Source organism: Euleptes europaea, chromosome 17 (assembly GCF_029931775.1).
Source record: "Euleptes europaea isolate rEulEur1 chromosome 17, rEulEur1.hap1, whole genome shotgun sequence".
Classification (NCBI taxonomy): domain Eukaryota; kingdom Metazoa; phylum Chordata; class Lepidosauria; order Squamata; family Sphaerodactylidae; genus Euleptes; species Euleptes europaea.
This window is the reverse complement of record NC_079328.1, coordinates 42,411,307-42,555,485: the sequence shown is the minus strand read 5'-3', so window position 1 is coordinate 42,555,485 and position 144,179 is coordinate 42,411,307. Positions and strand designations below refer to the sequence as shown.

Here is a 144,179-nt window from a genome sequence, read left to right as displayed (position 1 = left end):
ACGTGATTCATTTTCCTATAAAGAAGAAGCCTGATATTTCAATATATAAAGACAGCCATTTGGGCAGCATTTAACAAGCCTCAAACCTCTGGCTTCTGCTAACCTAGCTCTGCCTTCAGGCTATCGCAGACAAAAAAGGCCGCCTCTTCCATGGGGCTTCAAAGGACAGAGGACCGTCCCTCCGGCTCCCCCCCCCAAAAGGAGAGTGGAAGTCAGCTAAATCAAAATATTATGAATGCAGATGAAGGCATGCTTTAAAAAAAAAAAAATAAGGCATCACATATGGAATACTTCTTGTGCGTACAGCCAGGGAAAAAGATCCTGTAACGTAGTCTTTTACTTCTGTAGCACGAAGACTCTCTCTGTATATATACAAAATCAAAGAAGCTGATTATATTTGCCTTGCTTCATAGACTATTAGGTAGACAAAAGGGGGGGGGAGAGAGAGAAAGGAATTTGGTTACGCTTGCTTATCTCCTAACCTTATAAATTTGGGATTAACAGATCAAAGGAGGATTTGGTTCAGTTGATAGAAAATGTGAGTTTCCCTTTATGGCTGTTTGCTCTCCCTGTCCTCATGATCAAATGAGCTCAGGCAATTGGGGGAATAAATGGGGGCTCTTTGAAACCCATGCGTTTTTATTTACGCGCGCTTCGTCGTGTCGCGTTGTACATTTGCGTGCAAAATTTAAATAGTGACAATGGGTACCAAAGCGCACTGAAACAACGGGATGTGAGCAAAGTTTATGAGCTGTGAGCTCAGCCTGGTAATGGAAAAAACTCAAGAGCCCATGCTGATCGGAGCCTGTTTAATTGCCGCCCTGATCTCGTATATCGTGTTACCAAAGCCACAAGCTGCCTCTGGAGTCCTAAGGGCATCGTTAGATCTTGACATGCATCAGGAATCCACTCATCTCTAACAATTCCACATACTTTTGGAGAGCCATAAAGCACATCACGAAAATTAAGGCAGAATTGAGATTTATATGGGAATGTGCATCTCAGAACAGTGCCTCGGAGTGCCATTAAAAACAATGTTCTGAACATGAAGGTTTCATTCTTCACTACCTAGCTGGCAAGCCACCTGCGCAAATACGTCCGATTCTTTTAAAAGTCAGCCTGAGGTTCATTGATACGAACACAGAAGGACGTAGTTTGTCACAGATCCTTTGGGCCCACGCCAGTCACGGTTAAAGTTGCCACATGGCCTCTTTGCTCCAGTAGGAGTAAAAAAAAAAGGTGGGGCACAGCAACACCATGCAACATCACTTCCAGCTGTGCCCGGAAGTGATATCACGACAAGCTAGGAATTCCCCAGTCGCTGTGTGTGTGTGTGTGTGAAGTGCCGTCAAGTCACTTCCGACTCATGGTGACGCTATGAATCAATGTCCTCCAAAATGTCCTTAACAAGCCTTGCTCAGATCTTGCAAATTGAGGGCCGTGGCTTCCTTTATAGAGTCAAGAGGCTTCCTCTTGTTGGGTAGGGTTGCCGAGTCCCTCTTCGTCACCAGCGGGAGGTTTTCGGGGCAGAGCCTGAGGAGGGCTGGGTTTGGGGAGGGACTTAGATGCCATAGAGTCCAATTGCCAAAGCGGCCATTTTCTCCAGGTAAACTGATCTCTATCGGCTGGAGATCAGTTGTAATAGCAAGAGATCTCCAGCTAGTGCCTGGAAGGTGGCAACCCTATTGTTGGGTCTTCCTCTTTTCCTGCTGCCTTCAACTTTTTCTAGCATGTTTGCCTTTTCCAGTGACTCTTAATCTCTCTTGGAAAAATCAAAGAGATTTGGAGAACTCCTAGACTGCTGTGACATCACTTCCAGGTACAACATCACTTCCAGTGACTCCCAAAATCACTTTCCACCCCCATTTTTGCTTCCACTGGAACAAAGAGCGGAAGCCAGGCAATTACTGCCATGGCAGGCAATCTGGGAAGCCTAGGGATGGTTCTTGGTGAGCCCAGGCAAATCTCTTCCTATGTTGCCATAGGCCTAAAGGGTCAGGCAAACCACGTGGTCTAAGCAGTTCAGCCACCAGCACAGACAAGAAATGTAGCTGTGATTGTGTGCAAGGTCCCAATAGATCTTTGTGGGTTTGTTTTGCTGAGGTTCAGTGCAGAACAGGGAATATCTGCCGCAAGGTTTGGTGAACACTCTACACGTATACATATTTGCTAGTGGTAAATTAATGTAGGAGATTGCTCTCTCAGTATGGCATAGTGGTTAAGAGCGGCGGGCTCTAATCTGGTGAACCGGGTTGGTTTTCCTATTCCTACACATGAAGCCTGCTGGGTGACTTTGGGCCAGTCACAGACTTTCTCAGCCCCACTATCCCACAGGGTGCCTGTTGTGGGGAGGGGAGGGGAAGGGAAGGTGATTGTAAGCCGGTTTGATTCTTCCTTAAGTGGTAGAGAAAGTCATAAAAACCAACTCCTCCTCCTCCTCCTCCTCCTCTCAACAGAGAGGACCCCCAAGTGGTAGAGAAAGTCGGTATATAAAAACCAACTTCTTCTTCTTTCAGGTCATAACTTAGGCCTGAGCTTTCAATGCCTCTTCTGAGTTTTTTTCTACTACACTTTAGCCCAAGTTCTCTCAAAATTAACTTTAATAACACAAATTTAACAAACGTTTGCAAAGCAATCCTATGTAGCCTAAGCTCATTGGAATAAATGGAATTCGACCAGAGACCATGGTTTCTAGGCAATGGTGCTTTGGGAGGGGTGTGTGGAATGATGGGGGGGGGAAGACTGGTGTAACTTGTGTCTTCAAGTCATATTTTGTAAAACATTTGATAGTGTTGGGAGGCTAAAACTATAAAGGTAGATTCCCCTTGGCAGAGTTGGCAGGAAACTGAGCACGTATAAACTATGGGAGGATTAGGTTTCATTCTCTGAATGGCATCATTCAAAGAAAAGCAGAAGGTGAAAGGTTTCAAAATCAAAAGAACGGTTTTGCTTTCATAAGCAGCTTGCAGCATTTCTTCACCTGGAGCATGCTTGCTTAGCCTCGCAGATGCTCGTGCGGTGTCCCCGCTTTCAACTGCATTAGTATTATTTCACCCATGTTAATAAAACAAACAGTCATTCCAGACATTTTAACAAATGCGGAGTGAGGCCCCTACCTCCCCTACGCAGACCCAGACAGCAGAGAACAGAGAAGGTTGCCTAAATTCAACAAAAGCAGAAGGCAGACCGCCTGTCTGTAGTTATGTTCACCACCGATCACTTCCGCAAACTAAATTTAATTTTCATCTCTGGGAGGTAGGGTTGCCAACCTCCAGGTAGTAGCTGGAGATCTCCTGCTATTACAACGGATCTCCAGCCGATAGAGATCAGTTCACCTGGAGAAAATGGCCGCTTTTGCTATTGGACGCTATGGCATTGAAGTCCCTCCCCTACCCAAGCCCCGCCCTCCTCAGGCTCCACCCCAAAAAACCCTCGCCGGTGGCGAAGAGGGACTTGGCAACCCTACTGGGAGGAATCAGTCGAACAGGCCGCAAGTCTGATGATTGTGTACCAAAGATGTCCTATCTTTGACAGCCTTGCTCAGATCTTGCAAACTGAGGGCTGTGGCTTCCTTTATTGAGTCAATCCATCTCTTGTTGGATCTTCCTCTTTTCCTGCTGCCTTCAACTTTTCCTAGCATGACTGTCTTTTCCAGTGACTCTTGTCTTCTCATAATGTGACCAAAGTACAATAGCCTCAGTTTAGTCATTTTAGCTTCTAGGGTCCGTTCAGGCTTGATTTGATCTATAACCCACTGATTTGTTCTTTTGGCAGTCCACGGAATCCGTAACCCTCTCCTCCAACACCACATTTCAAAGGAGTCTACTTTCTTCCTATCAGCTTTCTTCAATGTCCAGCTTTCACACCCATACATAGTAATAGGGAATAAGATGGCGTGAATTAACTTAATCTTGGTGGCCAGTGACACAGCCTTACACTTCAGAATTGGTAGGGGTGAGGAAAATTGCAAGATGTCAAAACATCCTTCAGAGGGTAGCCAAGTCGGCCATTTGCCAGGGCTGCGTGACAAACAAGAAGCCCGCGGCCCCAATAGAACCTCTCTCTTTGCACAGAGGTCTTCCAAAAATAGCACGAGAGAACCCTTGGTTTGCATTGTCCTGCTTGTCCCAGGTCATTCTGAATTTTTTTTTTTTTTGCCTGAGGAATCGTCGACCTCTGTACCAGGCGATTCCAACGCCGACTCTGCAAGATTCACTCTTTTGTCTTCCTTTGTCAGTAAATACCGTTGGAACGATTATGCAACATCTCCTTCTTGAATGACGCTTTCCAGCTTTCATCAGAGCAAAGAAAACAGCAACCGCCAAACCTGTGGCGAACGACAACAGCCTCCACATCCCCAGAACAACCTCCTTCTATTTACTTTATATCTGGCTTTCACTCTAATGTCGTTGCCAAGAACAAGTACACGCCACCGATTTTATATCCTACAGTTAAAATTCTTAGAAGTATTATTGCCTGCTTTTCTTGGCAACGCAACGAGATCTACCTCCAGCACTCAGGTAACTGGATACGGCATTAGTCCACGCAATTTGCTGAACTCAGGGAATGCTTTGCAGTGTTTCTTGGTACTGCTAATAAATAATGTAGCTTTAACCTTTTAAGAGGGGGTGCATGTGTGTTTCTGCACACGTGTGCAAGGTTGAACCACCGGCTTCATGTTTTAATGCCTCGTGTTCTAGAGAAAGCCCTCATGTCAGAGGATTTGTATCCAAACTAGAAAACTGGTTCTTTCTTCTTCTTTTTGCAAGGCTTCTCTGTGAAGTGATTTAAAAAACATGAATACATGTGAAAACTTATGACGTTCTGAAACAAGTAACCCTAGGAAAGAAAAACAGAAAGGAGCAAAAGCGACAACGTGCAATTTTACTGGCTGGAACTGAGGAAGATATATGGAATGTGAGCTGGTTCTGAGGCTGTTTTCTTCTCCAAACACCACAAACCATGACAATAGTCTGCGGCCAGAAAATGTCAGTGGCTAGAAAAATAGAGCAAAATCCAAACCACAATCAGTCCCTAAACTCGGTCAAGTCTGCACCACAAATTGCTCTTTTATCTCACTCTTAGGGCTCTCTCTCTCTCTCTCTCTCTCTCTCTCTCTCTCTCTCTCTCTCTGTGTGTGTGTGTGTGTGTGTGTGTGTGTATATATATGCGTGTGTGTGTGTGTGTGAAGTGCCGTCAGGTCGCTTCCGACTCATGGCGACCCTATGAATGAAAGTCCTCCAAAATGTCCTATCTTTGACAGCCTGTGAGGGTCTCTGTCTTTGTGTCTCTGCTTTCCATCACCTGCGGTGTTATCAGTGAACTCGTAAAAGCAGTTCACACCTTCTGGTCTCAGGCGCCAGGCCTGATGGCCCATGTATCTTCCCCCCCGCTGTTCTTCCTGCCAGTACTCCCTCAGGCCGGTGCGGCCTTGGAAGTGTGATAGCCGCACCAGACTTCCTGGGATCCGTCTGATGTTTTGTATTATGCCAAGCTTGTAACTTCCCATAACAATAAGTGTGAACCCCAGTGCCCCAGTGCCCTGGAGTCAATATATTCTGTAAACCCGTATAGCCCCTCACTTGCAACTTTCTACCTGTGCCTGTCTCATCTCCTGAAGGCTTCAATAAATCTATTGTTTCTGTATCAACGTCTGAGCAACTGATTTGGAGAAGCAAACTCAGAGAGGGGGATCTCTCACATTAAGTTGCAAGTCTTTGCCTCTCGGACTGCAGCTGTACCGCTTTGGACAGAATGTCAGCCGACGAGGACACCACCCCTAACCCCGATGCCCCCAAGGAACCGGACGAGCCGGAGAAGCCGGACCCGAAGGAGGAGGGAGCCAAGCCAAAGAAACCGAAGGGTCGCGCCCCCGACCAAGATCGGGACGGACGTCCCCGGGGGCTTACTTATTGGCTGGACTCTCCCAAGGGCTGGTCGCTCTCGCGGACTGCGGCGAAGGATCGCCGGTTGGCCTTCCCCAGCACGGGACTCGAAGGGGACCCGGCCCGCAAAGAGGCCCTCATGGAGGAAGAACGAAAGCAGTGGCAGGAAGACCGCCGGGCTATGCAGGAGCAGATGGAGATCATGCAACGCGTAATGGGTGAGATGGCCACGACCCTAGATGCGCTGAAGTTGCAACCTCCAGCCGGTGCTCCCCCAGACGGGGCGCCGGTAGTTCCGCCCGCAACCCCTGCCCCCCCGGCCCGTCGGGACCTGAAAGTCACGTATGACGGGTCGGGAGACCAGTTGACCTTTTTTATGGTCCAAGTAGACATTTTTATGCGGGAACAAGGCCGAACCTTCGTTTCTGAGGAGTCCCGGGTGCAGTACGTGGCTTCCTTACTGCAAGGGGAGGCGGCTGCCTGGATGGTGTTGCAGTATGAACTCCGCTCGCCGGTGCTGCGAACCCTGGACGAGTTCATGGTAGCACTCCGAAACCGTTTTGAGGACCCGACTCTGGGTGAGCGGGCTAAAGCCTCCCTGATGCAACTGCGCCAAGGGACTAAGTCGGTGGCGCAGTATGCAAGTGAGTTCCAGTCACTGGCTAGCCGAATTCTGGACTGGAGTGAAGCTACCTTGGTACAATGTTTCAGGGAGGGTCTCAACCCAGACCTCCAACATTGGGCCTTCATGCAAGGGAACCCCCCGGATGTGGAAGGTTGGGTTCGCCATGCTGCTGACATCGAGAATCGCAAACAACTCCTGAACTTGTCCAAGCAACGGATTGGGCGAGACCCCAGGCCCCGAGGTGACCGTGGCCGGGAACTCCGGCAAGGGGGTGGCGGGGGTCTCTCGGCAGCGGAACGCCGCAAGCGGTTCGAGGCCGGCGTCTGCCTGATCTGCGGGGGAAAGGGTCACTTTGCATCGCAATGCCCCTCTCGCTCAGGCCGTCCGACCCCCCCCCCGCCAAACCCAGGCCGAGCCGACGAAACCGGCCGCCGACAGCCAGCCTCGCCGCAGAAGTGGACCACTGAGCCGGCGCTCCGGCGCACCCTCCGCTCTCCACGCGCGCCCCCAGGATGGGGCATCCGACTCTACGGTCCCATCGGGGTCCCGGATTACAAATACCGCCTTTGATTCGGACGGCTCCCCGGAAGCCACCACCCCGTCCCCCTCTTCCAGCGAGGAGGAAGAGTGGGAACAGCCGGCAAAAAACGCCGTCGGTCTGCTGTAGAGGGGGCTCCGCAGCAGACCGTCCCTATCGTTGTGCAAGGAGCTCCACCGATGGTAAGCGCCCAAGAGGACAATGTATTTGTGCGTGTTCATCTGTCCCTACCCAAAGGGGGTCCCCCGTTAGAGGTCCCCGCGTTGGTCGACTCGGGGTGTGCCCGCACCATGATAAATGAGGAAACTGCCAAGAAGTTGGGTGTCCGGCGCAAGCGGCTTCCGGGACCCCTCCGTTTTTCCCAAATGGACGGGAGTGACTTTAAACGGGGCCCTGTGACCCACAGAACTGCAGCCGTGATTATGTCCGTGGGGGAACATTGGGAACGGTTGTATTTCACCATCGCCCCTATTGTAACCCCTGTGGTGTTAGGGATGAACTGGTTAAGGGGACACAATCCCTCCATTGATTGGGTTAAACGGGTGCTTTCCTTCCCCGAAAACCCCTGTGGGTTGCATGACAAGGAACGGGTACTCAGAACTCCAGCCGCCGCACTGGTAGGGTCCCCCGCCCCAGTCTCTCCTCAATTACCCTCTGAGTACTCGCAGTTTACTGATGTTTTCGATGTTAGAGAGTGCGACGAACTGCCTCCCCACAGAGAAACGGACTGTGCCATCGAGATTGTAGGGGAAGGCAAACTGTCTAAGGGAAAGGTTTACCCCATGAGCCCTAGTGAAAAGACTGTATTGCGAGACTATCTGGATGTCAATCTGGCGAGGGGTTTCATACGCCCCTCCAAGGCTCCTTATTCAGCCCCAGCTTTCTTTGTAAAGAAAAAGACGGGAGATTTAAGACTGTGTATTGACTTTCGCAGACTGAACGCAGTCACCCAGTCTAATGCTTACCCCCTCCCTCTTATTCCTGACCTTCTAGCACAATTAAAGGAGGGCCGAGTCTTCACCAAACTGGACTTGGTAGAAGCCTACCACCGCATTCGCATCAAAGAAGGAGACGAACCCAAAACGGCCTTTTCCAGTTGTTTTGGGATGTTTGAGTACCTGGTCATGCCGTTCGGACTTTCGGGGGCTCCGAGTGTCTTTATGCAATTAATTAATGAAGTTTTGCATGATTTACTGTTTCGGGGGGTGGTGGTATTTCTCGATGACATTCTTATTTACTCTGAGACCATGGAAGAACATGTGCGCCTAGTGCGAGAAGTGCTCCAGCGGCTGCGGGAGCACAAACTGTATGCTAAGGTGTCCAAGTGTGAATTCCACCAACCTTCCATTACATTTCTGGGGTACGTGATTTCCCACCAAGGGTTGGAAATGGACCCCGCCAAGGTCCAGGCGGTGCGGGACTGGGAAACCCCCACTACCCGCCGCCAACTTCAACAGTTTTTGGGATTTGCCAACTTTTACCGGAATTTCATTCCCAACTTTGCCCAAGTTGCGCTTCCCCTCACTGCCCTGTTGCGTACCAAGGACAGGGGGGCTAGCGCCGCGCTCCCCTCAGCCCGTCTGCAATGGTCCCCCCAGTGCCAGCAAGCTTTTGAACGTTTAAAGCTACTTTTTTCATCCGAACCCGTTTTGGCTCACCCGGATTGCACCAAGCCCTTCGTGGTGCAGGTGGATGCCTCGGATGTAGCCATGGGCGGGGCCCTATTGCAGAGGGATGAGGGGGGACGGTTGAGGCCATGCGCCTACTTCTCCAAGAAGTTTTCCCAGTCCGAAATCAACTGGGCCATTTGGGAGAAGGAGGCAGCAGCGGTCAAACATGCCCTTACCATATGGAGACACTTCTTAGAGGGGGCCGAGCTGCCGTTCGAAGTGTGCACAGATCACAAGAATCTTGAGGCTCTCAAGGGAGCTAGAAAACTCAATGCCAAACAAATTCGGTGGGCCCAATTTTTTGCAAAATTCCGGTTCACCCTCAAATATGTCCCTGGCAAAGAAAATGCCCTAGCTGATGCTTTGTCACGACTTCCCCAGTATCGCAACGATTTCGATCGCCCCGTCGACTCCCTGTTCACTCCCGAACAGCGAGGGGAAGTCCCTGGCTTGGCTGTCACCACCCGATCCCAAGCCCGCCAACCGGAGACCCCCCCTACGCTCAAAGGTATCCCGGAAGCATTCCAACAGCGACTCCGGGACGCCTCCTTACAGGAGGAGGAGCACCATCTCCTCCCCACTGGCTTGGAACGAACCAACACTTGGTGGGTGCAAGGGGGGAAACTATATGTCCCATCTTCCCTTCGCAAAGAAGTATTGGGACTTGTACATGGGGCCAGGCTAGCGGGTCATTTTGGTTTCATAAAAACGCTTCACCTGGTTCGAAGGCAATTCTGGTGGCCCGGTATGAGATCTGATGTAGAGTTGTATGTGCGCAGCTGCCCCACCTGCGCCACAGCCAAGAAACGGATGGGAAAACCCCCGGGGCTTCTCAAACCGCTTGAGAACCCCTCCCGTCCCTGGGAAGTCATCGCCATGGATTTTATCACCGACCTACCTCCAAGTCGGGGGAAAACGGTTCTCTGGGTTATCACAGACCTCTTTTCCAAACAGGTTCATTTCGTTCCAGGGCTTAGCTAAACTGTTCATCACGCACGTCCTCAGGCTACACTCGATCCCGAGGAAGGTCCTCTCCGACCGGGGGGTCCAGTTTGTTGCCAAATTCTGGCGGGCTTTCCTAAAGTTAATGGGAGTGGAGGAACAGGGCCTTTCTTCCGCCTATCACCCCCAAACGGATGGTCAAACGGAACGAGTAAATGCGGTAGTAGAATGTTATTTGCGTTGCTATGTAAATTTCCACCAGGACGACTGGGTCGACCTGCTGCCATTTGCCGAATATGCGTACAACAATGCGCCTCATTCCTCTACCGGCTTTAGTCCCTTCCAAGTTATATACGGGACGGATTTTGGCCCTTTCGGTTCTGCCCCCGTCTCGCCAGAGCTCCAGTCTACCCCTGATCTTCAGGAGTGGATTCAGGTGGTTAAATCCACCTGGCCATGGTTGCTCAAAAATCTGGAAAGGGCAAAAAGCAAGTACAAGGAACAAGCAGACAAACACCGGTCTCCGGGATGGGAACTCAAGGTGGGGGAGCAAGTCTATCTGTCCACCAAAAACCTCCGCTCTCTTCGCCCCTGCAAAAAACTGAGCGACCGTTATGTAGGACCTTTCCCCATTACCAGAGTAATCAACGAGGTTACCGTGGAACTGAGTCTCCCTAAGACTCTCAAGGGAGTTCATCCAGTCTTCCATATAAGCCTCCTCAAACCTTATGTAGCAGCTCCCCAGTTCCACCCCCCTCCCGCTCATGAGATTCCTACCGTAGTAGGAGGGGATACCCATTTGGAAATATCCAAGGTTTTAGATTCCAAATGGAAGAAAGGGAAACTGTTTTACTTTGTTCGCTGGAAAAACCTTGGCTCCGCTCATGACGAATGGGTGGCCGCACCCCACATGGCGGCTCCTCGCTTGGTCCGAGAATTCCACCTCGCTTATCCCGATAAGCCTCGTCCTCTCGGAGGGGGGCCTTAAGGGGGGCAGAATGTGAGGGTCTCTGTCTTTGTGTCTCTGCTTTCCATCACCTGCGGTGTTATCAGTGAACTCGTAAAAGCAGTTCACACCTTCTGGTCTCAGGCGCCAGGCCTGATGGCCCATGTATCTTCCCCCCCGCTGTTCTTCCTGCCAGTACTCCCTCAGGCCGGTGCGGCCTTGGAAGTGTGATAGCCGCACCAGACTTCCTGGGATCCGTCTGATGTTTTGTATTATGCCAAGCTTGTAACTTCCCATAACAATAAGTGTGAACCCCAGTGCCCCAGTGCCCTGGAGTCAATATATTCTGTAAACCCGTATAGCCCCTCACTTGCAACTTTCTACCTGTGCCTGTCTCATCTCCTGAAGGCTTCAATAAATCTATTGTTTCTGTATCAACGTCTGAGCAACTGATTTGGAGAAGCAAACTCAGAGAGGGGGATCTCTCACACAGCCTTGTTCAGATCTTGCAAATTGAAGGCTGTGGCTTCCTTTATTGAGTCAATCCATCTCTTGTTGGGTCTTGTTGTTATATATATAGAGAGAGAGAGACTGTTGATCTGTTATATATATATCTATATCTATCTATCTATCTATCTATCTATCTATCTATATATATATATAAAACAGATCAACAGTCTCTACAGCAAAGGAGTTTTACATCTTGAGAAACAAGGCAGCAATAATGATTATGCTCTTATCAGGAAACAAATTCTGCTAATAAGCACTACACAAAATGGAGAGGGGGTTCAAGAAAAGCAGGCCATATATACAGCACTGATTATTACAGCCAGATTGGCGGAGCCCTTTTACAAACCCTCACATCTCTTGGCAGAAACCCATCCCCCATAATCCGATATTCATCAGAGAAGTTGTCCTGATTAAGGTACTTAAAGTGCCTAAAGATGCTATTAACTCCACTGCAGACAGATATAAACAGAGTCATTCAATACAGTCCCGAATCATGATATAATTTCTCTGTGCCAAATCTTGGCCTTTGTTAAAGCAGATCAGGCCTGCTGCACAGCTGGAAATCCACCAAGCCAAGCACGAGGGCTGACAGCCAGTGGGAATTGGGGGGGGGATGAGGGAAGGTACCACCAGGCGATAGTGTGACAAGTCACTTCCAAGGAAAACCTGGAAGTGGCATCATGCCTCCCTAGGAATTGCTGGAAACTCTACTGTTAAAAAAAACCCATAGTGTCTTTGGCTATTCTTAAAGAGGTCTGACATCACTTCCGGGTTTTCTCCAGTGACATCACGCTGTTGCCTGATGGCAATTTTTTAGCATTATTTTTCTCCCACCGCTGACCACCAACCAGCCACAAATTGGGGCTTGCCAGGTGCTAGAAACACGCACAAATTTTGCTGTCTGGAAATTTTTGCCCACACACAGCCTATGGATAGTTTGGAAACTGGTTTGTTGGTTGTTTCAGAGGGCCTGTTGGCACAATACGCTTCTCCTGGATCCGGCCCTGGATCCGGTTGACAGACACAGTCTGGGAGTCCCCTGCGTCCCAGCCACACACCGATCCAATCCAAAACTGGACCACAGCACATGGGAAGAGAGAAGTTTAAGCACTCTTCTCCATGCCATTATCATAACCAGAAACAGCTCTGGGAAGCCATTATTTGCCTCACTGAAGAAAATTAATTATGGCCCATAAGTAGAATGTGGCAAACTTCCTAGTAAGTCACATAAAAGTATAAAATGTTCCCTTCCATAACTGACCTGCCATTATATTATGATGTGTCAGCCATAATACACATTGCAATGATGTGCATCAATGCATACAAATGTTATAAAGGCATACACATTTTCTCTGTTTGGCTATGGGGGTGCTGGGGAGAAAAGAAAGTTACAGCTGTCTTGGTGCTTACTTCTACGATCACCAGCTGTTTTCCATTTTTAGCAGTGGATAGTTTGCATTTTTATAGCCAGTGATGCTTGTACAAGATAAAATTAACTCATCCATTGGCAAAGATTTTCACAGCTCAGGAAAATTCATGCTCGCAGAATCTGAGGGCCAAGTAAGAACCCAAAGGTTACCTGCTTCGAATTCGTGCACTTGGGAAGTGATCCTTTATAGCCTACAATGAAATGAAGGATTCTCGGCGTTCCAATACAGATTTAAGAACATAACATAAGAACATAAGGAAGACCCTGCTGGATCAGACCAAGGCCCATCAAGTCCAGCAGTCTGTTCACACAGTGGCCAACCAGGTGCCTTCAGGAAGCCACAAACAAGACGACAGCAGCAGCACCATCCTGCCTGTGTTCCACCGCACCCAAAATAATAGGCATGCTCGTCTGATACTAGAGAGAACAGATATGCAGCATGACCAGTATCCATTCTAACTAATAGCCATGAATACCCCTCTCCTCCATGAATATGTCCACTCCCCTCTTAAAGCCCTCCAAGCTGGCAGCCATCACCACATCCTGGGGCAGGGAGTTCCACAATTTAACTAAGTGTTGTGTGAAAAAATATTTCCATACAAACAAACAGAATACCTCCTCTAGCCAACTACACTACATTTATAGGAGACTGGATTGTATTATGGGGTACATAAAAGGGATGATTCGTGTTCTGCAAGAACGAGGGGTACCTTCATAACTTTCCACTTCTTTCTCTGTCAAGGAGTGGTAATATTCTCATTGCAAGAAATTAGAACTGCAACAGAGAGAACCAGGGCTTTTGCGATGGCCCCGGGCTTTGGAATGAACTTGCCTTTAGATATGCGAGCCCCTCATTGGCTGTTTTCTGTAAGTACTGCTTTTATCTCGTAGTGATTGTTTTTGAATACTGTGAGTTGGCTTGAATATTGGGAAAACACTCTGTACATGTTGCTAATAAATACTGAAATACCATTGCTGCAAACCCAGGCATGCCACAGAAATTGCAATCAAAAGGCTTGAATTGGGAAAAAGGCTTGAATATTGGGAAAACACTCTGTACATGTTGCCAATAAATACCGAAATACCATTGCTGCAAACCCAGGTATGCCACAGAAATTGAAATCAAAAGGGAACTGCAGTTAAACCAGGGCCCTCTGGCAAACATACCTGCATCTTTGTCTCATTCACACATTACATTTTTAGATGTATGCTTTAAAAAAACAAACTTAAACATGCACCTAAAAATGTAATAGGGGAAGATGATCTGAGGCCTGAACATCTTGTGAGGACATGTGGGGCCACTGCTGAACCCTGCCCCTCCCCAAGTTAAAATAATGGGATATAATTGATTCAGCATTGATCCCCCCACTCCACTTCGTTGGCAGCTGCTTGTAATAAGAACATAAGAGCCCTGCTGGATCAGACCAGTGGTCCATCTAGTCCAGCATCCTATCTCACACAGTGGCCAACTAGTTCCTTTGGCAGTCCAACAACAGGGTATGAAGACCAAGGTCTCCCCCTGATGTTCTCCTGGAACTGAGATTCAGAGGTTGACTGCCTCTGAACATGGAGGTTCCCTTTAGACACCATGGCTAGTAGCCACTGATAGATAGACCTCTCCTCCATGCATCTGTCTTATCCTCTTTTAAAGCTCTCTATGTGGCCATCGCTACATTCTCTGATAAGCAGAGAAATGCTTAACGGGATGATATTACACCATGTGTGGGTTGTTTCCCCGACTGCACGTTGCTAGGGAGACTTAGATCAGAGTCACCCGCGCATCATTCTTTAATGCATAGTCCCGAGAGCCTTACGGCGTGGTTTCTGAAGATGCAATAAGGTAACTTGCGCGGGGTTTCGCCAAGCAAACAATTCTTAAAACCCTTATCAGAGGAGTTTACATTTTGTCAGCAAATTAGCTTCGGATATAATAGACTTTGTCTGTAGGGGTATTAACAGCCGCCACTGTGATGAAGCCTTTAGAGCGCTATTGCCTTCCCCCCCCCCCCCAAAAAAAAACCCCGTGCAAAAAGCAGAGCTTAGATTCTGTTCCGTGCAGAACCCCGGACATAAGCCAAACAAACAAAAACACAGAAGGCATGATTCAGCAAACACTCAAATTGTCTAGGCCGCTGTGAGATAAACACAGCCTTTTGTCAACATGTTGGTCACTTCAATTAAAAACAAAGCTAAGCGACTTGGGAGAGACGGGGAGAAAGAAGGCTTATCCCACCGCAGTATAGCAATTTAAGGCCTACGACATGCATTCTAGAAAGGACAACAGGGCTTCAGAAAGGAGAGCCACTGAAAGAGCATTTTAATTAGCACGTTGTATGCGCCGCTGAAATAACGCAGGTCTTCCGTTCTATAAACATTGCGTTCTCCAGGGCCACGCATACACAAACAGAGACTCCAGTTTTACAAATTCACAGCATACTAATCCCCCTCGTTCGCACCACTTCTTGAGCTCATGGGAGCTCCAGAGTTCAGGGCTGACTTTTCCACCGCACTGCCCAACAGCGAACCCAAATTCACTTTTGGGTCCTATCATCACTGTTTGAGGATATTCAGTTGAGAGTTTCACGGAAGCCGCAGCGACAGGACTCAAACCCAAAGGGAGTCCAGAGCTGAGGGCCACCTGGCCGGCACACAGCCTGGGTGCCACGCTACTGAACTATGGCCGGAAGAATGAATTTTGATCCAACAAGGATGCCTCATGGGGGCAATGCATATGTATGCGCCGCCAAGTCACAATTGATTTATGGCGACCCCAGCAAGGATCTTTCAAGACAAGTGACAAGGAAAGGTGGGTTGCCATTGCTTTCTTGAGAGCCAGCATGGCGTAGTGGTTAAAAGCAGTGGTTTGGAGCAGTGCACTCTAAATCTGGAGAACCAGGTTTGGTTTTCCACTCCTCCACATGAGCGGCAGATGCTAATCTGATGAACCGGGTTGGTTTCCCCACTCCTCCACATGAGCGGCGGAGGCTAATCTGGTGAACTGGATTAGTTTCCCCACTCCTCCACACGAAGCCAGCTGGGCGACCTTGGGCTAGTCACAGCTCTCTCAGCCCCACCCACCTCACAGGGTGTCTGTTGTGGGGAGGGGAAGGGAAGCTGATTGTAAGCTGGTTTGATTCTCCCTTAAGTGGTAGAGAAATCAGCATATAAAAACCAACTTTTCTTCTGTCAGACTAGGACCTGGGAAACCCAGGTTCAAATCCCCACTTGCCGCATGAAAGCTTGCTGGGTGACCATGGGCCAGTCACACACTTTCATCCCTGACCCTGGCAAGTACTTGGATGGAAGACCTCCAAGGAATACCAGGATCGTGACGTAGAGGCAGGCAATGGCAAACCAACTCTAAAGTCTCTTGCCTTGAAAACACTATGGGGTCGCCGAAAGTCAGCTGTGACTTAACAGCAAAAATAAAATAAAAATAAACACCTGCAAGAGAAACTGCTAAGCTATTGCAATTTCAGCTATTGTGCATTCTGCATTTGGCTATAAAATATGGATTAAACCCTAGGAGTCAATAGTCCACTCCAGAGGAGCAGGAGAAAGAGGAAGAACGGTTGGTTTTTATATGCCGACTTTCTCTACCACTTAAGGGAGACTCAAACCGGCTCACAATCACCTTTCCTTCCCCACAACAGACACCCTGTGAGGTGGGTGGGGCTGAGAGAGAGTGACTTGCCCAAGGTCGCCCAGCTGGCTTCGTGTGGAGGAGTGGGGAAACTAATCCAGTTCACCAGATTAGCCTCCGCCGCTCATGTGGAGGAGTGGGGAATCAAACCCAGTTCTCCAAACCACTGCTCTTAACCACTACACCACGCTGGCTCTCCTAGAGAAGCATAGCAAACTGGCTGAAATTGACAGCTGTCCACCTTTGCTGACTTACAGCATTGCAAACTGCAGCAAAGCAATACCATAAAGCAATGCTGAAATGCGGCAGGAGCCACAAAGCAGCAGAGAACTCTGATCAAGCCACATATTTGGGGGGTATACTTCTGGGGTTCAGCACAACACCAAACCAACCATTCGAGACCTTTCAGATGTCAACATCTTGATGTTACCTGTAGGAGTAGAGAATGAGTCGCTCATCCCTTTTCCTAGATCACCCCATAACTAAATTTTTATCGTTCCATGTTTATGGATAATATTATGGAACTACCCAAACTATAAAATGGTTTTATTTTCACAGACGACAACATAAATTCTACTGGTGGTACTGGAAAACTGCCTTACACTTCTACAAAGAGTCCCCTCAAAGCCAGCCAGTAATTAATCTGCGATTTATCCTTAACATCATGAAATGATCAAAGGCGGATACATATTTTGAAACGAGCAGGGAACCATAAAATGTTTGAGACCCTGCTAATATGGGGAATTATCAAAAGACCTCCCAAATGAATTAAGTTAATTCAAGCCTTCTTGTTCACAATTAGGCCGCTATCTTAAAATCTCAGTCCCCTACTATCACATCTGTGCACCAAATAAAAAAAGGCTCGCACTGGGAAAAGGCAAAAGATTTCTAATTCCCTAAAACTTCCGCATCCCTCACCCCGCTCCATTTCTTTTTAAGAAGGAATGAATGTGCTTAAAGAGATATTTCCTTTCATGTGAGATTGATGCTGCCTAACCTAATTCTTGATGTTCCTTCCATTGTACTGCGAGGTGTCCTTTGAGGAAGGAAAAACAGCTTGTGTTGTGATACAAAGACACACACACACAAAAAAATAGCTCCGTCTCTGCTTTCAAAGGGACAAGCTGTTTTCATTTCCTCTGAAGAAGCTCATTACAATATGATGGGCAAAATGTCAGGAATAATTAAGTGCGAAAGGTAGGAGATGGGGGGGGAGAAGAGAGGTGGCCCCTTGGAATCAATGCTTCCTTTGTGAAGACCTCCCACCCCCCCCAAAAAAAATCCCCATCACCTGACAGGAATTTATTAAGTTTTTAGGAGAAAGAGGGTATCTAAGACACAAGGGCAATACAGAGAAATAGCCAGAGATCACAGGAAATGTATCATTAACACACACACACACACTTGCACAAAGCAAGTAAGAAGGAATATGATATTAGAACAAAGCCCTGATGCAAAACCATATTCTCTCTCTCACTCTCAATGATGCATACAAATCGAACTCTTTGCATTTCCCAGGAGGGGCAAAACTGTCCATGGAAAACTTGAAAAAAATCATTGGACGCTTCATTTTATACCATGGAAGGTCATACCTTCACCAGCCCTCGGGTCAAGATTGTAAACATCTGCCCATCAAGATAAGAAAGTTGGAGGCAGATGATATCAATTATCCACCCTTTCAAGTCACCCCCCAACCCCACATCTGGTTTCCTCTTTGTAACATTCATGTAGGCTAATAAAAAGTGGGAGTTGGCAGTGTTTCGTTGGATTGTTATAGCACCAGGGGTCAGATCCATGCATTTACCCTTACAGTTTTGCATGCACACAGAGGGATAGTATAGTACAGGGTTGGTCTTCGTCATCTGGACCACCCATTTGCAAAATGCGTTCTGCTGAAGCTGGGCTTCCTTAGAAGCTATCAGATGTTCCTCAATGAGAAGACCAATAATGGTGGAGAAACTTCCCTGAAAGCTTGCTTGCCTACCACTTCCAATTTTCACCAGCAATGGGCTGGCACGGGACATGTTCTAAACATGCACAGGATGAAAGCAAGGCTCCATGGCTGTGCCCAGTGTGGCGAGTGAACAACTCGTGGCTTCCATGGTTCTGCCAGTGCAATGGGTGAACAGCCCATGGGCTCTGTGGTTCTCGGTTCATATCCCGACTCGGCCTTCAAGCTGACCTGAAGTAGGCAGATCAAAGGCAGCCAGAACAGAGTGGTGGTGGTGGTGGTGAAGGAGGAGGAGAAGAAGAAGAGGAGGAGGAGGAGGAAGAGGAGGAGGATATGCTGACTTTCTCTACCACTTAAGGGAGACTCGTGCTTAAGAACCCCATGGCGCAGAGTGGTAAGACAGACAGAAAGCTGATGCCTCTGGGAGTCTTCTGAAGCTCCTACTGCTCCAAAGAGATGAAGGAAAGTCAGCATTAGCTCTTTACTTTGGAGAAAATATGCTTTGGGAAAGAAGGAACCAGAAAACACATCAGTAGGCACCATGGGTGGGCACCATGCCCCGCTTCATGCAAGGCAGGCCAGAGCTGCCGCTGCAGCCGCCACAAACCGCAAGATGGGCAGGCACGAGCTGGCAGCTCTCACCTGCGCAAGGCAGGTGGCCTGTACTTCCTCCCTCCCTAGGGTTGGCACTGCTCTCTTCACCACCGGTGGGAGGTTTGGGGGGCGGACCCTGAGGAGGGTGGGGTTTGGGGAGGGACTTCAATGCCATAGAGTCCAATTGCCAAAGAGGCCATTTTCTCCAGGAGAACTAATTTCCATTGGCTGGAGATCAGTTGTAATAGCAGGAGATCTCCAGCTAGTACCTGGAGGCTACCTACCAACAAAAAGGGGGTAGAACTTTAGCTACTTAATGTGCCCTGAGTGGTTGCATATGGAAACATTTGTACTAGCGTGTCACATGTGACTTTGATGACATATTTATGATTTTGGAGATATAGTAGTATGGTGGTTTCATGAAATTTTGCAGAATGTTGAACTTGCCTGGGTTGCTTTGGTTTTGATAGTACCTGGAGGTTGGCAACCCTATCCCTCCCTCCTCCTTTGGGCAGAGGGCCCTTTTCCAGAGCCATTTTTGCCTCCCAATCCACCCCTGAAAGGAGTGGGGAGGAGGCTTGCAGGCACTGGGCCCTGATGGAAGAGCATGAATGTGATGACCCAAAGAAGCGTCCCTATTTCCATCCACGAAACTTCCACGGGGATGGTGTGCGTGCTCTCCCAAAGGAGTGCCGCACTGGTGGATGCGATTGGCAGACAAGATGAAGCCTCTGGATTGGTCAGGCCTGGTGTAAATGCTAGTCGCCTGACACAACTACCTTCACATCCTCCAGCACCTTAGAGACCAATAAGATTTTTGGGGTATACTTTTGGAGAGCCACGGTGGTGTAGTGGTTAAGAGCGGTGGTTTGGAGTGGTGGAGTCTGATCTGGAGAACCGGGTTTGATTCCCCGCTCCTCCACATGAGCGTCGGAGGCTAATCTGGTGAACCGGGTTGGTTTCCCCCAGTCCTACACATGAAGCCAGCTGGGGGACCTCGGGCTAGTCACACACTCTCAGCTCCACCTACCTCACAGGGTGTCTGTTGTGGGGAGGGGGAGGTGATTGTAAGCCGGTTTGATTCTTCCTTAAGTGGTAGAGAAAGTCAGCATTTAAAAACCAACTCTTCTGCTTCTTTTGCCCCATGAACCTGACAAAGGGAGCTTTGACTCGGAAGCTCATACCCCTTGTCAGCCTCTAAGGTGCTACTGGACTCGAATCTACTGCAGACCAACACAGCGCCCCTCTGAAACCAGAAGCCTGTCAATTGCTGTTTACCTGGTACCTCCCATTGGCTGCATTGGCAGCTAAATCCAGTTACTTCACAGGGACGCAGAGAATGCACTTTCGAGGTCTCTGGCCCTGACATTGAGAGAGGCTGAAGTTCACGTGTGGATTTCAAATAGCCAGCCAAACCTTTGGCTGCAGGCCTCTCGTCTGGTTAGAATCCTGCCCATCTGGGGAGAGAGGTGATCAGACCAGAAGCATTAAAAAAAAAAAATGGTGGCAGAGGAATTCAATTTCTGCCAGGTCCCAGTTTTCCTAAAAGAATAAAGCAGTACCAAAAAAAAAAGTTAAGTCAATGGATTAACATTTAAAGGAATGTGTTTCTCTCCAGGACACTGGCTCCCACAATCTAAGTCTCCCTGTGTTCATAACGACAGGTGCAGGTTAGCTCTTTATCTACGGCAAATCAACCAGGGGAAAGTAGCTACTGCCATCTATAGTACACATTTTAAAGGCTAGATAGCAAATGTCAAAACTATTTGATCCGGTTTTAGAAATCACCTTTCAAGACTTTGTAAGATTCCTTTATAGAGATAGATACACACGCACTTTGAAAAGATTTTGAAGACAGATTTTAAGAGCAAACTTTTATGTTGGATGGGGGGGGGGCAGAAATGGGAAAACATGTTCACACTATCTTGGCCAAGCGGAAGGGAGAGACAGCTGTCTGCAGTGCGCCATAAATCTATCCAATTGTATGCTAGCAGCTGGATGTTTTATGTGTGACATATGCTCTTGACGCTTAAGAGGAACAAATATAGCTGAATTTATTGAACACCACAAGCATTAATCGTGTCTGGTCTGAAATCCTGAGTGCTTGATAAGGTACAGAGCATGTTAAAGGAAGAGGTATTTGTCTGGCGTTATCAAAATGTCAGATAGCAGGTTGCGGGTGCGATTGGCCAAATTAGGCCCACACAGGTCAAGGTCGTCGCCGGGTGTGAATCAGGACAAGGGTAAAGATTAGGGGCACAATTTAAGGACAGAAGGGAATTAGAAGCCTCTTCTCCCACTTCCTGATGCTTTAGCCTACATTGTGGTTCTTCAGTACCTGCATCTGTGGCATCACTGGTTTTACGCCTTGAATTACGCCTGTTATAAGTTATTATATGGCCCTATGTAGCAAATATGCACACAAAAGGATAACACTTTTTAAAAAAACTTTGAAACAAAAATCTGTTTGCCTTCTCAAAATGCACAGATATTGGGAGACGCTGCCTTTGCCTTATGTAATGTCTCACTGCCCTGGAGTTATTAACGAAGTGATTAACAAAGTGCCCTGGAGTTATTAATGAAGTGGGGAGAGGCTGTGGCTCAATGGTAGAGCATCTGCTTGGCATGCAGAAGGTCCCAGGTTCAATCCCTGGCATCTCCAGTTAAAGGGACTAGGCAGGTAGGTGGTGTGAAAGACCCCTGCCTCAGACCCTGGATAGCCGCTGCCGGTCTGAGTAGATAATACTGACTTTGATGGACAAAGGGTCTGATTCAGTATAAGGCAGCTTCATGTGTTCATGTGATTATAATGTCCAGGCAAGGAAGTCTGTTTCAGTACGAACGCAGATGGCAGATCACGCATGGAATTGTCGTCTTGCTACAACCTACTCATCTGAACAGTATACTATCAGGCATAACAAGAGACAGAAAGATGGTGACATGCTGAGGCAGAGCCAGTAGCCACGCAAATGTGGTACGTCCTCTTCCCTTTGCCCGGCATGATTGGCCATGTTAACAAGCTTTTGCTAGAAGGGCAAAGCTGTTCCCTTTCAAGCTGCCGATTCTACCACCGGCAGTACCCATCGGCGATGGAGCAACATACAGCCTCGCCTGCAGCAGAATGCAATTGTTGGCTCTCGACTACAAGCAAGAGATAAACAGTTACAAATCCATATTCTTGCGGGGGGGGGGGGAAATGAAAGCAAAAAATTAATGTGGTTTCCTATTGACAGTACTGCACCAATATGAAGAATGAACATCGTTGTTTTTTTGAGGAAGATGAAGACAGTGTGGTAGAGCCTTCATTGACTGACAGATAATGGTGTTGAAGAAGGAATGGTACAGCCCTCACTGACTAATAGATAAAGTCAGCATATAAAAACCAACTCTTCTTCTTCTAAAATTGCTGCCACATCCATCTGTTAATCAGCCAACGCTTTATTTAATGTAGTCAGTTTTTCTCCCTTGCAGATGGTACTAGCCCGTTTGGGAAGCAAAACACTGGGCAGTTGAGTCTCTTTTCGGGTGTGTGTTGTGTGGGAGGCTTCTGAATTTTCTTGGTGGTTCCAAGTAGCAAAAACAACCATCTGACCTCCAGCTTAGCACAGAGGATAAGGAGAAACAGTTTATGTTGGCATCATCCGATTAAATTCTGTACTGCTCAGCATTTCTCTGCACTTTCAAAGCAGCAAGGAAGAGATACAAGTATAAATCCTGTTATTTGCTAGCAAGCTCGCCCGAGATCCCTCCTGTGAGCACATCACTGGAAAACGCAGCCCCCATAATCTCAAATTTGCCTGTGCGCCCACTTGTAGGAGCAGACATGTCTGCCAAATAACATTAGTGGCCTGTGCTTCAGTTTTACCTCAGTGCCTTTCTTCTCCCAGCTGGCAGCATTATGCGCGGATCCGTCCAGTAGTTCTGCCTGTCAAGAAACAAGCCACACTACATTTCTGAGGTGCACGCGTGCCTGCAAGAAGAGGACTGGAAAATCGTTCGACTAAGCGTCTTTTAATAACCACAGCTCTTCTCTCGGTACTGTTTAAAAAGGTCATCGCTTCAAGGACAGAGGTAAATGGGAGAGTAGGGAGAGAAAAACCAAAAGTCTAGGGCAGGGGTCCCCAATGTGGTGACCGTGGGCACCCCGGAGCCTGCTGACGCCTTCCCTGGAGCCTACCAAGCATTTTTAGAAAGTGGGCGGGGCCTAGGGTTGCCAACCTCCAGGTGGTAGCTGGAGATCTCCTGCTATTACAACTGATCTCCAGCTGGTAGAAATCAGTTTCCCTGGAGAAAATGGCAGCTTTGGCAATTGGAATCTATGGCACTGAAGTCCCCTCCCAAAGCCCGCCCTCCATAGGCTCCACCCCCAAAATTACCTGCCAGTGATGAAGAGGGACCTGGCAACTCTACGGGGACCCCTGGCCTAGAGAAACAGGGTTGTATCTCATGGATCCACTCCACTGGCATTTCTGCTCTCCTCTGGCCAAATCCTGCTTTAGATTTAGGGTTGCCAACTCTGGGTGGGGAAATACCTGGAGATTTTTGGGGTGGAGCCTGGGGAGGGCGGGATTTGGGGAGAGACTTTAGCAGGGAACATGGTCATGGGAGAGGAGTCCACCGTCCAAAGCAGCCATTTTCTCCAAGGGAACAGATCTCTGCTGTCGGGAGATCACTTGTAATTCTGGAAGCTCTCCAGGCAGCACCTGAAGGCTGGCAACCTACCGACCACAATTCTAAGTGATGGGATTCAAAGTATTGATAGCTGATTCTGTTGCTATGAAGTCATGTGTGCAAATTAGTTTAAAAGAAGAGCTGACGAGCTGGAACCTGCGGATGCATTCTGCTAACGGTGGCATTTTCTTTTGGCCCAAGAAGCACCCTAGGGTCAGGAGAAACCCACTTGCAAGGGAAGGAAGTGCCACCATAAACAGAACCGACCTGTGGAATCCAACCCTTCTTTTCTGCCGCATGCAAGAGCTCCTGCTCAACAAATAAATGGCCCTACAGTTGCTTACGGCATGCAAAAAAACAACAAGATTGTACACCCTAATAGCTACACTCAGGGTTGACAACTCTGGCTTCGGAATTTCCTGGAGATTTGGGAGTGGAGCCTGGGGAGGGCTGGGTTTGGGGAGGGGAAGGACCTCAGTGGGGTGTAGAGCCATTGACTCCGCGCTCCAAAGCAGCCATGTTCTCCAGGGGACCTGTTCTCTGTAGACTGGAGATTGGTTGTAATGCCATGAGATCGCCAGGTAGGGTTGGCTGGTCCCTCTTCGCCACCGGCGGGACGTTTTTGGGGCGGAGCCTGAGGAGGGAAGCGTTTGAGGAAGGACTTCAATGCCACAGAGTACAATGGCCAAAACAGTCATATTCTCCAGGTGAACTGAGCTCTATCAGCTGGAGATCAGTTGTAATAGCAGGAGATTCCGAGCTAGTACCTGGAGTAGGGTTGCCAGGTCCCTCTTTGCCACCGGTAGGAGGTTTTTGGGGCAGAGCCTGAGGAGGGCGGTGTTTGGGGAGGGGAGGGACTTCAATGCCATAGAATCCAATTGCCAAAGCGACCATTTTCTCCAGCTGAACTGATGTCTATCGGCTGGAGATCAGTTGTGATAGCAGGAGATCTCCAGCTAGTACCTGGAAGTTGACAACCCTAACCTGGAGGCTTGCAACCCTATCTCCAGGCCATGTCTGGAGGTTGGTAACCTTAGCGAAACCGGTCCTGGAAAAGTTAACTTTTTACATAAAAAGACAGCCATCAAAACTAAACAAGGCCCCTTTCTTATCACTTCTCATTAGGCCCACCGATTTTTCATTTTTTATTCCTAGAGACTAGGAATACCCCCTACATACAAAACTATATCCAGGTCAGATTAATTAAACTCTCTGTTGTGGCCAACTGATCTTTTATAAATATTTGTTTATAGAGGGGTTTCTCTTTTCCTTTCTTCCTTTCTTCAGGACTACAAAGAAAAAAGGGGGGAAGGGAAATTATGAGGAGGGAGGGAGAAAGAAATACCTTACATGAAACAAAGAAATATCTTTGTCTTACGAATTGGTTGGCGTTTGAGCTTTTCAGGTTCCGCGTTTCTCCGGCATTATCAGGTTAGAACAGAACAAACACACGAACGCCTGACATCAGCACTGTGCTCAGCAGGATGCGTTCCTTTTTTCATTAGAATCTTTGAGCTCGAGATCAGACACGGGGAAAGATTAAAACAAATATGAATTTAATCAAGGGATTCTACTTTCCTGGTGTGGGAAACAGGAACATGCTGACATAAATAGAGGGCCAAGCGCCGGGGCATCTAAACCAAATCAAAGGGAGCTTGCTTACCACTAACCGCTCAGATGATCCATATCATAACAACAAAAAAGAAAAACAATTATTTATTCTTTTTGATGTTTTGCGGCTCAGAAGTAACTTCCTTTTTGAAGAGAGCAAGGTCAAAGCCAAGTTATTGTGCGTGTTTCTTTTTTCGGGGGATTTTTTTTTCCCCCACTTGAAACTTTTGTCAACAAGGGACTGAAAGTTATTAGGTATGACCTACATTTGGGATCTTTGCATGGAAGCCGGCTTCTTTTGTGGATAATAACCTTGGGGTGGGAGAAGGTGTTAATTGCAAACGCCGGCTGCAAATTACATCATTATTATTTTTTAAAAAGATGATCAAAAAGGAAAGAGAGAGAGGGGGCCCTTCTCAAGTACAAAAGTACCGAAATCCTTCCCTCCCTTCCATAAACGTGTTGCTGAAACCAGCAATGGTTTGGTTCACATGGAAAACAAAACTGGGATTTAGCCTTAGGTTTCCACATGTTCTCCCCTTCTCTTCCCCTTCCATGCACTTTGATTCCCTCCCAGTTTGTGGCAGACCACAGTTTGCTTCGACTTCTGAACCAGCAAACTATGGTTTACGCTTGGCCTATGCACAAAAAAATTAGAAACCATGATTGTGTGCTCAAACGGGTGGTTAATTTAAGGATAACTTCACAACAAGGCCTCCAGGATGTGGTCATTGAAGTCTTCCCTAGAAGAGTCGGTTTTTATATGCTAATTTTCTTTACCTTTTTAAGGAGAACCAAACCAGTTTACAATCTAGGGTTGCCAGGTCCTTCTTTGCCACCAATGGGAGTTTTTTGGGACGAAGCCTGAGGAGGGCGGGGTTTGGGGAGGGATTTCAATGCCATAGAGTCCAATTGCCAAAGCGACCATTTCTCCAGGGGAACTGATCTCTATCGGCTGGAGATCAACTCGTAAAAGCGGGAGATCACCAGCTAGCTGGAGGTTGGCAACCCTATTACAATCTCCTTCCCTTCCTCTCCCCACAACAGACACCTTATGAGGTAGGGGAGGCTTAGAGAGCTCGAAGAGAACTGTGAGTAGCCCAAGGTCACCCAGCTGGCTTCATGTGGAGGAGTGGGGAAACCAACCCGGTTGTCCAGATTAGAGTCCACAGCTCTTAACCACTACACCACCCTGGCTCCCTAGTAAGACCAATCTGGCTAGGGCACTTAGACCTTTGTAAAAAATTGGCACAGCAGAACGAAGAGTGAAGTCAGGCCTTATTTTTTAATCTGTTGCAGACTTAATACATTTACATCAAAGTGGCCTTTTTCTCACTTTGCAACTGCAACTAATTAAAAACAGTCAGCTGAAGAAATATGTTTACAGCATTTCCCCCCACACACCCCTTTTGCTATAAACGTCTAAGCAGGGCATATAACCACCCAACAATTCCACTCTCAAAACCAAGCCCCGCATGGAAACAGGGCAGAGACCACCCTGATGACTGGAGAAGACAAGAAGAAGAGCACCCCACGGAGCCATGTGGGCCAATGAACAAAGATGCCGGAAGCCCCAACGCCTCGTTGCAATGCACCATCTTTGAGTCGTCTGCACAGCGCTCACCTTTGTAATGGTCTCCAGCAGATAGGCCCCTCTGTCTTTCGAGGCACATCATATGCTTATCACCCTTCCCAGTATTTGACAGACCATGGAGGAGGAGGAAGAAGGAAGAAGGAAAAGAAGGAGAAGGAGAAGGAGGAGGAGAGTTGGTTTTTATATGCCGACTTTCTCTACCTCTTAAGGAAGACTCAAACTGGCTTACAATCACCTCTCTTCCCCTTCCCACAACAGACTTAGGTGGGGCTGAGAAAGTGTGACTAGCCCAAGGTCACCCAGCTGGCTTCATGTGGAGGAGTGGGGAAACCAACCCGGTTCACTAGATTAGTGTCCGCCGCTCGGGTGGAGGAGTGGGGAATCCAACCCGGTTCTCCAGATCAGAGTCCACCGCTCCAAACCACCGCTCTTAACCACTACACCATGCAGGCTCTCACAGACACACAGGAGGCACATGGACTGTGGAAAACGTTAACAAAATCCTGTCTCTGGTTTCCTGACGCTCTCAGCGCCGATGACACAGGTCTCGCAAAGGAGCCCGCAAACGTTACTAGGCCACAAGGCATTTTTACAAGCCCACCTACCTTCTCATACGTTGAGGACCTCAAGGGGGTGGCGGGAGGGGAGGGGAGAGCAACCCCAATGGCCTTCCACTCTACCGACGCTCCCTTGCTCAATCACCTGGAAGCAATTTTTTACTTGCCATAAACAATCAGAGTAATGATTGTTTTCAAACCTGGAATGATATATACCTTGAACAGGCTGCACTTCATGAGCATTCTGCACACTGTGTGGAAGCAAACCCAAATTGTCCATTGAGCTTTCACCCTATTTTCCTCCTCCCTCCAACAATGACTAAAGGAGCCAGTGTGGTGGAGTGGTTAAGAGCGGTCGTTTGGAGCGGTGGACTCTGATCTGGAGAACCGGGTTTGATTCCCCACTCCTCCACATGAGCAGCGGAGGCTAATCTGGTGAACTGGATTTGTTTCCCCACTCCTGCACACGAAGCCAGCTGGGTGATCTCGGGCTAGTCACAGCTCTATTAAGAGCTCTCTCTCAGTCCCGCCTACCTCACAGGGGGTCTGTTGTGGGAAAGGGAAGGTGATTGTAAGCCAGTTTGATTCTGCCTTAAGTGGTAGAGAAAGTCGGCATATAAAAACCAACTCTTCTGAAGAAGAAGAACTTTGAACTTTGAAAAGCTATACAAATGTTTTGTGTTTATTACACAAACAAATAAATTTAGTTGTATCCCGCAGTAGAGTCACAGTAGATGATGGTTGCCAAAGAACCAATCACTTCAAATCAATATGTGAAATTCAGCCCCACTTAATACCCAATGGTTTTTGTTCCTTGTTGCCCCATTAGGATAGCTGGGTTGCGATTCTGCAGTGGCCCTGGAAGTCACAACTGATAAATTTCTGCTGCCAAGCTTACTTATTCCATGGTGCCAAGCTTACTTATTCCTTACACTGCTGCCAAGCTTACTTATTCCTTACACTGAAAACCCATCAACAGCTACATGCATCTGCAGGCTTCCAGATACCACTCTGAGCATACCACACAATCCGCTACCTTCAGCCAAGTACTACAGATCAACCACCTTTGCTCCAATTCCTTGAACAGGCATTCATAACACCCACCCAATGAGCTGAAGCTATCATATTTTGGTCGCATTATGAGAAGACAAGAGTCACTGGAAAAGACAGTCATGCTAGGAAAAGTTGAGGGCAGCAGGAAAAGAGGAAGACCCAACAAGAGATGGATTGACTCTATCAAGGCAGCCACAGCCCTTACTTTGCAAGATCTGAGCAGGACTGTCAAAGATAGGACATTTTGGAATACATTGATTCATAGGGTCGCCATGAGTCGGAAGAGACTTGACGGCACTTAACACACACACAATGAACTGAAGAAACAGATCAACAAAGCCAGGCTGGTACCAAGAAATATCCGACAACAAGACAAACCCCCCAAAGAAAGGACAGCAGAACACCATAGATTGTCATCTACAGACCTTTGCTCAAAACCAATCCAACACATCATCAGTGATCCACAGCCCATCCCGGATACTTCTCTCTCACAGGTGCTGGATGGCAGACCTTTTCTTGTTTACAGACAGTCCCCTAATCTAAAACAGGTTCTTCCCAACAATAGACCAACTAAGAGAAACACAAACCCAAAAACCAGACGCTGCAACCAGCCAAGAAGCCAGCTTTGTCCCCATACGCACTCAGGCTCCATCTACACATTACAAAGTTCTTGTGTTTGTTAGGGAATAACACAAGGACTTTGTATCACATGTTCGGTAGGAGTTTTGTGCTGTCCACGTGCACCCCAGCTCTTTCCTGTTTGCGACCACAACACATAAGCTGTTTTTGCATCTGCACCCCAACCCACGGAGCCACGATTGGCTCCGTTGTGTTAGGTTTCACCACAAGTGCAATACAATACAGATTCTTATCAGCCCTCCCCAAGGTTGACTCCCGAGTCTGTGAAAATGAGATTGTACCCCTATAGTGCCCAACATTGCATCCCACATTTTATGACAAGGCATGCTCTAGGCCAGGGGTGTTGAACTCAATTGTTACGAGGGCCGGATATGACATAAATGTCACTTGGTTGTGCCAAGCCATGCCTCAGCAGCCCAGATTTAGAGTGTGGGGGTGTGGCTGTCTCGGCTGGCTCATGGGAGGGATAAGAGTTCTCGAGGGGCCGTACCCGGCCCGCGGGCCTTATGTTTGACACCCCTGCTCTAGGTACTCCCCAAAGGTCTTGTCTATTGGCTTCTGAATTGCTTGAAGAGTGCTTGGTTGACATTCCTAATCCACCCTCCCCATTTGGGGCTATTTCAGTCTGTCCGTCAGTACCTTGACCACTATTGTGAGAACTCGTTTGTCTAGCTAGCAAAGATATATTTTTACTGTTCTGCAACATACTTCACTGTTAGGATGGTCACCTTGTGATAAAAACCAATAGTGCTAAAGATAGTGGCACATTTTTTTGTTTCCTGATGATGTACTCATACATCACAGTAGATATTACTTTAGAAAAGCTAGATTCGAGTCCCGTAGCACCTTTGAGCTTTCGAGAGATGAAGCTCCCTTTGTCAGATCTTATGGAGGAGGAAGAGGAGGAGGAAGAGGAGGAGGGAGAAGAAGAGTTGGTTTTTATAAGTCGGTTTGATTCTTCCTTAAGTGGCAGAGAAAGTCGGCATATATAAACCAACTCTACTTCTTCTTCTTCACACTGGGGACCCCTGTCCTAAGGCATCTGGAGAGCTGGCTTGATGTGCTTTCTCAGCATCTTATGGTGGATTGCTGTGTTCCTGAGCCTTTCAAATGGCCGTCAACCTCAGGCACGCCTAAGCGAAACACTAAGCACACCACGCAACCACCATTTTGTACAACATTCTGTTCTGAGGATCCGCCGCTCATTGGAGTTCGGAGATGTACAAACGCAGGCAGACGGCCTAGACGACACTGAAAATATACTTCTAGGAGCCCGAGAAGATGAGCTAAAGCGTTTTAAAGCAGGCGTAAACAGCCAGGCCCTTCATCCAGAGAAGAAAGGTGCTCTCCTTCAGATCGAGTGACACATCGAATAAACACAACCTTCGTCAAATGTCAGCAACATCTGAGGGCAACAGCATTTGGTATGGCGTCGCAGACAAGTACGTTATGGAAAGAGGTGTCTTTTATATATATATGAAAAAAATCAACCCTAAAATCAAAACCAAGGCTTCATTATTAATGGTGCCACTGGCAAGGTAAGAGGAGAAGACAACCTTTTCTTTCTTTCTGTCTTTGCATGCACAGTGGTAATTATACAAGGAAGGTACTTTGTTACGACGTTTCGCATATTAAAAAAAAAGGAAAGTTTATTGTTTTTAGCTCGACTGTCTTCGTACAAGGTTAAGGGTTCTTCGGGTCAAAATATTCTGCCTCAGCATCTCTCTCTCTCTCTCTCTCCATCAGTCCTTTTAGGAAGGAAAAAAAAACACCCAGAGCCATAATTTGTCTTAGAATTTCTTTTGAAATGCTACAAGAAAGACTAACTACTGCTCTTTTCCCTCTGTTTCTTATTCCGGCAATCCCTTTATCTGGCTTTTATTTCCAGGCCCGCTTGGCCTCTTTTGTAGGAGAGACTTCAGGGAGCCCAGTCACTTTTCCAGGCCCTGTGATGTTCGGGAAGATTAAAAAGCGCCTTTGAAGCTTTAACAGTGCTCTGCGAGCCCCGTTGGTACAGGACCCGAGAAAGACCCAAGCCATCTGGCAAACTGACATAAAGACAAAGTAAAGTGATTGAAACAGTTTCTTCAAAGCCACAATGGCCGACTGGCAGGTTTGTTGATTTGAGTTTTTGTCTTTCATGTGTCACCCTCAAAAGTCACCAGAACACCTAGGCAATCCGCAGAGAGGGGAGAGGGAAGAGGGGGGAAAAATGCCCTGATCGGAGCAGTCTGCTTCCACAAGTTTCTATTAACCAGAAGCAAAAGAGGAACCGAGTCGCTGAAGCAATCCGGTTAACGCTAATGAATTTAACCCCGAGGCGGTCTGTTTAGTAATTATATAATTAAACACTTCATTTGGAATTTCTAAAGCCTTTGCAGAGAGGAACAGCTCTTTCGATTTATGAATCCTTTGTACGGTGTGTGCCCCCCCTCCGATTAAAAAAAAAAAAAAGAACAGGTTAGCTGGCACACACGTGAGTAACACACAAGGGAGGGTGTGGTAGGGAGAAGGAAAACTGTCTCTTTGGAAAGGCTTGGAAGATAAGAAGCCATCACCGTGTGTCTAATTGCAATTGTCTCGTTTTAATAACCCACGACATAAATAACTCAAATCAGAAGGTTTCCTCCCATTAGCACTCGACTGATGTGTTTGAAAAGAAGAAGGACCAACGAGAGAGGGGGAGATGCCAGGTTCTGCGACTACATTAAGCTACGTTTGTTGTTTTCCCTGGGTGATGTCAAACGTTTCTCGGCGCAGATATTAAGAGACGGATTTACGTATTATTGATACTGTCAATCTTTGTCGTTGGTCTCCATCACGCCAGCAGCAGGGGGGGGGGAATGTAAGAGGTATAAAGGAAATGGGTCTATCATGGTAACAACAGAATATTGTGTTTATCAGGTGGACGGGAAGGAATGCTTGAGCAGGACAAGTTTCAGTGCTGGACTGGATAGGACCCATTTTTGAATGATTTGCATTTATGCCTGGGCTTCCTAGACCGTTGCCTATCCCCAAAACCGAGCCCTTTCAATGGCGAGAAATGCAAAAACACCATCAGTAATGCCGACCCGTTTAGGAATTCTGTATTAATGCTTCAGAACATACTTGATGGAAAGAAGTTATATACCCCTGAGGAACTGGTCAGTCTAGGACTTGCCTGGGACTGCCACTCGATGATAACAATTCAAGGAAATGTATTGAACAGCAGGGGTACCGTTTTCCTTTCAGTTATGCTCCTAAGCATGCAGGAAACGAAAGGAAACCACAGAGCCGGTGGCAAGGATTACTTACTTTGTGAGAATGCGCACATACATGCATCAATGCGCACAGGGCAGAAACGTTGCAGTGGCAATTAAAACAGATACAAGGCAGATGGAAACTGAAGTGTTCCCACAGCAAGGTTCCAACTACCACCTGTGGCAACAAAAACAGTGTTGCCAACTTCCAGGTGAAGCCTTGAGGTCTCCTGGAACTACAACTGATCTCCCGTCTACAGAGATCAGGTCCCCTGGAGAAAAGGGCTGCTTTAGATGGTGGACACTATGGTATGATACCCTACTGAAGTCCCTCCCCACATAAGAACATAAGAAAGGCCCTGCTGGATCACACCAAGGCCCATCAAGTCCAGCAGTCTGTTCACACAGTGGCCAAACAGGTGCCTCTAGGAAGCCCACAAACAAGACAACTGCAGCAGCATTGTCCTACCTGTGCTCCACAGCACCTAATATTACGGGCATGCTCCTCTGATACTGTAGAGAATAGGTATGATTCATGACTAGTATTCATTTTGACTAGTACCCATGGATATAACCCTTTCCTGCATGAACATGTCCACTCCCCTCTTAAAGCCTTCCAAGTTGGCAGCCATCACCACATCCTGGGGCAGGGAGTCCCACAATTTAACTCTGTTTGCAACCTCCCCAAATCCCGCCCTCCTCAGGCTCTACCCCAAGGTCAACAGGAATTTCCCAACCTGGTGTTGCAGTCCTACAAAGGTATCCTCATAGCCAGTGTGGTGTAGTGATTAAGAGCAGTGGTTTGGAACGGTGGACTCTGATCTGGAGAACCGGGTTTGATTCCCCACTCCTCCACATGAGCGGCGGAGGCTAATCTGGTGAACTGGGTTGGTTTCCCCACTCCTACACATGGGGCCAGCTGGGCGACCTTGGGCTAGTCACAGCTCTCTCAGCCTCACCTACCTCACAGAGTGTCCGTTGTGGGGAGGGGAAGGGAAGGTGATTGTAAGCTGGTTTGATTCTGCCTTAAGTGGTAGAGAAAGTCGGCATATAAAAACCAACTCTTCTTCTTCTTCTATGGGGATGCAAGAGAAAAAGTGAAATTTTAGGAGATTCCAATATACAAGCAGCAAAGAGCAAGAAAGGAAACTGTTTTGACCTCCTGTATAACGGCAGCAACCAAATCCTACACTTGTGAAATTCTTAATTTGAGCCTTTTTCTTCAACAGCAGATAACAGAGTTAAAATATGCTCAGGGGAAAAATGTGCCTTGTCACTTTCAGCCTCCAAATTTAAAAAAAAAATAGAGGGAAAAGATATTAAAGGTGGAGTTGCTATCATTAGGATGAGGTGTGGAAGAGATTTCCTCTCTCATTTTCTCCCTTCCCATTGCTTTCATTTCTTGCGCTCTTCTGATCTCGGTATCACTAGCAAAGCCGCCTCTCTCTGCCCTTTCCCGCTCCGGACTGCCCTCCTCGTCCCGCAATCAACACAACTAAGCTCAAAGATTGTCAGAGTACTTTCGTGAGAGTAGAGTTCACACCATTCTCCCCCCCCTCCCCTTTTCATTCTCTGCACGGTGGAATACGATGTTATGATAACCACATCGCCATGCAAACCGGAGAAACTGGCGTTCTGTCTTTGGGCACAGTGACGAGGGACAGCGCAACCGCTTTACCAAAAGGAAACAAGGAAGAGCCAAAAAGTCCATGAGACCCTTCCCGCTTTGCTTTCTGGAACGCACCTGCGTGCAAAATCTCCCAGACCTTGCTGAGCAGGGAGTTTTGGTTTCCTGTTGTGCTATCTAGTCAGAGATTGCCACAGGGAGACTCGTTTGCATTAAGAAAATTGTGCAATTTGGCTGTGAGCTTTAAAAAATAAATCGCTACCTGCCCCCCCTTTTTTGTTCCAAATTGGGCCCCCAAACCAGCTTTTAAATATAATTAAAGACACCAAGAAATCTTAGGTCCTCAGCTAGCAATTGGCTCCCATATAGAGAGAAAAAATCCTTCCTAACCACTGATCCGTTGCATCTCATCTGGTCTCTTTGCACATTGGGAGAGGGGAAACCTTATCCTCCGCCTCCATCTCTCCTCACCTTTTGGATCATTTCTGCCTGTTTGCCAGCAGGTACAAGCAAAGCTTTTCACCTTCTTAGCAGGTACTATCCCCAGATTATGAAACAGCTTGTGCAAAGGAGGATCCATGCTTATATGATATCAGGAAGCCCTTGAGACCATGCAATGACTAGGAGGAAGTGAAAACTTAATGCTGCTGCAGTTGTCTTGTTTGGGGGCTTCCTGGAGGCACCTGGTTGGCCACTGTGTGAACAGGCTGCTGGACTTGACGGACCTTGGTCTGATCCAGCATGGCCTTTCTTATGTTCTTAAAACGCCATGCATAAAAATGCCATTCCAGACAATCCTGTTTGGCTGGAACATAGGTCATCATCTGGTTGGACATTGTCCATTGCAGGCACATATTCAAACTGATGTGCTGCAATGGTTAGGGGGTCAAATTATGATCCAGGAGATCAGAGCTCTTATCCCTACTCTGCCATGAAGCACACAGGATGACTTGGGACCATCACACACTCTCGCCGTAACACACCTCACGGGATAGTTGTGAGGATAAGATTGGAATCGACCATTTGTGCTACGCTGAGCACTTTGGCGAAAGGGAGGGATAAAAGTGTACTGTATGTAACCTCCCATTCCCAAATGTTTCTAGATTGTAATTTAAAACAAAAATAACCCCTTCTACTTTCTCATAGTTGTGAGAGCAAGTCTAAAGAAAGATGAGGAGTGGAATAGCACAGGCTCACAAATAAAAAAAAAAAGTCCTGACTGGGGCTTCCAGGGATTGGAAAATGAGATTTCCTCATTCTAAATAATGATACATGATATTTTCATAATGTACACAGAGAGATGGGTAGATGTATTGTGACAGGCCGCTGGATGAGACGGTTATGAGGGTGAAATCACTCGGCAAGCTATTTTAACATCTCAGTTCAAGGTTATATGTGTGGCGGTGAAAAATGTACATCATTCCTTCGGTGGGGAAGAGCTTAATGTTCGAAAGCAGTTATTTAAAAAATGGCTTAAGGATCACAGTAAGTAACAAAGTTAACATGAACTCCCAGGGGTTCAAATGCTGAAACGGAGAGGGCTAAAAATTATCCCGGGATCTATAAACAGAAGGACAGCAAACCCAAAAAGGGAAGCAATGTTTTATAGCATACTGAGAGATTGTTTGTGGAATTTATTCTGGATCCAGTTTACACCATTAAAAAAAAAACTGTTCAGCAGGGAGGGTTGAATGTTTTCTTCGTACACTTTGTTTTTTTGGTTAGCAGCGTTTTAAAGAAATACAATGAAGTTGTTAACAAATATATGAGTTTGGCACAAACTAGACAGTTCCATAAAGTGCTACCCAAAAAAGTCAATCACACATTTAACTTCACCAGTAGTCCCCTTTGTGCACCTAGTGGAACTTGGACATTATGAAGGGGAAGGAAGAGTTAGGTGGGAAGCTACCGTTTGGGGCAACTGGACTGCCCTTAGGGTAATGCCTAGTCTGTAGGGTTGCCAACCTCCAGGTGCTTGCTGGAGAGCTCTCCTGCTATTACAACTGATCTCCAGCCGATAGAGATCAGTTCGCCTGGAGAAAAGGGCCACTTTGGCAATTGGACTCTATGGCATTGAAGTCCCTCCCCTCTCCAAACCCTGCCCTCCTCAGGCTCCACCCCCAAAATCTCCAGGTATTTCCCAACCGGAGCTAGCAACCCTAGTCTGCCAGCAGGTGTTGAGTTATACCTGGGCTGACTTTGTTTTCTCCTCTGCCTGCAGGTATCTAAGTCTGGGCATAGCCAGAAGCAAAATCCCTCAGGTCTGTGCCCACGGTTCACAGCCTAGGGTCAAAAATGGCCATCCCAGTGAACGATGACCCAGCCAGGATCTGTTTGTTTGTCTTGCAAGGAGGGCAGGAAGTCTGCAAGACCTGAGGCTTGGATCCAATTCAAACCTGGCCAACGTCAACTACGCTGGCTCTGCGTGTTAACAATGCATGCTTATAAGAGTGCCATTTGAGTAACATGTACAAACTGTGTACGTGTGTGTGTGCATGCACGCAGTGCAAATGTGCATGAGAAGGAAAACTGAGGAAGCGTGAGAGAGTGAACGAAGAATAAACACAAATAAGATATTCCCTGCTGCGAATGTATATGGCTCTTCATTTGGGTACATATGTTAGCAAGTCTACGGATTACTGGACAACAGTTGAACTAGTATCTGCTTGCATGCGTGTGTCGAGAGTTATTTTCAGGATATATAGCATCTGTGGTGATTAATCCCCTCTCAAAGAAACCGATGTTAAAAGGAATTCACACTGTGGTGAAGGCTTACACATGTTACAGTGTCAACTATGGATTCCCAATGCTTGAATTCTTTGTCGCCGATAGTTTGGAAACCAACCAAGAACTGCGTGACTGGGTTTCATCCTATCAAAATTGTATCCCTTTGGGCTTAAAACAGATCTCGTTTACATCTATGCCCGAACTGCATTTTAGCTTGTGTTTCTAGAAGTCCCCCAAATCTTTAACCAAACTCTATAGCCTCAAAGAAGAAGAAGAGTTGGTTTTTATGTGCCGACTTTCTCTGCCGCCTAAGGGAGACTCAAACCGACTTACAATCACCTTTCCTTCCCCTCCCCACAACAGACACCCTGTGAGGTAGGTGGGGCTGAGAGTGGCCAACCACGTGCCTCTAGGAAGCCCACAAACAAGATGACTGCAGCAGCATTATCCTACCAGTGTCCCACATGCTCCTCTGATCCTGGAGAGAATAGGTAAGCAACATGACTAGTATCCATTTGGACTAGTAGCCATAGATAGCCTTCTTCTCCATAAGAACATAAGAAAAGCCCTGCTGGATCAGCTCAAGGCCATCAGGTCCAGTAGTATGTTCGCACAGTGGTCAACACAGGTCCAGTGGTATGTTCGAACAGTGGCCTCTAGGAAGCCCACAAACAAGACGACGGCAGCAGCATCCTGCCTGTTTTCCACAGCACCTAATATAATAGGCATGCTCCTCTGATATTAGAGAGAATAGCTTCAGATGGTGGGGGAAGCCAAAGCCGGGCTTTTGAGGATGACCAGAGTGAGCGGCACAGAGGCAATAAATACTTGGAGAGGGAGGGTAGACATCTTTCAAAGAGCCAAATAAAGGAATTTTTCACAAGATAAGCAAAAATAATACATATAATCACAAAGCCATGAAGCATTAAGCGGGGTGGAGGAAACAGGCAGAATAGATGATGTTACAGCCAGAATGTGCTGTAGAGTCACAACCAACCCATGGCAACCCACAGGGCATTCCAGGCAAGAGACGAGCAGAGGTGGTTTGCCCTTGCCTTCCTCTGCATAGAAGGCTGCTGTGCAGAGGAATGGAAGGCAAACTACCTCTGCTCATTACTTGCCTGGAATGCCCTATGGATGGGGTTGTTTTGGGTTGGTAGCGACCCCATGACACATTTTTCTTCTAGCGGCAAGCTAGATGGCCAAGAGAATCACATGTTTTAGCTATTGCTGTACCGCCTCAGGCTATAGCTGGAGGAATTGCATGTCTGAATCCCCCATGTTCTTCAGAACTCCATGCACATGAAAAGCCATTCCACTGATCTGGGGTTAGAGGTCAGACCTTTAGGCAGGCTTGAGCACAGCACCTGTCCTCTTTCTTTCTTTTTTAATTAAGCAGTGCTCAAAGTAACCTTAAGGGCACGCTTCTCAAATTACAGTGCAGTAACACAGGTGCAAGGCGCTGTCTGCTTCAGGGCTCACCCAGGCAGAGCTCTGGAATTTTGTTTTGTATGCTAGATCTTGAGAGCCAGCGTGGTGTAGTGGTTAAGGTGCCAGACTAGAATCTGGGAAACCCAGGTTTGAAACCCCGCTCTGCCATGGAAACTTGCCGGGTGACCTCAGGCCAGTCACATACTCTCAACCTTGACCCTGGCAAGTAATTGGACAGGAGACCTCCAAGGAATACCCGGTAGGGTTTTCAAGGCAGAGAGATGAATGGAGGTGGTTTGCCATTGCCTGCCTCTGTGGAGCCACCCTGGACTTCCTCAGTGGTCTCCCATCCAAATATGAACCAGGGACAACCCTGTTTAGCTTCTGACATCTGACAAGATTAGGCTCGCCTGGGCCACCCAGGTCAGGGCAATGTGTCAGACTAGGTTCGAATCCCCACTCTGCTAGAAAGCTGGGCTGCTGCCCTTGGGACAGTATCTCAGCCTTATCTACCCCACGGGGCTACTGTGATGATATAATGAAAGAAAGGAGAACGTGGTTGGTCTGAATTCCTTGGAAGAAGGACAAGATCAAAATGAGAAAAACAGGGAGACAGATTTCCAAGGAAGAGAAGGTGGGACTTACATTGCAGCTGGAAGACTAGCCACTAGGATTGCCAGCTCTAAGTGGGGAAATACCTGGAGATTTTGGGGATGGAGCCTGGGGGAGGGTGGGGTTTGTGTAGGGTTGCCAACTATCAGGTAATGTTAGAAACTCAGTACAGACAACTGCTACTACTAGTTGGTGATAACAATGATATATTCAGTGTAACAATCTGCTACAGTTATAACAATGTGCTACAAAGTCAATAGAGTAAAAAATGTACTATTGAAAGTACAGTCACAATCACTCCGAGGTTGAAGCCTTCAAACAATCACTCCGAGGTTGAAGCCTTCAATTGCAGTGTGGTAAATTGCAATTGAAGGCTTCAACCTTGGAGTGATTGTGACTGTACTTTCAATAGTACATTTTTTACTCTATTGACTTTGTAGCACATTGTTATAACTGTAGCAGATTGTTACACTGAATATATCATTGTTATCACCAACTAGTAGTAGCAGTTGTCTGTACTGAGTTTCTAACCTTAGGTAGAGGTGCAGAGGTGTGTAATTGGGTTGCAACTACCAGGTAATAGCTGGAGATCTCCTGCTATTACAACTTATCTCCAGCCGATAGAGATCAGTTCCCCTGGAGAAAATGGCCACTTTGACAATTGGACTCTATGGCATTGAAGTCCCTCCCCTTCCCCAAACCCCACCCTTCTCAGGCTCCGCCCCCAAAAACGTCCTGCCAGTTGTGACAAGAGACCTGGCAGCCCTAGGTTTGAGTAGGGGAGGGACCTCAACAGGGCATAATGCCATAGAGTCCACCCTCCAAAGCAGCCATTTTCTCCAGGGGAACTGATCTCTGTCATCTGGAAATCAATTGTAATACTGGGAGAGCTCCAGGTCCCACCTGGGGGTTGGCAACCCTAGTAGCCACTGTCTTCGCACAACATGAGATCATTTACATGAAATAGAAGGGAGAGGGAGAGACAGAGAGACCTTCCAAGTCTTTGTGAATTAAAAAGTAGTTTTTATTTCTTCAGCATTTTCCAAACAACTCTCTTGAAGGAACATTTCTTTCCTACTTTGGTCTAATAACCTAGTAATTTAGCGAGCGCCTAACGATGCTATATAATCCAGCAAGCGACATTATCTGAAATAGAAATCCACATTTCATTAATGCAGAAAATGCTGAGCGTAACAAGTCCGTTTTCCTTTGCATGTTACACCACCATGTGGATGGAAGCGTGACAAGATAGGAGGCCCTTCACTGACAGCTCTCTTTAAGGACATGAAGGCTTTTTTAAAAGGGGCTTTATTTGATACACCACAAAATTAGAAGTCCATCTGAATCACTGGATCAATCAGCAAATCCTACTTATAATCCATCATGTAGTCCATTGCCTTCTTAATTGTTTTACAAGCACATTTTAGCTTTGTTTCCAGTGATTTAATAATTGGGCAAATACTGCCTGTATCAGGTAGCTATGGAAATGTCAATTAACAACCTCAAAGTTTGCAGGAGCAAATCAGTCCTGATTAGACCATTTGCTTCAGGGACTTGGTTGTTCAAATACTTTGGTTGCCCTGAACGGAAGCAGAAGGGCCTACCTACGTATGCCTTCCTCTGTGCAAAGACAGCCCACGTGGTGTAGTGGTTAAGAGTAGTGGACTCTAATCTGGAGGGCCGGGTTTGATTCCCCACTCTTTCACATGAGCAGCGGATTCTAACCTAGTGAACCGGGTTGGTTTCTCCACTCCTACACATGAAGGCAGCTGGGTGACCTTGGGCTAGTCACAGTTCTCTTAGAGCTCTCTTAGCCCCACCAACCTCACATGGTGTCTGTTGTGGGGAGGGGAAGGGGGTCATTTCCCTTGATTTGTCCTGTTATTGCAGAGCTAGGGGTGCCAACCTCCAGGTACTAGCTGGAGATCTCCTGCTGTTACCACTGATCTCCAGCTGATAGAGATCAGTTCACCTGGAGGAAATGGCCGCTTTGGCAATTGGACTCTATGGCATTGAAGTCCCTCCCCTCCCCAAACCCCGCCCTCCTCAGGCTCTGCCCCAAAACCCTCCCACTGGTGGCAAAGAGGGAACTGGCATCCCTAAGTCTATACTGCTGTCTATTAAATGTGCAATACCATTATGTCTAAAAATGTACTGCAATAATACTTAAAAAGTTTGAAATATTGCAAGAATTACCAAAATGTGAGACAGAGACATGAAACCAAGTACCTGCAGTTGTGGTACGAGCCTGCTGTATTCTACTGAACTCATTCTAGGGCGGCACTGGATTAGATAGATATAGGTCAAAAACGCATGGTCGCTTTATTCCGTTTCAGCCAGGATTCAGCCAGGATCGAACGCATGTTCGGCCAAAAAGCATGCATTCGATCCTGGCTGAAACAGGGAATAAAAGAATAAAATGCGTTTTCACCCATAGATTCTATAGTAGCTTAAGCACAGTTATCTGACACATGTTTACCCCACCCTTCCTTCAAGGAGCTCAGGACAGCTACATGGTTCTTCCCTCCCCACATTATCCTCACAATGATACTGTAACATAGTTTAGGCTGAGAGAGAGAGTCTCTCAGGCCATTTATGCAGGGAAGGTTTTGCCTTGGATTTGCTGCTCTCTAGATGCACATTTTCCCCATCCGGATTCTCAAAACTCTGCATGGGGGTGCTTATTGTTGAGTTTTCAGAATTTGAATGGGGGTGGGGGGGAAATGTGCATCTAATGAGTGGCAAACCCAAGGCAAAACCTCCCATGCATAAATGGCCTCAGCGAGCTTCATAGCAGAGTAACGATTTGAATCTGGCTGTCCTCCGTCCTTGTCCCAGAAACGCAACATCTGCGAGGCGCAACAAAAGCGAAATAAAAACGAGGCAAGGAGAGCCGCTGTCTCACCCCGCTCTCTTGCTGCAGTATCACCGTGGAGCCACCAGGGGCCGCCCTCGCCTTCCTCGCCGCGGGGCCGCTCTTCCTCGCCGCAGAGGCCTCTCCTTGTCGTTTTTGTCCTCTCCTCGCCCTCCGCCTTTCCGCCGCCGCTCCGAACACAGCGGGGGAGGGAAAGAAGAGCAGCGAGCCGGGAGAAGAAGCGGCCTTGGCCGAGCCGGGGGGGCCGCCATGGGCAAGAAACACAAGAAGCACAAGGCGGACAAGTACCCGTATGAAGGCAAGGCCGCCTCACCTTTGACCCCCCCCGTGGGGGGGCTGGTTTGTGAGGGGAGGGCCGTTGAGCGGGAGGCGCGCCCCCTCCCCCTGGAGAAAGAGGGCGGGGCGAGGCGGCGGTTGCGCGCGGGGCCTCGCCTTCTCGCCAGGACGCGTAGCCACGCCCCCTCGCCTTTTGACGTCACTTGACGTCGTGGGACGCTGAGCGGTTGGGGGAGGGGGGCCGAGGCGGCGGTGGGCGGGGCCTCGCCTTCTCGCCGGGACGCGCAGCCACGCCCCCTCGCCTTTTGACGTCACTTGACGTGGAACGCTGAGTGGTTGGGGGAGGGGGCGTGGCGGCGGTGGGCGGGGCCTCGCCCCCTCGCCGGGACGCGTAGCCACGCCCCCTCGCCTTTTGACGTCAAGTTAGGCTGTTATCCGTCTGGTAGTGTACTAGGCTGTTATCCATTTGGTAGTGGAACAGGATACCGGTCAAAATGCCTGTACCACTACCAAACGGATAACAGCCTAGTTCACTACCAGACGGATAACAGCCTAACTTTACTTCAAACAAAAATCAACATAAAATTAACAAGAACATTATTTTGTGCCATTTTGCAGTTGTATAAAAAAAATTTTGGGATGAGATGTTATGTACATGGTGAAGCATATAACCATGATACTTCTGTGTTAACATGCAAACAATAATGTGTCTATAATATGTCTCATACTGAATAATTATCAATGTAAATATATTAATCACAATATGTTTTGTCAGTGGTTTACATTTTTATAATAAGCCTACAACTGTAACTTTGATTACAACCTCCATGTGGTGGCTGGAGATCTCCCGCTATTATAAGAAAGGACATAAGAAAGGCCCTGCTGGATCAGGCCAAGGCCCATCAAGTCCAGCAGTCTGTTACAACTGATCTCCAGCCGATACAGATGTTCCCCTGGAGAAAAATGGCCGCTTTGGCAATGGGACTCTATGGCATTGAAGTCCCTCCCCAAGGCCCACCCTCATCAGGCCTCGCCCCAAAAACCTCCTGCCAGTGCAAAGAGGGACCTGGCAACCCTATTGCCCCCCCAAAAAAGAGAAGATACTAATTGGGGGAGGGGGAGAAGTTTGAGGGAGGAAGTTGGTTTCAAGAGGTAGGGAAACGCTTAACCAAGACTAAACATCTGTCTCATTTTTGCCCTGCGTTTCCTTCGAGAAGAGGCTCTCTGCTTCCATACTTTATCCCAATAAGCGCAAAAATGGTCATTGTACCGCTTGCCACCAGGACAAAAATAAAGCACACCTGCTAACTTGACAAGTAGAAATGTTTATCAGACATTGGACTACACTGCAGGGTTATTGTAACCCACTATATCCTCTGCTCTCCGTTTGCAATATGGAAACAATAATACTGCCCTGTCTTACAAGGCTGTTGCAGATATTGCTCTGAGAATGTATATGAAGAGTTATGAACACTTAAAATATACACGTATAAAAATGTGGCACTTCTGAGCTCAGGGTTCATTTTCTTACTCACTGCATTTCTCTTAGTTTCTTAACTGGTGAGTTCCTTTTTTTCTGACCAGCAACAGTTCAATGATGGGGTTGGATCCAGACACCCTTTCCACTGCAGAACCGCCTCGTATTATTTTGCAGGGTTCCTTATCACCTTCAGCGTCGTTTTCTGAAGATCTTTGGAAGGGGAGAGGTGGGAAAGTTCTGCTGTTGGAAAATTGAGTCTGGGTCCAACTGCTGGTACCTTTTCTGCAGAGATCAGTGTAGCGAATAGCATCATGAAACTTAACAAACAAAATGTATATGTTTCTATGGCAGCCTGTATAAGAAATTATTTCTTTTGCCAGTAAGTTCACACTGTTAGATCTTAGATCATAGAATCATAGAGTTGGAAGGGACCACCAGGGTCATCTAGTCCGACCCCCTGCACAATGCAGGAAATTCACAACTACCTCCCACACACACCCCAATGTCCCCTACTCCATGCCCAGAAGATGGCCAAGATGCCCTCCCTCTCATGATCTGCCTAAGGTCATAGAATCAGCGTTGCTGACAAATGGCCATCTAACCTCTTCTTAAAAAACCTCCAGGGAAGGAGAGCTTACCACCTCCCGAGGAAGCCTGTTCCACTGAGGAACCACTCTAACTACTAGAATATTCTTCCTAATGTCTAGCCGGAGTTCTTCCTAATGTCTAGACCTGTCTACAGCATTTTCCCTGTATTTGTCTTTTATTTAGCTTTCATGTTTAAACTGTGATATAATTTAATCTTTGTAACTAGAAGTACCCATAGAGCTTTCATCTTGATCCGATTCAAATAAGTGTTGCAAATTATTTCTTAATGTTAAGCAGGTTTCCCATTTCTCATCCCCCTTCCAGACTACGTGGAGAAGCCCTTGAAGCTCGTTCTAAAAGTGGGAGGAAATGAAATCGCAGAACTTTCTACTCAGAGCTCAATACCCGATCCTGTACTGTACGAAGACAAAAATGAACATGAGAAGCACAAAGACAAGAAAAGGAAGAAGAGGAAGAAAGCAGAAAAGCAAGTTCCCGGAGAAGAAAAGGAAAAAAGAAAAAGAAAAGTCAAGGTAATTTCTAAAAAAAAGGGTTGGGCGGGGTCTTTAAATGTAAAAATTATTTGTGTTGTGTGGTCTTTGAGACAGTCCTCCAGTCTGTGTAGGGTTGCCAACCTCTAGGTACTAGCTGGAGATCTCCTGCTATTACAACTGATCTCCAGCCGATAAGAGATCAGTTCACCTGGAGAAAATGTCCACTTTGGCAATTGGACTCTATGGCATTGAAGTCCCTCCCTTCTCCAAACCCTGCCCTCCTCTAACTCCACCCCAAAAACCTCCTGCCGGTGGCGAAGAGGGACCTGGCAACCCTATGTCCGTGGCCCTTTTCCTTCATGTGTTCATTTATTTGTGCAGATGAATTTGCAGTGTAATTATTTAGTTTAATTTGATTTTTCAGAAAGAAACATTGGTTTTGCACACTTGTTTATGGCCTATGGTTGAGGACAGCCATGGTAATTCATCCCAACTGGCCTCCCTTTCCCTTTCCCTATCCCCCACTCCCCTCCTTCCTTTCCCTTCCCTCCCCTTCCTTCTCCTTTCCCTGTCTTCCCCGCCCTTCCCTATCATCCTTTTTCCCTTGTGTTTTCTTCTCTGTTTTTTCATCTCCCCCTTGAAGCTTGATGTTAAATCTGGGGGGTTGGTCCTTATTATTATGTTAGGTCATAGCCGCCTTGGTTAGAAACATCCTCCTTAAAGTCAGAGTATTGATAATGGCGCCATCTATTATGTAAATGAATCGCATTTGTGTTGTTTTAAATTGTATTTTAATTTTTTTATATTACTTATTTATATATGATGTTAGCTTTGTTGGGGGTGGGCTGGGTATAAATAAAATTTCTATTCTATTCTTCAACAGTTCAGCTTCCATGCTTTTCTATGTGCACTGTGCCTGGTATCGGATATAAAGTTGAACTTTCAAGGGCAGTAATTTCTGCTTAAATATTTTCTTTTAAACCATGAAGGATGGTTCTTTGCATCAGCAGTGTGCTTCCAACATTAATTGACACACGTGATACAGAACACTGCACACACGGAAGACTATTGATCCTGAGCTTGTTAAATCATGAGCAAACTACTGATTCCGTCGTAAATAATATGAAGTAATAATTTTAAATCACAGAGCAGGACAAGTAAAGCAGAAAAGAACCAGTTCGCAACTAACGTTAACAAGTTAGTGGACTCTCGCTGACAGCTATCCAGTGATTATTTATAGTTAATTTTTAAATTATATTTAAAATCCCCTGCTTTTTGATCACAGTCCAGAAGGTGGCTGACAAGATCAATAAGCAGTTGTTATCCACAGACGTAAAAAACTACAAACATGGAAATCATTAGCAACGGATTCAAGAAAAAAAAATCAAAATCAATAAGAACAGTTGGCCAGATAAACACAGAAGCAAATGAAAGTACAGGTAATCAATAAAACTAGCCTAGATCTCCAAAGAAAGCAATCCTAGCTTTGCAGCATGATCACAGAAAGGGCCCAACCGATTTCCTAGGGGAAGGAGTTTCATAACCTTGGCATCATGGCGAAAAGACCCTGGTTCCTGCAGGTACAAAAGAACTAATTAGTAGTAAACTGTTCCAAATAGAAGGTTTCTAAAACCTTATCTTCCTGTTTGAGGTTCAATGAACACATCCGTCTTGACGAGTTAGAAAGGTCTCTGATGAACAGAAGGTTTGTCCCATTATTTTACATGCCTGACTGGATGAAAGGTATCCATTATCAAAATACCAAATATTGCTGGCATAGCGGTCAGGTCTGAAAAATAAAAGCGATAACTGAAATGGACATAAAGTTATGGTTGTGGTTATAAAAGTATCGCCTGCTTTATAACAGAGTTGTAATGGATCGGTTTGTTTATCCAAATACGGCATTGTTAGTTTCCGCAAACAGGAGATTACACCTTTTGGGAGATTACACCTTTTGTCAATATCCTAGCTGTATCATGGAACATGTGTTGTTTTTTTAACAAAAATATTATGCATCCCTTTATTGCCTTGAATTAGTGTTATCTTCCAGTAGGTGGAGACAGCACATAAAGAATAGATCTGTGTGGATTTTTGCCATTCCCATAATTAAGGGAAGGAACCTTGAGGGAGGGGAAAAAAATTACCAGTACATTGTGATTGCTCACCATGATGCCTCTCTAATTAATTTTACTTATCGTTTTTGTCTCCAGGAGGATAAGAAGAAGCGAGATAAGGACCGCGGTGAAAGCGAAGGAGAAAGAGACTTGAAAGGCCAAACCACTATAAGACTGGAATTGCCCCCAGAAAAACCACTGGCGAGCAGTTTAGCAAAACAAGAAGGTAAAAACAGTGTTTATTAAATTTATACTTGGTCAGAAGTCTCTTAAGTAGATAATAAGGCTACAGTCCTGAAGAGGGGGTGGCAATTTTCCTTAGGAGCCGGTGTGACCCTATGCCGGCGTGGGTACTGTTTTATCATGGAATAAAATGGCACCCACGCCGGCGCCCAGGAGCTCCGTCGGCCCCTGCCTCCAGCATAGCCACTCTGGGAACTAAATCCCAGAAGAGAGCGCCAGCGTGGGGGAGGTGTTTCAGGGGGCGGAGCTGCCTTTGGGCAGCTTCCTAACTCCATTTGCCCCAGGAATGTCTCCTCGAGCCACGGCATGGCTGCGCCACCTTTTTTGGTGGCACAGCCTCGCTTTGTTCATTGGGGCATTTTTCCCGTTTTTTGTTTTTATTTATTTTAAAGAAGAAGAAGAAGAGTTGGTTTTTATATGCCGACTTTCTCTACCACTTAAGGGAGACTCAAACTGGCTTACAGTCACCTTCCCTTCCTCACAGCAGACACCCTGTGAGGTAGGTGAGGCTGAGAGAGTGTGACTAGCCCAAGGTCACCCAGCTGGCTTCATGTGTAGGTGTGGGGACTCAAACCCGGTTCTCCAGATTAGCCTCCGCCGCTCATGTGGAGGAATGGGGAATCAACCCAGTTCTCCAGACTCCACCGCTCCAAACCACCACTCTTAACCAGTACACCATGCTGGCTCTTTTTCCCTCTGTGGCGGCCAGAAGGCCTTGGAGGAGGCAGCGTGGCTGGGCCGCTCCCGGCCGCTACCTAACTGGCCCCTCCCTTCAGGATTGGTCAGCAAGGTTACAGAAAAAAAAATTACAAGCATTTTTCATCCAGTATTTTGAAACAAGGGCCAAAACAAACCAGAAACTGTATCTTTAATAGTCATTCCTCTTTCCTCTGTCATTAGCCGGGGCAATATAATGGTTAGAATGTGGGACTAGGATCTGAGAGACTCAGGTTCGAATTCCCACTCTCCTACAGAAACGCTCTTGGTGACCTCAGGTGAGTCTCACACTCTCAGCCTAATCAACCTCATAGGGTTGATGTGAGAATAAAGTTGAAGAAGAAGAGTTGGTTTTTGATGCTGACTTTCTCTACCACTTAAGGGAGACTCAAACTGGCTTACAATCACCTTTCCCTTCCCCTCCCCACAACAGACACCCTGCAAGGTAGGTGGGGCTGAGAGAGTGTGACTAGCCCAAGGTCACCCAGCTGGCTTAATGTGTGTAGGAGTGGGGAAACAAATCCAGTTCACCAGATTAGAGTCCACTGCTCGTGGAGGAGTGGGGAATCAAACCCGGTTCTCCAGATCAGACTCCACCTCTCCAAACCACTGCTTTTAACCACTACACCACGCTGGCTCAAAATATGTCATTGGCCAGAATCTGAATACTCTGATTTGGTTCAAAATTGATTGTTAGTTTTCGATATCTGAAAAAAGGGAGCTGTGACTCTTGAAAGTTCATTCCCCCAAAAATCTTGTTGGTCTCTAAGGTGCTACTGGACTCGAATCTTATCTCTTCTACTGCAGACCGTCATGGCTACCGTCTGAAACTGCATTTATTTTTCTACTCTAAAATGTGTTTACAGCTTCTCCTTTCTAAAAATAAATAAATTTATGTTTGGAACCATTCACTGAAGATCTTTGACAGGAGTGGGGCTTTGGCGCGTAATGGGTTTTTCAAATGGGCCTGTGGTTAAGGGCAACCACTAACAGTGCATCCCTAAACACACGTTACAGTCTTCGAAGCCCCCAACGGACTTTGACGGACTTTTTAACTCCGCTTAGGATTACATTATAACAGAGGAAGCAGGCTCTTGGCCTGCTAATTGTTTTTTTTTTAAATGGCATGTCAGTATTTCATCTAAAAATGTAACAGAGTGAGAATTTACGAATCATAGCATGTTTTACGTGCATGGTGTTCATTTATTTCCCATTGTCGTTTTAATCTAGAAGTAGAACAGACTCCACTTCAAGAAGCTTTGAACCAGCTTGTGAGACAGTTGCAAAGGTGAGTTCTTGTAAGGTGCAGACCGTTTGTCGGCAGGGATTGTTAATTGGTTCAGCACTGAAAAGGGTTACGCAGTGTTGTTGCTAAGCTTTTCTTACTTTTGCAGTGTGTGTTGTGTTATGCTGTTAATCGTCCATTGCACAAACAGCTAATACATAAAACAGCCATGCAATTTTGGTGGGTGGTTCAAAACCTGTTTCTGATACAGCCTTAATTGAATAGCAGTTTTTTTTTCTTTTAAAACCCAAAGATCGATTGAAGGAGTTCTAGAAAATGCATTTCTACCAGTAACTAGGTTGTGATTCATGGATTGCTTTGTTTGGATTTCCCTTCCGATTGTATGAGACCTCAGTAAAAGTAAGCAGCTTGTGGTCTAGACTTACTTTGCTTCAGAGCAATTTCCCCCATTTTTATTATGGTTTTTGTTGGTACTTAAATTGTCTGAATGCGTTTAACTGTTGCCATTTTGATAGTGCTTCAAGGATGCCTTGAGCCACCTCAAACACTTTGAGACAGCAACCAACAAATATTTTAAATAAATAACATTGATGGATTTTAGCAAGAGAAAATCAGATTATTCTGTCCCCTGACAATTACCTGAGAGCCAGCATGGTGTAGTGGTTAAGGTGTCGGACTAGGAACTGGGAAACCCAGGATCAAATTCCCAATTGCATCATGGAAGCTTGCAGGGTGACCTTGAGCCAGTCACACAATCTCAGCCCTGACCCTGTCTAGTATTTGGATGGGAGACCTCAAAGGGATACTAGGGTCGTGACACAGAGACAGGCCATGGCAAACCACATCCCAGTGTCACTTGCCTTGAAAACCCTATGGGGTCACCATAAGTCAGCTGTGACTCGATGGCAAAAAAAAAGAAGAGGAGTTGGTTTTTATATGCCGACTTTCTCTCTACCTTTTAAGGAGAATCGAACCAGCTTACAATCTCCTTCCCATCCTTTCTCCACAACAAACACCTTGTGAGGTAGTTCTGAGAGAGTTCTGAGAGAACTGTGACTAGCCCAAGGTCACCCAGCTGGCTTCATGTGAAGGAGCGGGGAAACAAACCTGATTCACCAGATTAGAGTCTGCCACTCTTAACCACTACGCCACGCTGTAATTTAATTAAGTAATTATTCATTTTAATTGGCTACGGAGTGTGCTAAATGAAAACTTTATTCCTACAATCTTTCTGGGGGTGTGATAACCAGGCTCAGAGTTAGACCTATTTGATGAAGTTTTATAGATTTGGGCTTGGAATGAGAAAACTGATGGCCACAAGCTTACTTGTGCTTTTTACTATCGCTGGGCGCATGGGACTGCCTTGTACTGAATCGGACCACTAGTCCATCAACATCAGTATTGTCTACTCAGACTGGCAGCGGTTCTCCATAATCTTAGGCAGAGGTGTTGCACATCACTTGCCACCTGATCCTTTCAACTGGAGATGTCGGGGACTGAACTTGGAAGGGATTGACCTTCTGCGTACCAAGCAGATCCTCTGCCACTGAGCCACAGCCCCTCTCACCATGTGCATTACTGCCTCTTGCTGCCTTGAAAGACAGCTGTTCTCATGCAGGGGGCTTTATCCGAAGGTGAGAGAGTACTGTTTTGCAGCCATGCTGAGACCTGGTGCGTAAAACTTTCCATATTATAATATATCATTCCATTGGTGGGGGTGGGGGGAAGGGGAAAGAGGCAGAAAAATGGGATATCTGTGGTTTGGCTTAGAAATATCAAACACATTTGAACAATAACTTACTAGCGTTTTTTTTTAAAAAAAAACCTATTTGTTTGAAGGAATGCTTGCGAGGCAGTGCCCTCTGCCGCTTTGAAGAAACGCAAGATTGTATTGGAGCAAACTCTCTTGTTTCAGTTCAGTTCAGTGGCTGCTTTCAAGTCGGAGTCTTCTCTGCCTATTTAATAGTAAGGCCCATCTGTTCTTTGTTACATATCTAAAAAATGAAATGTAAAAGGGCTCGTCTTTTCATTTCTTAACAGAAAGGATCCAAATGCTTTCTTTTCATTTCCTGTGACTGACTTCATTGCTCCCGGCTACTCCATGATCATTAAACGCCCAATGGATTTTAGTACCATGAAAGAGAAGATCAAGAATAATGGATACCAGTCCATAGAAGAACTAAAGGTGCTTTTAATTTATATTTCAGCTGTAGAGAGGGGGATTTGAAACATTGACACTTGCTTTTGCCTGCAATTGCATTGTACGTTCCCCCCCCCCCATATTTTTATTCATTTGGGGGCTGAACTTTTCATAGTTTATGAACATAAAGAATCAAAAATTGGCACATCTGGCTTTGAGAGTGTTTCCCGTTGACTTTCTTTGCAGGAAGCAATTCCTTTGTGTCCATCTTCAGGAGGCTCTCTTTAATATTAAACTCACCAGTACAAAAATGTGCTTAAAAAAAATAAATGAAAAGCCAAAAACATTTTGGTACTACTTGAAGCGGATAACAAGGTCATAGATTCTGACAAGCATATTCATAAGAGATAGAAATAGAACTGGGTTTCATAGTCAGCAAAATGTATCCTTGTGAAAGGTATTCATTGACTTTTCACCACTGTAGTAAATGAATGAATTAATTGCTGTTTAAATTTAATCACAGAAGCATGCAGTCCGGGTTTATGTCTGGTCTTCTCATTACAGGTTTTGACTTCTAGAGTAAAAGTTATTGAATTTAAAATTAGGTATATTTATTCCCCCACCCCACCCCGCAAATGAGATGTTAAAGAAATTCAGTGTCTCTTTTCTGCTTTTGGGGGTGGGCAGGATAGAAGGACACACTGAACTTTTTAAACCCCCTAACTAAAAATTCCACCCCTACCCCACCCCCTATACCTTTTCTATTTGTACTTTATAAAGAAGAATATAAGACTTCTACAATTATTTGATTAATATTTCTTCTAGGACAAGCCCAACTCTCTGACCTCCTGGGGAAAGTGTCTGTGTTGAGCTCATTGCCTTTAGCAGTACATTGATACCAGATAGATGTATATCATGAGCATGTTTGGCCTCAGATCAGATCTGTTCATCTCTGACGCTGAACAATCGCTGGGCTGGTGCATAAGGAAGAGGATGCGAAGTCCCACCTGCAGGCGCTGTTTGTCAGTTTTAAACGGTCAGAGAGAGTGCCTTAGCGACATGTCCCATCTTGCAAATTCAGTAGGCAATACTGACTTTGATGGACCAAGGGTCTGATTCAGTATAAGGCAGCTTCATGTGTTCATGCGGTATCCAGGTACAATTGAGGAGTGCATGGCCTTATCTGTAGCAATTGAATATAATTATAATAATGATACTAATAGCAATTCACGTGTCACATGAAAACGAGCTGCCACTTTCCTTATTCCCTTTACCAGAAAGCACTTTGAAGTGAAAAGTCTAGAAAACATTCCTAGAAATGTTTGCTCACGTCCTTTAATTTTTTTTCTGTTGATACAGGACAACTTCAAACTGATGTGCACCAATGCCATGGTCTATAACAAACCAGAGACCATTTATTACAAGGCAGCAAAAAAACTATTGCATTCGGGAATGAAAATACTCAGCCAGGTAACAAGAGTTAAAAGGGGGTGTTGTGGGGAGGAAAGAGACTTGTTTTCATATGGAAGACTAACACACTGCTGGGTGTTTGATTGTTAAGTATGTCTTTTACTCTTGCTCTTAAAGGTGCTTTATGATTTAATTGCTTTATTTATTTATACCATGACGTTTCTCCCCACTGGGGACCCAAAACGGCTGACATCATTCTCCTCTCCGCCATTTTAACTTCACAACAACCCTGTGAGGTGGGTTAAGCTGGGAATGTGCAACTAGCCCAAAGTCACCCAGATGTTTAGCTTATAATAGTTAGCCACTTTGGTAGCCCTGACTGGGCAGAAAGACAGAAGAGTTGGTTTTTATGTGCCGACTTCCTCTACCACTTAAGGAAGAATCAAACCAGCTTACAATCTCCTTCAATTCCCCTCCCCACAACAGACACCCTGTGAGGTAGGTGGGGCTGAGAGAGTTCAGAGAGAACTGTGACTGGCCCAAGGTCACCCAGCTGGCTTCATGTGGAGGAGTGGGGAAACCAAACTGCTCGCCAGATTACTGTCTGCTGCTTACATGGAGGTGTGGGGAATCAAACCTGGGTCTCCAGATTAGAGTCCACCGCTCTTCACCACTACACCACACTGGCTGTCTTACAGAGTATGAATCCTATAAATTGGTTTTTCAGTCAAATATTCTACAGCGTCGTGGATTGGATCCTATCAGCTTTTCTGCCATGTACAGTGTCCTTGTACCCCTGATCACCAGTTGCTAGGGGATAATAACCGGGGGTGGGGGGTGTTGGCCTTGTCCTGTTTGGCTACTGTGAAAGAAAGGATGTTAGACTAACTGGTCCACTGGTCTGAGCCACCAGAGTTGTCCTTAAGCTCTTAAATTCACAAATTTTCACTGTGATTGGGCTGGTTTTAATGGAGAAATTGGATGGACAACAGAAATGTTTTTGTTTTGTTTTTGAGGAACGAATTCAAAGTTTGAAACAGAGTATAGACTTCATGGCAGACCTTCAGAAAAGCAGGAAGCAGAAAGATAAGACAGATCTACAGTCAGGTGGAGAAGACGATGACGGTCATGAGAAAGACCCAGGTTCTGCGGAAACAGACATCAGAGACTGTAAAACTCCCGGCAAAGAACATAAAAAGTATATCACAGGGGCTGAGTATTTCTTTCATTTCAGCAAAATCAGGAGCAAGAGGTGATACCCTAAAACATTTTTTGGAATTGACATGTTACCCCCCCCCTTCCCAGAATTCTTAGTGAACCCTTTCTTTGCTAGAACTGCCAGAATGGAATATTATAGCAGACTGACAATAATTTGCAAAATGATACGGAACGTATTGTTTCTTGAGTTGCCTAATTTTTCTTCCATTTATTTTCCATTAAGACTGCAGGTTCACAATTAGTTGGTGTCTTGTCATATGACATAAAATTACAGATGTACTGATTTGCATTGTTTAATCTGCCTTGAATCTCAGTGAGAAAGGTGGACCGCAAATAGCATAAATAAATAAAGTGTCAGCAATTATAACATATACAGGAGGTATCAGATTTCTCGTAGATTCCTGCCTGCTTGACTGCCAAGTATGCACCTTTCCTACCGCATTATCCTTTAGTTTAAATTGTGTTAGTTCTTAAATTAGTTTAAATTTTTTTACAAATTCACACCATCATTGGCAGGAAATGGGGAAAATGCTGGGTCAAAAATGTTCGAAACAAATAGTTCCTTCCATTTTAGTGCAAGCCATTAACATTCCAACCGGCCAAGATTGGTTTGTGCTGAACCTTTCAAACCAGGGTGGCAAATCGGCTTCAAGCAGTGGTTTTCGATCCTAATTTAGAACTTAAGAACAAACCATGGTTTTGCCACTTGGTCGTAACAGCAAACTGCAGTTTGCGTTAAAGTGGAACAAGCAAGTTAAGTGACGCTGCATTCCCAAGCCCTGGGTCAACTGGCCATACAATCATTTGAATGAGCCCATAAAACTTTTGAATAAATAGGTGGTTTAAATTGCCTTTAGTTTCCCTCTGTATTTTGAAGGATCATAGATGCGGGGGCGGTATTTTAATTCGTTGCTTTTTATAGGAAAGACAAAGAGCTCCTTGAAGAAAAAATAAGGAACAGTAATTTGGAGAGGGAACAAGAACTGATTGAACGAATCATCAGAGAATCAGGAGGAAAATTAACAAAACGGCCTGCTAATGCTCAGGTAAATAGCCATAGATAGATGCCCGTTTTCTACGTAAGGTTTGGTATGATCTAAGTTAAGTTCTTTTAAGTCCTGTAGATTTGATGCAAAGTGATCACTACTGTTAAAAATCCGAACCAAGTGCTGTAACTTCCATTAATTGAAGCTGTAAGCAAAACAGCCTGTTTAATTATGGATGGTCCTCTTCTCATGCCGGCTTTTTCGTAGGCTGCACGCGGGAGACTCATTTTAATGGCTTGATCTTTGTTTCAGTGCGAGTTTGAAAGGAGAAAACCTGACGGCACCACTACCCTGGGACTTCTTAATCCAGCAGAAAACAACGCAGGAGGTAATGTGCGCAATAAGTAATTTAAGAGGTCTTCTTCTCGGCGGTGTGTATTACTGATGGATTTCCACAGTTTGTAGCGGCGCAGGGGGGAGGCTTTTGAGGATGCTCCGCACTTCTCCTGAGCAAGCCTTGCTTATAATTCCCCGAAAGCCTCTGATCTCATAAAGCTCACAAAAGTTTGTCCTTCATGAAGGGCTTCATTTGAAGATGAGAATAATGATCTCAAATCTCAGATCATTCTGTATCCATTTCTTAAAAGCTGAATGGGTAAATGTAAAGCGAGGGGCTGTGGCTCAGTGGTAGAGCCTCTGCTTGGCATGCAGAAGGTCCCAGGTTCAATCTCCAGCATCTCCAGTTAAAGGGACCAGGCAAGTAGGTGATGTGGAAGACCTCTGCCTAGAACCCTGGAGAGCCTTGGGGAGGGCCTGTGGCTCAGTGGTATAGCATCTGCTTGGCATGCAGAAGGTCCCACGTTCAACCCGTGGCATCCTCCAGTTAAAGGGACTAGGCTGGTAGGTGATGTGAAAGACCTCTGCCTGAGACCCTGGAGAGCCACTGCTGGTCTGAGTAGACAATACTGACTTTGATGGACCAAGAGTCCATCAGTATAAGGCAGCTTCATGTGTTCATGTGCCCTCAAGCTGACTTATGGGGACCTTGTGGTGTTTTCATGGCTGGAGATGAGCAGAGGTGGGTTTTGCCATCACCTTCCTCTGCAAAGCAGCCCCAGACTTCCTTGGTGGTCTCGCAGTCAGATACCAACCCCCTTAGCTTCCAAACTCTGGCTAGCCTGGGCTATTAGGGCTGCTACAATGGTAGAATACATGTTTTTTTATTCAGAAGGTGCTGGGTTCAAGTCTCCAACAGCAAGGCTAGGGAAGTCTTTTGACAGACACGCTGGAATACTGCTGTCTGTCAAACCATATAGGGTTAAACAGACTGGTAGATTGAATTGGGATGAGGCAGCTTTGTACATTCCTAAACTAGCACGTCACTTCTAGCTAACCATGACATACCAGATTATCTTCCTGTTCATAGTTCAAGTCGTTATGACACATTTGGCCAGGAATCTCAAACCTTTTTTGAGCCTGTGGGCACCTTTAGAATTGTGACACAGTGTGGCAGGCGCAACCACAAGTTCTGTGAGAAATAATAAAACCAACCCTGCAGTGGCGGCTGCCACCGAAACAGTGTTATTTTAATCTGCACAGCCCATCACATCTCCAGTGGCCAATCAGAAGCCCTGTTGAGCAGGAGCCTGGCGTAGCCCCACCCACTCTCTAGAAACATTCGGCAGGCACCAGGAAAGGGCATAACATTGGGGACCCCTTCGTTAGATTATTCTGTAGTATTATGCCTCTTCAGTTATGAAAGGAGATAAGATTGCAAAACCTCTGTTGCGAGGTGGATACTGTTATTGTTGTGGCTTTCTTAATTTTCCAGCTGTGCTGCAAGAAAGGCAAGTTTAGAAATATATTAAATAAATAAATAATAAAAGCTCAAAATCAAATCAAGAGCTAAAGCATTTCAGTGAGAGAATATTTCCCGAATGTGATGCTCCCAGAATTATGAAAAGAACTCTCATAAATACTTGGCGGATTTCACATAGACCATTTATGCTTGGTAATTAGTAAGCACGTTCCAGGCTGAAGTGCCCCACATAATTTTTTGAGCTTTGCACGCTGAACCATCATTCAGGAAGTGACTGGAAAGCCGGCGCATACCTGCTTCGCATTTCTTGGGAGCTCCTTTAACGCGACCTTTTGTGTTTGCTCTGCCCCCACCTCGAAGAATCCCCTCAAGGAAGCATACAAAATCACAGCTCCGCGTTAGCTATGCAAACGGTGGTTGCTAATGGAAGGAACAAAGAAGCAGGCGAGTGGGCATTTAAAATTTTAAAGGTCGCATTTAAAAAAATAGCTTTGAGCAAGCATCAAAATTGACCCTGCATAAATGGCTATACAGTACCCCAAAAAAAATCTCTGAAAGAGTGGTTTCTGTCTTTTTCTTGTCCTTATTCTTATTCCGTGGGGTGTCAGAACTCGGCCATAATTCCACAAAGCTGGGCGTGACGGCCGGAAGGCTACAGTCGGGTGTAAATACACTGCAGGGCTTCAAAGAAGACAAACGGAACAAAGTCACTCCGGGTGAGTGTTACTGCTGTGTGTTCCTCAATATAGGAAATAAGCTTTGGGGGTTTTTTTGTTTGTTTTTTAATTAAAATATTTTTAGATTTCTATTTTGCTTTATGACCGTACAGCTCTCAAAGCAAATTTTACAACAATTAAAAATAATCATTTTAACTTTTATGGGTTCTTCCTCGGTCTCCCACATTTTATAAATCACGATGGGTAGCCATGTTCGTCTGTCTGTAGCTGTAGAAAAGAGCAAGAGTCCGGTAGCACCTTAAAGACTAACAAAATTTCTGGCCGGGGTATGAGCTTTTGTGAGCCACAGCTCACTTCTTCAGATACAGCTCAAGACAATGCATTCTCCTGGATTGAATAGAGACCTGGGATTCCTGTCTCATTACCATAGAATCATAGAGTTGGAAGGGACCACCAGGTTCATCTAATCCAACCCCCTGTACAATACAAGAAATTAACAACTACCTCCCCCCCCCCGCACCACCAGTGATTTCTCCCCGCCTACTACCCCTCTGCATATCACACCTAATCCAATCACACCCACTAATGTCATTTACCTGCTATTGTCATTTACGTGCTGTTGCCACTGGGTGTCTGAATTCACTCTTCTCTACTTAAGGATAGATGGACACACATTCTAGCTGTATCTGAAGAAGTGAGCTGTGACTGACAAAAGCTCATACCCTGCCAGAAATTTTGTTAGTCTTTAAGGTGCTACTGGACTCTTGCTCTTTTCTGCTTGTACTAGGACAGACTCTAGTTCACCAACTGCCATCTTGAGGCATCTATAGAACAGGCTTTCTTCACTAGGACGGGGATGAAATGAATTGTGAAAAGGTTTTGTAATTTTATGCTGGCCATTGTCTGTAACAAATAAATAATATAATAAATTGTGAAAGGGCTTTTGGGTTTAAGTTGGAGAGAGTTTGTATGAAGGAACTTGGTAAAGAAAGAATGCTATGTTTTAAATGTATTTTGATTATGGCCAGTATTGTTGCTGACCTTTGGAATTTAATACTTTGCCTTAATAATTCCTGCTGTTTTTCTCGTAGTGATGTACTTGAATTATGGGCCTTTTAGCTCTTACGCACCAGCTTACGACTCTACATTCGCAAACATCAGCAAGGACGATTCAGATTTGATTTACTCGACTTATGGGGAAGATTCTAATCAAGGGGTTTTTAAGTGAGTATTCAAGAAACAACCAGGCTTAATTTTATAGTTGAACCCAAAATTTCATTTTAGAAGCTTTCACATCCAGCGAAAATGGTCAGTTTCCTTCTAGCAAAAGAGAATCAACATGCTTGTCCTCAGGGATGATTTGTTTGGTTTCTTCACTTCTTGAGACCTGGAGAATCTCGTTCGATCACATTCTTAACATACCACCAAATCTTAGCACTTACTCTCTTAGAGTTCTTTCAGAAATAACACCAACTGAGCAGATAGTGCTAGTCAAGTGGTTCCAAGTTGACTTCTTTCCACGTTCATTACACATTTTCTCCTAAGGCGCAGTGAGCTCCTCCCAGCCAGTAGCAAGAAACAAATCCTAGTTCCGTTACTCAGGAGCCTTGCATTCTTTTGCGGGGATAAATGCCCACAGTGGCAAGCTACAGTGGAAAGTAAACCTTTTCCCAATCTTCTTCATTGATAGGGCAACAGTTGCAAACATCAGCCTAAACTTCTGTTGGACAAGAAATTGGCTTTGGGGTTGAGAGTAGAGCATTTGGTTCCCTGGACATTTACTGTAACCTACTACACAGTGGGGTGGATCCTGAATACAGGAAGCTGCCTTACACTGAATCAGACCACTTACCATCAAGATCAGTATTGTCTACTCACGGGCCAGTGTGGCGTAGTGGTTAAGAGCAGTGGTTTGGAGCGGTGGACTCTAATCTGGAGAACCGGGTGTGATTCCCCACTCCTTCACATGAGTGGCGGATGCTAATCTGGTGAACCGGGTTGTTTTCCCCACTCCTACACTTGAAGCCAGCTGGGCGACCTTGGGCTAGTCACAGCTCTCTTAGAGCTCTCTTAGCCTCACCTACCACACAGGGTGTCTGTTGTGGGGAGGGGAAGGGAAGGCGATTGTAAGCCGGTTTGATTCTTCCTTAAGTGGTAGAGAAATTCAGCATATAAAAACCAACTCTTCTTCTCAGACTGGCAGCAGCTCTCCAGAGTCTCAGGCAGAGGTCTTTCACAGCACCTACTATCTGATCCTTTTCCTCGAGATGCCGGGGATTGAACCTGGGACCTTCTGCACACCAAGCTGTTGCTCTACCATTGAGCCACAGCCCTTCCCCTGCTCCTACCCCTATCCTGCTACTCAACTGAACAAAGTTTTCCCCCTGATAAAATATTTATACCTCACCTTTCCTTTGGCTCCAGTTGGAAGCCTTCCTCTGGCCTGTAGAGCCTTTCTCCAACAGAAGAGTCACTTAATTTGGAAGGAGGCTATTTGGAGTACAGTTGGATCCACCCCCAAATTACTGGCTGCATCAGTATTTCTCAAAAGCAAGGGTACTCCAGGGGATTTGTAAGTCCTTTACGAGGATGCACCACAATCCTGTGCCATGCTAAATACCATTTATTTTATTTATTTAGGGAATACTCCCTTCTCCTCCCTTTCCTGCTGTTCCCACCATCAACTACAGCACATGCAGTTCACAGACTGAATTGGTTGCATCCATGCTGTCATGATTATTATATGTTTAATATAGCATAGGGAAAGTGACCGTAAGCACATAAATAGATAAATCAGCATAATGTTTTGCTTCTTTGATCCTTTTTTTTTTTTAGTATTGACGAGTTTTTGGCGAAGTCTCAGGACTACCCCTATGTCATGGCCGACAGCTTGCTGGACGTCTTGACCCAAGGAGGGCATTCTCGTTCGCTCCGAGAACTAGGAAGGGTGAGGCTATTTGTGCGTTACTCTGCAAATGGTGGAATGAAAGTCCCAACACCAAGAAGACAGATAACGTAATGCAGGGGGAGGGAGGGGTGTGTTTCTCTTTCATCTTCAGTTGGCGAACAAAACAGTCAGGAAACAAATGGCCTGTATCCACCGGAAGATTTTCGCAACTGCCAGGGTCCTTGTGTCCTGATCTGGATAGACCAGGCTAGCCCGATCTTGTCAGATCTCAGAAGCTAAGCAGGATCGGCCTGCTTGTTGCGGGGAGGGGCCATGGCAAAGTGGGAGAGCATCTGCTTGGCATGCAGAAGGTCCCAGGTTCAATCCCTGGCATCTCCACTTAAAGGGACTAGGCAAGTAGGTGCTGTGAAAGACCCCCTGCCTGAGACCCTGGAGAGCCGCTGCCGGTCTGAGTAGACAATACTGACCTTGACGGACCAAGGGTCTGATTCAGTATAAGACAGATTCATGGGTGTCCATGTGGCCCTGGTTAGTACTTGGATGGGAGATTACCAAGGAAGTCCAGGGTTGTGACGCAGAGTCAGGCAATGGCAAACCACCTATGTGTGTCTCTTGCCTTGAAAACTACAGGGTTGCCATAAGTCAGCTGTGACTTGGCAAAAAGCGGGGGGGTCCTTGCACGAACAGAAAGTATAGGAAAACCCTGATCTGGCCTTTATTTATTTATTATCTTAGATTTATATATCCCGCCCTCCCCAGCCGAAGCCAAGCTCAGGGCGGGAAACAAAGTACTAAAGTAAAGCATAATACCGAGCGGTATTTCTGCTTGTGGAAAATGTTGTACAGTCAGTTTTGGGGCACTAGAAGATACAGGAAGGAAGGCACTAGGTGTTGTAGAAGATGTTGCATAGATGGAACTGTGCTAAGTCTGATTAAACTTCTCTTTCTGCATCACTGGACCCAAGCCAACGTTTTTAGACTTGATTTGCTCAACTTATTCGGCCTAAAAAAAAGGAAGCTTTACAGCATGCTTGTCCAAACTGCGGCCCCTGGGCCATATGCGGCCCAACACGGTTATGAATGCAGCCCAACACAAAATCGTAAACTTATTTAAAACATTATGTATCAGCTTAGTGTATTTTATGTGCGGCCCAAGTTAGTGTTAGTGTATTTTATGTGTGGCCCAAGACAATTCTTCTTCCAATGTGGCCCAGGGAAGCCAAAAGACTGGAAACCCCTGCTTTACGGGAACACACACACACTCCATTGCTACAAAAACAAGGGAGAACAATTCTAATTCCGTTCCAGAGTGAGATTGGGCCACAGCCTCGGAGTTACAGCTGAGAAGGCCCTGCTTCTAGGATCAGAAGTTCGTATCACAGACATTAGTGGTACCAAATAGAAGTAGTAGTTTTGACTTCTAGTATGTTAGTCTGTCTGGGAAAACATGGATTTGTGCTTTCTGTCACCGCACATTTGACAACACGATTTTCTAACTCCGTTACTGTGAAATACGGCAAAGGGCAAACAAGAAAAACGTAACCAGAGACTGGAAAGTTTACACAGTGATTCAGTTTCCTGTGCTAAACGTTTATAGCCGTTTTCTCCAACATGGCATTTACAGCTGTGTTTCTCTCTTTAACGCAAAGGTACATATAAAAAACTTGTTTGGCCCACAATACCAGAGTCAACAGCTGTTTCAAATAAATACCCTGAAAGGAGCAGCTGGATGCTTTTATCCCCCCAAAATGCCTAAGTGGACTCTTTTCCACCAAAGAGAGAGACCAACTTATAACAGGGTTAGAAAATGCTGATCCACTGTTAATGTGGGGGTTTTCCCCTCTCTGTCTAAGCTAGGGGTCCCCAACCTTTTTGACCCTGCGGTCACCTTTGCAATTCTGACTTAGGGTGGTGGGCACAGCCACAGAGTGGATGCCGCAGGAGGCAGAGCCAACCGCAAAATGTCAGGGTGTGACATTATGCGTAACTCAACAGTAATCAGTTTAATCAATCAGTGCAATTTTTGAACCCATTTTGTAATATTTACTTGACTGGTGTCTATTGGAGTGTCAGGCAAAGCTGGGGTCGGGTGGAATCCAGCCAGCGTTTCCAGTGAACCTCATGCAGTTCCTTTGCGTGGTGTGGTGGTTTGGAGTGGTGGACTCTGATCTGGAGAACCGGGTTTGATTCCCCATTCCTCCACATGAGTGGCAGAAGCTAATCTGGTGAACTGGATTTGTTTCCTCACTCCTGCACATGAAGCCAGCTGGGGTATCTTGGGCTAGTCACAGTTCTCTCAGCCCCACCTACCTACCACACAGGTGTCTGTTGTGGGGAAGGGAAGGTGATTATAAGCCGGTTTGAGTCTGCCTTAAGAGGTAGAGAAAGTCGGCATATAAAAAACAACTCTTCTTCCTTTCTGCAACCCCCATCCCACACAGCTTTTGTCCAGGCAGGTCCCATGATGCCTAGCATAGCCCTTCTGATGGTCAAAATGGGGCCCTCCCTTCCATTTTTCACCAGCAGAAAGCCTGATTGGATGCAGCCCACTGTGAGATTTCCCTTTAAGGGAGATTAGTTTGCAGGCAACCTGTTTGGATGGAAATTGACCTTTACTTTTTTCGTAAGTGGGAGGCAGCCGTGTGCACAGGTGGAGAAAAGAGCCTGTGCTGCTGGAAGGAGTGACGTAATAGTCTTAACCAAAGAGGTTTGGACAACCCGTACCGGTAAACAGCAGCGCTACTGAATCCACTTAAGTAACATTAAAGTAAAGGTACCGTACACCTCATTGGGTCTTTTTCCATTTCCCAGCCAGCAGATGAAGCCGAAGGCCCATCCGAAAGAGCTGACGTGATCAAAGGCCCAGAGGTGACGCCTTTCTGCATTTTACCGCGATGGTCTGGCACAAGCTAGCTGCAGGGATAGGTTTCATTGGATCTGCTGTTGCTAAGTCAGGCAGCCCAATTATGCCCATGCATGTAGATCAGGGAGACTGCAAAAGGGAGACTGCAGCCAAGAAATCAGAAGGAGATTGAGACTGGGAAGGGCAGCTGTGAAGGAGCTTCCGACTCATGGCGACCCTATGAATCAGTGTCCTCCAAAATGTCCTGTCTTTGACAGCCTTGCTCAGGTCTTGCAGATTGAGGGCCGTGGCTTCCTTTATAGAGTCCATCCATCTCTTGTTGGGTCTTCCTCTTTTCCTGCTGCCTTCAACTTCCTGGTATGATTGTCTTTTCCAGTGACTCTCGTCTTCTCATAATGTGCCCAAAATACGATAGCCATAGTTTAGTCATTTTAGCTTCTAGGGTCAGTTCAGGCTTGATTTGATCTATAACCCACTGATTTGTTTTTTTGGCAATCCACGTTATCCATAACAATCTCCTCCAACACCATATTTCAAAGAAATCAAGTTCCTTCCTCTCAGCTTTCTTCAGTGTCCAGCTTTCACACCCATACATAGTAATAGGGAATATGATGGCATGAATTAACTTGATCTTGGTGGCCAGTTAGTACATTTTTAAAAATCCTGTCCTTCCAAGGAGCTCAGGGCAGCATATATGCTTCTCCCCTCATCCATTTTCATCTTCACTACCACCCTACAAGGTAGGGAGTTAGGCTGAGAGGGGACGACTGGCCTTGAGATCCCAAGTTTTATTTCAAGCAGAGATTTGAAATTCCCCGGTCCTAGTTTGACGGTCTAACCTGGCTTGGGATCGGCGTATCTGAAGGACCATCTTCTCCCATGCGTTCCTGCCCAGGAATTGAGAACACAGGGATAGACAAGAGGGCTTGTCCCACCAAAGAAGCTCATCTGGTGGGTACACAAGAGAGGGCCTTTTCGGTGGCAGCTCCATGATTACGGAACATCCTCCCCAGGGAGGTGCGCCTGGCCCCCTCACACCTGAACTTCAGGAGGCAGCTGAAAACTTTTATTCAGGACAGCATTCATTTAGTTTAGTTTTTCTGCCTGTTGGCGGTTTTAAATTGTGATTTTAATTCATGGTGTTCGATGTGTTTTTATGTTGTTTACATTGCGAGCCGCCTTGAGTTCCGTCAGCTAGAAAGGCAGCTAATAAATGTTTTTAGTAAATAGATAAAATAAATCACCACCACGCCAGGTTTGCCACCCCACCAGTGGCATATGTTTTTGAGGTGGGATTTGGCGTAAGGTCTTCCACGGCCTTCTTCAGGCTTTTGATGCCAATACATAGGAATCAAGAAAGTAATACCAATAAAATGACTACTGATATGCCATATAGTCTTAAGATTGTCTACATCATTTTAGGTCTACATATCAGAGAAGAGGGAATGAACTGTGGTTGTAACTATTGTGTTAGGGTAAAGGTAGTCCCCTGTGCAAGCACCGAGTCATTCCTGACCCATGGGGTGATGTCACATCCCGACGTTTCCTAGGCAGACTTTGTTTACGGGGTGGTTTGCCAGTGCCTTCCCCAGTCATCTTCCCTTTACCCCCAGCAAGCTGGGTACTCATTTGACCGACCTTGGAAGGATGGAAGGCTGAGTCAACCTTGAGCCAGCTACCTGAAACCGACTTCTGTCAGGATCGAACTCAGGTCGTGAGCAGAGCTTTTGACTGCAGTATTGCAGCTTACCACTCTGCACCATGGGGCTCTTAACTATTGTGTTACCCTGATGATTATTAGGGCTTTTTTTGCAAAAAACATAATTAGCTTACATTGTGGGCTATGTACATTTTTCTGCCTGAAATTTAAAATTGTGTATCTGCTGCCATCTACAGATCACCGAAACAGATCCATCCATTAGGCTTGAATCCTCTCTTAGTAAGGAAAGGCTTACAGCTCTGAGAGCCGTGACCAATTTCGGGCTGCAGGTGGAGGAGTTTGAGTCGGAAGGTGGGTAGAATGAATGGCACGAGGGTCTCCTCACGTTCCGGCTTGACTGGCTTCTGCGTTGTTGCGTGTGCTGCAGCATGAACACACCTCCCCTCTCCCTTTCAATTCAACAGAAGCAGAAGTCTTCCAGAAGAAACTCGACGAAACCACAAAACTGCTCAGGGAGCTCCAAGATGCTCAGAACGAACGACTGAGTACGAAGCCGCCTCCTAACATGATTTGCCTCTTGGGACCGTCTTACAAGGAGATGCATTTGGGTGAGCGCAGCTCTAAATCTTCAGAAATGCTCCGCTTCCTAGGTCAGACTGCCAGAGGGAAGACTGAAAGACAGTCGATTCCAATCCATCCCCCCACCCCCGAAATGCCAAGTGCTTTAGTACCTGACTTGCAGTGGATTACTGTTGAGCCCTTTTTCTTGTGTTAGGTTTGTACGGAGTCCATTAGTAACTTTCTAATCAAAACACAGGATTTTTTCTCTACCCTTCGCTGCATTTGTAGTCAATCTATTTAAGATGGGTTTTTGATTACCCCAAGCCAATTTCAGTCCAAGTTATTTTTCACTGTCAGGCTGCAATCTACACTCAACTACCCCTTTTTCAAGGTTTCTCTGCCGAGTATTTCCACAGTTGAAAAAAGCAAGAGTCCAGTAGCTCCTTAAAGACTAACAATATTGCTGGCAGAGTAGGAGCTTTTGTGAGTCACATCTCACTTCTTCAGATGCAGCTAGGATGTGAGTCCATCTGTCCTTAAGTAGAGAAGAGTGAATTCAGCCACCCAATGGCAATAGCATGTAAATATCAATAGCAGGTAAATGACATTAGCAGGCATGATTGGATTAGGTGTGATATGCAGAGGGGTCATAAGCGTGGAAAAATCAGCATTGGTAATGAGACAGAAATCCCAGGTATGGTCTTGAGCTTCATTATTAGTTGTTAATCTCCCTTTGAAATCCCTTTGTGAGAGATCTGCTACTCTTAAGTATGTCCACAGTGGCTGTTTTACGGTTTTTCTGCACATCTTACTTTCGTCACTTGTGTGCTCGTACTGCGACGGGGTTTTCCCCCCTTTTCCACACATTTTTTGCTCCCTCTCATGGTCGCTTCAATCTTTCATCGCTGTATCTCCGGCTTATTGACGATCACTTTGCTCATAAATAAACCGAAGATACAGGAATGAACTATCGAGGCGACCACCAGGGGGAGCAAAACACAGATGGGAAAGCGGGGGAACGACGCGGTATGGGCACACCAGCGAGGAAATGACGCATGCGAAAAAGCTCTGTCTCCTACTGAGTGATCAGAGAACAGAAATTATCCCTTTCTCATGGCTTTGTTGCCATTATTTTTGGCAAGTAAATGGATGGGTGGGAGTCATGTTGCTACCCCACTTAAACGTTTTTTAGGAGGTCGCAGTAATTCCTCTGTCTTCACAATATCAAATCCTACACATTGTGCTTATTAAAGTTCTATTGAATTCAATACAGCTTACTTCTACGTGATCAGCAATGGTTAGAATTGCAGTCCTGGGGAGCGGTGTTTGCGTCTCATTCTTTAGCTTATGTTCCTAACAATCTCATATTCAGAGGGCAGCAACTTGCATCTTATAAATGTTAAGTAAACACAGTTTCGTGTAATCCAACTTGCAGGACCTTCCAGGTTGCTTTCAGGCCCGTCACAAAAGGATCCGTTTAGACAAAGTTCATAATAGCCATGCCTTTTAATCCTTGTGTCTTTTCCAGCTGAGAGAGTGACCAGTAATCTCAAAGAACTTGCCCAGCAAGTTGCTCCAGGGGATATCGTGAGCACGTACGGTGTCCGTAAAGCCATGGGGATTTCAATCCCTTTACGTGGTACGGGAGACAACTCTGTCGACTTAACTGACGGTGAGTAGCCAGAACATGTGTCACCACCCCTTTAGAAACTGGTTGTTACAGAAAAGGCACAGGAGTGAGTAACTTCCCTATATGGAACAAACTGAAGTGGCCTCCACACAGTGACTGTATTTGCATAAGAAGAAGAGCCCTGCTGGACCTGACCAGTGGTCATAAGAACATAAGAAAGGCCCTGCTGGATCAGATCAAGGCCCATCAAGTCCAGCAGTCTGTTTGCACAGTGGCCAACCAGGTGCCTCTAGGAAGCCCACAAACAAGACGACTGCAGCAGCATTGTCCTGCCTGTCTTCCACAGCACCTAAGATAATAGGCATGCTCATAAGACTATAAGAACATAAGATAAGCCATGCTGGACCAGACCGAGGGCCAGTATCCAGCAGTCTGTTCATACAGTGGCCAACCAGGTACCTCTAGGAAGCCCACAAACAAGACCACTGCAGCAGCATTATCCTGCCTGTGTTACAAAGCACCTAATATAATAGGCATGCTCCTCTGATCCTGGAGAGAATAGGTATGCATGACGAGTATTCACTTTGACTAGTAGCCATGGATAGCCCTCTCCTCCATGAACATTTCCACTCCCCTCTTCAAGCCTTCCAAGTTGGCAGCCATCACCACATCCTGGGGCAGGGAGTTCTACAATTGAACTATGTTTCGTGGTTCAAGGCAGCTTACAATAATAGTTAAAAACATCTGTTAAAACCAAAAAAAGCAAAACAACACACCCCAAATCTCTCACCCCTCCCCATTTAAAAGCCTTGGCAAACAAGGAAAGCCTTGCTGCGCCTCCTGAAGATCTCTAAGGATGCCTCACCTCTTCCGGGAGCCCATTCCACAGAGCTGGAGCCATGATGGAAAAAGGCCCCGGCTCTGGTCGATTCCAGACGGGCCACCCTAAATGGTGGGATGGGCAACAGATAGTTGGCACACAGGGACGTATGGAAGGAGGATGGTCCTTTGGATTTGTGGGTCCGAGATTGTGAAACTGGAACGTGTCCAGTGTCCAAAGGAGGGCAACAAAGATGGTGAGGGGTCTGGAGACCAAGTCCTATGAGGAAAGGTGGAAGGAGCTGGGTATGCTTAGCCTGGAGAGGAGACTACTGAGAGGGGATAAGATAACCATCTTTAAGTACTTGAAGGGCTGCCATATAGAAGATTTTGCTGAGTTGTTTTCTGTTGCCCCAGGAAGTAGGACCAGAACCAACGGGTTGAAATTAAATCAAGAGAGTTTCCGTCTAGACATTAGGAAGAATTTTCTAACAGTTAGAGCAGTTCCTCAGTGGAACAAGTAGAGGCTAGATGGCCATCTGTCAGCCATGCTGATTCAATGACCTTAGGCAGATCATGAGAGGGAGGGCATCTTGGCCATCTTCTGGGCATGGAGTAGGGGCCACTGGGTGTGTGTGGGGGGAGGTAGTTGTGAATTTCCTGCATTGTGCAGGGAGTTGGACTAGATGGCCCCGGTGGTCCCTTCCAACTCTATGATTCTAAGAGCTTTATATTAAGGAGTGTAAGACTGAATAGATGTAAGAGCCATTTGCATAATATTTGCAAAGCTGGCGTGAGCAACCTCACAACATTGCAGTCAGGAATGGAGTAAGATGTTCACCTACCTCCTTAGCACAAAACAAAAAATGTGGTGGTAACAGATTGCTGTGTTGGATTTTTTCCCCCAGATGTGCCGGAACCATCCATAGCTCCCATTCCCATTGATTGTGAAGCGCTTGCCACATGATGCTTTGGAAGAGTTTTCAAATGTAAATTGCGCCTGTTTTTGCAATGTTTGTCCTGATGTGTTTGTACTGGCCGATTGTGTTACTGTTACATGTGTGGGACCTTTTTGAATTATTAAAAAAAATGTAAAACTCAAGCCTCCTTTCTAACAATTGTTCTGAGGTGCTCTTTCGATTGAATTTCATGTGAAACCAGCATGAGAGTTGATCTTCCCAGTTTGCATTAGATGGGACTCTCACATCATACAGCCTTTGACACTACAGGGAGAACTTTGATTTTAACTCCTAACAGGCACAGAACTTTTTTAAAAGGGTGTCAAGCTCAAGTGACATTCCCAGGCTCACACAACTACCGTTGAGTGGAGTGAGAGTGTAGCTTTGAGATACCAGAGAGGCAGCGTGGTGTAGAAGAAGAGTTGGTTTTTACATGCCAACTTTCTCTACCACTTAAGGGAGACTCAAACCGGCTTACAATCACCTTCCCTTCCCCGCCCCACAACAGACACCCTGTGAGGTAGGTGGGGCTGAGAGCTCTTAATAGAACTGTAACTTGCCCAAGGTCACCCAGCTGGCTTCATGTGGAGGAGTGGGGAATCAAACCCAGTTCTCCAGATAAGAGTCCACCCCTCCAAACCACCACTCTTAACCACTACACCCCGCTGGCTCTCTGTAGTGGTTAAGAGCAGCGGACTCTATAATCTGATGAACTGAGTTGGTTTCCCCACTCCTCCACATGCAGCCTGCTGGGTGACCTTGGGCTAGTCACGGTTCTCTTCGAGCTCTCTCAGCCCCACCTACCTCACAAGGTGCCTGTTGTGGGAAGAGAAAGGGAAAGCGAGTGTAAGCCGGTTTGAGACTCCTTTCGATAGAAAAAAGCAGGGTATAAAAACCAACTCTTCTTCTACATTTTAAAAAGGAAGGAAATTGTTTCGGAAGGAACAACATGATTTGCTGTCTCAAGCAGCAAAATGGCTTGCCCTGTCTCTGACTGTACATGTGAAATGGCTGATGGCAGTTCTTTTTGCAGGTTGTTTTGCTGTGTTTCATATAGCAGAGGTTGTGTGTGTGTGTGTAGTGCTATCAAGTTGCAGCCGATCCGTGGTGGCCCCGTGGGGTTATCGAGACATTGCCTTTGCCTTTCTCTGCATAGCCATCCTGGACTTCCTTGGTGGTCTCCCGTCCAATTACTAACCAGGGCTGACCCTCCTCAACCTCTGAGATCTGGGCCATCCAGGTCAGGGTGGCAGCGGTTAGAATTAACAAATTAAACATCCTAGTTGTTGTTTTTTCTTAGAAGGGTTTCAGAACATCTTCCAAGATAACATAATGAAAACAGCAATTTGGAAACAGAAATATCCTAGTTTTTTAATCCAGTTTTTTTAAAACCTTAAAATAGAAAACATGGAGCTCAGCAAAGTTACCTTAATGCAGTACAACGTGAACAGAAGCAATAAACAAAAATTAATGCTTTCATATCACACTTCACTGTCTGCGGCTGGCATGCGCTTCCTAGATTAGCGCCAGCCATAACAAATAGTCTCAAATAGTTAGTGAGAAAATACGGACCCTTCGGACTAATACAGATGGACTTCAAAAGCATTCTGACATCTGTATTTTTTTAAGTCTAATGCAAACACAAAATTGAAAGCAACATATTACATAATTCACACTAACCTGCAGCCATTACCAGAAGGCGATTGTTCATGCTTCCTTGTAGTACTGTCTATCTCTTTCCACTGTAACCTCCTCTATGCAACTAAAACTTTTAGAAGTTGTAACTCTGCAGTAGGACTGCACTAGGAGAGATTTGTTCCTGTCCTGAAACATAGGGTGCTCGAGCCCCCGCATCAATTTAATTACACGGTAATTATAACGAACGCTACAAGGCAAAGCACATTGGGAAACTCTGCAGTCAGTCACACTCCCAAACAGCTAGAAATCCAAATGGTACCAGAAGTCCCAAATCCTCAGATCTGGAGGAAGTCTTGGGGGTCGGTCTCATCGGCTTCACCTGGGTTTCAGTAAACGTACTCCCCAGCAAGCGGGCTCTCTAAAGAATGATGTTGGATCAACTAGGATTATACACATCTAAAAGGCATTCTGCAAAACCTGAACACAAGTCACATGTAGAAAAACAACAGCGGGAAAGTTTTTCGCGGTATTCGTGCTTCGGTTTACAAAATACTTCAATGGAAAACAATTTTGTCTCCCTTCCCCAAAATACTCCCAAGTAACTGAACTAGCCAAATAGCCGTACAATTCAGTGCTGATAAGTTCTTTTACACGGGGCATATAACTTGCAGTTCTCTCCCCTTGCCCCAACACACACACACACACACACACACACTTGTAAGGTTTGGTAGCTGCTTCTGTTTCCTTTTATAAAAGGTATCTCAGGCAAAAATACCTATTAAGGATAAAGTTTTCAGAATTCGCCCCCTGATGCATACTCCTTTCAATATACTCTCGGCATTCATGGGTATCACTTAAGTGAACTAAACCAGTTACCCTTGAAAGGGGCTCCTGGCTTTTATCAGGAACGTCCCGCAAAATACTTCTGGTTTGCTGCAAATCTACTCGGCCGTCAAGTGTTCCCAAATGGAAATTTCTGAAACGAACATCAATTATCTCCTTAGACCGGTTAGCTTGGCTGCCCCCCTGCAGGAAATCAGTCTCTGGAGCTGCCCTATATAGTTCTAACTAATGAACAATTATGAAAACTGATACGGATGAAGCTTACTGAGTGACTGAAAAAAGGACTAAAAATTATTAAGTTTCCAAGTGGGACCGGAGGACAAACCAAAGGAGTGTGCATAATTTGAAGCGAGAGGTGGGGGAAGAATTGCACAGCAATGCAGCAGGCGCTTGACACACATGCAGAGTCCCGGTTCAGTCTCTCGCATGCCTATTAAAAGATTTTGGGCACCAGGTGTTGGGAAAGCATTTGACGTCCCCGGGGCCTTAGAAGACTGCTGCCAGTCAGAGCAGACAATACTCGGCTGCATGGCCCAACGGCCCAACTCGGTTTAAAGCAGCTTCATGTGATCCAAAAGCAATTTTGGAAACCCCAAAGTTTCAGCACTCCTCACAGTCAACCATACTCCCATTCCCCTCCTTGCTGGTTTTTAAATCATAAAAACAACAGGAAAAGGGTTGCTAGCATCTCATCAAAATTGTGATCTAGCAGGGAAATTACTAGGAAGGGAGAGGTCCTTTGGCCACTTAGGGAAGGACTGTAGCTCAGTGGTAGAGCATCTTCTTGGCATGCAGAAGGTCCCAGGTACAATCTCCGGCATCTCCAGGTATAGGGACTAGGCAAGTAGGGGATGTGAAAGACCTCTGCCTGGGACCCTGGAGAGCCGCTGCTGGTCTGAGTAGACAATCCTGACTTTGATGGACCAAAATTCGGTATAAAACAGCTTCATGTGCAAGGGATAGCATACAAGGAGGTAAAAGCTAGCAGGTATGCCTGACTACTGCAAAGAAAGGGCTATTTTATGGAAGCGAGACAGGCTGATGTCCAGTTGTGGATAATACTGGCAGTGCAATTTGTCTAGAAATTGAAGACAGATTGCGGGACAGAGCTGCAGCACCGAAGTCAGGAACAGCACAGCACGTGCTTGGCAGGTGTAGGGCTTTCATGTCAATCCCTGGAGTCTCCAGCTTAAAAGATCTCAGTAAGACTGAGAAGGGCAGTAGAGAGAAACTCCTGCCGGTCAGAGCGGGCAGCACTGGGCTACATAGTGGTCTGACCCATTCATCTAAGCATGCTCAAAATGAGCAGGTCACTAGTCAACAGGTGCGACTTAAGAGGAAGAGTTGTGGCTACCCTACCAAGACCAACGATACCATCTAGAGAGTTTTGTACTGAGTACTGAGCTTTGTACTGGGCGTCGGCTACTGAAAACCTGTTGCTATTCCCATTTCGAAAAGGCTAATGTGTCCAGTTCAGTAACTGCTAGTGGGGCTAGCGTGGTGTAGTGGTTAAGAGAGATGATTTGGAGCGGTGGACTTTGATCTGGAGAACCGGGGTTGATTCCCCACTCCTCCACATGAGTGGCAGAGGCTAAGCTGGTCAACTGGGTTGGTTTCCCCACTCCTACACATGAAGCCAGCTGGGTGACCATGGGCTAGTCACACTCTCTCCGCCCCACCTACCTCGCAGGTGTCTGTTGTGGGGAGGGAAAGGGAAGGTGATTGTAAGCTGGTTTGAGTCTCCCTTAAGTGGTAGAGAAAGTCGGCATATAAAAACCAACTCTTCTTCTATCACGCAGTCTACTGAAAGTTCTTCAGATTACATTTCCTTCCAATTATGTTATCTGGTGTCCAGGAAAATGCGTTACGCCAAAAAGGCGTCCCCAAACGAATTTTTCATACAGTCAGACATCTTCTGTCCTGCATGTGCAATACTGTTAAGCCGGTCTGACGAAGGAGGAGGCAGTCGGACGTTTTAACGAGGCAATTATTCAGCTCCAAATCCACAAAGATATGCCAGGCGGAGGGAACACATTTTATGTCCCACGTTGGCAGGGAAAGGAGGAAATAATCCATTGATTCGATAAGAAATCTCCAAACTCGCACAGAAATGGGGGGCAGAAGAGGCTGTAAACATCCTTCAAAAAGCTTCCGGTATTCTCAGCTTCCGCCCGTTCTTGAGATGCGTTAGTACCCTTCATGGGGCATTTGGAGTATGCTCCTTAACATGAGGAGGCGAAGTTCTCAGGCTTCACAGAAGGGAAGTTGGCTGAAAAACACTAACGACAAGAGAGACGATATGGCCAAACCTCTCCGCGGTTTCCCCCGTCGAGTCAAAGCACTTGCGATTTGGCTGTATCGGTGCAGACAAAGTAAGTCCTCAACTCTCCCTTCCCCTTGACGTTAATGAGTCCTCGGCATTCGCAGGCGTACCCGAGGCTCTCCAGTATTCTGCACGTTTCTTCTGTGACCTGTGTGCGGAACACAAGAGATGAAAGTTTCCGTGGTTTGGCTTAGGAGGAGCCCCTGAAACAGCTTGCAAATTAAAAGTATTACAACTGAAAGAGGAGCTATTCCCAAGCACGATAAACCCTGTCCACAAAAAAGAGCAACACGTCACAACAGAAACAGCGACAAGTGGAAACTTCTGTCCAGCCAGTTACATAATCCTTCAGTTTGCCTTGAGCAACACAAAAGCCTTCCTTTAAAATAATTCTTACAGCCTATCATCTTTAAAAGGGTGAGAGAGAAGAAGAAGAGTTGGTTTTTACATGCCGGCTTTCTCCACCACTTAAGGAAGAATCAAACCGGCTTACAATCCCCTTCCCTTCCCCTCCCCACAACAGACACCCTGTGAGGTAGGTGGGGCTGAGAGAGCTCTAAGAGAGCTGTGACTAGCCCAAGGCCACCCAGCTGGCTTCATGTGGAGGAGTGGGGAAACAAATCCAGTTCACCAGATTAGCGTCCACCGCTCATGTGGAGGAGTGGGGAATCCAACCCGGTTCTCCAGATCAGAGTCCACCGCTCCAAATCACCGCTCTTAACCACTACACCACGCTGGTAAACAGAGTATGCCTAGTAAACATTGTGATGTGACGTCACCCCATGGGTCAGTAATGACCCGGTGCTTGCTCAGGGGACTACTTTTACCTTTACATGCACACCATTGTGCTTGGCCCTTTCCAAAGGGGCCTGTCCTCAAAGGCATAACAATTAAATCATGGTGCAGGTTTCCTTCTAGTGTGGCACTTGCAAAATCTGCCTCTCTTTTTACCTGGATTTTTCCAAGTTCCCCAGTGCTCTCCATTCTGCTAGCAACATTGACGGTGTTTCCCCAGATGTCATACTGGGGCTTGCGAGCACCAATCACGCCAGCTATTACAGGCCCGTGGTTTATGCCTGGGTGAACGAGAAAGGAAGAAAATGTTAAATGTTTGGGATCCAGGAAGCTAGGAGGTATAGGCATTCCACCAATGGCTGTTCCATGCCATGGTACACCAACATGAAAATTTCTAATTAGGGCCAACGATCTCTTGGATATCCATCACAATGCTCTCTGTTTTTATGCGCTCGGTTGAGCGCACTTTGCACAGCTCCAGAGAGGGCCACTACCACTCTGAGTAGACAACACTGACCTTGATGGACCAATGGGGGAGGGGCTGTGGCTCAGTGTGTAGAGCCTCTGCTTGGCATGCAGAAGGTCCCAGGTTCAATCCCCAGCATCTCCAGTTAAAGGGACTAGGCAAGTAGGTGATGTGAAAGACCTCTGCCTGAGGCCCTGGACAGCCGCTGCCAGTCTGAGTAGACAATACTGACTTTAATGGACCAAGGATCTGATTCAGTACAAGGCAGCTTCATGTGTTCATATGTTCATAACCCACTTGCCGCCGCCTCTTAGCCATTGGGAGAGGAGGAGGAGACGCAGCTTACCAACACGAAGGCGGAAGTTGTTGAAGGAATGCCTGTTGATGCCATCCAGTTTGGTCATCAAGCCCATTGCAAACTCCACCATGATGCCAATTTGGGCGTGCTGCCTTTCCTGGTCCTAAGGGATTTGGAAGGGGGTAGAGGAGAGTTAAAAGAGTTATAGAACTCCTGCACAAAAGGAAAGCCACCAGCTTTCCGACGCAAAGCGAAGTCAGCAGATACCGCTATTAAAGCAGCAAAACGATGCTGCCACAACATGCACACACCACACCCTCTTGACCAGGGGTCCCCACTGTGGTGCCCACGACACCTGTCCTGGTGCATGCCAAGGTTTTTTAGAAAGCGAGCAGGGCCACGTGGGGCTTTTGCCCAGCAAGGCTTCTGATTGGCCACTGGAGATTTGATTGCCCGTGCAGATTTGTAAGAAGGTTGCTTTGGCAGCAGCTGCCACCACAGCACAAGGATCTTCACCATGTGACTGACGATTGGTCAGGCCACACCTGGGGTACCGTGTGCTATTCTGGAGGCCTCGCTTCAAAAAGGGTGTGGACAGAATGGAGCGAGTGCAGAGGAGAGCGACGAGGATGATCAGGGGCCTGGAGACCAAGCCCTACAAGGAAAGGCTGAGGGAGTTGGGAATGTTTAGTCTGGAGAAGAGGAGGTTGAGGGGGGACATGATTGCTCCCTTGAAGTATTTGAAGGGCTGTCACTTAGAGGAGGGCAGGGAGCTGTTCCTGTTGGCAGCAGAGGATAGGACTCGCAATCATGGGTTTAAATTGTGGCAGGAAAGGTACCGGCTGGATATTAGGAAAAAAAATTCTACAGTAAGAGTTGTTCGACAGTGGAATCAGCTACCTGGGGAGGTGGTGAACTCCCCCTCCCTGGCAGTCTTTAAGCAGAGGCGGAAGAAGCACTTGTCAGGGATGCTCTAGGCCAGGGGTTCTCAACAAGGGGGGAATTCCGCCCTGGGGGGAAATTTTAGGGTTCCACGGGGGGGATTGTGACCACTATTCAGCAAAGTGTGATGTCCTGTAGATTATGTACAATCTGTAAAATTGTAGTTTGTTTTTTTTTAGTTAGTCTATCTTGGGAAGGGGGGAATTATATTCTGAACAATGGTGAAAGGGGGGACTGGAGCAAAAAACGTTGCAAACCCCTGCTCTAGGCTGATCCTGCATTGAACAGGGGGTTGGACTAGATGGCCTGTCTGGCCCCTTCCAACTCTATGATTCTGTGATAAGCCGCATGGCTCCGCCTCCCATGGCAGCCATTTTGTTGGCTGCCCCCACCATGCTGTGTCAGAATTCAGAAGGAACCCACAGGCTCAAAAAGGCTGGGGTCCAGCACCTTAAACAATTCTCATGAGATGATATTTCGTGAAGTGACGTACCAGATTGTTCTCCTGGCCCGGAGCAACACCAAGCCCTGATGCCGCCATGTAAGTGCTTCCAATGGTCTTGATTTTTTCAACCCCGCTGAATTTAGGCTTTAATAGCAGCTGTTTGGAAAAGGGAGAAAACAACATGAGAATTCAAACATTTCCTAGGCTCGCTCAATTTGCACTTTGAGGGACAGTGTTTGTGCACACCAAAGCTGTGTGGACATGGAAAACACCTGTGTTGCCCCATTCACACAAAACAGTGACCAAATGTATTGGGAGCATCAAGTATAACATGCACTCCCCTTACATGCAGTTGGAGCATCCATATATTTTGGTACAGATACCAGAGTATGAAACACATGTACCCCTTGTCTGGTCTGAAGTGTGCGAGTGTTGAAATTTGGCAAATATTCCCCATTCTTTCCCAGTATTTTTCAGGGACAGATGTTATACATGCACAATCACTTTTCACATTTCACATATTCCCTCGCCTGATAAGAGCAATTTCTGAACAAGCTAGCTATAAAATTAAGCACTGCGGTTTATGCAGCCGAATCACAAAAATTAGCATTAGTCTCTCTGGCACAAGGGACTTCCCAAATGTGGTTCGTAGCTGCACAGCCTGCCAGTTCCTCAGACCAGAACCAATGGGTTGAAATTAAATCAAAAGAGTTTCCGTCTAGACATTAGGGAGAATTTTCTAACAGAGCTGTTCCTCAGTGGAACAGGCTTCCTCGGGAGGTGGTGAGCTCTCCTTCCCTGGAGGTTTTTAAGCAGAGGCTAGATGGCCATCTGTCAGCAATGCTGATTCTATGACCTTAGGCAGATGATGAGAGGGAGGGCATCTTGGCCATCTTCTGGGCGTGGAGTAGGGTCACTGGGGGTGTGCGGTGGAGGTAGTTATGAATTTCCTGCATTGTGCAGGGGATTGGACTAGATGACCCTGGTGGTCCCTTCCAACTCTATGATTCTATGATTCCTCCCATCCACATTTGGATAAGAAGGCCTATCTTCACTGCAAAAGGTTCGAGTAAGTGGGAAAATGGCACTCAGACAGCCACACAAGCCAAAACCGAACCAAAAGATACCTCGTCGAAATCGGCAATGATTTCGTTAAGTAGGCGAAGGCATTCCAGTCCCTCCTTGTTGACGTCACACTCCGTGTAGAACACCTTGAAGTCCGGGACCGAGGCAAACATGACGCAGACACAGTCATAGGACTGATGGTACCAATCCTGCAAGGAATGCAGTCAGAGGGTTTTATAACAACCATCGACGGAGGTAAAACCAGATCAGAGGCCAGCCTATGGTTGGCCACACCAGAGAAACAGCCATAATTTTTATTGGGGTTTGATTTACAATTTATTTTAAAAAGGAAAAGAACGTAAATCAGAAACATGGGATGGGGGAGAGAGAGCATGGAGAGAGTTAAGGACCAGGTACAGAGAGTCTGTCCATGTAGAAAAGCAAAGACAGAAAAACTTACCCATTTTTTATTCAGTTATGATTTATATTCCTGTATAAGATCCTCTCTTATTACTTATTCACACTTTCCTGTATGTTCTCATGACTATTATTTAATCTATCTGCTGACTGGTCAAGATAAGGCTGTTACTCTATCTGTAGCTTATTATTTAATGGCCGCTTTGAAGATACGCCAAAAGCTATAATTAAGTTACGCCTAAATGCTCATGTGCATACAGGCGTTCACTTTGCACTGGAACTGGATTGAGAACGAGGTAGATATTTATACAATTGTAAAAAGGGGGCTGTTCTAACCTGGATGGCCAAGCTAGCTCTATCTCATCAGGTCTTGGAAGCTAAGCAGGGTCGGCCCGGGTAAGTACTTGGATGGGAGACCACCAAGGAAGTCCAGGGTCGCTATGCAGAGGCAGGCAATGGCAGACCACCTCTGTTAGTCTCTTGCCTTGAAAACCCTCTGGGGTCACCAGGACAGAGAAAGGGAAGTAATTAAAATTGTGGAATGCCAATGGGTGTAGTGACAGCTATTAGTACAGCTGGCTTTAAAGGGGGATTAGACAGATACATTGAGAAAGGGGTCCATCCATGACTACCATCCATGATGACTAAAGGAAACCTTCATATCCAGAGTTGTAAACTTTGGAATATCAGGACTAGGAAACAAGATTAGGGAAGGACTTGGCATCTACACCATGTTTGTTGGTCCTTACATGGGATACTGAAGCGAAGAGAGAAGAGTAGGGTTTTTTTATATGCCAACTTTCTCTACCACTTAAGGAAGAATCAAACCGGCTAACAATCACCTTCCCCTCCCCACAACAGACACCCTGTGAGGTAGATGGGGCTGAGAGAATTGTGACTAGCCCAGGGTCACCTAGCTGGCTTCACGTGTAGGAGTGGGGAAACAAATCCAGTTCCTCAGATTAGCCTCCTGTGGAGGAGGAGTGGGGAATCAAACCCGGTTCTCCAGAGTCCACTGCTCCTAACCACCGCTCTTAACCACTATACCATGCTGTCTCTCCTAGTTTCCTAGTACTGCACTACGTGGACCTCTGGTCTGAGCCAACAAGGCATCTTCTGTTCTTAAGGAGAAATGGAGGGACTCTGAAATGGATGAAGAATACGCAGCACTAGGTCGAGGGACTGCCTCCAATGTGAGATCTGAAAAGTTACTAAACAACGGTCACCGAGCAGCAAAAGAAGGAAGTGTGGCCAGACGGTTAAGGGCCATCGTTCTGTACCTCGTTAAGCTTGTCCCCAATAAAATGGGCGGCGACATGGGCTGGGAGAACATTCTCCAGCAACAGCCTGTTTACGTTCTCCATGGTTTCGAACTCTTCGTGTTCTTTTTTAAATTTGTTCTTTTGTAGGCAGTCTAGCCGGCAGTAATAGTCGATCTGCAAACAAGCAGAAAAGTCGGGAAATCCGTCAGCATTGCCAGCACCTGTGGCAGCCATGAACAGTGGCGCTGGGTCTAAAAATATTGGTTGCCAGGAGACAAAGGGTCCACAACTATAAGGATATCATTTAATTTTTATAAGAAATAAATACAATTTTCAAAAAATACATAAGTGGAAAAAAGGTACGATTAAAACTTTTGCGAAATAAATGCATATCTTTCAGTAATTACAGTGCAGAATCATAGAGTTGGAAGGGACCACCAGGGTCGAGTCCAACCCCCTGCACAATGCAGGAAACTCACAACTACCTCCCCCCCTCACACCCCCAGTGACCAGAAGATGGCCATGATGCCCTCCCTTTCATCATTTGCCTAAGGTCACAGAATCAGCATTGCTGACAGATGGCCATCTAACCTCCTCTTAAAAACCTCCAGGGAAGGAGAGCCCACCACCTCCCGAGGAAGGCTGTACCACTGAGGAACCACTCTAACTGTTAGAAAATTCTTCCTAATGTAATATGTACATATATGTATGTATTGTACATATATTGTACATATTACTGGCAGTATACAGTAGATTCTAAATGTACATACATATTTTTATAATTGGAACTTTTATTATATTTTCAAGCTACTAAAAACTCATTAACATTTTAAACATATTGTTTAATGGGGCCCACAGGGCCCACTTGCCATCAGGCAAGCTGGCACGCTGGCCAGTCCGCCACTGGTCATGAATACTATCAACATACAAGATGGAGGAACCTTTTTTAGAGATCCCACAGGCATTTGCGACATGCAGCGCCTGAAACGCAACGTGTATTACAACTGCAAGATTTACTTGCCAAATTCCACTATGGAACTGCAGAAAAGGATCTGGGAGCACCCGAGAACGAGTCCCTTTCAGTCGAAGGTTTTCTGTAATACTCCACCAAAGGCAGTAAATATATTTCCCACTCAAACCGGAAATATACATAATATTCTGTTCTGTATGAGGAGAGTTGGAAGTTGATTTCTGTATTGTTTTGTATTTCGCTTTTTAACTTTTTTTCACTTTTTTTTCCTTTTTTGTGTACTATGTTTTTTTTGCATATTTTGTACATTTTGGTATATTCTGTAATATTTTGCATACTTCAATAAAACTATAAAAAAAGAGAGAAACCATAATGAGAATTATAACTGTAATACTCCACCTTCTGTACACATGAAGCTGCCTTATACTGAATCAGACCCTTGGTCCATCAAAGTCAGTATTGTCTACTCAGACTGGCAGTGGCTCTCCAGGGTCTCAGGCAGGGGTCTTTCACATCACCTACTTGCCTAGTCTCTTTAAGTGGAGATGCCGGGGATTGAACCTGGGACCTTCTGCATGCCAAGCAGATGCTCTACCACTGAGCCACAGCCCCTCCCCAAATGATTGTATTATAGTACATGAACACACATGAACACATGAAGCTGCCTTACACTGAATCAGATCCTTGGTCCATCAAAGTCAGTACTGTCTACTCAGACTGGCAGCAGATCTCCAGGGTCTCAGGCAGAGGTCTTTCACATCACCTACTTGCCTAGTCCCTTTTTCTAGCTAGAGAGGCTGGCGATTGAACCTGGGACGTTCTGCATGCTGAGCAGAAACCAACGTATGTAGACTCCTATATTTCAAGAACTGGGAACCTGATTCTGTGCATTTCACATGTACATACTATTGGCAGGAGAAAAGCTGAAAAGCATTTTAAGCAGCATGTGTGAATTCAGGCATGCGGAAGGTTGGTTTTAGAACTGCTTTTCAACTGCAATTTACCCGGAACAAATCAAATGAAAAGAACCATTCAGTAAATCATAAGGCTAACAATAGATCTGCACGAACAGTGCTGGAATCCGTACCTGTTTTGACAGAAGAACCAGGGTTATGTAGAACAAAGCCAGGTATAAATTGGTCACTATTCTAGGGTCTTTCATAATAAACCTAAAGACAAAAACATAACACAGTGACTCGTTTTAATCTTTTGTACAGGTCTGAGACAACATTTATTACATTTTTGTCCTGCATTTATTTCTAAGGACCTCAAAGCTGCATATATTGTTCTCCCTTCATTCATTTTCACCTCACAGCCACCCTGTGAGGTAGGCTAGGCTGAGAGTGTGAGGCTAAGCCCAAGGCCATCCAATAAGCTTAATGGCCGAGTGAGGATTTGAACATAAAAGTCTCTCCCTGCTCTGTCAGCACTATCTGACGAAGGGAGCTTATACTCTGAAAATATTCTTAGTGTTACTGGACTCAAATCTAGCATTTCCAGCACAAGAGAGCAGAGAGATACAACATCTTAGGAAAGGCGGGCGAGAATAGAGAAATAAAGATAATAGAAAAACAGCGGAGTATTTCAGTCTCTCAAACGTCCAGCAAGTGGGGGGGGGGGGGCGGCGGCGTGGGACTTGTATGACAACAACAGGGTGTCACAGGTACAAGCCAATCAGTGCTTATGACATTAGCACAACCATGATTCAGACAACACCCATTATCAGAAAATTCGCCGTTGTAATAAGGTGCCCTACCATGCAATCCTAAGCAGAACCTCACTCTTCAAAGTCCACTGAAGTCAACACGCATAGAAGGGTGTGACCATTCTTAGGACTGCACAGCTAGAATCCTTTTAAAATATCACAGTACCCCCAAAGGATTTTACCTGCTCTCAAACTTTATAGGTCACTTCTTGACATAACAACTGCAAGGAGCTTACAGAGAGAGTGTTATTAAAGGGGGAAGATATACTGTACCTTTGGGTAGTATTGTTGGCAGCGCCATGGCTAGCGTTCCACAGCTGCCGGGTATTAAAAAGGATGAAATATCCAACAACGCCTATCGACAAAAGGAGAAGCTTGAGTTCAAAGCTCATCCGGAGGAAGACAGAGCAAGCTATAAACCCCAGGAGACAGCAGTAGGTATAATACTGGAAAAGAAAAATTCAAACGCGATTGAGAAAACCATCAGTGCACATGGCGCTTTAAAGAGAACAAAGACAGGTCTCTGCCCTGAGAGGCTTACAGTCTTCATGCACCACACAGATCACAGGTTAGGCCTGGGATCCCTACCCTCTGTCACACACAACACAACTGCACACAAGTTGTGGGTTCTCTTAAATTCTCATGTGTGTTGTACCCAATTCGGGTCAGAACTGTGGTCCGTGTGGAAGTCTTCAGGCTTCCACCCCGCAGAGTAGTCTCCATCTGAAACAGCCTTGCAGAGCCTGTTGAGCAAACCCACATGTATCTCAAGGAACATGTGGATTTCTCCAAACACCCTCCCATCCCAAACACAGCAGGAAACCACAGAAGCAGGTAATGCTTTGGTCACAACATGAGAATACAAGAAAAGTCACTGGACTTTGGTACCGCTGTTAACAGTGGCCCCAACTGCGACCCTATGAATGAATGACCTGCAAAACAGCCTACCATTAAAACAGAAAACCGGGATTTAGCCTGAGGCCCTAATCCTTGTTCTATCTCACTTTTCTTCCTTTTAGAATCATTGAGTTGGAAGGGACCACCAGGGTCAACTACTCCAAACCCTGCACAATGCAGGAAATTCACAACTACCTCCCCCCTACACCCCCAGTGATCCCTACTCCATGCCCAGAAGATGGCCAAGATGCCCTCCTCCCTCTCATGACCTGCCTAAGTTCAAAGAATCAGCATTGCTGATGGATGGCCATCTAGCCTCTGCTTAAAAACCTCCAGGGAAGGAGAGCTCACCACCCCCTGAGGAAGCCTGTTCCACTGAGGAACCGCTCTAACTGTTAGAAAAATCTTCCTAATGTCTAGACAGAAACTGTTTTGCTTTAATTTCAACCAATTGGTTCTGGTCCGACCTTCTGGGGCAACAGAAAACAACTCGGCACCCTCCCCTATATGCCAGCCCTTCAAGTACTTGAAAATGGTTATCATATCCCCTCTAAGTCTTCTCCTCTTCAGGCTAAACATACCCAGCTCCTTCAACCTTTCCTCATAGGACGTGCGTGAAGAACCTAGGTTCTTCTTTTTGTGTGTGTGTGAAGAACCTAGGTAGGACTATACCACATGGTCAGAAAACAGGCAGTCAGCTGACCAGCTTTCTGGTGCTAGTGTTACAGAGAAAGGAAATGGATACAAGGATAGAGTTTGTGTCCCAAACTAGTTTGTGTCCCAAACATAATATTTTCAGTAGGCAACAGGGAACTCTGGAGAACCTGCAAACTTCCCCTATTGAACAAAGCAATTTATCTATGATATAAAATGTTGACTTTTTACTTACCAAGGTTGCTGATTCGTCAGTAGATGACGTAGTATAATTTCCAATGGGCTGGGTCACTGGCTAATTAAAGAATGAAAAGCTGGTTAGCAAACCCAGGAATTCAAATCATTGCAAAGAGCAATGTGTGAGACTCTTGACAAGAAATGTAAAAGCCAGAAGAAGGAAGAGAGAAATTGGGGAGATAACACTTGGCTTGGGGCTTCAAAATTTCCAGAAATTTTACATCTGTAGTCCTGAATTAAATGCTGTATTTTGCAACACACACATCTGGCATGGAAGAACTGCCCTGCTGGATTCAGTCGGAGGTCTTCCTAGCCTAGTATTTTGTTTTGAACACTAATCCAGCAATTTTTTTCTGGAAAATTCACAAGCAGGACAAAGCCACCCTCTCCTAAGAGCTGAGGCTCACAGATAACAGGGCTTTTGAACAGGGAAGCTCCTCACAGCTTAGGCAAATAACAAAAATCAGACCAACCCCTCCATGGATTTCTCAAATCCTTTTTTTTAAAGGCTATCTTAGACCGTCATCACCTCTTGTGGCAGTGAGTTCCACGTGCTAACTGTGTGGAGGTTTGCCTACAGCAAGGCTTGCCTCCATTCCGAGTCAGGGAAAGAGAGAGAGTTCAAAGGGTGCATTCGCTACCGGGTAAAGACCGGTAAAAGCAAAATTACCAAGTTGAAAACTGCTATGATTAACAAGGAGCCAATTGCAATGGCAACCAGTGGGAGTCTCACGGCCGGCATCGTCTTGACTTTCTTCGAAATCGTGCACAGATACCTCAAGGGAGGCCACCGTTCCGAACAGCTTCTCTACAAACAAAAGAGACATGCCTCAGTATGAAGAAGAAGAGTTGGTTTTTATACCTCACTTTTCTCTACCTTTAAGGACTCTCAAGCGGGCTTACAATCGCTTCCTACAACAGGCACCTTGTGAGGTAGGTGGGGCTGAGAGAGCTGTGACTAGCCCAAGGTCACCCAACTGGCTTCATGTGTAGGAGTGGGGAAACAAATCCAGTTCGCCAGATCAGCCTCCGAGTGGAGGAGTGGGGAATCAAACCCGGTTCTCCAGGTCAGAGTCCACCGCTCCAAACCACCGCTCTTAACCACTACACACACACAAGGCTCTGTTTTAAAAAACAGGCGCCACGTCTGATACGATGGTGCTTTTGGAAGCAGTAGAAGAAGAGTTGATTTTTATATGCCAACTTTTTCTACCTTTTAAGGAGAATCAAACCATTTTATAATCTCCTTCCCCTCCCCACAACAGACACCTTGTGTGGTAGGTGAGGCTGAGAGCTCTAAGAGAACTGTGACTGGCCCAAGGTCACCCAGCTGGCTTCAAGTGGAGGAGTGGGGAATTGAACCCAGTTCTCCAGATTAGAGTCCGCTGCTGTTAACCCCTGCACCACACTGGCATACACACAATGGCATCCATCATCTCCCCTGCCATTATTTATCTATTTATTACATTCTACAAGGATAACAGGGGTGGTGTACAGGGGTGGTTTCACCTCCTCCATTTTACCCTCACAACCACCACCCTGTGATGTTAGGACCGACAAAGGAGACAGAGAGACACACACAGACTCGCTCAAGGTTACCCAATGAGTTTTGTGGTGAGTGGGAATTCGAACCTGGGTCTCCTCGGTACTAGTCCAACCCGGAGGTCCCCAACCTTTTTGAGTTTACCTTCAGTCACACGTTTTAAGAAATCTGCACAGTCAATCAAATCTCCAACGGCCAATCTAAAGCCTTGCTGGAAAAAACCCGCCCTGGCCACTTTCTAAAAAAGATTTGGTGGGCTCTAGGGAAGGTGTCAGCAGGTACAACGGCGCCTGCAGGGACCACGCTGGGGACCCCTGCTTTAACCAGAGCCAGCACTGGTTCTCAATGCTCCCAGAAGCTATTGCTTTAACACCCAGGTTACTTATGCATGCTTTTTTATAACTATGACTTGTTTCTGTATTAGCTAATGACCTCCTTATATTCACATTTCCAGAATAACAGAATTCAACCACATGCAGGAGTTTGCAAGTGAACGGCTGTAGGACCCTTTAGAATTTCAGACACCCATTTTTTTAAAAAAAGAAAAGAAAATCTTTCTCAATTATGAAACCCAGCAAGCCTCCAAGTTGCTAGGGGAGGGGCTGTGGCTCTGTGGGAGAGCCTCTGCTTGGCATGCAGAAGGTCCCAGGTTCAAGCCCCGGCATCTCCAGTTAAAGGGACCAGGTGGTAGGTGATGTGAAAGACCTCAGCCTGAGACCCTGGAGAGCCGCTGCCGGTCTGAGTAGACAATACTGACTTTGATGGACCAAGGGTCTGGTTCAGTATCAGGCAGCTTCATGCGCACTGAAAGCTTTGGGACTCGGAACAGTGCACTGTTCTTATGAATTCACAGGATGGTACCACGCAGATATGGATACACGCTTGCCCCCAAATGTGTCAGAATTAACCCTCTAGGGTCAGCAAGGATGTAAAGAACCACGAAACTAGTTCTGTGAGCCCAGAGGGGCTTCAGTCTTGCTTTTCTGTTGAATGAAGCCCTGCATGGCACGGTGCTGATTTATACTTGGGAGTGTGTAGGTGGTGTTCAAAAGCGGTTTGAATAGCTGACTCCTTTGCCATATTATAATAAAATGGAGGTGGGGTGGGGAGAAAGCATCAGGGCACAGCAAGCTGAAAAAGTATGTGGACATCTTAAAAGCACTTCAATTGATAGTATATTTATACCACTCCATTTCCATACAGATATACCGGTTTTAAATTCAGATTAATAAATAACAAGCCAGAGGTTCTGTGTCTTTCCCACCCACCACCCTAAAGAAACATTTCTACTTTGGATCTTTCCAGTTGCGATTTACTCACCCAACATTTATCAGCAAAACAAATGCACAAAATAAGTCCCATTATGAGTGCTACGACGCCAAATGAAATCCCTAATTTTGCAGTCCTGAAAAAGAGGAGGAGAGGGGGAGGCAGAAACCAGAGATGACACAGGGGTAAGAAAAAAAAACTTATTCATGATCCAGTAGTCAGATTCCCGGAGGAGAACAGATAATCCCTTTCATGGCATGTTTCGTGCAGGTTCAGTATTTAATATTCTAAAGTTAATTCAGCATCACTTTTTTTTAAAAAACGAACTGCTATATTATCTGGAAGTCTCTATTCAAAGCCATTAACCCACTAGTAGCGAGGGCGAAGTTCAGGATATCAGAGGTAAGAGCTAATTATGAAAGCATTTTTGTGGAGAGTTTCCTTGATTGTGACCATTCAGCCATATGCGACTATCCTGTTCCTTCACAACATTTAGAGCAGCCAACCTGAAGTCCCAATCAGGTGCATATATATTCTGGTAAATAAACCTTTCTTGTTCATCTCCATCTGTGTTTTGTCGAGTCTAGCCAAATGTCTATGAAAAAGTGACTTCTATTTATCTCACAAACAAGTACAGCCTTGGTCTAGCAAGTTTCCAATATGAAGAAGAAGAAGAGTTGGTTTTTATACCCTGCTTCTGCCTACAGAAAGGAGTCTCAAAGCGGCTTACAATCACATTCCCTTCCCTCTCCCCATAACAGACACCTTGTGAGGTAGGTGGGGCTGAGAGAGTTTGGAGAGAACTGTGATTGGCTCAGGGTCACCCAGCAGGCTGCATGGGAAGGAGTGGGGAATCAAACCTGGTTCTCCAGATTAGAGTCCGCCGCTCTAAACCACTACACCATGCTGGCTCTCAGCCCTTCAAGGAATGCATAGCTTACACACTACCAATCTTTTAATAAACGTTTGTGTTTATTTGATTTTGGAAAATTGGGGTTTTAAGGATCTATAGGAGAGACCAGAATGATTGACGTTCTTCAGCCCAGAAGCCTCCCCCACAACCTCATTTTATCTGGCTGGACTGAAGTTTAATCAAGTTCTGCTGATTTTGCGGTTTGGTACAAACTGGATTGTGTGTTTCAGGCAGTCAGGCAGTCATGTTTATTGCGCATGGCCATAGAACAGATTTTAAAAGGAAAAAAACATTCTTACCTTGGCATTATGAATATCTGTACCAGAAACATACACAGTAATACGACGCTGGCGCAGACGAAATAGCTCCTCAGTTTCGGAATAGAGATTGTACGATACTGAAACGAAATGGCACAACCTGAGCACAGATAACACAAGTTTTGTTCGGCTCCTGACAACTAGCTTCTTGCAGTAAACTAGCTTCTTCTGCAGTAAAAAAAAAATTTCAAGTGCTAGTAGGGTTGTCAGCTTCCAAGTGGGAACTGGAAATCTCCCAATTTCAGCAGCAGCAGCAGCAGCAGCAGAAGAAGAAATGTTTTTTATATGCCAACTTTCTCTACCACTTAAGGAAGACTCAAACCGGCTTACAATCACCTCCCCTCCCCCTCCCCACAACAGACACCCTGTGAAGAAGGTGGGGCTGAGAGAGCTCTAACAGAGCTGTGACTAGCCGAAGGTCACCCAGCAGGCTTCGTGTGCAGGAGTGGGGAAACAAATCCAGTTCACCAGATTAGCCTCCACTGCTCACGTGGAGTGGGGAATCAAACCCAGTTCTCCAGATCAGAGTCCACCGCTCCAAACCACCGCTTTTAACCACTACACCAAGCTGCCGCCCAACCTATTCTTGCACCCCTCACAAGATTCTACGAAAAGGAAAGCCGCAACACTTCCTGCGGAGCTCAGACCCGTTAGGTCGGCCTTCCCTCTGAAAGCGCGACTCAAGAGAGGGATGCCTTCTCGGCTTGGGGCTGGTTTATTTTTAAACACGCCAGAGAGGTCTATTAATCTCTCACCAACCTCTTTTTCGAGTCCCATCTCTACGAAGAACAGCAGAAATCCACATAGCCCACGAAAGTCATCGGTGTTTCCGCACCAGGGCCTGCAGTAAAAAAGAAAGCACCGCTGAGAAACACAGGGAAAATACAGAAAGATGAAAATGCAAGGGGGAAGTCCGGACTCCTGAGAGCTAGCGTGGCATTGTGACTTACAGAGACCACAAGTCCCCAGTTCAAATCTCACTGTGCCATTAGCTTAAGGGGGGTTGTAGGCTCCCCCATACACACTCTCTCTTTGCCTCAGTCCATACTCCCTGACTGCAGGATAATAATACCACAAATGTGTACAGTAGATCCTAATAATACAATATTGCTATTGCAGTAGGGTTGCAAACCTCCAGGTACTAGCTGGAGATCTCCCGCTGTTACAACTGATCTCCAACTGACAGAGATCAGTTCCCCTGGAGAAAATGGCCGCTTTGACAATTGGACTCTATGGCATTGAAGTCCCTCCCCTCTCCAAATCCCGCCCTCCTCAGGCTCCACCCCAAAAACCTCCCGAGGGACCTGGCAACCCTATATTGCAGTATTATCATCCTGCAATAGCAATATTGTATTATTAGGATCTACTTTACAAGGTTGTGGTGATAATTAAGATAATGAAGCTAAAAGCACTTGGAAGAAATTGGGCAGTATATAAATGCTAAGTATTATCCCGAGTTGAAGGGTCTGTTTGTCCAAGCTTCACTTTTCCTTTAACAAAGGAATCCTCTGTTCACATGGTGCCGGGGAGAAGTGATTTGCAGCATTTGGGGGTGGGGAAAACTTGTTAGCGCCTCATTAACACCCAGTTCTAAGGATGTCTTTGGGAGCCCACCAAGTATTACTGGAAAAGCAGGGACTAGAGGCAGCCAATTTGCACACAGTAACCTTTTAAAGTACTTATGGATCTAGCACTTGTTCTTCAGCCTCTGTGCAAACTGAACACCTACTATGTAGTAGGCTGGTTGGTGGTTAAAGAAGTTGGAGCAAAAAGCACTAAAATTCATTTTGGAGCAAGATTCAAGTCCAGGAGCAACTTAGACCAACAAGATTTCCAGGGTATAAACTTCTGAGAGTCAGAGCTCCCCTGGGGAGGGGCTGTGGCTTAGTGGTAGAGCATCCGCTTGGCATGCAGAAGGTCCCAGGTTCAATCCCCAGCATCTCCAGGTAAAGGGACTAGGCAAGGAGGCTATGTGAAAGACCTCTGCCTGAGACCCTGGAGAACCGCTTCTGGTCTGAGTAGACAATACTGACTTTGATGGACCAAAAGTCTGATTCAGTATAAGGCAGCTTCGTGTGAATCTAACCATTTGACAAAGGGAGATGTGAAGCCCTTTCTCAATTTCCCATTCTGTAACACTTTTTTTCTTCTTCTCCAAAACTGCCACCAATGGAGGACGCCCTCATCACATTGAACGGCTGCTAGGCTATGCTTTCGCAAAACAACAGTCCCAATTATTTCGTCTCTTTTCCAACAAAAGTTTTCTTTTGTGGTACTGTTTCTCAAAGCTGACATCTCTGCAAAGGTGCGGGGTTTCAGCCCCAGAGCCTGTTGAGAAAACGTCTACAAAATGTAAAGTGGGAGGAAGTGGAAAGAGCATGTTCGCTGAGCGCTGATAAACCACAGCCCACACATTTTTGAGATGGAGGGGTGGGGTTTGCAGAGCAGGCTACATAAAATAAGAACCGAAAACTCCCCTTCCTCTTCCTCCCCCTTTTCAGTAGATGAAGAAGAAGAAGAAGAAGAAGAAGAGTTGGTTTTTATATGCCGACTTTCTCTACCACTTAAGGGAGACTCAAACCGGCCTACAATCACCTTCCCTTCCCCTCCCCACAACAGATACCCTGTGAGGTGGGTGGGGCTGAGAGAGCTCTAAAAGCTGTGACTAGCCCAAGGTGACCCAGCTGGCTTCATGTGGAGGAGAGGGGAAACCAACCCAGTTCTCCAGATTAGCCTCCACCGCTCATGTAGAGGAGTGGGGAGTCGAACCTGGTTCTCCAGATCAGAGTCTCCAGATCAGAGTTCTTCAGATCAGAGTCCCGGTTCTCCAGATGAGAGCCCACCGCTCCAAACCACCACTCTTAACCACTACACCATGCTGGCTAGATGAGGCAATTCTCTTAAGAACAGGAAGATAAGACAGTAATTACTTGGCTGAACTCAGTCCTTCGATGGTTGACAGCATCTTGTCGTGAATTTCTTCTTCCATCCTTCCCTTCTGAGAAGTGTTTCTAAACACAGACATGGAAAATAAGTGGTTATTTATCGTCATGACAATTTGGGACTTGCAACCGTTACATCCACACACCCCGCCAAAGAAACCTGCCCTTTTACACTGTCAGAGAAGTATGAGCAACAAGGTACGAAGGGGTATCTTTTCATTCAACGAATAGTTTCTTTGGGTAGGAGGGCAAGAAATTGGAAAAAACCCTTCTGCGGTGGACAGTTAGAAAAACACAGACAGAAGAATAAGGGGAGAAAAAAAGACACTCACTTATAGTTTACAATGGAAGGAGGACAGACACGTTCTGGCCTACGGCCATCCAGACTAGAGAGAGAAAAAGGTGTTGGATGTCATACAGCGGCTCTATTTGCATTCATTAGTAGCAATCAAATTAATCATACAAGACAAGACTGTCATTATGAGCAATCATTCTTCAGAGGGTTGTCAAGCTAAAAAATAAATAAGTCTCTCTCCTTTAAAACAAAAATTAAAAACGTTGCACCACTTCCAGAGGGAAAAGTCTCAGAAACTGACTTAATTGTTCGATTCGAGTCTGGTAGCCCATCAGAGATCAACAACAGTTTTGGGCTATAAGCTTTCGAGAGTCAGCGCTCCCTTCATCAGATACCTTTGAGAGCGTTGGTTCTCGAGAGCTTACACCCGGAAACTCTTGATGGTCTCTAAGGGGCTACTGGGTTCGAATCTAGATGTTCTATGGCAGGCCGACATGGCAACCCTATGAAACGGAATTAATTGTGCAAGAGTTGTATTAGATCGCAACTCTTCTCCCCCCACCCCCCGCCGAACAGCAGAAGCACATTTTTTTGTAATTAACTAACGTGGGACACGGTTGGCACTTTGCATCGATGGAACGGGGGAATTGCTATGTTTGGTGCTCAGAGCAACTTTAGCACCAAAATACAGGAGCATCTGGCAGAGGGAGGAGAGAAGCAGATGCGTTTCTCTCTTGGGTCTCCTCTGCTGTCGTTTTGACAGGGTTCAAGCTTGTGTTCAGCACCACTTGGGAGCTGGGGGATGCAGGAGAGAGGGGGATGGCTGTGAAAAGAGAATCCTCATTTGTGGGGAGACTCCTCTGTTGTGGGGAGGGGAAGGCGATTGTAAGCCGGGTTGTTTCTTCCTTAAGTGCTAAAGAAAGTAGGCATATAAAAACCAACTCTACCTCTTCTGAGTCACCCAGGGCCTACTCTTCCTACTCCATCCACTACACCACATTGGCTCTGTCCAAAATACATATTGTCTTGAGACTTGGGGTGCTTTCACACATGCTTAATAATGCACTTTCAATCCACTTTCAATGCACTTTAACGACTGTTTGCAAGTGGGTTTTGCCGTTTCACACAGCAAAATCCAGCTGCATTGTGCATTGAGAGTGGATTGAAAGTGCATTATTAAGCATGTGTGAAAGTGTAGTTGGAGGTTCCATTTAGTTATCCTGGCCAATACATGTGAATGATCCTATGCCGTGTGAACCTGTATCATCCCTTTCTAAAAAGTCTCCTCAGATCGTAATAATGCACGTATCAAAACCCAGACAGTTGCCTCTGCTGGGGGAAAGAAGCTTCAGGAAGGAAGCTTCGACAGAGAACTAGTAAAGGTGATCGTACACATTTAACCCGTTTCCTATCTACCATTTTGCCATAGGTGGTATGAGGATGTTGGAGTTTTGGTACTTATCTGCTAAGAAAAATAAATTGGAAATCAAACAGTGCAGGGGAAAAAGAGAGGAATTACAAGCGCCAACACCAAACCCACAGCACAAATGTGCAGTTATAAATGGACGAGATCCAGCGTACACAAGCAATAAGAACATTCAGAAGAAGAAATTCTGATGCAGCAAAGTTACTCCTTGGCCTTCCAATGGATTTGGAGATTTGCGTGATTTGCAAATAATGTCTACAACTTGAAAAGTATCTCACTGAACATCCACAATCAATTGTATGGAACGGCTGGGAAATCACAGGCATGCCATCAGTTGACGGCTTGTTTTTACAAGATGCACGCACATCTCCGTAGGCACAAATTGAGAAGAGGCACGCTCTCCCAAGTGCAAAAGAATGCCTCTTCTAAGATGTCAGTCATGTACATCGCATGTACATTTGCTGTTTTTGCAACTTAACGATAAAATGTCGCAAATAAACACCGTAGCCCTAGTAAAGATATTTACGACTTGCGTTCCCCAAACATGATTGGAAATCCCCATTTTAAACTCTGTAGAGACGCTTTTCTGGTCTCATACTCCAATAGTCCGGGGCAGGCCACACAATTACAGATGCAAAATGTGATGGGAACCCAAGAGAAGAATCAAAATGGGGTGTAACTTGCCTCTCTGAAGCCCTCTGCCGGTTTGCCAGATACAACGTCATCTCCTAGGCAAGAGAGAAGAGTTTTTTTCTCCTTCATACATGTAAATCTATAAAAAATACATTCAAACATGTGTTTTCTCTCTTTCTCTCCTAAATAGTGGGATGGGTGTCTGTTCACATAATGAAAGAGGTGGAGGGGTCACGCTTCCCTCTCAGGAAGAGGCTCTATGATGGGAACAACCTAAGCCCCCTGCTATTTTGTAGTATGGCAGAAAGAATGGCATAGAATCATAGAATCAGAGTTGGAAGGGACCCTAAGGGTCATCTAGTCCAACCCCCTGCAGGAAATTCACAACTACCTCTCCCCCACCACACACACCCAGTGACCCCTACCCCATGCCCAGAAGATGGACAAAAAAATCTTCAAGGATCCCTGGCCAATTTGGTCTAGAGGGAAATTGCTTCCTGACCCCAAAGTGCCAATCAGCATTACCCTGGGCATGTAAGAAAGGGCCACGAGAGCCAAACACTGACAGAACCCTTCCTGCCCTCCCTCTCACAATCTGCCTAAATTCACAGAATCAGCCTTGCTAACAGATGGCCATCTAGCCTCTGCTTAAAAACTTCCAGGGAAGGAGCGCTCACCACCTCCCGAGGAAGCCTGTTCCACTGAGGAACTGCTCTAACTGTTAGAAAATTCTTCCTAATGTCTAGGTGGAAACTCTTCTGATTTTATTTCAACCCGTTGGTTCTGGTCCGACCTTCTGGGGCAACAGAAGACAACTTGGCACCATCCTCTAGATGACAGCCCTTCAAGTAATTGAAGATGGTTATCATATCACCTCTCAGTCACCTCCTCTCCAGGCTAAACATACCAGTCTCCTTCAACCAAAGGTGTTTTCTGTAAATTGACATTTAAAACTTGTCTCCTTTTTGTTCTGCAGATATGACACAGAAACCCCATCTGGGACAGAACAATAGGGCTAAGGAAGACATGGGTTTCTGGGATTTTGCAGATTTCTCTCCCAACCCACTAAAACTGGCAGGGGCTGCCTTAACCGATGGCAGTAGTAGGATCTGTCTGTTCAGACACGTCCCCACCTCACTCCACAGCACCTCAAAGTTAGCTGCATCAAACGTGATGGTTTACACAAGTTCCCAGTTGCAGCTGTGTGTCACCACCAGTGGCCTGATTCAGATCAGGACTGTGGCACGAGGAGCAGAGGGGTTCCTGCCTGTGCCGTTTTCCAGAGCTGAAACTGCCCAGGAGGACATTATTTGGCCAGTCAGATGGCCGAACATGCACTGAATGTTACACGTGCAGCCCTCCGAAGGGGCAAATAATGCTCCCACCTTGGCACTGTTTTGGGCCAGGAAACAGCAGGGAGGAGCCAGGAGCCCCTTTCTCTTCCCACACCACAGCCCTGACCAGAATCAATGGTCAATGATTCTGCAATGCTGCTAAACAGAGTTCCCACAGGGAACTGCGACTCCCCATAGAGACCACACAGCAAACATCCCGTCTACTTTGGCCCTCGGGAGCCTCTGAAAACCAGAGCAGAGCGTCACCTTTCGCTGCTTCCTGCCTGGCGCGGAGGTGTCACTGCTCACACTCTCTCGATGGTTGAGGTGAGCAAACGGCCGGGCTGCACCCCAAGACTCCAAATATCGGGTCATCCGCACAGAGGCTCTGATCTTCAGCCCATCGTGCCCTCTGGCTTCGGAGATCTGATGGTTATTGGAGGACCGTTGCTTGGACTGAAAACCGAGGGTGGGGGAGAGAAAACACATGCATTTTAAGAAGGTCAAAAAAAGAACATAAGAAAGGCCATGCTGGATCAGACCAAGGCCCATCAAGTACTACAGTCTGTTCACACAGCGGCCAACCAGGTGCCTCTAGGAAGCCCACAAACAAGATGACAGCAGCAGCATTGTCCTGCCTGTGTTCCAAAACACCTAATATAATAGGCATGCTCCTCTGATCCTGGACAGGATAGGTATGCAGCATGACTCATATTAATTTTGACTGGTAACCATGGATAGCCCTCTCCTCCATGGACACGTCCACTCATAAGAACATAAGAAAAGCCATGCTGGATCAGACAAAGGCCCATCAAGTCCAGCAGTCTGTTCACACAGCGGCCAACCAAGTGCCTCTAGGAAGCTCACAAACAAGATGACTGCAGCAGCACCATTCTGCATGTGTTCCACAGCACCTAATATAACAGGTATTCTCCTCTGATCCTGGACAAAATAGGTATGCATCATGACTAGTATCCATTTTTACTAATAGCCGTGAATAGCCCTCTCCTCCATGAACATGTCCACTCCCCTCTTCAAGCCTTCCAAGTTGGCAGCCATCACCACATCCTGGGGCAGGGAGTTCCACCATTTAACTATGTCTTCTATGAAGAAATACTTCCTTTTATCTGTTTTGAATCTTTTACCCTCCAGCTTCAGCAGATGACCCCACGTTCTAGTATTACGAGAGAGGGAGAAATGCTTCTCCCTATCTCCAAACCATGCATAATTTTATAGACCTCTATCAAAACTGTTGATTGCAAAACTCAAGGAAGCACATCCTTGGGTTTTGCAATAATCAGTTCTGACATAGCCATGCATCCCTGTAACAGTAATCAAAGAACATTCTGGACACTTTCTCCCCAAAGAACACTAGGGGGGAAATGGAGGAGAAGGACCCAGCTAAGAATTTTAGAAGGTCAGCTAAGAATTTCAGAAGGTGCTGAAACACAAAGGCATACATCAACTGCTAGTGTAAACCTGACTCACCTCCCCAAACATGGGTGGGGCTGTGACTTAGATATAGAGCATCCACTTGGCATGCAGAAGGCCCCAGGTTCAATCCCAGGCATCTCCAGCTGAAAGGATTGTTTAGTAGGGGACGTGAAAGACCACTACCTGAAACCCTGGAGATCAGCTGCCAATTTTAAGTAGGCATTACTGATGTTGATGGACCAATGGTCTGATTCAGTACACTGCAGCTCTATGTATTCCTGTAGCAAGTGTGTGAATGGGTAAGACAGAACTCGTATGGGCCAATATTACCCCACAGATATGATCATGAAATGATGCTTTTACTAGATGATTCTTAAAATTAATTTGAAAAACTGGGGTGGGGGATTTGAGCAGAAGTTTAGGCTGGAAAGAGCTCTGTGTGTTTGTGTGTAAAGTGCCGTCAAGTCACAGCCAACTTATGGCGACCCCCATGGGGTTTTCAAGGTAAGAGACTAACAGAGGTGGCTTGCCAGTGCCTTCCTCTGCATCAAAATCATGGTATTCCTTGGTGGTCTCCCATCCAAATACTAACCAGGGCTGTGGCTCAGTGGTAGAGCCTCTGCTTGGCATGCAGAAGGTCCCAGGTTCAAGCCCCGGCATCTCCAGTTAAAGGGACTAGGCGAGTAGGTGATGTGAAAGACCTCTGCCTGAGACCCTGGAGAGCCACTGCCAGTCTGAGTAGACAATACTAATTTTGATGGACCAAGGGTCTGATTCAGTAGAAGGCAGCTTCAAGTGTGACCTGCAAGCTTTTTGGGGAGGGGCTGTGGCTCAGTGGTAGAGCATCTGCTTGGCACACAGAAAGTCCGAGGTTCGACCCCCGGCATCTCCAGTTAAAGGGACTAGGCAGGTAGGTGATGTGAAAGACCTCTGCCTGAGACGCTGCTGGTCTGAGTAGACAATACTGACTTTGATGGACCAAGGGTCTGATTCGATATAAGGCAGCTTCATGTGTTCACATGACCCTGCTTAGCTTCTGAAATCTGACGAAATTGGGCTATTCCACGCTGCCTCCCCTACTGGAAAGAACTCTGCACATCTCCAAAGGTCCGTTACCCCCAGATCGGGTTTTGCTCTCTCTGTGGCTGGACTGCTACCCCCTATTATGAAGAAATCAGTATGAGCTGATCATGTAACAGAAGGTGCGGTTTTGACCAAGAGCTGTGTCTGCTGCTGTTCCACCACCCCTCTCTCTCGCACGCATGTACCCCACCTTTCCAGCCAAGCTCAATCCCGTATTAATTGCAAACCAATTTCAGTCATTTCTGTCAGGGAAAAGAGGCGGTGACCCAGCTGATGAGGTCTCCGGTCTGAGCCTTAGAAATCGCACTCGGCGAAACAAAAATGCTGTTTGGGAGCCGAGCGGTGCAAACCGGATCGGCCCCAGAGCACTCCCGTTTCGCTTAATTGCCGCTTCTCACAATGCCGATATCGCTGCACTTAGACAGAAGGTGGGCGGCTTCCAGCGTAGTCTTTTTAATTACACGTAGTTAAAGAACAGCCTTTTCTGGATACTTGTTGAAATGCTCCTTGGAGACCGAGTGCTAAAAGTTATTGGTTCATGGATCTGCACTCCCTGGCAACTGAACATCTAATGCTTTAGCCTTGTTATACAGCCACAAGCCCTGCCCCCCACTGTCCACAGTCCTAGCTTTCTATTAGGGTTGCCAATTCCCTGGAGGGGGGGAAATAATGTCCTGTCCCTTTAACAAAGGCTGTTATTTATCAGGGATTGTTATTTAATTTCATGCCACAAAGAGGAGGAATTGTGGCTCAATGCAAGAGCCTCTCCTTGGCATGTAAAAGGTCCCAGGTTCAATCCCTGGCATCTCCAGTTAAAAGGATCCACTCTTTAACCCACTTCCTCACCTAACGTTCGAAATCATTTTGTTGCAGCCTGCTTCCTCCTCAACAGTCAGAATGCAATGACATCACAGCACATAAGCCAATGAGAGAAGACTCTCAGGCAACACTGAGGCTATCGTACTTTGGTCACATGATGAGAAGACATGAGTCACTGGAAAAGACAGTCATGCTAGGAAAAGTGGAGGGCAGCAGGAAAAGAGGAAGACCCAACAAGAGATGGATTGACTCTATAAAGGAAGCCACGGCCCTCAGTTTGCAAGATCTAAGCAAGGCTGTTAGGGATAGGACACTTTGGAGGACATTGATTTATAAGGCCGGCAAGAGTTGGAAGTGACTCGAGGGCACTTAACACACATGTAAGAGCATACCTACCCTTGGATCAATCACCAAGTAAGTTGTGATATTCATGGCTTTGAGGTACGGGTCTCTGAGACATCCATTGCCTTCTTCCACTTCGTAGGCTTTGCCTAGGTGATTCAGCGTTGCTTCAGTGATGTGAACGCGACTGGAAAGGCAAAGAGAGGGAACACAAAGGACTTAAACTTCTTTCGCCCCCACCCCCAGAAAGGTCACTGTAAGTGATTCATTTCCATATCAATGGCTGTTGTTGACACGTCTGTGCTTCTGAACAGCTTCACGCCTTGGCAGACAATTCCAGGATCCTGGCGGCCGTTGCTACTTAACAGCTTTGCCTATTGGCAATCCATCACGGTACATTCCTCTTTAACTGTGTGTAGTCTCTCTCTTTGCAAAAGTCAAAATAACTGTAGCCAAATATATTATTTCCCACAAATTAAGCAACGACGGTTATTAATCCAAAAAGAAAGTACGGGTAAAGCCATTTATTAAGACCAAAGAAACACATACACACACACACATGGGATAATGGGGCTATGGCTCAATGGTAGAGCCTCTGTTTGGCATGCAGAAGGTCCCAGGTTCAATCCCCGCCATTTACAGTTAAAGGGACTAGGCTTGTAGGTGATGTGAAAGACCTCTGCCTGAGACCCTGGAGAGCCGCTGCCAGTCTGAGTAGACAATACTGACTTTGATAGACCAAGGGTCTGATTCAGTAGAAGGCAGCTTCATGTGTTCAAAGCCAGATGGGTAGCCCTGCTACAGTGCAATCCTAATAACGCTTTCCTGGGAGTAAGCCTCACTAAATAGACCCGAGAAGGACTCTACCTGATAAACATTGTAGGTAGACCCTTACAGTGCAATTCTAAAGAGAGTTGCTCCGGTCTAAGCCCATCTGAAAGGGCTTAGATTGGAGTAACTCTCCTTCGAATCCCACTGTTAGTAGGGTCAACAGCAGCACCTATTAATCTGCTTGGATGTCCTGCAGGCGTCTGTATCCAACAGTCCTTTGAGCATCTTCATACTGCATACATGTTACCCAGGAATAAGCCGGGAAGGCTTTTCCCCACCCTTAAGACAGACCCGTTAGTATCCCATTCTCTGTTTTGCTTTTCTCTTAATGTTATGCAAAAATCTACCAAAGGGAAAAGTTAATCATATTAAAAGCAATAAAATCAAGTCAGCTGCTCCCTCCGTTCTTCCTTGCCCAAAGTCTGCCCCAATAAATTTTGCGTGGTACCCCCATCTCTACCTCTCCCTTCAAAAGCCAACCAATTCCATGAAGCCACTGGGCCTAACTTCTTAGTGCTCACTATGCAATATAACTGGGTTTCTCTCCCTTTCTCCCCCGCATCAACCCTCCCCCCCCCAAACATGAAATTCAGATAGCAAGTTTCTTTACCGGCACAGATGTGTCTCCTTTGCTTATGTAAGTCTTCAAAGAGCCATGTATATTCATGGAGCTATGAATAATACTACATTACCGTGTAGAAGTATTCAGCACAGCGCACAAATTTGATGCAAACTAATGTTAATTACATGCATATTGTCTCTCTCACACATGCGTGTCTGTGTGTGTTGTCAAGACACAGCTGACTTACGGCGAGCCTGTAGGGCTTTAAACGCAAGAGACGTTCAGAGGTGGTTCACCATTGCCTGCCTCCATGAAAGCCCCCATAGCCTTTCAACTTTTCTTGCCTCCTTAGCTCCTTTCTACCCACAGGCCGACCTACTTTTATCTCCCACCCCCCCATCACTCCACCTTCGATTTTCCCTCCTTACCAACCCCTAGCAGGCTCTCCCTGGGAAAAGGAGAGGGTCGTGGCTCAGTGGTAGAGCATCTGCTTGGCAATGGCATACAGAAGGTCTCAGGTTCAATCCCCGGCATCTCCAGTTAAAGGGACTAGGCAAATAGGTGATGTGAAAGACCTCTCCCTGAGACCCTGGAGAGCCGCTGCTGGTCTGAGTAGACAATACTGACTTTGATGGACCAAGGGTCTGATTCAGTATAAGGCAGCTTCGTGTGTTCAACTCTGGCAGAATTGCATAGTGCCAGCCACCAGGCCCGGCCCAGTTGCACAGTGAAGAACCTACAAGAACCTTTTCCCTCCTCCTGGCAGCCTCCGTATCCCCTCTCCTTTCCCTATATCTACTCCCCTTCCCACCCACCAACCAGCCTAGCTTTTATCGGCCTAACGTCTTCACTTATATTTATTAACTACATTTATACCCCACCTTTCTCCACAGTGGAGACCCAAAGCAGCTTACTTCACTCTCTTCCATTTTATCTTCACAACAACTTTGTGAGATAGGTTAGTCTAAGACTATGTGACTCACCCAAGGTCTTCCAGCAAACTTCCCTAGCTGAGTGGCAAATGGAACTAGATCTCCCAGATCCTAATTTGAAACTCTAACCATTACATCACACTGGCTTTTCTGCGGTGGCTGCTGTTGAACAGTAGGGAACTGGACCGGGTGAGTCATGCAAGTCATGTGGTGGTTGCTGCCAGCCTGCCCCAATGGGTCTTCCCTCAAAGATCAAAACAGCTCTGGAAAGGGCCCTGCCCTTCCCCCTGTCTTTTACTGACAGAACCAAGACATGAAGGCTGGCAATACTGTTGTGATTGCATAGCAACAGCCACAGAGGGCATTTTTTCTTAAAGTTACAGGTACAACTTCTGTTACTTTGGGGAGGGTTAAACCCCCCCAGTGGTTTTTTTCTTTTTAAGATTAAAGGTTTTTCTGCAAACCTGGGGCTTTTCTCTTTTTTGAAGAAAGATGTGTCTTGTCTGCTCACGGCTCCAGTCTGCAGATTTAGGTAACCACAAACTTAGCCATGCTGATATAATTATATATACTGATTCATATGAGCTGATGCCTGGAGATTTGTTATAAACTTCCCACAGCATTCAAATTGGCCATCCCAGTTTATTTTCAAGGACAACTTGCAAATGTGCCAAGAAACCCATCAACATGGATTTAGGTTTATACAGAAAACCCTCTTCCCCCTTTGAACAAGTGACTGAAGAGCTCTTGAAACGGGGCTGGAAGCCCTCAACAGCAACATCTATACATATAACACAATGTACTATCAATCCGAGAGTTTACTCAGCTGGCTAATATCATCGATCTTCTAAGACAATGTTCTGGGTCACACGGTAAATAAGACTGCACTTGAAAAACATATTTTCTCCTCCACTTAAAATGGTCACTCTAGTTGGACCTTGTCAATATTGTGGCTGTCTCCTAAATGGATACACCTCCTCAGTCTGTACACAGACAAAAGGTCATCTGTATTGTTTCTGTTCATCTACATAATATCCATAATTTTTAACATTTTAAGTTAATTAAGTCACTTTAATCCAGTTAATTAGTACGATTTATATCACTTTCAGTATCTTTAAGCCAAAAGGAGAACTCTTTATCTAAGCCAGATTTCAACAATACTTCAGCAGTGTTTCAGGACTCCATCTTTGTGGTCCTGAACCCTCGCCACAGGGGGCCGATAAATCTGGCAACCCTTGTGGGCATGGTTCAGACCCCTGGAAGAAGCCACGTGGTTACTATTCGCACCGTGGGAGAAACTCTGGAATGCGATGAAAGCATCGTCAGGCACGAAATGTATCACAGCTAATTGTTAGAAGGAAAGCCGTACTGCTATACACGAGCATCCTCAGTCTAGTAGTCGAAACAGAGACACGGAACATCTACTGTAACTGGATGAACTTTGTAAAGACCTCGGAAGCTCTGAAAATGTTAAGGGAAAAGGCCACATTTCAACACAAACACTGGGATCCACCCCAAAGGCCACCGACATGTATTTTATTTATTTGCATTTCTATCCCGCCCTCTGTCCCGGCCAAAGCCGGGCTCAGAGCGGCGAACATCAATTAAAAGCCAATATATAATCACGTAAAATATAAATCCAACTCAAAAAAAATCTAACAATAACAATATTAATAAACAGATTGGCGGCCATATAACGCCACAGGTCCATAGCAAGCCCGGGGAAAAGCAACCAGGAACCCCTATTAAACTCAGAAGATGGAAATTAGAAGGCGGTGGGAGGGAGGCTAGCTATGATGGAAACCGCTGCTGCCCTCAACCGTAGGGCTGGCAGAACATCTCTGTCTTACAGGCCCTGCGGAACCGCGTTAAATCCTGCTGGGCCCTGGTCTCATTAGAAAGAGTTCCACCAGGCTGCAGCCAGGCCGAGAAAGCCCTGGCCCTGGTTGAGGACAGCTCAGTGGTAGAGCATCTGCTTGGCATACAGACAGCCCCAGGTTCAATCCCCGCCATCTCCAGTTAAAGTGACTAGGCAGGTAGGTGATGTGAAAGACCTCTGCCTGAGACCCCGGAGAGCCGCTGCCAGTCTGAGTAGACAATCCTGACTTTGATGGACCAAGGGTCTGATTCAGTATGAGGCAGCTTCATGTGGACACTCTTTGGGCCGGAAACCACGAGGACTGGCAGACCACACGTGGACTAACTGCAAGCTGCTGACCCCTCATTAAATACCCCTTCAACATGTCATATGCTTTCAAGAATCAGAGCACACTTGACGTGGGCATAGGTTGTGACATACGTTTTTGTGATCCAGAGCCATGACCAAGTGGGTTCAGGCTGATGAAAGCTTATGACACAATACATTTGCTAGTCCTTAAGCCATCTCATGACTCCTCCTCCTCCTCCTTAATTACTGTTTTTGAAACAAAAGCCATAAACAGTAATCACAAGACTGTTATTTGGGCTGCAGTTTTTGTGCGACGTTTGGATCCAGCCATAGCATATACACGGGACATGGTTGCTCTCCTAGCACCAGACCAACAAAGAGCTCACGTCAATGGTGCAATCAATCCGGGAAGGTCCATCACTGCCACAGGAAATTCCCAACCTGGGTGCATCACCGTCATTTAAGATCATTTAAGAAGTCAGCAGACAGTCAGTCAACACACACTGGTGTCTACTTTGTGCAGCATCACTGCTTGCGAGGTTAACACCCTGTTCGGATTACGACAGGCAAAGCGGAAAATTCGCTTTGCAAATAAGCATCACACTTGAGCGAGCAAAGCCACAGATCTTGAATCACAGCGTTAAACTCCAAGAACACCACATCTAGTTCATCGAACAATTAATATTTATAATAAAGTTGGCCAAGTTAAACTAGATGGCCAGTCAGAGATCCTTTTTAGTTCTTTGACCCTATGGATTAGGGGTGGGTAACAAGGGCCCATGGACCGAGGTTCATCGAAGCAGGCGAAAGGGAACAAGCGCCCTGTATGTCACAAGATACGCTCGAAAAACAAACAAGCTGGTTTGCACATGCATGTATGCAATCTGATATCTCCATGTACACAGTGGCTGGCTGTGGAAGGTGTGGACTCTCTGAGCCATGCAACTCACCACAAGATGCAATCATCCAGTGACGACCCTACAAATCAATCATAGACATCAGGGGTGTCAAACAGAAGGCCCCTTGAAGAAGGAGAGGTGGTTTTTATATGCCGACTTCCTCTACCACTTAAGGAAGAATCAAACAGGCTTACAATCACCTTCCCTTCCCCTCTGCACAACAGACACCCTGTGAGGTAGGAGAGGTTGAGAGACTGACTAGCCCAAGGTCACCCAGCTGGCTTTACGTGTAGGAGTAGGGAAACAAATCCAGTTCACCAGATCAGCCTCCACCGCTCATGTGGAGGAGTGGGGAAACCAACTCGATTCCCCAGATTAGAGTCTGCTGCTCAGGTGGAGTGGGGAATCAAAGCCGGTTCTCCAGGCCACCGCTCTTAACCACTACACATACACTTCTATTTAAATGTTGTTTTAATGTCTATCATTTTAATCTTTCAGTGTTTGTTGCCTTGGGGACCATATTTGTGTGGAAAGACAGCATAGGAATGTTCTTCAATTAATAAATGAGCATTGAAGGAAGGGTCTGAAAGCCATACAAAGTTACCAGTTGTTTAAGCCAAAACCACCAGCTACACCTCTAACCTGCGTAAAACTGTGCAAACATATTCATGCCATCCCATGAAATGGTTCCAGGTTTGCGCTTCTTCTGGGATTATCATTGGCTATTTCCATTCACACCCCAGCACTTAGCATTCCTCAAAAGTGATATAATATACACGAACCCTCCACTGTCATATATGGAGACAGAGCAATAATGAGGTTTGTTAAGAAATGTAAATACAGGGGGGAAATGAGAGAAAGGTTCTAGCCCCATTATTCTGAGCACAGGACAACGAACAATGGATTTCAGCTAGAGAAGATATATTCGAGCTCAACATTAAGTTCAAGTTTCAGAAAGAACCACTCCACAGTTAGAAGGACTTGCCAATTTTCTTTTCTTTGTTTTTACTAGACAGGACAGGCACCTGTCTGCAAGATATGAGACTTGAAACACTTGTATTGGACTGTGAACCAAGAAACATTTACTGCTAGGAAATCCTATTGATCTATGCAAGACGTGTCAAACACACCTGTGTTGGTTGTCAAGAGCAGGAATTCAGAACCATTGGCTCACCATGTTCCTGATGGCTCACTGATTCTAGGAAAAAAGGGTAGCAAGGCAGTGGCACGGCATAATTAGCCAACAGCTTGCCAGTTTCCCCGTTTCAATTACTCAGAAAAACAACAGTGTGGTTTTGGTTTATTAGTTCAGTGGCGACCTAATGAAAACAAGGAGTGAAACAGCCTACCCAGGAACTCCTGCGGACTCCATACGGTTAGCTAAGGAGACGTCATGAGACCAAACATCGTACTGCCACTTCCGAAGCCCGATCACCCCACAAAGGACGTTCCCGGAATGAATGCCGACTCTCATGTTGATGTCGACACCTGTGGCTTCTCTCACCTGCCTGTGAAAAAGACCAGGAGACAGTAATTTTAAGACACCTGCCTTTTAAGACACCTACAGCTCTCACTTGCATCTTTATTTTCTCAAAGAACTGTGCATGAAAATCACAAACGTTCCAGGTGAACATAAGAAGAGCCCTGCTGGATCAGACTAGCAGTTCATCTAGTCCAGCACAACATGGTTCAGAAAGGGGCCGTGGCTCAGTGGTAGAGCATCTGCTTGGCATGCAGAAGATCCCAGGATCAATCCCCGCCATCTCCGGTTAAAGGGACTAGGCAAGTAGGTGATGTGAGAGACCTCTGCCTGAGACCCTGGAGAGCCGCTGCCAGTCTGAGTAGACAATACTGACTTTGATAGACCAAGGGTCTGATTCAGTAAAAGGTAGCTTTATGTGTTCATGTGCACAAAGAAGTTTGGGGTAAAGTGTGGATTGTCGAACATACCACTGCGTATAGTTTGTTGTATCTGTTGGTATAAGTAGGCTTCTGCTGTGTAATGTTTGCTTGGGTCTAATGTGTAATGTTAAAATGTGTTGACGACATCTCTACAAGTCAAATCCTATTGCATTGTCTTCTGGATGCCCCATTCTGTTGATTGTACTGATTTAATTTACATAATCTACCTTGAGTCTCAGTAATAAAGGTGGACTATAGATAATGTAAATAAATAAAATCCTATCACACAGCAGCTGACCAGTGGCCTGAGGGCCCAACCAATAGGGCATAAAGGTGAAGGACTTCCCCTGATGTTGCCTCTCAGCACTTACATTCAGAGGAGGGGCTGTGGCTCAGAGGTATAGCCTCTGCTTTGCATGCAGAAGGTCCCAGGTTCAATCCCCAGCATCTCCAGTTTAAAGGGACTAGGCAAGTAGGTGATGCGAAAGACCCTTGCCTGAGACCCTGGACAGCCACTGCCGGTCTGAGTAGACAATACTGACTTGATAAACCAAGGGTCTGATTCAGTTCTCTTTAGTCATCACAGCTAGTAGCCACTGATGGATATATCTTCCACAAATCGAGCTAATCCCCCTTTAAAGCAATCTATGCTCACGGCCATCAGTACACCCTCTATTCAAGAACTGCAGAATTTAATTGCTCATGGGGTAGAGAAGTACTTTTATCTGTCCTGAATCTATGGCCCATCAACCCAACTGGCTTCCTCGGAGTTCTAATATTATGGGAGAGGGTGCAGGTCGAACCACATGGGAATTAATAACAAAAAGTATAATACAGTGTGAAGTATAAAGGAATTGTTTTAATCAGACTTGGGGAATCCCATATTTAAACTCCCAATCAGCGATGAAGCCTTACTGGGCTAGGCTGTGGCCTAGGTCTCATTCTCAGGGTATCTAAACAGCAGGGTCAGTTAGTACTTGGATGGGAGACCACCAAGGAAGCCCAGGGTTGCTATGCAGAGGCAGGCAATGGCAAACCACCTCTGAACATCTCTTGCCTTGACCTGGATGGCCCAGGCTAGTCTGATCTCAACCTGGAAGCAAAGTAGGACCGGCCCTGCTTAGTACTTTGATGGGAGACTACAATGAAAGTCCAAGGTTGCTACACAGAGGGAAGCCATGGAAACCCACTCTGTTAGTTTGTCTCTTACCTTGAAAACCTTATGAGGTTGCCATAAGTCGGCTGTGACTTGATGGCACTTTCCACCACCAATATACTACCAAACTATTTATATTTGGTTTGATCTCATGGATCCCCTCCAATTGAGGAGGTGCTTTCCTCTGGAAGAAGGAACCTGATGCTGGAAGAAAGTACCTCCAGAAGTGGAACGGACCTGTCGGATACAATCCTCCAAGCTCTAACTGATGCACATTTCCTAAAATAATGCCAAGGGCTTTAAAATTCTATTTTTCGGGTACCTACTTTATAGCTTCACACATGTCAAGTCCCATTTTCACACAGTTCTTGGCATGTACGGGCAAGGACACAGGTAAGCCCGAGACGCAATAATAACAGTCTCCGAGGATTTTTATCCTCATGCATTCGTTTTCCTGCAAAACAAGGAAGTCATCAGAAACATCATAAATATGGATTAGCAAATGCCTATCTTAAGCAACGTAAATAACATGATTGAGCGAGGAAAACAAACCAATCTGTCATTGCGGTTATTTTGCCTGAAGCAGCAGTTTTGCAAGGAACTCCCGGGTTCCTCAGAAGCTTATCAAGGATTCCTAACAAGATAGAATCATAGAATCACAGAGTTGGAAGGTACCACCAGGGTCATCTAGTCCAACCCCCTGCACAATGCAGGAAATTCACAACTACCTCCCACACACACACCCCAGTGACCCCTAATCCATGCCCAGAAGATGGCCAAGGTGCCCTCCCTCCCTTTCAGCAATTACCCAATGGGCAATACAACAGGGCAACTTGTAAGTTTAGCAAGACTCCCTCCTCCCTCTCCTAGTCCCTGCAAAGTTTTAAAAAAACAACCTGCAGGCAACATATTAAAAAATATTAAGGAGACAGAACTTTAAACGTCTTAATTACGCATTTATGCTATTTTAGCCCAAGTTGTTTCACTACATTTAATGATTCAATTCTACCACATCCGTCAAGACCTAATTAAGTTACTTTCTTGTAGCTTCTTTGCCTCTAATGAGATATAGTTCAGTGACAAAATACTTTAAAGGCCATAATTCCCCCATCATTAGTACTTATAATTTTTACAGTTGGAAAAATTATAAGTCAGAAATAGAATCTTCCATAAATAGAGGTAGTCAGAAAGATTAGTTCTCTACAAAGCCACAGAATTTTTATGCAGAGCATGGAGGCCTACATCATTAATACAAGATTTCTAGAACCATCTTTTAGAGAGAAAAACATGGACGTTTATTTTAGTTTGGAAATAACGAGTCCAGAAAATCATAGGTCTTAAAATTATATTCTTTCAGAGTACTGACTGGTATCTTATTACCTTACTGAAGCTTGAGATATTCTAAAGTTAAAAAAAGGTAAAGGTCCCCTGTGCAAGCACCGGGTCATTCGTGACCCATGGGGTGACGTCACATCCCGACGTTTAATAGGCAGACTTTGTTTTATGGGGTGGTTTGCCAGTGCCTTCCCCAGTCATCTTCCCTTTACCCGCAGCAAGCTGGGTACTCATTTTACCGACCTCGGAAGGACGGAAGACTGAGTCAACCTCGAGCCGGCTACCTGAAACCAACTTCCATCGGGATCGAACTCAGGTCGTGAGCAGAGCTTGGACTGCAGTGCTGCAGCTTACCACTCTATGCCACAGGGCTCCAAAGTTACATAATGTTATTGTTTTTCCCTTTTACAGGGATAAAATAATTGGACTGGATCCCTTTCACTATGGAGGAAAAGCCCCTACTATTACTGGAATGCTCCTTCCATGAACAGAAAGGCACAGTTGGACGCAACCTCAAGGAAGGATTTGGCTTAGCCAAATGTGAATTTTTCGCACATGTGGGGGCACTGTGACAGAGCAAACTCTTCTTGGGGTCTGATAATTCAATCAATGTCTGTGGCCTTTGGAATGAATTTGAGGAAATCTATTCAACTCGTTTTGCTGAACTACACAGTGTTTATTCCAAGACAAAATCAGACTATTGCGTTATGCCTATTAACAGTAGAGGAAGGGCAGTAGCTCAGTGGCAGAGCCTCTGCTTGGCATGCAGAAGGTCCCAGGTTTAATCCCCGGCATCTTCAGTTAAAGGGACTAGGCAAGTAGGTGATGTGAAAGACCTCAGCTTGAGACCTTGGAGAGCTGCAGCCGGTCTGAGTAGACAAGACTGACTTTGATGGACCGAGGGTCTGATTCAGTATTAGGCAGCTTCATGTGTTCATGTGTATGTGTTTGCTAAAGTCTGGTAATCAAAGCATAGACCATCAAAGAGTGATCGGTTAAACAAATCAAAGGATATATACACATTATTAAAGTTAACATTACTGCAAAGATCAAAAGACACTAAGTCACAAGAACTTGGAATTCTGTGAATTTGAAAATTGTTATGGATTTTCTGTTATGGATTCAACTGTTATGGGCTTTCTGTGACCTATTATCGCAATTTAAAAATATAAATCAATTTTTTAAAACCCTCAAGTTAAGGAGCGCTAGCGTCTATTGCCAGCGATTCATCCAGCACAACAGAGTTGGATTTATATAGAAATAACTAAATTTTGGGGAATTCTTGATGATAAAACCTTTTTCTCCAATAAAATGACCAAAAAGTGGTTGCTTACCTTTGCAATTTGGTCGAATTTTCCAAAGAGCTCATTCAGCATCACAACCAGCTCTTTGGGAGAGCAATCGCTTGCCAGGCGAGTGAATCCGACAATGTCCGCATACAGGATGCTGGACAAGGACATAATATTCAGTCACATCTTTAATCAGCTTCCCTTTTCTACTGGAGAAATGTGGACCTGTAAACCTCGCTGAAAATTCCTCACACCCGCTGAAACCTCATCCCTTCTCCTCCCCTTCACACTGAAGTGGCTCTCATCTTCGGGTTTTTGATAAATAACTGATCCAGATAAAAGGATCTGATTGTCCTGCCCTGTGTTTCATGTTTAGCAAGAAGAACTAAGCTTAATGCAACTCTGAGGTCACATGCAGGGAGAAGGGGTCATGGCTTGGCATGCAGAAGGTCCCAGGTTCGATCCCCAACATCTCCAGTTAAAGGGACTAGGTAAGTAGGTGATGTGAAAGACCTCAGTCTGAGGCCCTGGAGAGACACTGCAGGTCTGAGTAGACAATACTGATGATGATGATGAAGAAGAAGAAGAAGAAAAGTTGGTTTTTATATGCCAACTTTCTCTACCACTTAAGGAAGAATCAAACCGGCTTACAATCACCTTCCCTTCCCCTCCCCACAACAGACACCCTGTGAGATAGGTGAGGCTGAGAGAGCTGTGACTTGTCCAAGGTCACCCAGCTGGTGAAGGAGTGGGGAAACAAATCCAGTTCACCAGATTAGCCTCTGCCGCTCATGTGGAGGAGTGGGGAATCAAACCCGGTTCTCCAGATCAGAGTTCACTGCTCCAAACCACCTCTCTTAACCACTACGCCATGCTGGTTGATGTACCAATGGTCCGATTCAGTACAAAGGCAGCTTCATGTGTTCATGTGAGGAAGTTAACTAATATTTTTCAGGGCAAATTCTCCCTGCACCCATTACTTCATTGGTTTAGCTTACATGTAATGTTTCCTGATCTCTTGACAATGGTAAAGAAGAAGCGATTCTCCCTCCTGCACAATTCCTTCTGTGACAAATTGGGACAGCAACCACACACTTTTAGACCTCACCTCACGTTCTGGTGCCGTTTCACATACAGGCTGTGGAAGTTGTTGTCGTGCTTCTTCCTATCGTTGGTTTCTTTCAGGCGTTCTATGATCGCTAGTTTCATTCCCATAGAGATATGGGCAGGCAGTATTGATAAAAGCAAACTTTCCTAAGAAATAAAGGAAGGAAGGAAGTTGTAGAAGAAATCCGTTCCTGAGCTGTGGAAATAACGCTCCTGTTGATTCAGTCTAAAATAACGCCCAAAGTTTTCTCACATTTACCCAGTGGAGAAAAAGCTCAATTATACAGATGGCTCTTGGGGGTACAAGATACTGCTGGAAAACTGGAAGTGGGATTCATCATGGAACTCACGTTCTTGCATACTTCCAGTTACATCCAAAGACACCTATCTACTAAGAAAGAGGAGGAAGATTCTTGCTTAACAGACAAGTCCATTCATCTGGATCAACTAATTTCCAACCAACTTGGGGGAGGGGCTGTGGCTCAGTGGAAGAGCATCTGCTTGGCATGCAGAAGGTCCCAAGTTCAATCCCCGGGGTCTCCAGTTAAAGGGACTAGGCTAGTAGATGATGTGAAAGACCTCTGCCTGAGACCCTGGAGAGCCGCTGCCGCTCAGAGTAGACAATACTGACTCTGATGGACCAAGGCAAGCTATGGTACTCAGATTTGAAAAACACTCACGAGCTTTAACTGGTACTTGTACTGATAAGAGAACGTTTCCTGTATCAGTGGCTCCAGACAAACTGAATCAAGCACAAACCTTGCTTTGTGATTGCAACGGAAAAGCAGCGTTAGAATAAAGTGCCACGGTATTTTAAGAAAAGCCGAAAGTGCTCACCTGCTGCCTCTTTTCAATCTTCAGCTTCATCTGAACTTGGATGCATTTTAAAGTGTATCTGTACAAATCCAGAGAGGCATCTTGTATCTGATGCTTGTGAAACGCCCCCATCAGGTTGCCGCAAAGGAAAATGAAAGAATTGGCAAGCACCTGGGAAAAGAAAAAGGGGGGAAAGTCCTAACATTGTGGTCTGATGGTTTTGTGTGGCAAATGGCATTTTCTTTTATTGATTGATTGATTTACATTTATATCCTGCCCTCTCCCTGCCTACCAGGACGGCTCACAACGATAAACATAATACAATGTAATTTAGACTGTTAAAAACACAACTAAAAAACAACAACATAATGATGGCGCTTTAAAAGAACACAACCAACCCAGGATTAAATATCAAAATAAAATAAGAACAAAATAAAACCATACAGAAACCAAGGGGGGGTTGTAATAACGGTCAACAGCCCAGAACTCGAGACCCAACCAGAGCCAACAAGTTGATATTAAATCAAAAGAGTTTCCGTCTAGACATTAGGAAGAATTTTCTAACCGTTAGAGCGGTTCCTCAGTGGAACAGGCTTCCTCAGGAGGTGGAGAGCTCTCCTTCCCTGGAGGTTTGTAAGAAGAGGTTAGATGGCCACCTGTCAGCAATGCTAATTCTATGACCTTAGGCAGATCACGTGATCTCCATTTTCCCCTTCTTTCACCACTACACAAGCATGTGTAGCCATTTCTAAAAGTATACCCCCAACATTAGCATGGCAATCACACAACCATGGATTGTCACAATCCCCATAATTGTGGAAGTTGCAAACAAAATGCCGTTGCAGTGTTTACTGGCTATAATCACTGCTGCCTGCTTCAAGGAAATCCACCCCCCAGAACAAAGGTCAGGACGGCTCACACAGAGAAGGAAAAACCCTGATAATGCTATAAATCAAGCCCCGATAAATAATAGTGCCTTCATTACGTTTCGGACTTCTCTAGAACCATGCAACCATAACTGTATACACAGAGCTAGTTCATAAAGAAAGAAGCAATGATTAAATCAGTAATCCCCCAATGAGGTACCCATGGGCGCCTTGGTGCCTACTAGTGTGTTTCTTGGCAACTGCTTGTCTTGGAGATAAAGTCCAAAAGATCTTGTCAGGGAGGGAGGGAGTCAGAGCTGCTCTCTCCCTGTCAATTGACTAGCATGCTAAACTTGGCCATAGATCCACACTCTCTTACATCTTGTGCTTGGATCCCTCTTCTTGTGGTCACCCTTCCCTTTCATTTGAAAACTGAAACGACAGCAGCATCTCTTCTGCAAGCCAACGAGCCAGTCTTGCCCCGCATAACAGCCATTCTTTGGCAGCACTCTCTACGCCAGCGGTTCCCAAACTGTTTGAGTCTCGGAGCACTTTTCAGGAGAGAAATTCGTCACGGGGCACTAATTTTCTCCTAGCGCCTATATACTAAACCGAATGACAGCAGCATTTTTCTTTCCAATCTCTTCACCGAGCACTAGGAGATGTTTCCCTCGCCCCGACTCTGCTACACTTCCACAAACTGATATAAATGTTAGACTGTACTGCTGTGGTTGAAGGCTCCTGGTTTTTAATCTGCTGTTGTAAATGCTGTGTATTTATGGATAATTTTAAACTGTTATGAAAGGTTGTGAGCCGCTCTGAGACTGGCCTTGGCTGGGAAAGGGCAGCCTACAACTCCAATAAATAATAATTATTATTATTAATAATAAGAATAATAAGAATAACTGCTGCTCTATACCACCTCAACATTCCAAAGTCCCCACAGGCTCAATCAATAAAATTGGGGACCCCCTGCTTTAAACCAAGGATTTTTGCATATAAAAAGCTGCTCTCCCAGAGATCGAAGAAGAGGAGTTGGTTTTTATATGCCGACTTTCTCTACCACTTAAGGGAGACTCAAACCGGCTTACAATCACCTCCCCTCCCCATAACAGACACCCTGTGAGGTAGGTGGGGCAGAGAGCGCTCTAAGAGAGCTGTGACTAGCCCAAGGTCGCCCAGCTGGCTTCATGTGTAGGGGTGGGGAAACAGATCCAGTTCACCAGATTAGCCTCAGCCGCTCATGTGGAAGAGTGGGGAATCGAACCCGGTTCTCCAGATCAGAGTCCACCGCTCCAAACCACCGCTCTTAACTACTACACCACGCTGGCTTTCTTAACCACTACACCACGCTCTTAACCACACCACCATGCTGGCTTTGTTAACCAGGAGACCAACAAAGCTACTTTGCTATGACAAAGCTACTTTGTCACAGCCCCAGAAAAGAAGGAACATTGCCCGTAATATACAAGGGCAGGCAGGAAAGGAAATGGGTGCTGTATGCTTACCAAGGCCAGCCCCACACCCTATCAAAGGCACACAAGAATTTGCACATGGTAGGCACGAAAATTTTTATCATGCCAGCTAGCTTTCTGAAAGGAATTTGGGAATGCAGGTCTGGAAACACATCTCTGGTTTTCTGCATCTCCCAGGTTGCGTTTTCAGCTTCTTCCGCATTCTGTCTGACAAGGCAGTTGCAAAGCAGAACTATCTGTTCTGTGCACCAAACCTTCATCTTTCAATGCCTTTATAATGAAGTCATTTCTCATTCCTATTTTAATCTGCAGCCATGAACTCTGCTGTCCTCCTGAACTTCCAGTCAATGCAAAAAAAAAAAAAAATCAATAAAATCCTCGCAAGCTCTTTCTACAAGAGTGTTGTTTATTCTGGATTGTCATTATGAATACAACAAGCATTGAAAAATTGTGAAAGAGGATGCATTTGCTCGGCTGAAAAGCAATTGAGGGAAACAATACATGCAGGGACGGGCAGAATTTGCTCTGGTGATGTGCCAGAAGGTAGAAAAAGAAGAGTTGGTTTTTATACCCCGATTTTCTTTACCTCATAAAGAAGACTCAAACTGGCTTACAATCTCCCTCCCTTCCTCTCCCCACAGCGGACACCTTGTGAGGTAGGTGGGGCTGAGAGAGTTCTGAGAGAATGGTGACCAGCCCAAGGTTACCCAGCTGGTTTTGTGTGTTAGAGTGGAGAAACCAACCCGGTTCGCTGGATTAGAATCCACCGCTCATGTGGAGGAGTGGAGAATCAGACCCGGTTCTCCAGATTAGAGCCTGCTGTTCTTAACCACTATACCACATTGCTTTGAGGAGCCAATGGATTCAACTTTCCTCCAAAGAACCTTCCTTCAACCTAAGGCAACTTCCATTGGAAGAAGAGACATTTAAGTTGGAACAAGGGCTTCAAATTTTACTCACTAGATTGATGGAACAGGGGTAGGATCCACTCCAATGTTGGCAAACTGAAGCAATATCCTTGCCTGAAGAAGTCCACTCAACAAGGACAGCCAGTGTGGTGAAGTGGTTAAAGTGTCAGACTAGGATCTGAGAAACCCTGGTTCAAATCCCCACTTGTGCTATGGAAGCTAGCTGGATGACCTTGGGCCAGTCACACACTCTCAGCCTAACCCACCTCACAGGGTTGTTGGGAGGATAAAATGGAGGTGAGGAGAACGATGTAAGCCACTTCGGGTCCCCGTTGGGGAGAAACGCAGGATGTCAGTAAAGTAAATAAAATTAAATAAATCAAGGGCCAAGGGTACGATGAAGATCCAGCATGTACCTTCTAACGAAGGTGAGAAGAAAGCCACTGTTAACAACTTAAAGAAAATGTGTGTGTTGCCACCTACTCATTTCAAAGGCGACTGAACCAAGGAAACAAGGATAACAAACGCCTAGTTCTACCTTTGAACAAAACTGTTCCTGGCGGAGAAGGTTGGGAATGTTTAGTCTGAAGAAGAGGAGGTTGAGGGGGGGACATGATTGCTTCCTTGAAGTATTTGAAGGGCTGTCACTTAGAGGAGGTCAGGGAGCTGTTCCTGTTGGCAGCAGAGGATAAGACACTTGTCAGGGATGCTGTAGGCTGATCCTGCTTTAAGCAGGGGGTTGGACTAGATGGCCTGCATGGCCCCTTCCAACTCTATGATTCTATCTTCGCAACTCAAAAGAGGGCTAGGAAAGTCACATGAACACATATACACATGAAGCTGCCTTATACTGAATCAGGCCATTGGTCCATCAGAGTCAGTATTGGTTCTTGTAGGTTATCCGGGCTGTGTATTGTCCTGTAAGTATCAAGATAATGTGCTAATGAGGGTATGGTATGTTAATATGGAACCATTGTATCCTGAAGTGATCTGTTAATGTGTGTAATCCAAAACTAATCTGTATGGCTATTGTTGAATGTTGTCTTTGTCTGGAGGTTTTTCAGGGCAGGAAGCCAAGCCTTATTCATTCTTAAACTCTCCTCTTTTCTGTTAAAGTTGTGCTGATGTTTGTGAATTTCAATGGCTTCTCTGTGCAATCTGACAAAATAGTTGGTAGAATTGTCCAGTCTTTCAGTGTCTTGGAATAAGACCCTGTGTCCTGTTTGTGTCAGTCCATGTTCAGCCACTGCTGATTTCTCAGGTTGGCCAAGTCTGCAGTATCTTTCATGTTCTTTTATCCTTGTTTGTATGCTGCGTTTTGTGGTCCCGATGTAAACTTCTCCACAGCTGCAAGGTATACGATATACTCCTGCAGAGGTGAGGGGGTCTCTTTTGTCTTTTGCTGATCGTAGCATTTGTTGTATTTTCTTGGTGGGTTTAAACACTGTTTGTAGGTTATGTTTTTTCAAAAGTTTCTCCATCCTATCAGTGACTCCTTTAATAAATGGCAAGAATACCTTTCCTATGGGAGACTGTTTTTCTTGAGTTTTCTGATTTTTGTTTGGTTCAATGGCCCTTCTGATTTCATTCTTGGAGTAGCCGTTTGCTAGCAGTGCGTGATTTAGATGGTTAGTTTCTTCCTTGAGAAACTGTGGTTCACAGATCCGTCTTGCACGGTCCATTAATGTTTTGATTATTCCTCTTTTCTGTCGGGGGTGGTGGTTGGAGTTTTTGTGTAAGTAGCGATCTGTGTGAGTTGGTTTCCGGTAGACCTTGTGACCTAACTGAAGGTTTGATTTACGGATGACAAGGGTATCAAGAAATGGGAGTTTACCCTCAATTTCCTTTTCCATGGTAAACTGAATGTTTGGATGGATATTATTAAGATGGTTTAGAAAGTCCATTAATTTTTCTTCACCATGGCTCCAAATGGTAAATGTATCATCTACGAACCTGAACCAGACTGTAGGTTTGTAAGGTGCTGATTCTAATGCTGTCTTTTCAAAATATTCCATGTAAAAGTTTGCTATTACTGGACTGAGTGGACTTCCCATAGCTACTCCATCAATCTGTTCATAAAATTCTTGATCCCATAGGAAATAACTTGTTGTCAAACAATGGTGAAATAAGGCTGTTATATCTTCTGGAAAAATCTGGTTAATCAATGAGATTGTGTCTTTAACTGGAACCTTGGTAAAGAGGGATACAACATCAAAACTGATTAATATATCCTTTGGATTGAGTCTTAACGGACTGATTTTGTTGATGAAGTGAGTTGAATCTTTGATGTAAGAAGTGGTTTTTCCAATGTGGTCCTGCAGGAGGGTGGTCAAATATTTAGCTAATTCATATGTTGGGGAACCAATGGCACTCACGATGGGTCGGAGTGGAACGGAATCCTTATGAATTTTAGGTAGTCCATATAATCGTGGTGGTTGTGCTTCAGTCTTGCATAGTTTTCTGTGTGTGTCGGGATGAAGAGTGGAATTCTTGATCAGAATGCTAGTTTTCCTGGTAATTTTGCAAGTTGGATCTCGTTTTAGTTTTTTGTATGTGGCAGGGTCCAGAAGTTCCTCAATCTTCTTTTTGTATTCTTCTGTTTTCATGATCACTGTGGCATTGCCTTTGTCAGCTGGTAGAATAATGATTTCTGGATCTGCATTGAGGGTCTTGATGGCGTTTCTCTCCTTGCGTGTTATATTGCTAGCAGGGGGCTTTGCTTTTCGTAGAATTCTTGCTGTCTCTCCTCTTATTTCCTCAGCATCTTCTTCAGGTAGATTACGAATGGCAGATTCTACATTTGCAATGATGTCTTCCACTGGAATTTGGGTGGGAGTGACTGCAAAGTTTCCTCCCTTAGCTAAGATGGAAGTTTCTTCAGGTGAGAGTTGTCGGTCTGTCAGATTGAAGATAATCCGTTTGTTGTCAAGTTTTGGACTGTTCTGTCTTCTTTCCTGTAATTTGTTAAACTTTTGCTTCTGTCTGGAAGTATGGCTGGTTAACCCCTGTTCCATTTTTCTGTAGGTGAGATTATCAATCTTGTCCCAATCATGGCTTCTCATTTTGTGGCTAGTATTGATATGTAAGGAAAACAACTCCTTGTCTGTGGCAGCAAGTTCTCTGCGGGTAGTGTGAATTCTCTCTCGTAAGAGAGCCCGTTCTAGATGGTCATAAATGCGGTTAGCTCGTGAAGTTTTAAAGATTCTTTTACTTGTGAGAAAAGATGGAATGGTTCCAGTGTCTCTGCATCGCAGTAGAAAAGTTAAAGAACAAAGTAGATGTGCTTTCTTGTTCCGAAGTGTTTCCAATCTCCGGGTCTGTTGAAATATTTCCTCCCCGTAGAGGCGTTCAAAATATTGTCGAAGGCTTTCACGGTCAGAGTTTATTGGTTCTTGTAGGTTATCCGGGCTGTGTAACCGTGGTCTTGGAATTTTCTTTCCTGACGTTTCGCCAGCAACTGTGGCAGGCATCTTCAGAGTAGTAACACTGAAGGACAGTGTCTCTCAGTGTCAAGGGTGTAGGAAGAGTAATATATAGTCAGAAAGGGGTTGGGTTTGAGCTGAGTATTGTCCTGCAAAAGTATTGTCCTGTAAGTATCAAGATAATGTGCTAATGAGGGTATGGTATGTTAATATGGAACCATTGTATCCTGAAGTGATCTGTTAATGTGTGTAATCCAAAACTAATCTGTATGGCTATTGTTGAATGTTGTCTTTGTCTGGAGGTTTTTCAGGGCAGGAAGCCAAGCCTTATTCATTCTTAAACTCTCCTCTTTTCTGTTAAAGTTGTGCTGATGTTTGTGAATTTCAATGGCTTCTCTGTGCAATCTGACAAAATAGTTGGTAGAATTGTCCAGTCTTTCAGTGTCTTGGAATAAGACCCTGTGTCCTGTTTGTGTCAGTCCATGTTCAGCCACTGCTGATTTCTCAGGTTGGCCAAGTCTGCAGTATCTTTCATGTTCTTTTATCCTTGTTTGTATGCTGCGTTTTGTGGTCCCGATGTAAACTTCTCCACAGCTGCAAGGTATACGATATACTCCTGCAGAGGTGAGGGGGTCTCTTTTGTCTTTTGCTGATCGTAGCATTTGTTGTATTTTCTTGGTGGGTTTAAACACTGTTTGTAGGTTATGTTTTTTCAAAAGTTTCTCCATCCTATCAGTGACTCCTTTAATAAATGGCAAGAATACCTTTCCTATGGGAGACTGTTTTTCTTGAGTTTTCTGATTTTTGTTTGGTTCAATGGCCCTTCTGATTTCATTCTTGGAGTAGCCGTTTGCTAGCAGTGCGTGATTTAGATGGTTAGTTTCTTCCTTGAGAAACTGTGGTTCACAGATCCGTCTTGCACGGTCCATTAATGTTTTGATTATTCCTCTTTTCTGTCGGGGGTGGTGGTTGGAGTTTTTGTGTAAGTAGCGATCTGTGTGAGTTGGTTTCCGGTAGACCTTGTGACCTAACTGAAGGTTTGATTTACGGATGACAAGGGTATCAAGAAATGGGAGTTTACCCTCAATTTCCTTTTCCATGGTAAACTGAATGTTTGGATGGATATTATTAAGATGGTTTAGAAAGTCCATTAATTTTTCTTCACCATGGCTCCAAATGGTAAATGTATCATCTACGAACCTGAACCAGACTGTAGGTTTGTAAGGTGCTGATTCTAATGCTGTCTTTTCAAAATATTCCATGTAAAAGTTTGCTATTACTGGACTGAGTGGACTTCCCATAGCTACTCCATCAATCTGTTCATAAAATTCTTGATCCCATAGGAAATAACTTGTTGTCAAACAATGGTGAAATAAGGCTGTTATATCTTCTGGAAAAATCTGGTTAATCAATGAGATTGTGTCTTTAACTGGAACCTTGGTAAAGAGGGATACAACATCAAAACTGATTAATATATCCTTTGGATTGAGTCTTAACGGACTGATTTTGTTGATGAAGTGAGTTGAATCTTTGATGTAAGAAGTGGTTTTTCCAATGTGGTCCTGCAGGAGGGTGGTCAAATATTTAGCTAATTCATATGTTGGGGAACCAATGGCACTCACGATGGGTCGGAGTGGAACGGAATCCTTATGAATTTTAGGTAGTCCATATAATCGTGGTGGTTGTGCTTCAGTCTTGCATAGTTTTCTGTGTGTGTCGGGATGAAGAGTGGAATTCTTGATCAGAATGCTAGTTTTCCTGGTAATTTTGCAAGTTGGATCTCGTTTTAGTTTTTTGTATGTGGCAGGGTCCAGAAGTTCCTCAATCTTCTTTTTGTATTCTTCTGTTTTCATGATCACTGTGGCATTGCCTTTGTCAGCTGGTAGAATAATGATTTCTGGATCTGCATTGAGGGTCTTGATGGCGTTTCTCTCCTTGCGTGTTATATTGCTAGCAGGGGGCTTTGCTTTTCGTAGAATTCTTGCTGTCTCTCCTCTTATTTCCTCAGCATCTTCTTCAGGTAGATTACGAATGGCAGATTCTACATTTGCAATGATGTCTTCCACTGGAATTTGGGTGGGAGTGACTGCAAAGTTTCCTCCCTTAGCTAAGATGGAAGTTTCTTCAGGTGAGAGTTGTCGGTCTGTCAGATTGAAGATAATCCGTTTGTTGTCAAGTTTTGGACTGTTCTGTCTTCTTTCCTGTAATTTGTTAAACTTTTGCTTCTGTCTGGAAGTATGGCTGGTTAACCCCTGTTCCATTTTTCTGTAGGTGAGATTATCAATCTTGTCCCAATCATGGCTTCTCATTTTGTGGCTAGTATTGATATGTAAGGAAAACAACTCCTTGTCTGTGGCAGCAAGTTCTCTGCGGGTAGTGTGAATTCTCTCTCGTAAGAGAGCCCGTTCTAGATGGTCATAAATGCGGTTAGCTCGTGAAGTTTTAAAGATTCTTTTACTTGTGAGAAAAGATGGAATGGTTCCAGTGTCTCTGCATCGCAGTAGAAAAGTTAAAGAACAAAGTAGATGTGCTTTCTTGTTCCGAAGTGTTTCCAATCTCCGGGTCTGTTGAAATATTTCCTCCCCGTAGAGGCGTTCAAAATATTGTCGAAGGCTTTCACGGTCAGAGTTTATTGGTTCTTGTAGGTTATCCGGGCTGTGTAACCGTGGTCTTGGAATTTTCTTTCCTGACGTTTCGCCAGCAACTGTGGCAGGCATCTTCAGAGTAGTAACACTGAAGGACAGTGTCTCTCAGTGTCAAGGGTGTAGGAAGAGTAATATATAGTCAGAAAGGGGTTGGGTTTGAGCTGAGTATTGTCCTGCAAAAGTATTGTCCTGTAAGTATCAAGATAATGTGCTAATGAGGGTATGGTATGTTAATATGGAACCATTGTATCCTGAAGTGATCTGTTAATGTGTGTAATCCAAAACTAATCTGTATGGCTATTGTTGAATGTTGTCTTTGTCTGGAGGTTTTTCAGGGCAGGAAGCCAAGCCTTATTCATTCTTAAACTCTCCTCTTTTCTGTTAAAGTTGTGCTGATGTTTGTGAATTTCAATGGCTTCTCTGTGCAATCTGACAAAATAGTTGGTAGAATTGTCCAGTCTTTCAGTGTCTTGGAATAAGACCCTGTGTCCTGTTTGTGTCAGTCCATGTTCAGCCACTGCTGATTTCTCAGGTTGGCCAAGTCTGCAGTATCTTTCATGTTCTTTTATCCTTGTTTGTATGCTGCGTTTTGTGGTCCCGATGTAAACTTCTCCACAGCTGCAAGGTATACGATATACTCCTGCAGAGGTGAGGGGGTCTCTTTTGTCTTTTGCTGATCGTAGCATTTGTTGTATTTTCTTGGTGGGTTTAAACACTGTTTGTAGGTTATGTTTTTTCAAAAGTTTCTCCATCCTATCAGTGACTCCTTTAATAAATGGCAAGAATACCTTTCCTATGGGAGACTGTTTTTCTTGAGTTTTCTGATTTTTGTTTGGTTCAATGGCCCTTCTGATTTCATTCTTGGAGTAGCCGTTTGCTAGCAGTGCGTGATTTAGATGGTTAGTTTCTTCCTTGAGAAACTGTGGTTCACAGATCCGTCTTGCACGGTCCATTAATGTTTTGATTATTCCTCTTTTCTGTCGGGGGTGGTGGTTGGAGTTTTTGTGTAAGTAGCGATCTGTGTGAGTTGGTTTCCGGTAGACCTTGTGACCTAACTGAAGGTTTGATTTACGGATGACAAGGGTATCAAGAAATGGGAGTTTACCCTCAATTTCCTTTTCCATGGTAAACTGAATGTTTGGATGGATATTATTAAGATGGTTTAGAAAGTCCATTAATTTTTCTTCACCATGGCTCCAAATGGTAAATGTATCATCTACGAACCTGAACCAGACTGTAGGTTTGTAAGGTGCTGATTCTAATGCTGTCTTTTCAAAATATTCCATGTAAAAGTTTGAAAAAACATAACCTACAAACAGTGTTTAAACCCACCAAGAAAATACAACAAATGCTACGATCAGCAAAAGACAAAAGAGACCCCCTCACCTCTGCAGGAGTATATCGTATACCTTGCAGCTGTGGAGAAGTTTACATCGGGACCACAAAACGCAGCATACAAACAAGGATAAAAGAACATGAAAGATACTGCAGACTTGGCCAACCTGAGAAATCAGCAGTGGCTGAACATGGACTGACACAAACAGGACACAGGGTCTTATTCCAAGACACTGAAAGACTGGACAATTCTACCAACTATTTTGTCAGATTGCACAGAGAAGCCATTGAAATTCACAAACATCAGCACAACTTTAACAGAAAAGAGGAGAGTTTAAGAATGAATAAGGCTTGGCTTCCTGCCCTGAAAAACCTCCAGACAAAGACAACATTCAACAATAGCCATACAGATTAGTTTTGGATTACACACATTAACAGATCACTTCAGGATACAATGGTTCCATATTAACATACCATACCCTCATTAGCACATTATCTTGATACTTACAGGACAATACTTTTGCAGGACAATACTCAGCTCAAACCCAACCCCTTTCTGACTATATATTACTCTTCCTACACCCTTGACACTGAGAGACACTGTCCTTCAGTGTTACTACTCTGAAGATGCCTGCCACAGTTGCTGGCGAAACGTCAGGAAAGAAAATTCCAAGACCACGGTTACACAGCCCGGATAACCTACAAGAACCAATAAACTCTGACCGTGAAAGCCTTCGACAATATTTAGAGTCAGTATTGTCTACTCAGACCGGCAGCGGCTCTCCAGGGTCTCAGGCAGAGGTCTTTCCCATCACCTACTTGCCCAGTCTCTTTAACTGGAGATGCCGGGGTGAGCTTTGGGTGAACTTTGAGTGAGCTGCCAACAGCTGGAGCCACTCGGCATATCCACAGCACAGGCAACCTCCCCTTCACGTTGTGTCTTGAGATTATGCAAGAGAGACAAGGTTCAAGGGCAGGTTTAAAGACACTGACTCATCGGGCTTTGCCTGCGCTCAGCAGCTGATGGAGCATGAGGTGAGGGAGTCATTTCCGTCCACCTCAGATTCGCTGGTGACTGGCGCTGTGGGCTGGGTTTTCGTTGTTTTGGCTTGTGGTGTAGCTCTGCCACTCTTCCATGAGTCTTCCTGAGCCATTCTGGTGAACCATATGGCAAGCTATGTTTGTTTTGTTTCAAATTTCCCTGCTCGGAACCAGCCTTTTCTGCTGGGGGCAGAACGCCCGAACTGTCTCGCTCAGTAGGTGGACAGTAAATGGATCGTTGCTGCATTAAGGCAGAATTATGAAATGGGGCTGGTTAATACTTGTATGGCACTGTAAAAGGGAAGAATTAACACAGGCCAGGCACTGACAGCTCAACTGAATTTCCAGAGCGTCTGTCAACTCTGTTTCCGTTTGGGGGGGGGGTGTTGTAGGAAGAGTACTTATGAAGGTCAGACCAGAACCAAACAGGTTGAAATTAAAAGAGTTTCCGTCTAGACATTAGGAAGAATTTTCTAAGAGGTAGAGCGGTTCCTCAGTGGAACAGGCTTCCTCGGGAGGTGGTGGGCTCTCCTTCCCTGTAGGTTTTTAAGAAGAGGTTGGATGGCCATCTGTCAGCAGTGATGATTCTATAACCTTAGGCAGATGATGAGAGGGAGACCATCTTGGCCATCTTCTGGGCATGGAGTAGGGCTCACTGGGGGGGGTGTGGGGGGTAGTTGTGAATTTCCTGCATTATGCAGGGGTTTGGACTAGATGACCCTGGTGGTCCCTTCCAACTCTATGATTCTATACTTCTATGACAAGGAAGAACTTCAAACTCCTATTTACATCTCAGCTGGGGCTTTAAGTAAATGATGCATGCGTCTACCACAGGACTCTTCTTTTTTTGGGGGGGGGGGTTCTGCAAAGGAATAAAATGCCTATCCAAGTGAAATTCGTAGTCCTCTACCCTGCAAATCTACAGAAACATTACAAAAGTATTTCTATAGTATATTTGCGGTAGAGGTTACAGGGATGCCAGGCGCACTGGAGTTACACCACGACGTGACATCACTTCCAGCAAAAACCAGAAGTGGCATCATGACACCAGGGGATGATGCTCTAGGATTCGCCAAGACTCTGTGGTTAAGCCACAGAGTTTTAAGCAGATCCTACAGTGTCGCCCCTGACATCATGACGTCGTTTCCCGCTTTCACCACAAGTGAATTGCTGAAGTGCCCATCCAGTTTTCTCAATTTTTTTCCCACCAAGCTTTGAGGTACTGGCAAGTAACAGGGGATATTGCTAGGAGGTACCCCACCATTTTTAAGTGTAAGGATGTGTCACTGGCAACGAAGATCAAGTTATTTTGTGCCATTGTATTCCCTGTTACTATGTATGGGTGTGAAAGCTGGACAACGAAAAAAGCTGATAGGAAGAAAGTAGATTCCTTTGAAATGTGGTGTTGGAGGTTACGGATACTGTGGATGGCCAAAAAAAACAAAACAAAAAAACAAATCAGTGGGTTATAGATCGAATCAAGCCTGAACTCACCCTAGAAGCTAAAATGACTAAACTGAGGCTATTGAATTTTGGTCACATGATGAGAAGACAAGAGTCACTGGAAAAAACAATCAGGCCAGGAAAAGTTGAAGGAAGCAGAAAAAGAAGAAGACCCAACAAGAGATGGATTGACTCTATAAAGGAAGCCACAGCACTCAGTTTGCAAGACCTGAGCAAGGCTGTTAAAGATAGGACGTTTTGGAGGACATTGACTCATAGGGTCACCACGAGTCGGAAGGGACTTGATGGCACTTAACATACACACACATCCCACCATAGCAGAAGACCTGACAAGTCTAAGTACTAAGCATTTCCACCAAGGTTATTTTGTCTGAGAATACCACCAACTGTTAACATCCAATAAAGAAAAGACACAATTTCGAGACGAAGAGAATCAAAACCACTATGTTGCCAAAAAGAAGCCTACCACACATGGTAACAATTGCAGTTGAGAGGCAAAAATCCATTATAGCCATTCAACTGTTTTCCTATCTGACGTGCTAATCCATGAGTTAAATCTGAGTCAATCTGTGGTTACAAGGAACTAGGGAAGGGGGGGGAAATTGTTTTATTTTATTTGATCATGTACTTCCTCTAAAGCCCCTAAATGACTAAACAAAGGATTGGAGAAAACTTAAAGAAACAAAACAAATGAGTACATTCATTTGAAGGTTTAATTGTGTTTTTATTTTATATACACACACATATATTCCATCAACTTTGAAATCCAGCCAATAGATACATTCAGGCTGGGTTGACTCCCAAAGCCAACGCAAATGAGTTCATACAAAGTATTCATCTCTGAACTCGTTCACAGCATGCATTCCAGGCTGTGTCTGGAATGCAATTTCCTATGCACAAGCCCCACATACAACTCACGATGTGTAAGGAGCATGTACAAGTGAGCAACACCAAATCAGGCCTTCGCACGATGTCACACATTGACGAAGAAGAAGAGTTGGTTTTTATATGCCGACTTTCTCTACCACTTAAGGGAAACTCAAACCAGCTTACAAGCACCTTCCCTACCCCTCTCCACAACACCCTGTGAGGTAGGTGGGGCTGAGAGAGAGTGACTTGCCCAAGGTCACCCTGCTGGCTTAATGTGCAGGAGTGGGGAAACCACCCTGGTTCACGAGATAAGAGTCCACCGCTCACGTGGAGGAGTGGGGAATCAAACCCGGTTCTCCAGATCAGAGTCCACCGCTCCAAGCCACCGCTTTTAACCTCATTGCTGGAAGATGCAAGCATTCACCACACACAAGAAAATGTATCACACTTGTATGTAACTCCAGATCAACGAGCGAGGGTACCTGTTCAGGGCCTGCTCACTGGCAGCCCCAACCGTTATGGAACAACCTCCTCAGGGAGGTGTGACTGTCCCCTCGTTTTCAATAGTTAGGAGGCAGCTGAAGACGGTTTTGAGTAATTTACTAGCAGTCTTAAGTGTGAGTCTAAATTTTGATTTTTCAATGTATTTTATGTTTTCTGCTTCATGTATTTCATCTATATTGGAAATGAGCTTGAGCTAATATAAGGAAGAAAGGTGGCTAATAAATATTTTAAATAAATAAAATAAAACGAGAGAACGGTAATATGAAGACAGAAAAATCTGAAACCCTACAAGTGACAAAGTACTGAAACTTCCAGAATTCTGTTCTCTCCTTCAAGAGTTCATTCTTCATGATTTTATAGGCTTTGCTTGAAGATATGCCGTATTTAATACTAACTTTTAAAGCTGTATTCACAATGCTATTCTTTACCGTTCCAATTTACTTCAACTTTGGTTGTTAAAAAGGTAAAGGTCCACTGTGCAAGCACTGGGTCATTCCTGACCCATGGGGTGATGTCCCATCCCGACGTTTACTAGGCGGACTTTGTTTACAGGTTGGTTTGCCCTTGCCTTCCCCAGTCGTCTACACTTTACCCCCAGCAAGCTGGGTACTCATTTTACCGACCTCGGAAGGATGGAAGGCTGAGTCAACCTTGAGCCGGCTACCTGAAACGGACTTCTGTCGGGATCAAACTCGATTCATTTTTTAAAAGAAATAAAAGTACGAAAGACCTTTATCCTACATAAAGGTGATGGGGGGGGGATCAGAAATTTGCCTGGTAGATCATTAACCATGCAATCCTGAAGGTGAGAGCCGAAGCTCCATAGAAGCCGGCGTGACTCCACAGCAGCGTAGGTGCCCCCTTATCACGGAATAAAGTGGCACCTACGCCAGCAAAATCCCGGCAGAGGCAGCAGGCGCTGGCATGGGGGGCGTTCCCAGGAACAGGCAATGCCCCCTCAAGCTGCGGCGTGGCTGCGCCCTCTTTTTTAGTAACACAGCCTCGCTTTTTGCAATGGGGCATTTCCCCCCTTTTTCAATTTTTCTTTTTGGAGAAATACTTTTATTTTCTCCACAGCCGCCGGGAAGCTGACTCTTCAGGGAATTTACCAAGCAGGGGGGAAATAAGCTTTGATCTAACTTCATGGTAGAATGGGCAACAACTTTCTCTTCCACAGCTGAACTATCCACACACACATAATACCCCACAATATCGGCACAATCCACTTCACAGTGTGACACGGGCAAAGCCAAATGAAATGATCCAACAGCACTATGATAAGGCATTCTTCAGAGATACCCTCTCTCCTCTACCACAGTCCACACACTGAACCGATCTTCAGTAACTTATGGAACAACCAAGCAAACATCTTTTCACACTAGGTATAATTAAGTTGTGTATACACGGGCTTGCCATTGGCCCGTCTGCAGCTGGTAAACCCCTGCCCTTGGTACTAATCCTTTGCCCTCAAGAAAATGAGGAGCGGGGGGGGGGGGGAAGGAACCTGAAAAAAAGACCTCCACAGCGACATTCTAGGAACTTCTCTGCGTCTTTACAGATGTTACCATACAGATTAAAGGGAAATCCTATGTTGTTACCTTGAAATGATATCACATCCTCCCAAAACTCCACCCTCCCCAGGCACTGTCCTTGAAAGATCTTGGCATTTGCGAAGGCTGCGCTAGCTACCCTACAGCTTTAAGACAGAGAGGGTATTTAAACTGCGGGAAAGGGACAGGAAGAAAATACTCCAGTGACCCTTCCCCATTTTCAAAATATCACTTGCTGCTGAATTAGCCATTAAAACCCCAGGGAAGATCTTAATCACAGGGCCACCCTGGGGCATGTCTAGTTTGGTCCTGAAATTAAACCTGAACGGAGCACTGGATGCAGAGAAGATAGCTTGGACTTTAACAACTGGTATGTTGAAAGCAACTCTTTCCCGAAGAGACTCCCAAGAACAGAATGCAAATGATAAGAAGGGGTGTGAGAAAGTGTGTGAACTGCGTCATTCGACCAAAAAGCATTCATTTGGGGGAAGGAAATGGAGCTACCTCATTCACCGAGACATGATGCACATACCTCAAATATGCAAATCCTGAATCACGGGGAGGTCTGGGCCCTTCACACAGAGCTGTTTATCAGATTTCAGAAGTCGCAAGACTAGACGACCGACCCCTGCCTGCCAAGCCATTGTGAAAATTCACTGGAACAGATACACGGGAGCATATTCTGCACCGTTTTTAAACCAGGAAGGTGTTGTTGTTTTCCTCTACCCATTTAGGAAGACTCTTTGCAAGACAGCAAAGTATTTGGTGCAGAATTTAGCACAAATCAGAGTGGTACAGAGGTTAAAAACGGTGGTTTGGAGTGGTGGACTTTAATCTGGAGAGCCGGGTTTGATTCCCCACTCCTCCACATAAGCGGTGGACGCTAATCTGGTGAACAGGGTTGGTTTCCCCACTCCTCCACATGAAGCCAGCTGGGTGACCGTGGGCTAATCACAGCTCTCTTAGAGCTCTCTCAGCCCCACCTACCTCACAGGGTGTCTGTTGCGGGGAGGGGAAAGGAAGGTGATTGTAAGCTGGTTTGTTTCTCCCTTAAGGGGCAGAGAAAGTTAGCAAATAAAAACCAACTCTTCTTCTATAAAGAGATCTGTGGCTTTCATATCAGCTTAAGAAACTGGATACAAAGGCGGGTTTGTGTTCCCTTCCCCATATGGGAAGGACTTGTTTTGTCAGGCAAATGATTTCAGTGGGCACAATCCAGTTCAGCAGGTGCAATGCTTAAACTTTCTACAGGCAAGTTTTTATAAGTGGGGTTGCCCCTAAAGCCTCTCTCCCCCATGGCCTTAACGGCACTGATATTTGCACAGCTCAGCAAGTTGGTCCAAGAACCTCTCTGGCTCTTGAAAGAGTCCTATCAAACCATAGGATGAGAAACAGCAAATGTTTGTGATGCCATGCGAGGCACATCAGATTAAGGCTGAAGTCACAAGTGCAAGCTAGGGGGTGTAAGAAAACGCTTTGCACCCATGAGCTCACACGCCTACAGCTTCGGGAACATGATATGGATAGCCACAGGCAGCCACATGCTAGCCACAGGGCAGTTCTGCCCCAACTACTTCATGAACACATGAAGCTGCCTTATACTGAATCACACCCATAGAATCATACAATCATAGAGTTGGAAGGGACCACCAGGGTCATCTAGTCCGACCCCCTGCACAATGCAGGAAATTCACAACTACCTCCCCCACACACACACCCAGTGACCCCCTACTCCGTGCCCAGAAGATGGCCAAGATGCCCTCCCTCACATCATCTGCCTAAGGTCATAGAATCAGCATTGCTGACAGATGGCCATCTAGCCTCTGCTTAAAAACCTCCAGGGAAGGACCCTTGGTCCATCTAAGTCAGTATTGTCTACTCAGACCAGAAGCAGCTCTCCAGGGTCTCAGGCAGAGGTCTTTCACATCACCTGCTTGCCTAGTCCCTTTAACCGGAGATGTTGGGGATTGAACCTGGGGCCTTCTGCATGCCAAACAGATGCTCTACCACTGAGCCACAGCCCCTCCTTCTCCTGTTCACTTCGTGGTGGGAATTTTGCGGTCAAGTCGCAACCGACTCATTGTGACCCCTAGCGGGTTTTCAAGGCAAGAGACTAACAGAGGTGGTTTGCCATTGCCTGCCTCTGCATAGCGACCCTGGTCTTCCTTGGTGGTCTCCCATCCAAGTTCTAACCAGGGCCGACCAAGCTTAGCTCCCGAGATCTGATAGGATCAGTCTAGCCTGGGTCATTCAGATCAGGACCACATATACTTATCACACCCTTTTTGTGAATACATGTTTGGTCCTGGAATTAAGAGTGTGATGTTACTCCAGTGCGCCATGGGCAACTCAACCGCCAACCCCACCCTAAAAGAATGCATGCTCCTGTGATGTAGAGAGGATTTCTCCACTTATCTGATGAACCGCTGACCTCGCACAGGAAGTAGAGCAGTTCTCAGCAGCAGAAGATGGGGTGGGGGGCTGTGGGGCTTGTGGAATTAGTGCAGAGCACATGAACACATGAAGTTGCCTTATACTGAATCAGACCATTGATCCATCGAAGTCAGTATCGTCAACTCAGACTGGCAGCCGCTCTCCAGGGTCTTAGGCACATCCCCTACTTGCTAGTCCCTTTAACTGGAAATGCCCAGGGATTGAACCTGGGACCTTCTGCATGCCAAGCAGAGGCTCTACCACTGAGCCACGGCCCCTCTCCATGGCTCTCCAGGGTCTCAGGCAGAGGTCTTTCACATCACCCTTTAACTGGAGATGCCGGGGATTGAACCTGGGATCTTCTGCATGCCAAGCAGATGCTCTACCACTGAACCACGGCCCCTCCCCTATAGAGCCCCCAGTGTTTCCAAACGTTTTATTTTTTGGCACTTGGGCCAAGGAAGATGCCTATCCCTGGCAGACCACACGCTGCACTACAATTGTTAGAAGCGCCCCCATTCTCTGCAGACCTTCGACTTACTTGAAACACGAGGGGATTTTCCTGCTCTTCATGCTTTTCGACGTAAGCTGCGACGGTCAGGACGACAATATGAGACAGAGACGAAATACTGCTAACGATGATCGCATCTCTCATTCCAAAGGGCAGCATGGTGTAAGCGGTGAAAATTATGAAGAGAAAGAACGGGACCTGTAAAAAAGAAACAAGGAAGGGGCTTGGTTGTGAGTTCTTTTTTTCCAAGGGGTGGTGGAAAGGGCTGTCAAGTCGCAGCTGACTTAGGGCAGCCCCATGGGGCTTTCAAGGCAAGAAACTATCAGGGGTGGTTTGCCATTGCCTGCCTTTTCATAGCAACCCTGGGCTTCCTCAGTGGTCTCCCATCCAAATACTAACCAGAGGTGACCTTGCTTCGCTTAAGAGATCTAGAATCATAGAATCATAGAGTTGGAAGGGACCACCAGGATAATCTAGTCCAACCCCCTGCACAATGCAGGGAATTCACAACTACCTCCACCCCATACCCCGTGACCCCTACTCCATGCCCAGAAGATGGCCAAGATGCCTTCCCTCTCTGCCTAAGGTCATAGAATCAGCATTGCTGACAGATGACCATCTAGCCTCTGCTTAAAAACCTCCACGGAAGGAAAGCTTACCACCTCCCGAGGAAGCCTGTTCCGCTGAGGAACCGCTCTAACTGACAAGATCTGGTCAGTCAGGGCCATTTAGGTCAGGGCATTTTCCAAGTACCCAGACAAATTGGTGGCTAAACACCAGAAAACACATAAATAGTGAAATTTCAACTCCCCCTCCCCCTCCCGTCCAAAAAAACAAAAAGGTTTTAAAGAAACACTGGGCACAGAAACTTCCTAATAATTGTATGAAGTATATAGAGCCCAATTTCTCTCATGGCTGGGAAATGCGTAAGTTATTCCGCTTGTCAAAACTCTAGAAATTCCATTTACGCTGATTTATACCGACATGAAACTGCCACGTGGAGAACAGACAGGGACTTGAGGATGCACAGAAAGAATTGGAAGACCAAGATTTAGATAATCATGGCCCTACATGCTGCGGATAAAGTGAAATCCAGCATCATTTGCGAGACACCGCATCATTGTCAACGTTTGTCATAGTTCATTCAACTCTCTGCTCATTTGCGCCAGTCAGACCCCCTGCTTCGAAAGGACACAGCTTTTCTCCTTTAAACTATTAATAACAAAGCAGGGAGCAATTTACTTTTTATTCTTGAAACAAGACCATGTCTCACCAATCTGAACAACATCCAGATAAAAGGTAGTATTTCTTCACACAAGGCATAGCTCAATGGTGGAACTCCCTGCCCCAGGATCTGGTGATGGCTGCCAACTTGGCAGGCTTGAAGAGGGGAGTGGACATGTTCATTGAGGAGAGGGCTATTCATGGCGACTAGTCAAAATGGATACTAGTCATAATGCATACCCGTTCTCTCCAGGAACAGAGGAGCATGCCTATTATATTAGGTGCTTTGGAACACAGGCAGGACAATGCTGCTGCAGTCAAAGTCTTGTTTGTGGGGCTTCCTAGAGGCACCTGGTTGGCCACTGTGTGAAGAGACTGCTGGAATTGATGCACCTTGGTCTGATCCAGCAGGACTTTTCTTATGTTCATGTACACTTCTGTGTTTCATGCATTGGGAACCTGATTCTGTGCATTTCACATGTACATACTATTGGCAGGAGAATGGCTGAAAAGTGTTTTAAGCAGCATGTGTGAATTCAGCCCTGTGGAAGGTTGGTTTTAGAACTGCTTTTGTATGTGTAGGTCTATTATATTGTGTGTGCGTGTAAAGTGCCATCAAGTCGCAGCCAACTTATGGCGACCCCTTTTTGGGGTTTTCATGGCAAGAGACTAACAGAGGTGGTTTGCCAGTGCCTTCCTCTGCACAGCAACCCTGATATTCCTTGGTGGTCTCCCATCCAAATACTAACCAGGGCTGACCCTGCTTAGCTTCTGAGATCTGACGAGATCAGGCTAGCCTGGGCCATCCAGGTCAGGGCATTATATTATATTAGGCGCTGAGGAACAGCAATGCTGCTGCAGTCAAAGTCTTGTTTGTGGGCTTCCTAGAGGCACCTGGTTGGCCACTGTACGAACAGACAGCTGGACTTGATGGACCTTGGTCTTATCCAACATGGCCTTTCTTATGTTCTTATGTTCAAGTTCAGTGGGCAGTTTGGCCAGCCACTGTTTCATACTTTTACCTTACTCACCAAGTGGTACTAAGAATAAAGGGGGGGGGCAACAGGAAATCATGTACCCAACCCAGGCCTCCTTGGAGAACGGGCACACTGACAGATCACACAGTTAGTTTACGTAAATACCTGTTCCCATGCCGCAACGTGAGATGCATTTCCCTTATCAAAAACAGACACGTATCCCAAGACCAGCAAGGAGATCCAAATCACAGCAGCAAACAACTTCAGCCGGCACCAGAAGAAAGATTCAATGTAAACCAGAACATAAATGATGATAAAGATGGCCAAAGCTATGCACACAGTAATAGTGAAAGCCAGGTGCTCGCGTGGGTCCTGCATAAAAACAAAATCAGGGAATCACAGGGCGTTCACTTTTTAACCCAAAGCCAACTTGACAGAAATCTCCTGCAGTAGAGGGAGGGGCTGTAGCTCAGTTTGTAGAGCATCTGCTTGGCATGCAGAAGGTTCAAGGTTCAATCCCCGGCAACTCCAGTTAAAAAGACTAGGCAAGTAGGTGATGCGAAAGACCTCAGCCTGAGACCCTGGAGAGCCATGGGGAGGGGCTATGGCTCAGTGGTAGAGCATCTGCTTGGCATGCAGAAGGTCCCAGGTTCAATCTCCGGCATCTCCAGTTAAAGGGACCAGGCAAGTGGGTGATATGAAAGACCTCCACCTGAGACCCTGGAGAGCCACTGCCGGTCTGAGTAGACAGTATTGACTTTGATGGACCAAGGGTCTGATTCAGTAGAAGGCAGTGTCCAAAAGACCAACAACCTGAAGAAGTGAGCTGTGACTCACGAAAGCTCATACCCTGCCAGAAATGTTGTTAGTCTTTAAGGTGCTACTGGACTCTTGCTCTTTTCTACTGCTAAGGGTTGCCAACCTCCAGGTACTAGCTGGAGATCTCCTGATATTACAATTCATCTACAGCCAACAGAGATCAGTTTACCTGGAGAAAATGGCCGCTTTGGCTATTGGACGCTATGGCATTGGACTCTATGGCAAACCCCGCCCTCTTCAGGCTCCGCCCCAAAAACCTCCTGCTGGTGACGAAGAGGGACCTGGCAACCCTAACTACTGCTACAGACAAGACTAACATGGCTACCCATCGAGATATCTCCTGGGTTTTTTTTTCTAAATCAGTATCATAAATAAACCAGTACAGGTTAAATAGGCACTATTTATAGATAACTGCAGAACGGCTGTATTTTGCAGTCGTCTGCTGTATCATAGAACACTACCTATTGAATTAGCTTTTTGTATATTTGTTTGGGACTACCACTGTACTAACTGTGATGTGCTGTTTGTTAGTGTTCTGTTTCAATTATAAATGTAAACAGTTGAAGTCTTAAGTTGTATATAATTTGGAACTTTCCCTGGTGAATTCCCAACCCAAAATATGGGTAATTTCATTTAAAGAGATATGTGTTAGAAATCATGAACAAAGTAATACTCCCAGACAGAGGGTACTACTTGACAGAGGTTTGTTTATTAGACTTTAGAATTCAGCAATGAGGACTGACAGCGACTCATAAGCCCCTCTTGACCCAGGACAAGAGGCAGGATTGGGTCACACCATTCCAGCCAAGTGCCAAGGGGTGGTCTTCTCCATCCCTGCAGAGCAAGAGGGGGCAGATTTTATTGCTTTAGTTAATCATTTAACTTCTATCCCGCCTTCCTCCCCAACGGGGACCCCGAGTGGCTTCCATCGTTCTCCTCTCCTCCGTTTTATCCTCACAACAGCCCTGTGAGGTAGGTTAGGCGGAGAGAGTGTGACTGGCCCAAGGTCGCCAAGCCATGCTCCCATGGCAGAGTTGGGATTCGAACCTGGGACTCCCAGATCATAGCCCGACACTTTGACCACTACACCACACTGGCTCTCTTTTTCTCCTTTGCCAGGATAACACTAAAAGTAATCACTCCCTCGTCTACCCAAACTGTTCTCTCCCAGTGGCTTTTTAACACAGTTTTAACAAAATCCAAGTTCTATTTCCTTAATTTACTATCTGGAGTTAGCAGAGCCATTCACATGGACAACCTTATATTTCAACTCAGCTTAAAGCTTTAAAACCAGACTCTGTAATATAATACTGTTATTTAAAACATTTATTAGCTGCCTTTCCACCTTGTGGTACTCAAGGCATGGTATAATGAAAACAAAATAACAATGATTTTTAAAAAACATTTTAAAAAACACAACTAGGACAGCCAATAAATAAAAAACTAAATTAGTCAAATGCAGTCCTTCAACTGCCTCCTGAAGAGTTGTTTATTATCTATTATTAATATGATCATTATTATTGTAAATATATATGCATCCCCTTGGCAAAGCTCTTTCTCCCACTCTGTGCGAGAACCTAACTTTCCCACTTTGGCATCCCGTTGCTCCAGAATTTCCCTTTCTCTAAGAAGGCTGCAAAGCAAAACCCCAAAAAGGTTTCTGTGATGCATGAGACCAAATCCCTCGATGTTTCGATGGAAATGCCTCCTTTGATTTTGTTTGTTTGTTCGTTCGTTTCAAGGAAAATATCAAAAGGCAACATATACTCACGTCCTGGGCGCAGAGGAGCACAATGAGCGTCACGCAGTAGGCAAAGACAATGCCCAGCAGGAAGAGGAGGAGAGGGTGTTGCTGACTCGAATAACGGTACTTCTCGTAGAGAGGGTCCGTGATCCTGCAGCTGTCGTTTTCGTTGAAGAAGTATTTGCCTTTCGCTGGCATTTTAGTCTGTGTCTGGCTCCTCTCCCACCGCAGGCAAGAGGGGAGGGATGCGCAGTTCTGAGCTGAAGACGCTGTGCCAGCTGCCGGTCAGGTCGCCGCCGCATCTGCTTTCTCCGGCCGCATCGCGTCCCGCGTTCGCACCTCTTCTTATAAGCGCCCAGTCCAGATCTTAGCATAAACGGAATCGGAGCAGCCTCCTTCGTCTCCTCCTCCTCCACCACCACCCTGAAGCCATGTGCTACTCATCAAAAGTAGCACATTATTATTTTTTTCTCTCCCTCTCCTCTTTTCCTCCCCAGACTTGATTGCTACTTGTGCTGCTGACGGGAGGCCGTTTCTCTTTTGCCACATTCACTGCCACATCTTTCGCAAGCTGTCAGCAATTCCCCCCCCCAGATTAAGGCTTTGTGCGACAAACTGGGGAAGGAGAGAAAGAGAGAAAGAGAGGGTTTTTAAAAAAAGGTTTTCAATATAGCAGGTGTGCTTTTGTCTGCACGAAAAAGTGTCTGTTCTTCAGACCTAAGGTAAATACTATTTAACAAGAGCAATACTCTTTCTCTCAAGAGAATGAGTCACAACCTGTCTCCTTCGATGCTATGTTCCCTCCGCTCACAACAAAATACTGTAGCATTATGGCGACCAATACAATTATTAATCACTTTTCCCCCCCACCCCATTGCAACGTGCAAAATTCCAGTCCTTCCCCAGCCTGTAACAATACCTGGATTTCATCGTTTCAAAGGGCTGTGAAAATATATTCATTATTCTCAGCAGCCAATTCTATAGAGAGAGGAAAACCGGGCCATGAAAGTAACATGGTTTCACAATCGGGGCAGTTTTAGCCACAGGGTATTTGGGGCAGTTGCTTCAGGCCCCAGTAGGGTTGCCAACTACCAGGTAATAGCTGGAGATCTCCTGCTATTATAACTGATCTCCAGGCAAAAGACATCCGTTCACCTGGAGGAAATGGCCGCTTTGGCAATTGGACTCTATGGCATTGAAGTCCCTTCCCCTCCCCAAACCCCATCCTCCTCAGGCTCCACCCCAAAAACCTCTTGCTGGTTGCGAAAAAAAGACCTGGCAGCCCTAGGCCACAGGCTGGGTAGGTCCCTGACAGTCCAGCGACCCACCCCTCCCCTCCAACAGAGGGGGAAAGAAGCGGAAGGGCCAGCAGCTGCAAAGTCCGGCTGCCCCCTTTGCCTTGCCCTAGGGTTGCTAACCTCCAGGTGGGGGCTGGAGATCTCCAGGCGTTACAACTGATCGCCAAATGACAGCGATCAATTCCCTTGGAGAAAACAGCTGCTTTGTTGGGTAGACTCCATGGCATTATACCTTGATGAGACCACGCCCACTGTCTTCCCTAGGCTCCACCCCCCCAATCTCCAAGCAGTGGTTAAGAGCGGTGGTTTGGAGCGGTGGACTCTGATCTGGAGAACCGGGTTTGACTCCCCACTCCTTAGGGTTGCCAACTGCCAGGTAGTTAGTGAAAAAAGACAGCAGTATAGTGCATATAACAACAGTGGTATTTATATCTTAACCTCTCAAAATAAATGAATGCAACAAATTATATATATAATATAACACAGTGGTATTTATATCTTAACCACTCAAAATAAATGAATGCAACAAATTATATATATAATATAACACAGTGGTATTTATATCTTAACCACTCAAAATAAATGAATGCAACAAATTATATATATAAAATAATTTGTTGCATTCGTTTATTTTGAGTGGTTAAGATATAAATACCACTGTTGTTATATGGACTATACTGCTGTCTTTTTTCACTAATTAACTTACAGCAGGATAACCTTAGTTTGCCAAACTGCCAGGTAGTAGCAGGAGATCTGCTAATACAACTGATCTCCAGCTGATGGAGATCAGATCACCTGGAGAAAAATGGCCGCTTTGGCAATTGGACTCTATGGCATTGAAATCCCTCCCCTCCCCAAACCCCGCCCTCCTCAGACTCCGCCCCAAAAATCTTCCGCCGGTGGCGAAGAGGGACCTGGCAACCCTACCACTCCTCCACATGAGCGGTGGATGCTAATCTGGTGAACTGGATTTGTTTCCCCACTTCTCCACATGAAGACAGCTGGGTGACCTTGGGATAGTCACACTCTCTCAGCCCCACCTACCTCACAGGGTGTCTGTTGTGGGGAGGGGAAGGGAAGGTGATTGTAAGCTAGTTTGATTCTTCCTTAAGTGGTAGAGAAAGTCAGCACATAAAAAGCCAACTCTTCTCTTCTTCTATTACTACTTGACTGGGAGCCATCTTGATATTTTCCTGGTATTTTATTCGGTATTTGTTTCATATTTATATTAATATGGGTTTGATGATTATGACTATTGCTTTTTTCATTCGAGTTTTATGGTTTTATGCTGTTTGAAATGTTGTTATCCGCCCTCTGCCTGGCCTGGCCTGGAATGAGGGTGGATTATAAATTTAAATGAATAAATGCATAAACATTTAGCCTGGATCCACCACAACAATCCCAGAAAGTGGTTGAAAACATTTACAGTGCGTTCCTAAGCACAGTTACCCCCTTCTAGGGGTAAGCTCAGGAACTGTTAAACTCAGGAAAGTCATTTTTTTTGGGGGGGGGGGGAATCAATGAATTAGTTGAAGAGAAGATTTGAGGAGGCAAAGAAGACGATTTCAAGTGCTTGATAACATGACTACAGCTTCTTTAGTATTCAGCAACCATTGCTATGGCATCCCTTGGCTGAAATCCCAGTAGGAACAGAGCATCGTAAGGAAAGCTTGTAGAAAAGGCAAATCTAGGTCAGTCGTCTGCCAGTGATAAAAATGGTTACTCAGAATGCATGCGCGCACAGCAGAGACACACACACTTCCACTGATAAAAGTACTCAATGACCACAGCTAGCAAGGTGGGGCTGAATATTTTACGACTGGGACTAATAAAATTAATCTATAGCAATACAAGAGCCAGCGTGGTGTGGTGGTTAAGAGCGGTGGTTTGAAACGGTGGACTCTGATCTGGAGAACCGGGTTTGATTCCCCGCTCCTCCACATGAGCGGCGGACACTAATCTGGTGAACCGGGTTGGTTTCCCCAATCCTACACACGAAGCCAGCTGGGTGACCTTGGGCAAGTCACAGCACTCTCAGCCTCACCTACCTCACAGGGTGTCTGTTGTGAGGAGGGGAAGGTGATTGTAAGCCGGTTTGAGCCTCCCTTGAGTGGCAGAGAACGTCGGTATGTAAAAACCAACTCTTCTTTTTCTTCTACAAGAGCAAAGAATAATGGCTAGGATTTCCAAGGGTTATTTTAGATGGGCATAAGCCACGCCCAGGGCAATTTTTATTGATTCACATGCTGCTTCTTGATCAAGACTTTCACAAACAACTAACAGCAATTACATATTTTTGTGTGCATACAAACATGCCCTAACCTGGATGGCCCAGGCTAGCCTGATCTCTCCAGATCTTGGAAGCTCAGCAGGATCAGCTCTGGTTAGTACTTGGATGGGAGATCCCCAAGGAAGTTCAGGGCTGCTACGCAGAGGCAGGCAATAGCAAACCACCTCTGTTCACTTCTTGCCCTGAAAACCTTACAAGGTTGCAATAAGTTGGCTGCAACCTGACGACACTTCCCACCACCACTCCATCATATAGATATATTTGTTGTTAGCTGTTGTGTTGTTGTTGCCATAAACAAAACCAGGGATTAAGGGCGGGCCAGAAATCTAAATAAATAAATATTTTTTAAAAATCACTCTGCTGAATTGCCACCACTATTCAGAATGTAGTATGGTTTTAATCTGAACTTTGTTAAGGTCTGGGACTAAAACATTAATAAAATTGACAGTGATTTTCAGAATGTATTTGCATTTATTTATTTATATCCCGCTTTACTCCCCAGGCAGGACTCAAAGCAGTTTAGAACATTGCTCTCCTCCATTCTCCCACCACAACCACCTTGTGAGGTAGGTCAGGCTGAGAGTTTGTAACAGGTCCAATGACAGAAGTGGGGATTCGAACCCCAGTCTCCCAGAATCCTAGTCCCGACGCTCTAACCACTGGACCAGGCAGGCTCAGAAAGTACAGCACTCTGAGATGCTGCTGATCATGTAGTTTGATCCAAGGCTGTCCTCACCCAGAGATCCCAGCGTGCATCCGTCTGCAGATATGGGCTCCTAGGCATATGGGTTCTAGCATTAATTGCACCGGAGGAACCCAGCCCACATGTAGTAGGGCGGGGGTCCCGAACATGGCGCCTGTGGACATCATGGCAGCTGATGATGCCATTCCTGATACCCACCAAATGTTTCTAGAAAGTGGGCGGGACCCGGCGGGGCTTTTGCCCAGCAAGACTTCTGATTGGCGGTTGGAAGATTTGATTGGTAGGGTTGCCAGCTCTGGAAATACCTGGAGATTCTGGGGTTAGAACCTGAGAAAGTCAGAGTTTGGGGCAGTGGCAGACTGGGTCTAAAAATATTGGTTGCCAGGAGACAAAGGGGGCCCCACCCACATCTTTAAGGCTATCATTTAATTTTTATAAGAAATACTTTTTTTCAAAAAAACACATAAGTGGAAAAAAAGGTGCAATTAAAATTTAATTGCGTACAGTAATAGTATTGGAACTTCTATTATATTTTCAAGCTACTAAAAGGTCATTACCATTTTTAACATATTGTCTAATGTTTAAAGGGGCCCATTTCATCAGGGCCCCACAGGGCCCACTTGCCATCAGGCAAGCTGACACCCTGGCCAGTCTGCCACTGGTTTGGGTGGGGGGGAGAGACATCAATGCCATAGAGTCTAATTGCCAAAGTGGCCATTTTCTGCAGGTGAACTGATCTCTGTCACCTGGAGATCAGTTGTAATAGCAGGAGATCTCCAGCCACCACCCATGGACTCAAAAAGGCTGAGGACCCCTGTAGTAGGGGACGCATAAAGATATCGGCTTCCTCCTTTGGAATGAATGGGGCAGGAGTGCTTCTTCTAACCGGTTGGGGTTTCTTGGCCTCAGACTGCAGCAGCCCAGATAATAACTATTTATAGCAAAGCAAGACTTAGTGCCATCAGACCTGGGAATTACCCGAGTTGGTGAAATATTCTGTCATTTGACTAAAGCAGAAAATAAAAGCTCCGCTGACCTTCTGCAATAAAGGCCTTGATCTTCTGACAATGGCCTGTGTTAGTCATTTGAGGTCTAACTGTCAACACCCAAATTGAAAAGATGAAAGCGAAGGACCTCTTGGCATTTATTGGAAGGGGATGGGAGAGGAATACATGGAGCCTTCATTCTGCACCTGGGCATATTTCTAAGCAACCCGACACACTGGTTTGCAAACGTACGACTGGCAAAAGTAAGATTCTTAAAAAAAAACACCAATCTACTTAAATTTACAGATGGCAGATTTCAAATGTGGCATTTGCTTCTGGAGTAGATGGAATTGAGGTTGATCACATCAGAGGATTCAGGCAAAACTCTTCAATCCAGCAACTGATCAAAGGCTCAAAGGCTTATATGGAGCTCCCCATCCCCCCCAAATTTCCCATTCATGCCTATGGAAGAGCAGGGAGGGTGACCTGGGAGGAACACAGCTGCCAGCCTACAATTGCCAGCCTCCAGGTAGGGCCTGAAGATCTCCTGGAATTAAAACTGATCTCCAGCCTACAGAAAGCTGTTCCCCCAGAGAAAATATCTGCTTTGGAAGGTGGACTCTAGGGTATTATACCCCACTGAGGTCCCTCCCCAGTCTCCACCCCCAAACCTCTGGAAATTTCCCAACCGGGAGATGGCAACCCCACACTAGCCGCACCTTCTAAGCTGCATCTTTGTTGGCTCATTCTGTCCCAAGTATAAAACTTGGGTGTGGGCGCATTCATGAGCTGAAGGGCAAGAACCAAAGGGCCCTTGGCACTTAGCCCTTTGGCCTTGGACAAGATGTACCACTGGATTCAGGAACAGCCCAAGAAATAGTTGGTTATTTTACAGAATCATAGAATTGGAAGGGACCACCAGGGTCATCTAGTCCAACCCCTTGCACAATGCAGGAAATCCACAACTACCTCCCCACACACACACCCAGTGACCCATACTCCATGCCCAGAAGATGGCCAAGATGCCCTCCCTCTCATCATCTGCCTAAGGCCGTAGCATTGCTAACAGATGGCCATCTAGCCTCTACTTAAAAACCTCCAGGGAAGGAGAGCTCTACCACAACCAGAAAACGATACTCTCGTTGCTTTGGGAAAAAAAACATGACTCAGGCTTCGAACAGCAAGAAGTCAGCTTGTATCATTATTTTCCTTCCAACCTGACGAGGATCACAAGCAAAAAACAAAACACAAAAATACTCAATAACCTGCAATCAATTAATTTTCCCGGCAATTAATTACACAACTCGCCTGGCTTCTCAGGACAGCGGTGGCTTCTCGGAATACCCGACCATCTCCAGTGAGTCTCTTTCCCCTACCATGCGCGCCCCCCACCTCGACGCACACCCCTCGCAAGTTTGACCTCAATTGACAAACGCCACACAACACCACACAAGCTTTCCTTCACCTTCCAGCCTGCATTTGAATCCATTTATCACACCAAGCAGTCTAGGTAATCAGCTTGTACATAACGCCTACTGAACATGTCCCTCTGTGGCCCTCTTACATCATTTGCACCGAGTGCAAATTCACCTGGTTGTCAAAAGTTAAACAGGTGTTTTAGGGCCAAACGGGCAGCCCATTCCTGATGGGGGTGGGGGTTAATGCTTAGGGCTGTTTAGCCTGGAAAGAAGGCGGTTAAGGGGAGACATGATAGAGGTCTATAAAATTATGCATGGCTTGGAGAGAGTGGACAGGGAGAAGCTTTTCTCCCTCTCTCATAATACTAGAACACGGGGTCATCTGCTGAAGCTGCAGCGTGAGAGATTCAAAACTGATGAAAGGAAATATTTCTTTACACAACGCATATTTAAATTGTGTAACTCTTTGCCCCAGGATGTGGGGATGGCTGCCAACTTGGAGGGCTTTAAGAGGGGAGTGGACATGTTCATGGAAGAGAGTATTCATGGCTACTAGTAAAAATGGATACTAGTCATGATGCATCCCTATTCTCTCCAGGATCAGAGGGGCATGCCGAATATATTGGGTGCGGGGGAACACAGGCAGGATGGTGCTGCTGCAGTCGTCTTGTTTGTGGGCTTCCTAGAGGCACCGGGTTGGCCACTGTGTGAACAGGCCTCGTCTGATCCAGCATGGCCTTTCTTATGTTCGTAAACAATTACAAAACAAAAAAGGAGGAATGCCCCCCATAGAGGAAAACAAGACCACGCCACCAAAAAAGCTGGCATACCCACGCCACAGCTCGAGGGGGTGTTCCCAGGTCCAAAGAGGTTAAGGAAGCTGCAAAAGGCAGCTCCGTCCCCAGGAATGCCCCCCCCCCATGCCGGCGTGGGCTCCTGCTTACAGGATTTCACTTCCAGTTTAGCAGTGCAGGCGGCGGAGACCCGCACAGCAGTGTGGCTTCCTGGAGCCAGCGTGTTTGCCCCCATGCCGGCATAGGTGCCACTTTATTCCGTGATAAGGTGGCAACTAGAATTCATGTGTTACTCGACTGTATGTACCAGAGTAGGGTTTCAAGATGGCGACGAAGCTGCAGCAACGCTCAGAGAATCTCCCTTGATTTATTCAATTTACCTAATTCCTCCCTTGAAAAGAGATGTCCGTATTTACTGTGAATCTGGCAACTACGCCAGCGTGGGGTCACGCCAGCTCCTAAAGAGATTCAGCCCCCTCCCCTTCAGGATTGCAGCCTACACGTTCAGGGTTTTGAAGAGTTGGGTTTGGATTCCCCAGATCCAACTCGGGTTCCCTGGACCCACACAGCAGAGGTAGGGAACGGCTGCTTTTTTGAAGGAGAGTCCAAATGGGCTCAGAACACCACCACCAGGGGAGGAAGGGGCTCTTTCCCATCCCCAAGCTGTTTTCCCCATGCAGAAACAGTGTGGGAAGGGGAGTCCCCCCACCCTTTTACTGCTGAAGACTGCCAGTGAGGGAAAGCTCACCACCTCTCTAGGCAGCCGATTCCCCTGCTGAACTACTCTCACTGTAAAAAAATAAATCCTAATATCCAGCCGTTGCCTTTCTGCCTGTAATTTAAACCCATTATCGCAAGTCCTGTCCTCTGCTGACAACAGGAACAGCACCCTGCCCTCCTCTAAATGACAGCCTTTCAAATACTTAGAGAGCAATCATGTTCCTCCTCTTCTCCAGACTGAATATTCCCAAGCCCCTCCGCATTTCCTCGTAGGGCTTGGTCTCCAGGCCTTCGCCCATTCGATTCTGTCCACATATATATAGTCATAAGAACATAAGATCATAAGAAAGGCCATGCTGGAACAGACCAAGGCCCATCAAGTCCAGCAGTCCGTTCACACAGTGGCCAACCAGGTGCCTCTAGGAAGCCCACAAACAAGACAACTGCAGCAGCATTATCCTGCCTGTGCTCCAAAGCACCTAATATAACAGGCATGCTCCTCTGATCCTGGAGAGAATAGGGGTGCATCATGACTAGTATCCATTTTGACTAGTAGCTATGGATAGCCCTATCCTCCATAAGAACATAAGAGAAGCCATGCTGGATCAGAACCAGGCCCATCAAGTCCAGCAGTCTGTTCCCACAGTGGCCAACCAGGTGCCTCCAGAAAGCTCACAAACAAGACGACTGCAGCAGCATTATCCTGCCTGTGCTCCAAAGCACCTAATATAACAGGCATGCTCCTCTGATCCTGGAGAGAATAGGGGTGCATCATGACTAGTATCCATTTTGACTAGTAGCTATGGATAGCCCTATCCTCCATAAGAACATAAGAGAAGCCATGCTGGATCAGAACCAGGCCCATCAAGTCCAGCAGTCTGTTCCCACAGTGGCCAACCAGGTGCCTCCAGAAAGCTCACAAACAAGACGACTGCAGCAGCATTATCCTGCCTGTGCTCCAAAGCACCTAATATAACAGGCATGCTCCTCTGATCCTGGAGAGAATAGGGGTGCATCATGACTAGTATCCATTTTGACTAGTAGCTATGGATAGCCCTATCCTCCATAAGAACATAAGAGAAGCCATGCTGGATCAGAACCAGGCCCATCAAGTCCAGCAGTCTGTTCCCACAGTGGCCAACCAGGTGCCTCCAGAAAGCTCACAAACAAGACGACTGCAGCAGCACCGTCCTGCCTGTGTTCCATGGCGTCAAATATATTCGGCATGCTCCTCTGATCCAGGAGAGAATAGGTATGCATCATGACTAGTATCTGTTTTTACTAGTAGTCATGAATAGCCCTCTCCTCCATGAACATGTCCACTCCCCTCTTAAAGCCTTCCAAGTGAGGAGCCATCACCATATCCTGGGGCAGGGAGTTCCACAATTTAACTATGCGTTGTGTGAAGAAATAGTCAACGCTCCCTTCGTCAATATCTGACAAAGGGAGCGTTGACTCTCAAAAGTTTATATCATGGAAGTCTTGTTGTCTTTAAGGTGCTCCTGGACTCGAATCTAGCTCGTCTACTGCAGACCAACTTGGCTATCCGTCGTTCATGTCAAGGAAACCAACATGGCAGAGGAAGCAGGAAAAGGGAGCGGGAAAGAAGATCGAAAGTCAAGGCAGAAAGGCCGAGAAATCAAAACGGAAAAACTCAGATGACCACTGAAGCTGTTGGTCTGCGCTGTCCTCAAAAGTAATC

General features: G+C 45.8%; 2 protein-coding genes across 2 annotated transcripts; one reads left to right on the top strand and one right to left on the bottom strand.

Annotated features, from left to right (window-relative positions):
* The first annotated feature begins 41,618 nt into the window (after positions 1-41,618).
* On the top strand, positions 41,619-68,185 carry BRD7 (bromodomain containing 7). Its single transcript, XM_056862377.1, has 17 exons — positions 41,619-41,667; positions 44,038-44,246; positions 46,418-46,547; positions 48,512-48,569; positions 50,568-50,712; positions 52,027-52,137; positions 53,094-53,329; positions 54,218-54,341; positions 54,594-54,669; positions 56,709-56,816; positions 57,869-58,001; positions 59,613-59,724; positions 62,497-62,553; positions 64,445-64,559; positions 64,673-64,816; positions 66,298-66,441; positions 68,127-68,185. Exons 1-17 carry the CDS (start codon positions 41,619-41,621, stop codon positions 68,183-68,185), a joined length of 2,010 nt encoding a protein of 669 aa, XP_056718355.1.
* A 4,782-nt stretch (positions 68,186-72,967) lies between these two features.
* ADCY7 (adenylate cyclase 7) lies at positions 72,968-134,466 on the bottom strand. Its single transcript, XM_056862958.1, has 26 exons — positions 134,296-134,466; positions 131,871-132,077; positions 129,535-129,702; positions 110,502-110,651; positions 109,666-109,811; positions 108,603-108,714; positions 106,260-106,387; positions 104,225-104,383; positions 97,539-97,671; positions 94,074-94,262; positions 92,524-92,567; positions 90,451-90,504; positions 90,107-90,187; positions 87,936-88,017; positions 87,159-87,256; positions 85,998-86,082; positions 83,805-83,942; positions 83,133-83,192; positions 81,620-81,792; positions 80,729-80,810; positions 78,690-78,845; positions 77,055-77,201; positions 75,976-76,083; positions 74,589-74,703; positions 73,933-74,057; positions 72,968-73,129 (listed from the first exon to the last, which is right to left on the bottom strand). The coding sequence occupies exons 1-26, from the start codon at positions 134,464-134,466 to the stop codon at positions 72,992-72,994; spliced, it is 3,249 nt and encodes a 1,082-aa protein (XP_056718936.1). The 3' UTR covers positions 72,968-72,991.
* Between the last annotated feature and the right edge of the window lie 9,713 nt (positions 134,467-144,179).

Coding starts and splice junctions, on each gene's coding strand:
- BRD7 (XM_056862377.1), top strand. CDS start 41,619: ATGGGCAAGAAACACAAGAAGCACAAGGCGGACAAGTACCCGTATGAA. Junction 50,713..52,026: donor AGTCCATAGAAGAACTAAAG/GTGCTTTTAATT, acceptor CTGTTGATACAG/GACAACTTCAAACTGATGTG. Junction 58,002..59,612: donor TCTAATCAAGGGGTTTTTAA/GTGAGTATTCAA, acceptor TTTTTTTTTTAG/TATTGACGAGTTTTTGGCGA.
- ADCY7 (XM_056862958.1), bottom strand. CDS start 134,466: ATGCCAGCGAAAGGCAAATACTTCTTCAACGAAAACGACAGCTGCAGG. Junction 106,388..108,602: donor AATTCGACCAAATTGCAAAG/GTAAGCAACCAC, acceptor CTTGTTTTGCAG/GAAAACGAATGCATGAGGAT. Junction 94,263..97,538: donor ACTTGGTGATTGATCCAAGG/GTAGGTATGCTC, acceptor CTCGGTTTTCAG/TCCAAGCAACGGTCCTCCAA.